At 38.3% G+C, this 121,690-nt stretch overlaps 5 protein-coding genes across 7 annotated transcripts in view; 2 read left to right on the top strand and 3 right to left on the bottom strand.

The window, feature by feature from the left end:
- Positions 1–1,983, bottom strand: part of LOC121383431 — a 48,137-nt gene extending 46,154 nt beyond the window's left edge. Inside the window, exons 1-2 of the mRNA XM_041513448.1 lie at positions 1,922–1,983; positions 1,832–1,840 (exon numbers count right to left, since the gene is read on the bottom strand). The gene's annotated coding sequence lies outside the window, so the exon portion shown is untranslated. The remainder of the gene's footprint in view (positions 1–1,831; positions 1,841–1,921) is intronic.
- On the top strand, positions 67–3,851 carry LOC121383432. The gene is made up of 3 exons (XM_041513450.1): positions 67–363; positions 953–1,091; positions 3,568–3,851. The coding sequence occupies exons 1-3, from the start codon at positions 127–129 to the stop codon at positions 3,666–3,668; spliced, it is 477 nt and encodes a 158-aa protein (XP_041369384.1). The 5' UTR covers positions 67–126; the 3' UTR covers positions 3,669–3,851.
- Positions 3,852–10,042: 6,191 nt separating this feature from the next.
- On the top strand, positions 10,043–32,775 carry LOC121384742. 2 transcript variants are annotated; one of them, XM_041515277.1, is made up of 3 exons: positions 10,043–10,516; positions 22,901–22,985; positions 28,356–32,775. In XM_041515277.1, the coding sequence occupies exons 1-3, from the start codon at positions 10,488–10,490 to the stop codon at positions 29,352–29,354; spliced, it is 1,113 nt and encodes a 370-aa protein (XP_041371211.1). In that variant the 5' UTR covers positions 10,043–10,487; the 3' UTR covers positions 29,355–32,775. The 2 variants fall into 2 exon arrangements, with proteins under 2 accessions (XP_041371211.1, XP_041371210.1); XM_041515276.1 differs by lacking the exon at positions 10,043–10,516 and adding an exon at positions 21,979–22,189.
- An 11,842-nt stretch (positions 32,776–44,617) lies between these two features.
- LOC121383093 (mitotic checkpoint protein BUB3-like) lies at positions 44,618–85,482 on the bottom strand. Of its 2 annotated transcripts, none has more exons than XM_041512869.1 (7): positions 85,072–85,482; positions 61,887–62,110; positions 59,373–59,442; positions 56,412–56,563; positions 50,861–51,044; positions 48,533–48,752; positions 44,618–47,632 (listed from the first exon to the last, which is right to left on the bottom strand). In XM_041512869.1, exons 1-7 carry the CDS (start codon positions 85,091–85,093, stop codon positions 47,473–47,475), a joined length of 1,032 nt encoding a protein of 343 aa, XP_041368803.1. In that variant the 5' UTR covers positions 85,094–85,482; the 3' UTR covers positions 44,618–47,472. The 2 variants fall into 2 exon arrangements, with proteins under 2 accessions (XP_041368803.1, XP_041368804.1); XM_041512870.1 differs by lacking the exon at positions 85,072–85,482 and adding an exon at positions 66,182–66,285.
- A 2,995-nt stretch (positions 85,483–88,477) lies between these two features.
- Positions 88,478–106,907, bottom strand: LOC121383354 (alpha-1,3-mannosyl-glycoprotein 4-beta-N-acetylglucosaminyltransferase C-like). The gene is made up of 5 exons (XM_041513332.1): positions 106,802–106,907; positions 100,394–100,538; positions 96,274–96,374; positions 95,054–95,129; positions 88,478–89,640 (listed from the first exon to the last, which is right to left on the bottom strand). The coding sequence occupies exons 2-5, from the start codon at positions 100,515–100,517 to the stop codon at positions 88,496–88,498; spliced, it is 1,446 nt and encodes a 481-aa protein (XP_041369266.1). The 5' UTR covers positions 100,518–100,538; positions 106,802–106,907; the 3' UTR covers positions 88,478–88,495.
- Between the last annotated feature and the right edge of the window lie 14,783 nt (positions 106,908–121,690).

Raw genomic sequence — 121,690 nt, 5'->3', positions numbered from 1 at the left:
AGCGCCACCATTATAATCATCATCATCATCATCTCATGATGATCATAATCATTAGCGCCATCATTTTTCAGTTTAAATTTTATTTATTACTTTCATTTACTCTGTTCTTCCAGTTTCTCATCCACTATGAATCTTCATATTTTCATCTGCGCATGCGCTGTATATCTTCTGTCGGTATCTCACCATGCTTCTGCCAAGTGTGAAGAAAACTGTACAATCCAATGTCCCTCGTCTTTGAGGAACAGACGTTTCACGCCAGAGTGTGTCAGAGAATGTTCATACGTCTGCTCGGGAGGAGTGGTTCTACAAATACCCTACCACGTACAGCGTCACAGACGAGTAGCAGACGACACTAAAGTATTGGTAAGAACGGTTATGTGTTATTTGAATTAAACAAATTGCAAAATGTTCGACCGGTGTCACCGCAGAGTTCACTTCCAGATCAGAGTTCATTTGTAACGGTTCAGTATAGTTCCTAATTTTGAGAAATGATGTGATGACACAAAAGTATTCACTTTTGGTTATTTCGGAAGAATTAAAATCATATGTAATTTTAATTGCTAGGTCGTCTGGGTGGATTCTTCCATGACATTTTAAAATATGTTTTCAGTTACCCACTACAAACATGGGCTATACTGAATAGGTTAACTTCGGCTTTAATATATGTCGACTATATGTCAGTTACTTCGTTCTCTCAGAATTTGTCACTGAAACAGTGGGAATATTTGTTATTATTGGGTATAGATACTTTTTGCAAATGAGTGTACGCTGGGAAAATTAATCACACTGGTTACATTAATGGACGAGTACAGTCCATACTATGATATCAGATTTCAAATTTCAAGTTCATTGTGTCGGATACGTCATTCCACCGGGTCATCCGTGTTAGGATTTGTTAATGGAGAAATGTTACAAGACTTTAAGTATTGTATATTATTGTTTTACTTTTCAGTTGCCGTTTCCATTTGCCGTTGAATTCTACGATGAAGACGGGGATGAACAGATCTCATTTTCTGAGTTTGTGTCCACGGTGAAGTGTAACAACACGGACTCTTCAGCGAGAGAGGCGTTTACGTTGGCTGACACTAACAGTACGTGAATATTATAAGCGTACGGGCTCCCATTTCTGTAAAGTGAGGGGGTTCGGGCAGGCTGGCTTTAGCCATAATCAAACGAAAACGCCCGAATCTGGATAACAACATTTATCATATCACAACTAAGGAATAGCATTGGGCACGCCCATTACATAAATCACATATTTTGAGACATAAGTATGCAAATATTTAGAACATAAGTATGCAAATTACATTATTATGCAAATTATATACCGAAAACGTAGAACTATTTTCACCTGTCAAAATTGTTGACAAACAAACATGGCGTCTTTTGAAGTCGGAGATAGCGTTACTATCGATAAAAAAGGAAGTGCTACAATCAAAGCAACTCTACCTTCCGGTAATTATATAGTTATGATTGACGGGTCCAGTTATCAAGCTGAATTGTCACCAGAACGTTTACAGTTAGTGCAAACAGGGGATAGGGTAGATCCACGGACATCGAAGCAGACGCCACAATCCGGCAGGCCCAAAAACAAAACTCGTAGATTTGTAGAAGTAGATGATACGATGATTGGTAATGTCATTACAGAAAATGAAAATAAGAATACTGCCAAAAAAGCTCTAGGCTATACGACATGCGCATTTTGGAAAACTATCTACAATCAATCAACGAGTCCAGACCAATACATGAAATGCCCCCCCCCCCCCCCCCCCCCAAAGAACCCGATGTAATTCTGTGCAAGTTTTACTGTGTACCCGGGGGACATGTTTACCTCTTTCCACGTATCGAAAGAACACTGAAACATAGGCGATATGGATTTTCAATGTACGAAAGAAACCGGGGACATTACGACAACACTCTAAAGCAGTATCGAAAGAACACTGAAACATAGGCGATATGGATTTTCAATATCCGACAACACTTAAATTCAAACAATTTATAACACCATGTTTGGAGGCAATGTCAGTGGGGGCAACATCGTAATAAATGTGGCTCAGCCTAAAAGTCCTGTTGTCCCCATAAAACGACGAAGAATCATTTTCGACAGTGATTCAGACTCAGACTGAACTTGATGAAGCCCTTAAATAGGTCAGTGACGTAGATAGGCCTATGTCTGACAATGACGTAGTACTCAGCAAAATGCCGCGAAAAGTTATTTTGAAAAATTTGGCTATTGTCAATTATTTTATTATAATTTCATTGTTTATATATAAAACTGTTAAATTAGTATTAAATTGTTTAAATAGCTACAATCTTTGTTTCCGCTTTTAACCTAGTTTCAGAAAGCATAGATAACCTTCAAGGCGTATTGACAAACCGATTATCAGCTGAGTGATTGACATGTACATGTATTCATACGTCATAACAGATTGTTACTTCCGAGCGTTGGGGTTTTGTTTATTAATCATTTAAGTGGAAAATAAACAAAATTGACAGTGATATGATAAATAGAATTCGTCACTCGTATTTTTTAATATGGAAAATATCAACCTCGGCCTGTTAATCTGTATTTGTCTCGGCAGAGCCTCGACAAATACAGATTAACGAAGCCTCGGTTGATATTTCCCATATTAAAAAATACTCGTGACGAATCCTCTATATATTCATATTAGCATTACCACCAAACAGCTATACATGGTTGCAAAGAAATCACTACGTATTTTTTCATGGATTGCAACTAATTTTGAGGGTAGAATGATGAAAATACATGGTAAAAAGGTCTCAGGTTGGCGCATTTTGCCCGAATACCTGTATATTTTTTGCCCGAATACCTGTATAATTTTTGCCCGAATTTGAGGTTTTGTTCGAGAATAGGAGGGGGGGGGGGGGGGGGGGCAATTGCACCCTCCTTTTCTGTCCCCTGTTTCGTACGCTTGTGGTGAATATTATTTGCGCAAATATGGATCCTCTCTTCTTTCTCTTATTTATTTTTGGACTGTCCTTCTAAAATGCTCCAAATTATATGCCCAACGGTTTGAGGTTTGTAACTTTTTTCTTTCTAATTTTAACGTTGAGGTTTTTTTCTTCTTTTTTCTTCTTTTTTTGGGGGGCGTTATTATTGTTTTCGTTGTGGTGGTGGTGGTTGGTGGTTGTGTTTAGTGGTTGTTATGCCGATTTTGAGGTTTATGCAGTTATTTGATTTTTGTATTTATTTTTATTTGTTTTTTGTTTGTTGGTTGGTTTAGGTTGATTTTTGTTGAGGTTTTTTTTGGGGGTGTGTTGGATTGTTGATGGGGGTGGTTTTGTTGTTTCATTATTTCATTTTTTTTTTTTTTTTTTTTTGGGGGGGGGGTGGAGAGGGTTGGTTTATTGTTGGATTTTTGTGTTTGTTTTTGTGTTATGTTTTTGTTGTTGTTTTGTTTCGGGGGGGGGGGGGTAGGTCACATGATATTATTTGGAGCAATCTTAGCATGAAAAACAAAAGAGTATTTACAGATTAAAAATGGATAGTTCATACGGAACTAGAGTTATCATATGTTGATTTTTGATTGGTGTTTTATTTTACAGATGACGACTTGGTAAGCAGAGAGGAACTTAGTCAAGCTCCCTTTGAGATGTGTTTGAGGGGTGGTGGCAGAAGACATGGTGGACATCGTGGGCGTGGTTAATTTTAGGACGGCAGACATCGTAGGCCGGGTTATTGGGATGACTGACATCGTGGGCGGGGTTTCTATTGGGATGACAGGTCTAGATAATGCGGATTTGTTTCTAGTGCTGCAGCAAATGAAGATGAAATGTTTTTGAATAAATGTGTCATATTTGTTTGTTTACATAAAGTTATATAAGTTTAATATGTGTTGGCATTTCTTTTATTTAACCGGCCTCGGTGGTGACGTGGTAGGCCATCGGTCTACAAGCTGGTAGGTACTGGGTTCGGATCCCAGTCGAGGCATGGGATCTTTAATCCAGATACCGACTCCAACCCTGAGTGAGTGTTCCGCAAGGCTCAATGGGTAGGTTTAAACCACTTGCACGGACCAGTGATCCATAACTGGTTCAACAAAGGCCATGGTTTGTGCTATCCTGCCTGTGGGAAGCGCAAATAAAAAGATCCCTTGCTGCTAATCGGAAAGCGTATCCCATGTAGTGGCGACAGCGGGTTTCCTCTCAAAATCTGTGTGGTCCTTAACCATATGTCTGACGCCATATAACCGTAAATAAAATGTGTTGAGTGCGTCGTTAAATAAAACATTTCTTTCTTTCTTTCCTTTATTTACTGATTTAATTAGTATTCAAGGTTATATATTCAAGTAGCCTTTCTTGAACACTGCCCTGGACATACGCGTCACCTATCTGGGCTCCGTGTTACGAAGCGATCTTAGCCCTAAGATCACCGTAAGTGCATAACTACAGAATTCACTTAAGGTGATCTTAACGCTAAGATTGCTTCGTGGAACGGGGCCCTGTACCGTCGGTCACATACATGTATGTAGTTGATAACTAGGAAATTGTGTCTTTAAAGGGACATTCCTGAGTTTGCTGCAATTTTTATGATGTTATCGATTAACAGAGACTTTTCAACGATTGTATTTACATATCGAATATATTTTTCTGCATAATATATCAGTGGCTGTATATTAAACGTGTTTCTGGTCGTTCTAATATTTGTACTAGGTCAAATTTCATTTTATTTCCTAAAATATATCTTTTCGTACGTACGAAATTATTTGAAGACAAAATGCAGTTTGTGCTTCTTACAAATAGTAAGACTATCAGAAACACATTAAATATACAGATAATGCTATTCTAAAGAAGAAAATATATTTAATATGTAAATTTAATCGTAGAAATATTTTATTTTTCGGAAAAATCTTACAATGCAGCAAACTCGGGAATTCTCTTTAACGGAACAGCGTGTAGAATAACCATTGCATTGTTATTACTAATACTAATAATACGAAGATAACACAATAACGTTTGTCATAAAACAATAGAGATACTGTGGTCTAGCCCATATCAACCAAGAGTATCGTTGGCTGTTATTTAATATCAAGGAACCTCGCACGCGTCTCCTTGAAACGGAATATGTTAGGAACCATTATCTAGAACATTCTGAAGCGGACAATGTGACGGAATCGGATTCATTATCTCATTAAGCATCGCAGATATGCAGTTACTAAATGTTGGACACATTTGAGTGATAGGTGAGGTGAAAAACATCCCTTTCCTTTTCCGGGCTCCTAATATAATTATGTACTAATTTATTATTATTATTATTTCTGGATGCCGGGGGAGTACAATGGAACATTCCATGGTAAGAAAGCATCAGTTCCATTTTGCTGGTAGGGTTTAATCTTTGCGGTGCGCGTCATGCTGCGCGGGAAATACATTTTTAAATAAAAATCGCTTGAGCACACGCACAAGCATAACGTTTTTACTACATACCCATCCCCTATCCCCACCCTAGATAGTTGAATAGCCCCTTTGGAAAGTGGTGGCATTCTCCGGATATGGAACAATGTTGTTGTTGGTGGTGGTGTTGTTTTGGGGTGGGGGGTTTTGGGGGGATGTTATACAATTAAAATATTTGATCCTTTTTCAGTTTAAGAATAGGCATGATTAGATGTTGACCAAGCACAGCTCTCTCTCTCTCTTTCTCTCTCTCTCTCTCTCTCTCTCTCTCTCTCTCTCTCTCTCTCTCTCTCTCTCTCTCTCTCTCTCTCCCTCTCCCCCCCTCTCTCTCTCCTTTTCCCTCCCTCCCTCCCTCCCTCCTTCTCTCTCTCTCTCTCTCTCTCTCTCTCTCTCTCTCTCTCTCTCTCTCTCTCTCTCTTTTCCCTCCCTCCTCCCTCCCCTTTCTCTCTCTTGTTCCCTCCCTCCCTCCCTCCCTCCCTCTCTCTCTCTCTCTCTCTCTCTCTCTCTCTCTCTCTCTCTCTCTCTCTCTCTCTCTCTCTCTCTCTCTCTCTCTCTCTCTCTCTCTCTCTCGCTGAACATGGGAGGTGGGGTTTCAAATGTGTGCAGGGTATTCACAGTTACCGCACATTTATGTCAGTAGGGGGAAACAACAAAAGCGTGGTACAAATGAATGAAAGTGAAGTTCCGGTTGTAGCGAACAAACATCCAGCCAGCCAATCAGTGGCTGTAGAAGCAATCTGCACATTGTGTAATTATCAAGAAAATATTACACCTTATAGTTGATTCATTTCATTTCATTTCAACTTATTTTCGTGCTTATATCCAATTAAGGTTCAAGCACGTTGTCCTGGGCACACACCTCCGCTATATGGGCTGTCTGTCCAGGACAGTGGGTTAGTTGTTAGTTGGTTAGTGGTTAGTGAGAGAGAAGAGGGTGTAGTGGCCTTACACCTACCCACTGAGCCCTTAAGAACTCGGTCTGGGTTGGAGCCGGTACCGGGCTGTGAACCCTGTACCTACCAGCCTGGCTTAACCACTGAGCCACCGTGTAGTTGAGCCCATATGGAGAATAAATGATGAGCTAAGAGGAATTACGGATTGTCTGTCTCGAGTGAATGGATGTTGTATATTATAGGCCTACATTATAACCAACGAAGTATGTCGATCTCGCCCCGTGTCGATCTCGCCCTGGTGAAGTCGCCCCGGGCGAGTTCGCCAGGACTTATTTTCATCGTTAGGCGAAGTTATCATACATATTAGACTTGCTAGAAGACATATATTACAACATATATTATAGTATATATCTACTGTCATTATCAGCATGTTTTTGTGCCAAAACTACAGGGTTATACCACTTATACTACTATTTGTGTGTTGGGACACGCTATGGCGAGATCGCCATATTTACTTCCGTGTTGCATGTCTGTTTAGCGAAGTCGCCAGTACATTATAACTCAACAATATTCAAGTTACAAGCAGTTTAATGTTTACTTCATTAAGTAAATACATGTGCAGTAGTCATGTTTTGATTTTCTTGTTGTAAAATGTAATACATTGGTAGTTTACTTGCAAGCCGCGGCGAGATCGCCAGGATTTTTCTTGTTTAAGTTTACATTTTAACGATTATTTGATATATACTAAATACTAAAGTATGTACTGAACCGACGAGGTGTCTCCGGTATAATGTATCATAAATGTACCTCGTCGGTTCAACTCTAGGAACATGAAGAATTAAGAACTACATTATTGTGAACTGTCGGTGTAAAAAAAAAAAAATCCACATTTAGATCGCCTTTTAACTGAGGGCCCTGCACCCCACCAGCTTCAGAGGTGGAGATAGTGCCCCCACCCCCAACACACACACACACACACACACACACACACACACACACACACACACACAGTTCCGACGCCTATGACTAATATATTTATCACATATATCAAAATAATTGTGTGGACAGTGTTTTCTTTTCATTGTGAAATGAATGTTTATGGATACCTAACTTGTGTCAAACCATGTTAGACACGATGATCAGCGATATATCGTAAATTCCTCTCGCCAGTACATTGCAAGTTTACTGGTGCAAAGAGGAGTCACGATAAATATTTTAAAACATGACTTCGATGTGCACATTACACTGTCAGCCTAATGACACACACGCCAAAACAAGAACTGTTGTTGAACATAATATTAACAATAATAATAATAATTTATTGCATTCACAAGATACATAAATGTTAAATAAAATATGTAAACATAAAAACATACACAGATTTGTAATTTACTATTCATAAAATATATGTACATGTACTAATAATTTTGTTTGATTAGACATGTAAAATAGAATCACATAAAACATATAATCACACAGGTAAATATTGTTGCATTAGTTGTACAGCATATATTTTTATTCCTCAGTTGAAATAATTCGAAATTTGTAAATACCTGAGCAATAGTATGGTTGCACGAATCAATGATAATTTAACATACCAGGGTATTTTGTAAAATATTGTGGTGTATATTTGTTCTTATTTTATCATATATTGGACAGGTTAGTCAGCAGTGGCGGATCCAGAAAATCCTCTTTTTTTTTCTTTTTTCTTTTTTTTTTTTTTTTTTTTTTTTTTGGGGGGGGGGGGGGGGCCAGTGACATGAGGTGGAATGCCAAGGGAACTTTGGGAGAGGTTTGGAGGGGGTTCGTGAAAAAAAGAAAGAAAATTAATATATAATAAAATTATAACTATCGCAAAATTTAGGCCCCCCTTAAACACACACACACACACACACCCCCCCCCCCCCCCCCCAGATCCGCCTCTGGTCAGGTCTGTCATCTTGTTAAAATGTATGAATTGTTTTATTATATAATTGTTCCTCATATGCCTGCGGATTACGGTCTGAGAGAAATAAAGGTTCAGTTCAGTTCAGCTTATAGAATTTTTATAAAATCCACTAGCCATGGGACCAGAAATGTTTAAAATTTACTAGCCACAATTAAAAATTCACTAGCCCTACTTTACTTTAAGTTAATACAGTTTTACTAAATGATAGTAATAATCGGATATGTCACCTAAAAAGGAAGATAGAGTTTAAAAACACTAACATTGGGTGTGTGTGTGGGGGGGGGGGGGGGGGGAGGATATTCATATTTATAAAATAGAATTATACTGTAGCATTTGACTTTTTTCACTACAGTCGGGCATGGCAATAGTACTTATTTACTAGCCCAATATTGAATATCACTAGCCATGGGTGTGGGGCTACCATAATCTAGAAACCCTGGGTTAGTGCAAAATTATATTCATATTTTATGGCATTATCCAATATATATGTAACACTTTTAATCTTCTAATAAAATAGGGTTAAACTTGGTTCACCTTTTTATCTCAATAAGTCTACTCAAAGCAGATCAAACATTTCTCAACATATATATAATAATAACATTATCATTCCATTCCAGTGTTCTTTGGTGTGGTTGTTTATGCTTTTGATAGTTGTGATAAGAAAAGAAATAATGACTACTCAAAATGTTTGTTTTTTTGGTCTACAATTATCGATGAAAAAATTTCATATCTATAAAGTAAAGTTTGTTTTATTTAACGACGCCGCTAGAGCACATTGATTTTTTATCTTATCATCGGCTATTGGACGTCAAACATATGGTCATTCTGACACTGTTTTTAGAGGAAACCCGCTGTCGCCACATAGGCTACTCTTTTTACGACAGGCAGCAAGGGATCTTTTATTTGCGCTTCCCACAGGCAGGATAGCACAAACCATGGCCTTTGTTGAACCAGTTATGGATCATTGGTCGGTGCAAGTGGTTTACACCTACCCATTGAGCCTTGCGGAGCACTCACTCAGGGTTTGGAGTCGGTATCTCGATTAAAAATCCCATGCCTCGACTGGGATCCGAACACAGTACCTACCAGCCTGTAGACCGATGGCCTGCCACGACGCCACCGAGGCCGATTCCATATCTATAATACCATGAGGCCAATTATATAATATATACACACTTATATAATATATACACACACGCATATATAATAGGCTTAATGACCCAACCGTAATGGTCAACTGACCCGTAAATAATGTCAGTCTGAATCTGTATCGTCATGGGGGCGGACCATAGCCCAGTGGTAAAGTGCTCGCCTGGTGCGTGGTCGGGCTGGTATTGACCCATTGCACTATTTCCTGTTCCAACTAGTGCACTACGACTGGTATATCAAAGGCCGTGGTATGGGATGTCCTGTCTGTGGGATGGTGCATATATAAAAGAGCCCTAGCTCTCTCTCTCTCTCTCTCTCTCTCTCTCTCTCTCTCTCTCTCTCTCTCTCTCTCTCTCTCTCTCTCTCTCTCTCTCTCTCTCTCTCTCTCTCTCTCTCTCTCTCTCCAAAGTCTTGAAATAGCCATACGTTTAAAACTATAAACAGCTGTAGTTGGTAACGTGGTGAGAGGTCGTCAAACAAATATAGTATATATAATATTCCTTCCCTGTCGTTACTAGTACTACTGCAACACGAGTTCGTCCTTTTCGCGTTAATCCTCTTGGTGTCGAAGATGGATCTACCGGAAACGTCTGCAACCACCGTCAAATGGATTCTGGGACTGTCATAATATATGACCTAACCGAATGAATGGCGTTACTCAACCGATGTCGCTATGGGCGAGAGTGGACTAGGACTGGGAGTACACGGAGATTAACTAACATGTTAAACGGGAGAACAATGGAAGATTAAATTGCACGCCTTCCCAAATGAAGCGGACCGTGACACCCACGAAAGCCGGGTTACCACTAATTACTGTTCTTTGGATAGCTGAAAACACAGCTCTGCGGAATGACCACAGCAAATAAATCAATTCCTGCGTTCACGGAGATTGGACGTTAGCAGTTTGAGGCATCATATTTTCTGCTAAGTATTGGCGATTCGGCTGTAAAAATGAACAGCTGAAAGTGACCTTCTGCTACCCAGTTTTGGACTAATGATTGACGGGGTATTGTGTCCAAGACAATGCAAGCAGACCCGCCACCAGGGTATTGCGGTTTGGAGTGACGCTCTCTTGTCACGTTAGAATGTGGTTGTACGCGAGGAAAATCCGACGGTAATACATTTTTTCTCTAATTTATTAATTACCGTAATTCATGTGTATTTATGTTACTCTTTGGGGTAGGACTTTCCTTTGGCACTGTCACGTATAAAGAACATTATAAATACTTGTCATAAATAGGGTTAGTCCTTCCCTCTTTTGTTTTCATTTGAAGTTGACACAGGCACGTGTAAGCTATAATGAGACTGGCTGTCTATCAGGGTTCAATCACTTTTAAAAAACATGTTTATAGAGTTATTTCCTTCAAATCTGTTAAACACTGAATAATATAAACAATGGTTTATTAGCTAAATACTGAATAAATATTTTAGTCACTTCGTATGGGCATGGTTATAGGGTACAAAATTAAGACATGAAACTTGGCTCAAAGGACATAATATAAAATATACAAAAACAATAAATAACCGGCACCAAGAGGCCGTTTATATCTCTATATAGAGAGATATATTAAAGGGACATTCCTGAGTTTGCTGCATTGTAAGATGTCTCTGACTAATAAAATATTTCTACGATTAAACTTACATATTAAATATATTTTCTTGTTTAGAATTTCAGTGTCTGTATATTCAATGTGTTTTTGATCGTCTTAATTTTTGTAAGAAGCCCAAACTGGATTTGGTCTTCAAATAATTTCGTACGTACGAAAAAAACAATTTTAGGAAATAAAATGAAATTTAACCTAGTATATATATTAGAACGATCAGAAACACGTTTAATATACAGCCGCTAATATTTTATGCAGAGAAATATATTTGATATGTAATTACAATAGTTAAAAAGTATCTTTTAGTCGATAGCATCTTAAACATTGCAGCAAACTCAAGAATGTCCCTTTAATTCGTAAAACGTGATATTAATTTTCACGATTCATTGATCGTTAGTTACGCTAGTCGGTTATATGGGCCGAGTTGTCCCCCGGTACCATGTCTGTTTGGTCATTTCGTACCTTGGTCATTACGTACCTCAATCATTTATTGTGCAGCTTAGTTGACTGATAGATATTAAAATGTCGAATTACTGATATAAGATGAAAAAGATTTATATATTACTTTTATTACCTTTATTTTCAAACGTTTCCGTGCATGTCGCTGATGACTGACACCGCAACGCTAGTGATTTCAAAAGTGTTTTAACTGTAGCTTGAGTATAGTGTTTTGTTATGGAATGACCGGCCTCGGTGGCGTCGTGGCAGGCCATCGGTCTACAGGCTGGTAGGTACTGGGTTCGGATCCCAGTCTAGGCATGGGATTTTTAATCGAGATACCGACTCCAAACCCTGAGTGAGTGCTCCGCAAGGCTCAATGGGTAGGTGTAAACCACTTGCACCGACCAGTGATCCATAACTGGTTCAACAAAGGCCATGGTTTGTGCTATCCTGCCTGTGGGAAGCGCAAATAAAAGATCCCTTGCTGCCTGTCGTAAAAAGAGTAGCCTATGTGGCGACAGCGGGTTTCCTCTAAAAACAGTGTCAGAATGACCATATGTTTGACGTCCAATAGCCGATGTTAAGATAAAAAATCAATGTGCTCTAGCGGCGTCGTTAAATAAAACAAACTTTACTTTACTTTTGTTAAATGGAATGTGAAATAAAGTTATAATGATTTCAAGATCGTGTATATTTTGTTATACTTAATGATAGACAAGACCACACAGTGATATTCTACATCGATACTGATGTGATGATACTTGCAGATGTAACACTGACAATAACCCAAACAATTCGGCTGACAACAGAGAAAAAGTGCGTAAATGGGTCCCTAGTAGCCCGAGTACTCTGACTGTAAGAGAGCTAGACGGACATTTGGACATAAACACGCTCTCAGAGCGTCTTTATGTCCAAATGTCCGTCTAGCTCTCTTACAGTCAGAGTACTCGGGCTAGGTCCCTAGTAAACGTGAGAAATTTACTGATAATATAGACAACAATATAATTGAAAAAATCTCTCTAGCTCTTGGCGACGCATCTGTTGATACAAAAACGCGTGTTAATCAAGCAGCCGATATGTTAAAAAATCTATTTTTAGGCACAGCAGTCTCGACCATCGGTCATACGCGCGTGTGCACAAATAGCCGGAGTAAAAGGTCACGGAACAACAGGTGGTTCGGAGCAAGATGCAAATATTTACGAACTAAGTATCACGAAGCTAAAACTTTATACGCAAAACATAAAACTGCAGATAATAAAATGAGATTAATAAATGCTAGTAACTCTTATAAGAAATCTATATTTAAAGCATATTCACAAACTAAATTTAAGACAGAAAAGAAAATGAGACAATTACGTTCAGTTGACCCAAAAGATTTTTACAAAATATTTAAGAATAAAGAACAGTGCAACCTGGACAAAAACGCCCCTTCTATAGATATATTTTTTTATTATTTCAGTGATTTAAATAGGGGCGAACCCAATGATGACAACCAATTTCATTTTGATATGGACCAGGTACTAAACGAAGTAAACAATGATTGTCATTTTATTAACATAGATTTTAATATAGATTTTAATATAGATTTTAATAAAGATTTCAGTGAAGATGAAATAATGAAAGCTATAAAACGATTAAAAAACGATAAAGCAGTAGGTGTAGACAAAATAGCCAAATAATATATTAAATCAACCACCACCTTGATCATGCCAGTCTATGTTAAACTTTTTAATACTATATTTGATCACGGCGTTCTACCTGAGGAATGGCTTACAGGTATTATTATACCAATTTTAAAAAATAAAGGGAACAGACTTACCCAAAAATTATCGATCAATTACAGTACTCTGCTGTTGTTCTAAGCTATTCACAACTTTACTTAATATTATAATAACTGGTTAAACTTATTTATTGAGGAAAACAATATCATTAGTGAGGCACAGACTGCATTTCGTAAAGGCTATTCACCTACAGACCACATATTCATATTACATAACTTGATCGATTTCTTGAAAAAAAGAAAAAAGAAATTATACTGTGCATTTATTGATTTTCAGAAAGCTTTCGATATGGTACCAAGAACTCAACTTTGGCATAAGCTGTTACAAAATAACATAACCGGTAAATTTTTCAGAATTATCTACCAGATGTATCAAGGTTTAAAATCATTAATTTCCGTCAATAATCATCAATCAGCTTTATTCCCTTGCAACAACGGTATCCGCCAAGGCGAAAATTTATCCCCTCTTCTGTTCTCCTTGTATCTCAATGATTTAGAAGATTATTTATCCAACCAGGGATGCAAAGGAATCCGAATTAAAACAGATAATCAAGAAAACCCGGATAGATGATACGGCCTTATTAGCAACAAGTGCAGCTGACCCACAATATACTTTAAATACGTTTTACCAGTATTGCAATGATTGGAAACTTAAAATTAATAGTAACAAAACAAAAATACCGATTTTTAACGGAACTGCTAAAGACTATAAACATATTTTTAAGATTGGAAACACTATTTTAGAAAATGTTAAAGAATACAAATATTTAGGAATTACATTTAGTAAATTAAATAACTTCCGAACTACCAAGAGCAGACTTAGTCAACAGGCTACCAAGGCTATGTACTTTGTACTAGCGAAATCAAAGGAATACCATCTATCAGCTGAATGCAAACTTAAATTGTTCGACTCGATGGTTCTGCCAATCTTATTATATGGCTGCGAAATTCGGGGTCACGAGAAAAATGATATATTTAACTCTGTACAAATCAACTTCTTTAGACATATTTTACCATTTAAGAAATCAACACCATGTTTTATGTTATACGGAGAGCTAGGACGAATGCCAGTTGAATTAATCATACATAGAAGAATGATATGCTACTAAGCACGGCTTTTATCAAAACTCTTTGTTATTATACAAAGCTATGGTATATTATTTTTGTCATGGTATGCCATTTCTTATTTTTATTGTTGACGAATAAACGTTGATGTGTAAACATGCCTTGTAAAGTGAGCAAAGGTTTAAATGAACATATGTATATTGCCACTGATGATCATTTCATATGATACGAGACTCTCCCCCCCCCCCCCCCCCCCCCATCTTATATAAGCTTACGTCCTTAGCCCACTAGCTGTCGACAGATTATCTGTGTATGTTTGCCTTATTGTTGTTGGATAAATAATCGTTATGATCAACAAGACAAGACAAGAAGACAAGAATTTATTTACACTCGGGCCGTCGCACAACGGCATAGGAGGAATATATACATATACAATTTGTAACATTCACGTGACAAGATGGTTGATAATGAACATATACAAAGACCAATAAATAAAATTCTATAGGAACAATATGTATAACAAAAACTCTAAATGCATTAGATACATGTACATATTTAAGTACATCGAACACAAACCACAAGTTGGTGTTCATATAAATATAATCTGGATATGCATCATGTGTGGCCAAGTACTTATAAGCAAACATGTCATCGTAATAATAGTTATATATTTTTGTTTTGTTTGGTTAGGGACGTGTAAAGTTACTAATAATTACTTTTATAAAATATACCAATTTCTTTAATATTCCGATTCGCTTACTGTTCATTAATTCTTTAAATTTATAAGTACTTGGTCGTTTATAGTAATATGAATGTATATACTGGACCCTTAAGTCATGAAAAAATTACAAACAAAAAGATAATGAAACTCATCGCCAATATCATTGACGTCGCATAGTGTACAAAGTCTCTCATCTATAAGTGTGTTATTCCAACGACCAGTTTCAGCGGGTAAATAATGGTTAGACGTTCTAAATTTTATGATAACTGACCATAGCTTTTCAGGAAGTATACTAAAATAGTTTTCAAGAAATAAGTTTTCTTTATATACTCGTAACCTTTCCCTCTCGATGATTGTGATAAGTTATTTCTCCATATTTGTAAATATTGATCGTGTTGCCTTTGTTTGATTTGTTGCGAGAGACAGTTTACTGATATGAACGATTGAGATATCCATACATTGCTCATTCCTAAGTTATCCAAAATGTTTTTGATAGCGGTGATCCAATTATAGTTGATTCCGTTAGTAAGATGATCGTTTAACGAGTACGAAACCACTATGGTACGAAATGACCAAACATTATGGTCCGAGATGGTAAAAAGTAGGTACGAAATGACTGTGGTACGAAATGACCAAGGCACTATGGTACGAAACGACTATGGTACGAAATGACTATGGTACGAAATGACCATAAACTATGATACGAAATGGATGGTACGAAATGATTAGTAACCGTTGTAGACCAGTGGAGCTGATTTCAATTAGACTGGTGTGTACTAGTAATTATTAAACTGCCACTTGTGTGTCATTAAAACTGGTCTTTTATTGGGGATGGGGGTCCTAATATCGGATAAACAATAATCCGTTGAAAAGACAAAGGCATGCAAAACTAAAAGTAGTGTACTTAATGTAATGCACACAACTGGTGTAACAAAAGCCGTGGTATATACTATCCTGTCTGTGGGATGGTGCATATAAAAAACAGATCCCTTGCTGTTAATCGGAAAGAGTAGCCCATGAAGTGGCGACAACGGGTTTCTTCTCTCAATATCTGTGTGGTCCTTAATTATATTATGTCCGACGCCATATAACCGTAAATAAAATGTGTTGAGTGCGTCGTTAAATAAAACATTTCCTTCCTTCCTTGTAGCTGTAGTTTAAAATGTGATGTAACATATATCCATTTCCTTTGACTAACCGCCAACACCCAACAACTGACCCACTATCAAAGAGGCAGTCCAGATAGCTAACATGTGTGTCCATGACAGCGTGCTTGAAACTTAATTGGACAGAAATACGATGAAACACTTCCTTCCTTCCATCTCGGCGACGTGACTGACTGGAGCAGGACAGTTGTGAACAAGTAGTGTTTTGTTTTTCTCCATTTGTTGTTCTAACGTTTTGACATGGACGACACCTACCATCGGACATAAGGCTGGTAGGTACAGGGTTCGCATCCCGGTACCGGCTCTCACCTAGAGCGAGTTTTAACGACTCAATGGATAGGTGTAAGACCACTACACCGCTCTTTTCTCTCACTAACCACTAACAACTAACCCACTGTCCTGGACAGACAGCCCGGATCGTTGAAGTGTGTGTGTGTGTGTGTGTGTGTGTGTGTGTGTGTGTGTGTGTGTGTGTGTGCCCAGGACAGCTTGCTTGAACCTTAATTGGATATAAGCACGAAAATAAGTTAAAGTAAAGTAATGTCTTGTTTGCCACGGAACCCTCCACTGGCGAAGTCAGAGGTCGGATCCGTGGTAGGCGTACCAAAACCATCGTGGATATGGGCACGTTAAACGAGTTTCCATTCCATTCCAATGTCTTGTTTTTCTCCAGTTGTTGTTGTAACGTTTTGACATGGACTACACACCAATCAGTAAAGTAAACATTGCAGATGCCATCCAAGCAGTCTTGTGATTTCAGTCCTGGCATGACGAAGATTTGACATGCTTCAAACAGCTTGGGTTTCCTTGACCGATGATTAAAAAGCCCCAACTTATCTGTGTCGGTTTGGTTACAGCAGACAAAAAGCTGTTTAACAATTGTTCAAGTTTCAAGTTCTTTATTGCGATAAGCTTTGCAACTTATCAGCATCATAACAATGAAATACAATATTATGTACAATAATGTGGAACAATGGTGTAGAATGACTCAGCATAAATACATACACATATACCGACAAAAACAATCTATCTATATCTATATATAAACAATCAGCAATATGGGTCATACAAATTTAGATATATTAAGTTGTTTGTAGCAATAGCATATCCCTCATTTTGTTCGCCTGTAGTAAGTATTTGCCAAGGTTATTTATCTCCTTATTGTTTGTTGTTGACAAGAGCTGTATTAGTTTAAAAGCATTGGGGTTCTTTGAGTAGTATTTCTTAATAAATCTATTTCTTAAAGTTTCGTATCGTGAACACTGAAGAATAAAATGAAACTCATCCTCAATCTCATTAATATTACATAATGTACATACTCTTTGTTTTCTCTCGATATTTTTGTACCTACCAGCTTCAATATTTTAGCCTGTGTGCACAAATTCCCATTTTCGTTATTTCTTTTATATTACATCAGATATATTTGTAATTGATATTCCTTTATTAAGTTTTATATAGTAATCCTTTTGGCGACGCTGTTATAATACTGTAGGACTTTTGTTTAAATACATCAAATATTCTTCTTTAATTACGTAATAAAAACAGATATGGGTATGGGTCGATTTCCACATATAACTTATCCCAAGCGTATCTAATTCCTGGTTAATATTCGTTAGCCAAATATCTCCATACTCATACATTTCCTCGAACACAGCTTTTAAAATGCAATTACTGGTACTACCAAGGCTTATCCAATATTTAAAAATTCTCAGCTTTCTTATAATAGCTAGGAGAGGACAATTACGGCATTTGGCCTGGTATGCATATTCAACGATATATAATGCACATTATTGCTTAATATCAACACGTATAATCGTATAGTTAATTAATAAAACGGTTAAATGTGACGACTATTATATATAACGGGCGCAGCCATTTTGTACCATCACAGTGAGTACGCCCTCTGGCGAGCTGGTGGTTACGTAATACTTAACGCGTCACGTCAGGAATGAACCTTAGAACTAGAGAAACACAATCTACCTGGTTTTTGCGGGATGATAAATAGTCATACATTGCAATGTTCTGTAATAATACACATCCCAGTAAGCCAACAGTAAGTATATCCAGCACTATATATATTATTTTTCAATACAAAATAAAATACCATTGTCAAAGTGGCTACACAACAAGTCGAAACAATTAACAATGTTTTCCCCATGCATTAACCTACATACTGAAATGATACACGGAGTGTTTTCTTAGTTAATTGGTCTATGCTGTTAGTTGCTTCTACCTTTGATTCCTGATTGGCAGGTGTGTATTTGATTGGTAACCAGACGAGCCAATTAATTGACGCTGTCTAGACACAAAAATACATACCGGTATTGTGGAATATTACCTGTCGCCCCTAAAATTGTAATGGACATGGTTTATTACTGTAAATAGTTCTGTAAAACTATTAATTGAGTAGATTTTTTCATCTAAAAACACAGAACTGACCAATTACGTAGTCCCAAAGAAAAGAAAATTATCACTTGGGTATTGTGGGTTGTCGTTTTTGTTCCAACGTAGCATATCAATAGGCGTAATAGTGTAATTTTTTTCCGTTGGATTATTAAACAGAGAAAAACACTATAACCCCATTTTTTTCCCCGTTAATGCAACTTGAAATATATTTAGTTAAATAGTTTATTATATTATTACGTCATTTATGCTGTTTTACAAGTCAGGTTGATCAAAGAGAAGCGCTTTGTCGAAAATTACTGCTTTTGTTTACACTGTACATATAGGAGATGGTAGGAGCTGACGTCACTTCGCCCCAAGCTATCCCACCGGACATCACAAAAATGAAACAAAATGGCTGGCCCCAGTTAGCAGGAATAATCATGTTTTTTTATTAACTCTAAAATTACGCGTTTTTCATTTGCTAAAGTGTCAGTATGTGTTGGTGGTCCGGGTATGCATCTTTCCAACACATAAGGCTCTTGTTGGAGTTGACCCTACCTTTAAATCGTCCCAATTCCCTATAAACAAAGTTTAAACATTGTTCATAACTGGTGTTACTTCTGTGACATTTGAACTCCCAGCGTATGTTCTGACACGAAATATATCAAATTGCAGTTAGAAAATGTCAAATACACTCTCTCTCTCTCTCTGTCTGTCTCTCTCTCTCTCTCTCTCTCTCTCTCTCTCTCTCTCTCTCTCTCTCTCTCTCTCTCTCTCTCTCTCTCTCTCTCTCTCTCTCTCTCTCTCTCTCTCTCTCTCTCTCTCTCCGGGACTTTTTTCTTCTTATATTTTGCATGTTTTAGGACTTTTAGAAATTCATCATAAGTAACTTCACCTTCAACAGATTTAGCCTCATCTTGATTTAACTTATTTATTGTATTGAACAAATGGAATTAAGTTCATATCTAGGAATGAAATGTTCTTTTGATGCAAACGGATTTTCATAAAATGTCTTAGCTTCCAAACAAAGATCATGTGTGACTGTTAAAATAGCACCATCTTCTGACTGAATTTTTGTTATTGACTTGCTAATAAAATGCCTGTTTTCTAAATTACAAAACTATTTATTTAATTTCTCTCCCTCATCAATCCATTTTAAGCGAATAAGAATGCCTTCGATATATTTTTCTTCTTATATTTTCTAGTTCTATTTACTTTGCTTCTAAGAGACGAAAATGTCAAATGTAATATATCAATTTAAGTTTACTGTGAACATAATAAAGTGCAACTGAGGTGAGTTTACCAACCACTGGGGTGAGTTTGTAACATTTTTGTGGCGAGTTGACCTACTCCCGTTTAAAAAAAAAAAAAAACAGTATCGGGATTCTTGTATTGCGAGAGCGAGGGTAAACATGCATTCTAACACTTGTTTTGTAAAATCAGTACGATTCACACTCGAGTATACCAATTTCTTTATTATCCATGTTATCCATAATATTATTTTTGTATGTATATTAGATATATTTGTATCTAACAAGGACCGTGTTAAAACGTTTCAAACGTAATCATGAGACGACGAAACGACGTCATTTTGCGAAATGATGTCATTTTGGTATGGAATTAGATAGAGAGCTCAAAGGTCTCACTACACAGATGTCATCTGCCATTGAAACCCATGTTAACTTGTCCAACTTCAAATGAAGATTGCCAAATAGAACGGGTTCTCGTTAGCACTAACAACATACACCATTTAGCTTAGTAACTTGTTTAACGTGTCCATATACCACTAGGGTTTCGAACACGCCTATCCCGAGTCCGGCCTCCGATAGGATCGGGTGTCTGACTCGGGACAGGGATAACCTAACAAATATGGTCAATTTAGAAATGTTGAATATTAACGCCAAAAGTATAAAAAAGGGGAAAACTGGGGTTAATAACTTTTGGCTGCGCCCTTAAAGAAAAATATTAGCATTTCTTACCTATATAAATTATTAATATAATATAATTTCGGCGCAAATTTAGATGGGCTGGTCTAAAATTAATAATAATTATTAACCAATATTCATTAAGCCCATGGGAGGTTAAGAGGAAAGGGGCTGCCAATCATATTTTAAACATTGGTGTGACCAGGTGAGGGTCGGAAGGGAGGGTCGGAAGGGAGGGTCGGACGGCCCTACACAAAACCTAAGGCCGAACCGCTGCTAACATACATTTTTTAAGCAGGGTTTCTGCCTGAGGGTAAAATGGGTATGGTGCCATGACCAAATATTTTGGCAGATTTGTATTTTTTTAGGTTGACCTTTTCACAGAATTAATGACTCTTATCATTACTGTATGATTTTCTTAACCCTAACCCTAAAGCTTTTTTTTTGGGGGGGGGGGGGGGGGTTGCACCCCACCCCCTATCGACTACGTTTGCATTCAACACACATATTGTAAATATTCAGTTTCATAGCGCCATACCCAAACATTTTTTTCTGGCAGAAACATTGATAAGCATTTATTTTCACTCCTAAATTGAGAACATTTCCGTGTAAGTTTTTTGCTATATGACCGCATCTGGCTGTAGTACCATGAAGTCCGAACCACCTGTTTTGGAACTGAGTCACAACGGGCGCCACTATACACCCATGTTCCAAAAGGTCAATGCACAATATTACAAATTGTTAATTCTTCCCCAATTACTAGAAGTGAATATGTGAACCACAACGTACATCACAATTAGGAACTATTGTGGACTCTTATCCGAAAGTGAACTGTTTATTGGGGAAATCTTATTTAAATTAGCTCTACTGGTCTAACAGTAGATCTAACATCATTGCGTGGACTCCCATGTCCAGGTGACATTTCATATATAAATAACAATTTAAATATCGACCAATTACACTTCGCCTTTTATAGCGTTATTCGGGAGCATACAAATTCTAAAAATATCGGGCGAGACTATTTATGCAGTTGGCGAATTTGTTGGTCTATTTCAACATTAAAACACAGGGTGGGGAAAGTGCAGTAATAAACTCTGGATTGTATACTAGTATAAACAGATTTTATGGCTATACCATCACGGGGTTGGGTTGGGATTTTTTCGTCTTGAAACGAATTTTATATAAAATTTTGTATTGAAATTAGTTTCCGGCATACTTCGTAATTCACCCGAATCATTTCGTATACCCTCGACATAATCCCGAATGTTTTCCAATTCTTTTCAAATCACTGGCATGATTTTGCAAGTAAGGTTTTGATTGGTCAAATGAAAGATCAACTGGACATGAGCTCCAACGGGGTGCTGTTGGATCCACAGGTAATAGTAATTAACCAGTGGAGCTAATTTTAATTAGATTGCTAATGAGGAAGCCGCATTGTTATGACGTCACTTCCCACAATAACGTCATTTGTTGGTCACGTGAAATCGTTGACACACACGTGTGTCATACTGGTTACCATTAATTATGTGTGGATAAAAAATTATATTATGATACATTTATGATGTTTACATCTAGCCAGAAAGTGTGCGCCAGAACGTACTAGCTGAAGCGACTCTTTTGTCGGCGTTACGCAATTTCTGAAGGAAAATGATGTCACAAAACGCCATATTTTATTTGACAGTAATGTGTATTTGCCAATCGTACGTCCTGTGTATCTCTGTCTGGTCGATTCGTCCGTATTATTGTTGTTCTTGTTATTGATGTTATATATTTAAGATAGATAATTTATTCCATGTAAACATTCCTCATTTGGAACAGCATGAACACAATGGCATTAGAAAGTGACGTCATTAGCAATTGCAACAGGCCAAGTTGACGGTTCGAGGGTCTACAATTAGATTGTAGCCAGGTATTTTTTCAAGAAATACCAAATATACAGTTAGTTCCGTAGAAAAACGATTCAGTTTACAATGGACGTAGGCCTAACTATATGGAGTTTTTAGATGTTTAATTTGCGGGATGAAATAGACAGTAACACCGGCAAATATAAAAACTCCAGCATATGATTATCTCCTAAAAGAAAGAGAAATGTTAATAGTAAATGCATTCAACAAATACGATTTTTTTTTTTCTCTCACTCTTTTCTTCTTGTTTTTTTCCACTTTTGTTTTTTTCCACTTTTGTTTTTGTGTTTTGGGGTGTTTTTTTTGTTTGTTTTTTGTTGCTTTTGTGTGTGTGTGTGGGGGGGGGGGGGGGGGGGGGCTGGGTTTTCTTAAGTCAACAAAGTATTTATTAACGACTTGAGATTTTAACGTCCTGGCAACACCATGCAAAATTGTTTATGTGTGACATCAACCAAAAAAGATTACCATCGTCAAATTCTGTACTTACCCTGTTTTGTTCTCTTTCAGATCATGGAAGACGATGAAAAGAAACCCTGTGTTATGCGGTGTTCTCACTGCTTGTATTGTCTTGTTTTGTATAAGTGTTCACCAGGTGAGTTTAGATTGATCAATTTTGATATTAAATAGGCAGCCAGGGTGGAAAATGCCCAATAGGCCTATATAGTCCGTCTAACAGGGAACGCCTTTTTTCTTACTATGAAATTTATTACAAGTTCTTTATTTCTGAGCCGAATGTTTTCAGAATTGCACACAGTATTTATTTTGAAAAAAATTTTAACAAAAATTTACAATGACGCAGATTCCATGTCACCTATATTGACTTGGCTGAGATTGTATGGTGCAAAAAAACATGTCATTTTTGCCTTTTTATGGAATATTCTTTAAGAGGGATGAAAGGATGTGACGTAATCGAGCAATGTCATAACGCGTGATCATGATGATGTCATATTAATTTGCGTTACAAACTTCGGAGGCTTGCACCCCTGTTGAAATGTATTCCATAAAAAAAAGAGAGTAAAAATGCAGACAGCGAAAAACTGCGTGCTTTTTGTCCTAGGAGATCTTAGCAAAGTCGAGATAGGCGGCCTGTTTATCAACTAGTATGTGGAAGTTGGGTTTTTCTTGTTTGTGTTGGGGTTTTTTTGTTGTTGTTGTGGGGTTTTTTTGTGGGTTTTTTTTTGGGGGGGTGGTCACGATTTATGTCTTGACAAAATTTGAGTAAAATCTATCTTTGAAAATGTTTCTGCAAGAGGGGGACACCCATCCTACACCCACCCTCTCCGCCGCCACGATGTTAAATTCCCTCCGACGCCCCTGCGATAGAACACTAGTTAGGCCTATTTGTTTATCTTCAGCCCCTGGCATCACAGATGCCCACCCATGTTTTAAAAATAAAGAAACATACAGGTGTTTTTAGTGTCGAGAAAATCAAGATAGGGTCATAATTATAAAGAGTTAACTTGTTGTGTTGCTTTCATCATAAAATTCCAAAATCTGCCAAACTGCATGATTTTTGGTGCATTTTTGACAATGTTCACACCCATAAAAACCACACCCAAGCGGGAGTTGACGGATATCACAATTATATTTATGGAAACCTTGCTCATCAAACCTTTCAGAAATTCTCATTTGATTACGTGTTTAGCATTTAAATAAATTTTAAAATCATCTTTGAAAATTAACAAAATTGGTCGCGTCCTCTTCTCAAAGCAAAGGAATTTTTGTAATATATTTGACCGTAACCTCCTAGAAAAAAAACAGGTCGACAAAGTCTAGACGGACTAGATCCCTCCTTGCATAATTTCCTGCACACCTACCTGATAAATAAAGATGAAAGGCTGGCCTATATCCCCGCCCCACTACAGATGTGCTCCCCCACTCCATTGAAATGTCCGCTCCATTTCAGATATCGTTTCTAAGTGCCTGTCTTATTATCAAACACAAAAGATTATATTCTTGGAATAACTCCATTGAAATGTCCGCTCCATTTCAGATATCGTTTCTAAGTGCCTGTCTTATTATCAAACACAAAAGATTATATTCTTGGAATAACTCCAAATTGTTTACTTAAAAAAAATATTTTTAAAAACCTCAACCTTTAAGTTGGTGCTGTGTGGGGGGGTGGGGGTGGGGGAGGTTACGTCATAAAAGGCAGTGTAGTTCAATCAGGTGTCAAAACGTTTCCTCTCCTTTACGGATTGCTTTTCACAAACTCAACGACTGAAACATGAACATGCCCATAGGAAAATGAGGGATGGGATAGACACGTGTCTCTCAACCCCACCCCCCCCCCCCCCTCCACAAACACTCGAGGATGAATATGTACGTTTTTATGTTCTACTCAATATAAATAAAGATATAAAAAAATTACTTGTGCCCCCTCACTAGAGGCTGTGACCCCCCCCACCCACCCACCCCCCCATTCGATATTTTGCCCAACCACACACCCCGCCCTCCACGTGTCATTCATACTAACGTGGTCACTGGTGGATATGGGAATCTTTATAAACATGTTACTTTCATTAGGTGGTATTGTTCTGTGGCAAGGCTACGTTGTTGACACGTGATAATACCGCTTCTGTTGTGTTAATACGTGACACATTGACTGGAAGATGCACGTGTTGCTTGATTGGGGGAGAAATGTTCGTTTAATGTCGGCCCGGTGTGTTGTTTAATTAGTGGTATTGTTAATACTATTACACGCCATGCATCGGCCGCTTCTTACAGCATAGTATAGTTTATTAGCTTCAAGCATTCCGGCTCAAAGGCATATATATTATATACAAATAAATAACATTTGACAAGTGGTGCATAATTGGAGGATGGACAACTAAATATGTTAAGAACAGAAACATAATGCATTTTTAAGATATTTACCAATATTACATAATTCTTTTCTGTTTTGAACAGACAATAATGGCACAAAAATCATGGAAATTAGTGGAAATATTCTTATAATTTTTAGATAGTTGATCGCAAGAGAACTTCTGTTTTAAAAATTGTTAAATCACATGAAATGCAGTGTCCAGTTTCGGAACATTTTAAACTCATAACTACCTAGTAGGGTATTTTAAAATATCTTTTTTTGATTTCAATACATACCTTGAATTTATTTTCTGGCAGAAAGCCTACCAATGATGTCATTACTAAGCTTCTTCTGGCGATTTTTCGCCGTCTGTTTAATAAATGTTCGCATGGAATAGAATTACAAAAGAATACATGCATTCCGGGCGACCAAATGTTCGGGCGGCAAAATGTGTGCATGTTTATAACTTTATGATATAAGTGTTTGGTAGTTCGTCTATGATTGGTTAATATTAGCTGGTAGTTAAAGGGACATTCCCGAGTTTGCTGTATTGTAAGATGTTTCCGACTAATAAAATATTAAATATTAAATATATTTTCTTGTTTAGAATATCAGTGTCTGTATGTTCAATGTGTTTCTGGTCGTCTTAATATTTGTAAGAAGCCCAAACTGGGTTTTGTCTTCAAATAATTTCGTACCAAAAAAATATTTTTTAGGAAATAAAATTAACCTAGTACAAATATTAGAACACGTTTAATATACAGCCACTAATATTCTAAACAAGAAAATATATTTAATATGTAAGTTTAATCGTAGAAATATTTTATTAGTCGATAACATCTTAAAACATTGCAACACACTCTGGAATGTCCCTTTAAAGACCCTAGTCTCAGCCTGTGAAAATAGACACTAAGTTTAGTTAATCTATTTTGGATATGGTTATAATAACAGAGTAAACCAAGAGTCTCTGACGTTGAAACGGGGAAATACCCCAACAAGTAGGCTAAAACTCGACTCCACAGCCGTTACTTCTCATAGGTATGCCGGCCTCGGTGGCGTCGTGGTTAGGCCATCGGTCTACATGCTGGTAGGTACTGGGTTCGGATCCCAGTCGAGGCATGGGAGTTTTAATCCAGATACCGACCCCAAACCCTGAGTGAGTGCTTCGCAAGGCTCAATGGGTAGGTGTAAACCACTTGCACCGACCAGTGATCCATAACTGGTTCAACAAAAAGCTATGGTTTGTGCTATCCTGCCTGTGGGAAGCGCAAATAAAAGACACCTTGCTGCCTGCCGTAAAAGAGTAGCTTATGTGGCGACAGCGGGTTTCCTAAAAAAAAAAACAGTGTCAGAATGACCATATGTTTGACGTCCAATAGCCGATGATAAGATAAAAAAAATCAATGTGCTCTAGTGGCGTCGTTAAATAAAACAAACTTCACTTTTTTTCTTAGAGGTACGTGCGGGTTTTTTTTAAATATGAAAAATGCATTTTGTTATTAAAACACCAGAATGACAAGAAACACTTTATAGGTGGGGAAGTGGATAATCTAAACAATAAAATCTAATTAATGTTTGATTTCAGTGATCATAAACAGCTCTAATATTGAAATGCTTAAAATGTAGAATCTGTCACTTGAATGTATACTGCTCATATATAAGATAAATCAGAAAATTGTGTCTCTCTAAGACTTCGGTATAAACGTGTTATTAGCCGCCAATAAGTTTAGCTTTTCGTTTATTTCTATTTTTAAAGACATTTTTGGAATACGTATGTGCGTATAGTAAATTTTCAAACACATTTCCCCCCGTTTTGCTTGGTTGTTGTTTTTTCTACCCCGAATGTTATAGACAAAAATTAAATCCCTTCGTGTGTATTACGTTTTATTAGCTGAATTCATTCAATTTATCTCCTAAGCATTGGATATTGCGGGTCATTTTGAAATTCAGCTAGATGCATATTCTGACCCCCCCCCCCCCCCCTCTCTCTCTCTCTCTCTCTCTCTCTCTCTCTCTCTCGCTCTCTCTCCACACACACACACACACACACACACACAGTAGCACACCCAGTAGCACACCCAGTAATTGTAACCAATAGTCGTGGTGCACTGGGTATATCAAAGGTTTCCTCTCTAAGACTATATGTAAATATTACAAAATGTAGCCTATGATTAATAAAGAAATGTGCTCTAGTGGTGTCGTTAAACAAAACAAAAGAAAGCTGAACGTAAGAGAGCAAGACGGACATTTGGAGAACTTTATAACTGACCAGGGTACTCGGGTTAGATCCGAGCCTATAATCTACCTGCTATAACAAAAAGTTTGTTTTGTACTGGAACACATTGATTAATTAATCATCGGCTACTGGGCGTCAAACATTTGGTAATTCTGACTTATAGTCATCAGAGGAAACCCGCTACATTTGTCCTAATACAGCAAGGGATCTCTTAGATGCACTTTCCCACACACAGGAAAGCACATACCACGGTCTTTGTCCAGTTGTGATGCTCTGGTTGGAACGAGAAACAAAAAACAATCAGCTGAATGGATCCACTGAGGTGGTTCGATCCTGCGACGCAAGCACCTCAAGCGAGCGCTCAACCGACTGAGCTAAATCCCGCCCCACCTGCTATAGCAAGTCCAAACAATGTTCAACATTAAGCCTTTTAGTTGTTATGTATTGCTTTCAGTTATGAGAAAAAATGTTTATGATATTAGACCTCCATTCTACTGATTTATAATAAAAGTTGATGTTAAAGGGACATTCCTGAGTTTGCTGCATTGTAAGATGTTTCCGACTAATAAAATATTTCTACGATTAAACTTACATATTAAATATATTAACCTGTTTACAATATCAGTGTCTGTATATTCAATGTGTTTCTGGTCGTCTTAATATTTGTAAGAAGCCCAAACTGGAGTTTGTCTTCAAATAATTTCGTACGTACGGGAAAAAACTACATATTTTAGGAATAAAAATGAGATTTAACCTAGTACAAATATTAGAACGATAAGAAACACGTTTAATATACAGCTACTAGTATGTTATGCAGAAAAATATATATGATGTAGTTACAATCGTTGAAAAGTCTCTGTTAGTCAATAACATCTTAAAAACTCGGGAATGTCCCTTTAATAAATGTGTTTTCGTTTCAGAGTTTGGGACCAGAACCAGTTCATTTTGAAAAATGCAGAATGGCTTCCGATTCCCCCTGGTTGGTCGAAAACACAACCAACCTTGGTATGAACATCTCCGAACTGACCGAGTGTGACGTGTCTATGACTGTGGTTACTGCCTTCTTTGACATCGGCACTTTTCAAAAAGGGCCTCATGGAAATTTCTCATTTTCGTTATACCATGACTGGGCAGCCTCGTTTCAGTATCTTCGCAATCCATTGGTCGTTTACACGGACTCCGTGCCATTTCGGAATCGCATTGCACATCTGCGATACCAGTTGAAGGAATCGACGAAAATTATTTTTATTAAAACAAAATCACTATGGTCCTGGAATATGATTGACGAAATGAAGGAACTGTTTTCCAAACCATGGTATCCGAAATACCACCCGAACACAGTGATTCCAGAGTACGCCGCAGCGCAGCACGCTAAGTACGCGGTCGTATCCGACGCAATAACACGGAACTTTTTTCAGACCGAGTTTTACTCATGGGTCGACGTCGGATACTTCCGCGATCTATCTAACAAGAAACCGTTCGTTTTAGTTCCTCCTCGTGGGTTTAGGAGGAATCGCGTAGGAGCTAACGTCGTTGGTCACAAGCCAGCGAGAGATCCTAATATAAAAGACATATTCTATAAAAATTTGTTCTGGGTCGGAGGAGGCATGTTCTTTGGTGTAGCAGACGTTTTGCTTAATTTTACCCGCCAATACGAGACCGCTGTGCGCATGCTTATGAACATGAAGCTGGCGGGTACGGACCAGCAGGTACTGTACTCGATGTTTTCCAAGGAGGGAAGACGACTTCTTAAACCAAAAATAGAACTGCATCTTTTCTACCCTAAAGACGAAATGAATGGACACACTAATGATTGGTTTTATTTAGGGTATTACTGTTTGAGGGAAGTGCACTTTGTCCCGTCTGCCAAATTGCTGCAGTCTCAATGGGACCTGTCTGAAAATACTACAGAGTCATAAAGAGAAACTTCCACGTGTATTTTATGTGAAGTTACAGACGTAATATTTAAGATATCAACTAGAATTGAGTTAAAGTGGCAATGTTTTATTTACTCATTCAACGTATATACAATATAGATCCAAAGGTATTCACAGTAGCATACTGTATATATGTATGCGTTTTTTACTGTTAATTCAACAAATATTTTGCTAATCCCAAGTGCAAAGTCGCAGGACTAAATTAACTGCAGGGTAAAGCTAGCCATCCATTTATCCATCCGTGATCCGTGTCCGTGAGAAAGTGCTATACAGGAAAAACACTGCGAAACATCCATTGGTCCGGTCCGCGTCCGCGAGGAATCGCTCTTAAACCCCAGTCTCACATACACGAATTGTATCCTGAATGGGCCCGATTTAAGAATTCTTGGTGATTCTTGGATATACGTACTGAGACCGTAGGGGTATCCTGGCCTTTCGTCAGTATTATTGAATATTCTGGATCGACTCCCGACTGTTTTGAACATGTTCAAAACTGTCGGGAGTAATCGTGAATAAAGTTGAAATCGTAACTCAATCTTACGAGTTCTTGAGGGCATCGTGCGTAACCGTAGTATGTTCGTAGACGCAATCGGGATATTCGTGGTTAAACGTGGGGTATTCGTAAGACTATTGAAGGGTCTTTCTCTACCTCGGGCTCTTTCTCTGCCTCTGGTTCCCCACGGGTACGCTGGCTCTTCCCTCGTCCCTTGCGGCCGGTTGCTGACTTCTCGAAGAGCGGCATAGTGATGTTCACTGCTTCTAGGCAGAACGTCGAATGAAATTTGGCCTGTTCGGCAGCCTTCACATAGGCATCTTGCGGCAGTCGTACTGGTTCCTGAGGCAGTCGTACAGATTCGTGTAGCAGTCGTGCGGATTCGCAGGAGTGTCGTAGTAATTCTTCACGCGTTCCGCATTATTCGCCATGATTCGTAGCGTATTCGGGAAGGCATCCTAGGGGACATGTAGTAGGTCGTCCCGATTCGTAATGAATCGGGTTAAAGATCGTAATGGTGTCGTGTTAGTACTTGCAGCAGTCGTGAGCATTCGTACGCAGTTCGGGAAAGAAGCCGGATCATGCAAATTTTGTCGAGAAATCGGGAGCAATCGGGGCTGCATAGGATCGTGTATATTCCTGGACATCGGGGTATAATTCATGTATGTGAGACTGGAGCTTTAGAGCGATTTTACATTGACACGGATGCGTTATTTTGTAGGTTGGCATGACCCCGATGACATCAGTGACAGTGGGACATTTTTTATTTATTATTTTTTAATAAATAAATATTTTACACAATCCTGGGGTGGGGAGTATTTTAACCTATTTATAGATGTTTAATTCACGCATATACTGACATGGGCGCGATCACGGATCACGTATGAATGGATGGTTAGCTTACAATGCCTCAGTTACGCAGGGCGCCTCAAATTAAAATATATGATATCGTATGGAAAGTAGCCTGCTGTATTGTATGACAAGTGACGAGCGCTTTAAAACAATCCTTCAAATGAACCTTTAGCCTAGTGTCTATGTTCTGAAGTAGTCTTGCAAATACAACTACGACGTTAATAAACCCAGCAGTTCGTACCGAATGTCTTTACGGTTTAGAACAGTTGGCATTTTGCGGGGGTGGGTGCATCGGTATGCCAACTCTGAAGTTGGATGCGTTCCAACCAGTGCACCACGACTGGTATATCAAAAGGCCGTGGTATGTGCTGTCCTGTTTGTGGATATAAAAGATCCCTTGCTGCATTTTTAACAATGTAGTGGGTTTCCTCTGATGACTACTTGTCAGAATTACCAAATGCGTGACATTCAATAGCTGATGATTAATTAATCAATGTGCTCCAGTGGTGTCGTTAACTAAACAAACAAACTGGATGGATCAGAGTATGCGTTGCCACAACCCCACCAGTTGAAAAGCAATCTATATATGAATTTGAATGGGTTTGCTTTTTCCTTTTTACTGACGACGTTTCACAGGAATGTAGCTCTTACCTCTCTGGCATGTTATTATAATATACAGAGGCGGATCTAGGGGGAGGGGGAAGGGGCCCGGGGCCCCCTAAATTTTCTAAGTTATAATTTTATTATATATTTTTTTTTTTTTTTTTTTTTTACGATCCCTCGCAAAACCTCTACCAAAGTTCCCTTGTCATTCCGCCTCATGTCATTGGGGCCCCCCTAAATGGATTTTCTGGATCCGCCACTGATATATTTGCTACCTCACATTTACACGCACACGCAAATATATACATGAAACTGCATCGGATGCAAATTAAGAAAATGTATTGAAAGTGATATCACTATTGCTTGGAACCGACTACGCAATATTCTACGTACACACTTCTTCAGAGATTTTGTTGCACAAGATTTTATTAAAATATGACAAATAATACTCTTCAGTGCGCCTGTCTAACAGGCATGCTAGTTAGATTACAATTAATATTATTTAATTATTTTAAAAAGCTAACATTTAGTTTTTTATTATTTTTAAAAAGAACTTAATTCATAGTAATTGCCCCCATCACACCTCATTTCATTTCATTTCAAACACTAACGTTGGGGTGGGGTCAGGATATTCATATTTACTAAATGTACTTAACTGCAGCATTTGACTCTTTTTCATTTTTTCACTAGTCGTCGGACATGACAATAGTAGTTATTTACTAGCCCAACATTGAATATCACTAGCCGTGGGAATGGGACTACCATATTATGATAATCTAGAAGTCTTGGTATATACTTTTGTTGACTCTCGGTTTGTCTGATTTTATATTTTAGGATTTGTGAAAATGTGCATGTGTACAATTGTATAAGTTATATGGATGCATTAGTGTGGATGATCGTATGAATATTTTTTTTATTTAATTCATTAAATAACTTTCATTTGACTATGTGATAATTACAAATAGAAGTATTCGTTCGTGTTGGTGTTATAATATGCAAACGGAATATGGCTTGCTGACGTGGGCCCTCATTGGGTTATTTCCTGCCAAAGCCAGTATTCCAAGGATTGAACGTCGAATGATGTGGTGTGTGCTGTCCTGTCTGAGACTCCACACCAAAGGTCCTTTGATGCTATGCACGTGGTTGTGATATACCTTTTCTAAAACGCCTATTTGAGAGAACAGTGTGTCAAATTAATGCTGGAGATTGATTTAAGGACAGCTGATTAGTTGTTTGATTTAAGGACAGCTGATTGGTTGTTCCATGGTGACGATCTAGACGTCAAAACTAAAAACGCCCACTGGAATTAACACTACCAAAACCGATTTTTTTTAAAAATCTATAATGTGAAAGTTAATTGGCAAGCCTAAGAGCCTGCATAACTTTTAATTGGAATTTTAATTGGAAAATATTTTTAAATTTCATTTAAACTATTTGTTTTCGAAAAATATTTTTTTTTAAACACACACACACAACATTGCAGTCGTGTCGGTAAGATATCATTTATGTTACAACACTTTTTAAACTTTTAAATTCTACTCGACTCTCTTTTATTCGTTACATATATGTTTTAAATCAACTCGTACATATCAACTCGTGTATATATATATATATATATATATATATATATGTTTTAAATCAACTCGTACATATCAACTCGTATATATATATATATATATATATATATATATATATATATATATATATATATATATATATATGTTTTAAATCAACTCGTAATATAAATGGTATCTAACAGTCACTTATTTTATTTTCTCTTTCTCTCATACATGTCAGATACATGTACGTAAAATGTGTAACTTACGTTCCCGACAACAGTTTTAAATATGTATTTATAGCATAAAAAACCCAGATGAGATGATTAAAAGTTGGATATGAAATTGTGTTTGTGTTTTGCATTAATTTCTAACTTGGGAGGTTGGGGGCGGGATGTAGCAAAGGGGTAAAGCGCTCGGTCAGTGTGGGATCGATCCCCGTCGGTGGGCCCATTGGCCTATCTCTCGTCTTAGCCAGTGCACTACGACTGGTATACCACAGGCCGTGATATGTGCTATCCTGTCTGTGAGGTGGTGCATATAAAAATCCTTAGCTACCAATAAAAACATGATAGCGGGTTTCCTCTCTAAAACTATATGTCAAAATTACCAAATGTTTGAAATCCCAATATCCGATGGTTAATAAATTAATGTGATCTAGTGGTGTCGTTAAAACAAAACAAACTTTAACTTTAATTACTAAATGGTTTTATGGAATATAGAGACGATACTGCATGTTTAAAATTATGTATGTACACTTTGCAAAAATATGGAAAGAACCATTGGTTAAGACATGTCCGGGTGACCTTCCTTTGACCAGTTAAATCACTGCTGGTAAAAGTGTGCCAAAAGTTCGATGCATTCGAAGTTGTTGGACTGATCGATGAGAAACAAACTAAGCTGGGATGTTCCGGATTGTGCCTTAAAATACGATAGAGATCCAGTAGATTGGAAATAAACTCACGCACGCAAAAAAAAAAAAAAAAAAAAAAAAAAAAAAAATCATTAACCGATTCATTGTCTGTTTTGTTTAGTTCACATATTTAAAAAAATATATAATACAGGCGAATATATATGCTTGAATGTACACATGCATGCACCCCCCCCCCCCCCCCCCACGACGAAAATGAAAGGGTTGGTTGTTTTGAGGGTTGTTGGGGAGGGGTGTGGCTTGTGTCTCCCCCAACCCACACACGCATCAGATATTCCTACGAGCCTTACCTGCAAAATACATACTTGCATTTATGTCGTCATTTTCTTCTCTTTATTTTCTTCCTTTTTTTTACTTTTCGTTTTTATTTATTTATTTTAATTCTTCTTCTTCTTTCTTTGCCGCTGTTATTAACTGAATATTACGCCCGCGCTTATATATTTTTCTTTCTTGAGAACGTCAGCGCTTCGCAGTGTAAAATCCGTTGCATGGAAACGGATTTGGTGGAGAGATGACATCCGATCAATTGGACAGCTGGAACTATTGATTTGCCACTTCTCGTATTCGTGATGCTTGCAAATGGACGTTCGTTATCGTTCGGCATGGACAGTGGATTCGGAGACCATCATTTTTATTAGCATAGTAATGCTAATGGACAATTACTATCCACTACTTAATTATAATCAATACAGGACTGGTGGAACCATGAGAGATGGATTGCAGAGGGCGGGTAGAGTGTTCGCCTGATGCGCCATTGGTCTAGGATCGATCCCCGTCGGTGGCCCATTGGGCTATTTCTCATTCCAGCCAGTGCACAAACGACTGATATATCAAAGGTCGTGGTATGTGATATCCTGTCTGAGAGATGATGTATATAAACGATTCCTTGCTACAAATGGGGGAAAAAATATGGCGGGTTTCCTCTCTAAGACTATATGTCAGAATTACTAAATGTTTGACATCCAATAGCCGATGATGAATAAATCAATGTGCTCTAGTGACAAAACAAATTATTTTAACTGAAGGAACAGTAAACAAACAACATGCACGCATGAATATGTGTAGGTACTCGTTTGTATGTATGTATGTATGCAACACTAGCTAACAAGCTTTGAGGCATCAAAGCTAGACATACCGGCCTCGATGGCGTCGTGGTAGGCCATCGGTCTACAGGCTGGTAGGTACTGGGTTCGGATCCCAGTCGAGGCATGGGATTTTTAATCCAGATACCGACTCCAAACCCTGAGTGATCCGCAAGGCTCAATGGGTAGGTGTAAACCACTTGCACCGACCAGTGATCCATAACTGGTTCAACAAAGGCCATGGTTTGTGCTATCCTGTCTGTGGGAAGCGCAAATAAAAGATCCCTTGCTGCTAATCGGAAGAGTAGCCCATGTAGTGGCGACAGCGGGTTTCCTCTCAAAATCTGTGTGGTCCTTAACCATATGTCTGACGCCATATAACCGTAAATAAAATGTGTTGAGTGCGTTGTTAATTAAAACATTTCTTTCTTTCAAAGCTAGACGTGACAGCGCACTGCACATCTAAAGTATGATCAACTATATATATATATATATATATATATATATATATATATATATATATATATATATATATATATATACATCTTGAACGCAAAAGAAGATTAATATAAGTAACAAATTTCAGCATTAACCGTACCGTTATGTGTTGTTAAAGGAACATGTACTTTTAAGAGCCTACTGTATTATGACGAAATAAATATATCGGGTGGCCCTAACAACCCCGATAACTCTAGTCAATATGGAGCTATCAATTAGAAAAATAATCACAATATATACTTGAACCTTAATTGGATATAAGCACGAACATAACTATGATATTATCTGGGAGGTTCGGAAACCACGGATGTAGCAAGTCTACATAGATATTTGTTTTTGAAGACCATACAGATATTTTGATTATTGAGAATTTAAACAATTTGGAACCAATGGAGGAAGGAAATGTTTTATTTAACGACGCACTCAACACATTTCATTTACGGTTATATGGCGTCGGACATATGATTAAGGACCACACAGATATTGAGAGAGGAAACCCGATGTTGCCACTTCATGGGGCTACTCTTTTTCAATTGACAGTAAGGGATCCTTTATATGCACCATTCCATAGACAGGATAGCACATACCACGTCCTTTTTGGTATACCAATCGCGTTGCACTGGCTGGAGCGAGTTGGAACCAATGAGGAAAATATTATATGTAGTAATCTGATGTTCAACGACCGAGCACAGCAATGCATCGGCCATTGGGTATCAAACAAACTAACTCGAGAGTACCAAGATTGAAATATTCTGCCACTCGGAGTAAACGGTGGCTTCCCTCAAGAAACACTGGTAAACAAAATATTTTTTAAATTAAACAAGAAATCTATGTTATACAATTCTTCGCTGTCAAAAAGTAGGGGTAGGTAAGATGTATAAACCAGGTACATGATAACAGTTTATTCATCCATAAATATCTACTTTTTTCTACTAGTAAATGCAATTATTTGGTTGTACATGTATTAAGGACATTTAAAACAAAGATTAATAAAAGTATTTTGGCAGGAAGAGCCCCTTTAAATACCACCAATCTAGTTGCAGTGGGAAGGGGAGTAGTTTTTTTTTATTATCAAACATCTTACATCATTTTGAAAACCAGAAACGCACCAACATCTGTCATTGTGGAACGTACCATCTACCGTAAATTATCGATGTGTGTTTTAATCAATATTGGTATTGCACGGACTGCAATTACATGTCATAATAATTTAGATTGTATTTTGATTGACTGACAGGTCTTTGAGGTAGTCTATAATACTGCCTTGCAGAGCTGTGTGCTGCCAAAAAAACACACAAAAAAAACCCCACACATTTTGGTTGAGATCCATAAAAAAAACGTGAATACTGTAAAAAAAACAAAAAAAACAAACACCCGACATAATAATAAAATTAAATGAATAAATAAATAAATAATGGCGTCTAAATGCAGGAATTAGAGGGTGTGCGGTTCGGGTTAGGCATCCTTTTGGCGATGAACTGTGCGCAACACAACATTGTCTCTCTCTCGGCCATGTTTACTACCAGTATTCCAGCCGGTATGTATACATTTCTCAGTCTTTTCTTTTGAGTCCCTGTCTCCATCCCAGGCAGGGATTTTAGCAAGAGGGGTGCATGGTTGGTGCTCCCCCAGAAAATATATTGAAAAATAACATGCAGAAAATGTGCTTCAGCCCGTATATCTATCAAAAAAAAAAAAAAAAAAAAAAAAAAACCTGGGCCGAATTTACAAAGTCCGTTTTAGACTATAGCTATTAACTATAGCTATTGACTATAGCTATTAACTATAACTATTAACTATAGCTATTAACTATAGCTATTAACTATAGCTATTAACTAGGACTATTAACTATAGCTATTAACTATAGCTATTAACTATGGCTATTAACTATGGCTATTAACTAGGACTAATAACTAGAACTATTAACTATAGCTATTAACTATAACTATTAACTATTAACTATTTTGACTATATACATTTACAATTCTTAAAAACCTGCGTTTAAGAAAAGCAGGCTTCGTAATTTCGGTCCCCAGTAAATAGTCCAGTATTTATCTGTGCTACCACAGCAGCGAAGCATTATTTTATGCACTGTAGGAGCGTGTGGAGGAAATTTAGTGGGGCTGTATCTAGACTGTGGCGATCGACATTTATAGAGGAGAGATAAAATAAAATGTGGTTTAGCAGCTAAGAGTTTCGACATACAACCCCTGTCTGAGAGTTTACAGCGTTTTACGGATACTCGGAGCCGGTTTATCCTAGTAGTACATGTAGCACGTGCTACGGTTCCCGCCAGCGCTTTAGGGGATCCCGCGAGGGATGTGTACATTTATTTTCCCCAGGTCATTACCCCCCCCCCACCCCCCCCCCCCCCCCCCTCTTTCCTTAAACCGGATAAAATTTGCGGATATTTAATTATTCTAGTTCTACAGGTGTCCTCTGTGTGCCACAGGTGTCATATCATACAGCAGGCTTCGGCAAGATGAAAATCGATCATGCACACTTGTCATGTCAACCACACTTGATGTAGTATTTTAGTACGGTGCTGTGAATAATTCTTCGTCCAATCTACACATTTATAAAAAAAAATCCACGTGACTTCCCTTATTGATTGACTAGAACTACCAGAAGGAAGTTTCCCGTAAAGCTTTATATTGTCCGTAATAGAAATAATTTACACTTTGCAGATTCCTCTCTGTCTCTCTCGCTCTTGCTCTCTCTCTCTCCCAACTAAGTGAGCTGTCAATTAGCACATATACACAACACATCATCTGCTATAAACTGCCCTTTGATGAATTGCATTAATATTGTTTTTCTGGAAGATGCAGTCTTTGACCACCATATATTAATGGTATTTAAATGCAAATTTAAACTGTCATATATATTAAGAGGAGTGTGCTGAAGCAAGATCACAGACGCTCAATGATTCTGTTTCCGCGAAAGACTGGATTAGAGTGTCTCTGGACGTGATTTCGTGATGCCGTACAGACCGTGGGCGTGGTATCGAGTAGCCGTGCGAAGGTACCCCTGTTGGCTGATGATCGCTCTCTGCACCACGTGTCTGGTCTACATCGTCATAGCATCCCGGCTCTCAAAGGTGGGTTTATCAACATGCATGTATGTATTGATATATGAATATATATACTGAACAAAATAAGAAACTTCCGCTAACTTTGCTTGAACATAACTTGATGAAAACAAACCGGGGGAATAATTGTTATATATGCGTCATATATAAAGAGTGTTCCATGATGCATCGTTTGGTGCAAAAATCATGGCCACAGGTTAACAGAAACTGGGAGAAATTTTGACCAAGTGTGGTAGGGGTTAAAAAAAAACCCATCCACTTAATAACGGGTATGACCACCTCTTGAATTGACCACTGCATCGCAGGCGCATAGAATTGACTAAAGTGTTGATTTCTGCCTGTGGAATATTGTTCCATTCCTGAATGAGCGCTTGACGAAGTTCGTTGACGTTAGCGGGTGGGTTGGGACGACGCCTCAATCGTCTGTCCAGACTATCCCAGACATGCTCGATGGGGTTGAGATCAGGACTTTTAGCGGGCCAGTCATCAATGAAATCAATGTTATTTGTCCTAAGAAAATTTACAGTGTCTCTAGCTGTATGAGAGGTGGCATTATCATGCTGAAAAATCGAGATGTTGGCGTTGTTATGGAACAGAGGAATGACGTGATATGAGCGAGAATGTCATCGCGGTAACGTTGAGCATTTAAATTGCCATCAATGACGACTAGTGGTGAACGATAACCATGGGCAATGGCTGCCCAGACCATGACAAAACCCGCACCCCTGAAACGATCTCGTTCAAGAACACAACACTCAGCATAGCGTTCATTTCTCCTACGGTAGACGTGCACCCTGCCATCACCACGTTGTAAAGAAAATCTGGATTCATCCGAAAAAAGAACGGTATTCCAGCGTCGCCGTATCCAACGAGTGTGTATACGTGCCCAATTAAGACGATTTAGACGATGACGTTGCGTTAAAACGCATCCGACGTAAGGACGTCGTGCATGTAAACCGTTCTCTCGCAGACGATTACGAACAGTTTGCCCACTGATTTGGTTGTTATGAAGCCCAGGTGTGTTAGCAGCAGTAGCAGTGGCAGTTTGGAACCGATTGCACAAATCCGTGTTTATGATATAGAGGTCTTGACCACGCGTTGTAACACGCGGTCGTCCACGACGTGGCAAGTCGTTGGTGCTTCCTGTCGTTCGAAATCTTACGCGAAGATTTCGTATGGCTCGACTAGAACTCCCAACATGCCTTGCAACGTCTTCTGTCGACATGCCAGCATCAATTATGCCAATCGCCCGTTCGCGTAAATTATTGGGTATTCTTGGCATACTAAAAATGCTACAATGTAAAAAACCTTAATTTCTTTTACAAATTTTGAAGCGTTTTCATTCACTTGACAATAATGTCAGTAAGACAAGTAAAACAAATTGACCGAATACTATACGGGACCTGTCGAACCATGCATGAACGTGCAAATTGAATTTCACGTTGTCGACGATTAACAGTGCAAAATTAATCGATAAAATTCATGAATCCTGATAATACAGCTCAAGGCTAATACTACCTATATAATTTCAGTACACAATGAATTCTTTAACACAACAAATAATATATGTACAAATCGGAAGTTTCTTTTTTTGTTCAGTATATATACATACATAGATACTAACGCACTGGCGCAAGGGATAATTAAATCCTTTCTCATGCTTTATGTATGTGTTTATGTATTTTTTATATTTTGAATATCTCTATTGTATGTATGTCGGGTTTTGACTTAAATATACATATATTCAATGACGCACTGGCACAGGGGATATTAAAATCCTTTATTGCCTTCACAAATTTCCTCATGCCGTTACTGAGACCCGAACCTGTGGCACCCAATCGCCCGCAATTGTTGGGCCGGAACGCTACCAATCGGACCAACTACGTTCCACAAAAATAGAACGATCGTTAGTCGACCATATTCGTACCGGTCCAACAACCACGCGGTTCTAAGGCCCCATGTATGTATGTATGTATGTATGTATGAATATCTATATATTGTGTGTATGTCGTGTTTGACTATTGTATGTATGTAGTGTATATATCATGTGTCAGTCTAATTAAAATTAGCTCCACTATTACATGTGGACCTAACAGCAGCCAGTTGGAGCTCATGTCCACCAATCAAAACCTTACTTGCAGAATACTGCCAGTGATTTAAAAATAATTTGAAAACATTCCGAATTATCCTGAGGGTATACGACATGTTTCGTGTGAATTACGAATGCCGTAAAACATGTTTTATTTTATAAAATAAGTAATTTGTAATGTAAAACTGAAGACCGATTTAGTTAGGGTTTTTTTTATAAATAAATAAATAATTTTTAATGTAAAATTGAAGACTGATAACCCACCCCGTACGCATGGGTATGGATCGCTGTACTGCGGCAACTAAAATAGACTCGCCCGATATTTTTAGAATTTGTATGCTCCCAAATAACGTTATAAAAGGCGAAGTGTGATTGGTCAATATTTAAATTATTATTTACAGACGAAATGTTACCTGGACATTGGGGACTACGCAGTGTTGTTAGCAATCCGATTAAAATTAGTTCTACTGGTCTAAATAAGGCATTCGTAATTCACATGAAACTTATCGTATACCCTCAGGATAATTCGGAATGTTTTCAAATTATTTTTAAATCACTGGCAGGATTCTGCAAGTAAGGTTTTTATTGGTGGACATGAGCTCCAACTGGCTGGTGTTAGATCCACGTGTAATAGTGGAGCTAATTTTAATTAGACTGATCATGTGTGTGTGTGTCACATGCCACGATACCATTTGTCAGTCTATGTATGATAGTCTATGTGTGTGCGAATGTGCACTAGATAAACTCGCTTTCGGTTCCAACCAGTGTTTTTAAGACTGGTGTAGTCTATTAAAGGATGTGGGGGAAATATATATGGCCATAAAAACATTGCATCCGTCTATCCATTCTGTGGTTGGGATGGGGACTTGGGAGTTTTATTTGTTGGGTTTTCTAATGTGTGTGAGGGGTCCTATTTTCATTTGCAATATTTGTTGCTTCTGGGTATTTTTCAGACGGTTTCCATGCGAAGTACACATGGAGTCCTGTTAAGTCACTTCATGTCCAGATTGATCACAGAGGGAAACCCTCCTCAAGCAGATGACGTACTTAAAAAGGTTGCAGGTGAGTCTGTGCCATTGCCAAACGTAATTTTCAGACCAACAAGGCGAGACAATTACTTCATCCCTATACACAGAGAGAGAGTGAGAGAGAGATGCGGAGGGAGAGGAATGGACGGCAGATAAAGATGAAGACTGACGGCTTTCTGTCATCTTACCTCATCATAGAAAAATAATTTTCTTTATTCACATCATTATGACATTAATAGTGCAGACTTACAATTGTTAGTATTGGTATATTAATGGGGGGAAATATATATATATATATATATATATATATATATATATATATTGGGGATACACTTGTATTAATATAACAAATCAAATATGACATCATGGTATTCTATTTTGATTGTTGTGTTCTTTCAGGAACATCGACTTATGTTTTATCAGCCATCATTCCGAACACATCTACATCTGAGCTATTGCTGAACATCTTTGATGGAAGCTCAAACCCATCTCTACAATGTTGCATCATTTTCCAAGATGGCACAGGTTTTCTATCCGAAACGTCTGCCGTTCACGTTTTTCATCAGTACATCTATCTGAGCTTTCTCTTGGAGGTTTTCAACCCGGCTCAGTACATAGCCAAGCAGATCACCTGCCCTTTACCCACGTCTTTACAAAAGAGAGATGATGCAACTCGTGTGGCACTAACTACAGGTGACTGTCCTAGAAAAAGGAGAGAATACATGGACATAGTCCATTCGGGGTTTCATCCTGGAGAGATGGCCATCTGTGCTAAGGTGGCTTACAACGATTCGCTGGACGTGCAGCAGTTGGTGGAGTGGTTCGAGCTGCAGCGGCTGCTAGGCGTGGACAAGGTCCTGCTGTTTGTTATGGATCTGACGCCAGACATCTGGAAGGTCCTCGACCACTATCGCGACAGTGGCTTCCTGACTACAGTGCCGTATGCAATACCAGGTACAGCCGTAAACTAGTTTAACGTAGAAGGCAAATGCTGGGGTTTTCTTTTTCTTGCTCAGAGGAAGGGGTGAGGGCATGCGTATACAATATGTATTATTCTCACACAAAGAGGATGAAGTAAGTAAGGCAGGCTACCACAAGCAGTTTTTAAACAGCAAATTTCGTATGTTTCAGGTAATTATTTTGAAAATCCGAATTGGTACCGTGTTATTTTTCAGAAGATGAGAACAGAGGCTTCATTTACGGAAACCGATCGTATCCACAGTTCTTCCATGATGAGCAGCTGGCCATCTTTGACTGTCGAGCTAGACTGTCTGGGTACAGTTATATTGCCGCCATTGATCTGGATGAATTCATCATTCCAAGAAGCAACACAGACCTCAAGCATTTTGTTCAGGTGGGTTTCCTATCCATTCAAAACCATTAGCATATTCAAAGTCGTATCTTTACAAAAGACAGAATCTAGGGATATTTGTTAATAGAAGTGATGCGAATATAAAATTGCACTGCATATCTAGAAGTACAGCCACACTACCAAACATGATCACAAAATGTGGTTATGTTTGAGCGAGGGTGTAAATGAATAGATGGATGTTTAACGACACCCCAGTGTGAGGTTTTCTGGTAATATTATGAGTGAGAGTAAGTAGTTGCATGTGCCATCACCAACAAGTAGATTTGATTGGTATTTTAATTGATATTTAAGTTACCCAGAGCCAGTTTATCCTAGTAGCACGTGCTACGGTCCCCGCGGTGATGTGTACATTTATTTTCCCCAGGTCATTCCCTCCCCAACTCCCCCCCCCCCCCCCTTCTGAGAGGGTTGAAAAATATATATCCTGGGAAGGGGGTCCCGCTGTTATTTGTGCTACATGCCCCGTGGATCCTTAAACCGGCTCTGAAGTTACCATTTCATGAGTTTATACTTTTTTGTAATAATATGAACAAGAATAAGTCAGTACCAGCACACACAAACACACCAAAACAACAAATGCTCAATCTGATTAAAATTAGCTCTACTGGTCAAATGCTGTGCTAGTCAAGATACGACACATGCTGTAGATGGGACACAAAGGTTCTTTGTATGCATTTTCCTCAAAGACAGAACACCATAAATGATGGTCTTTAGAGAACGGTTACGGGTGTGTTGGATGGAATGGCAATAGAGAGTACGACCTATCCCGATCTACCTCGGAGCTCATCCCGCCCCTGTATTATAGCAGGATAACAAATATTTTACAATGTCTGCCCATTTCAGGAGATGACAAAGCACCATCCAGAAGCAGCAGGTTTTCAGTTCCACGTACAGTTCCACATAACCGACTGGGAACCTGCCACCAGTGACGAGGATATCGTGCTGTTCCGATACTTGGACAGTACGCCACCTAGGTGGGAGTGTCAGAAGTATGTGTATTCTCCGTCGAGGACCAGTCACGCCAGAACTCATGAATTCTTTCCACTTCAAGGATACAAAGTGTGAGTATGACAACGACTTTCGACTAGAATAAAATATGTTTGTCGTTTCCTTCACTTCTTTGAGAACTGCCAATACAGCACAAATCCCCTTGTTTTGTTCGTGATACAATTGAAATTTTGAGTAAAAGTCAGTATCTATCTGTGATATTTGTATTTTTGCAGTTCTTTACACTGTTTTTATTTAAATCTTGAATTTTTATATTGAAGTTGATCATCACTTTATTTGTTTGCATTACCATAGTCTGACACCGAGTAGCCAATGTATTTTTCGTGCTGGGGTGTCGTTAAACATTCATTCATTCACTAAATTTTTTATATTTCTGAATATAAGAAGAGGGAATGTTTTATTTAATGATGCACTCAACACATTTTATTTACGGTTATATGGTGTCAGACATATGGTTAAGGACCACACAGATATAGAGAGGAAACCTGCTGTCACTTCATTGGCTACTCTTTTCGATTAGCAGCAAGGGATCTTTTATATGCACCATTGATCCTAAACCGACCATGCATCAAGAGCACTTTATCACTGAGCTACTTCCCACCGCTTCTGAATATAGTCCACTTAAATTTAGAACAAAACATGAAATATATATATATATATATTTTTTTTTTAATCATTGTTGATGTTACAAATATATTTGTACGCGAATCAAGATACAAATGTTCATAACCAAATCTTGATACTTAGCAGTTATTTATTATAAGCCCACATACATGGCCAGAAAATGTAAAGAGGCTTTAAAGAAAAGAAAAAATATCCCCTCCCAATTCATGAGGTTTGGGACGTCTTTCATCTTCTTCAAGTACGGCGAAACCTCTCTAAACCAGAATTCCCCGAAAACCAGATGTTTTGCATGGCCCCTGTTTAAATATCTGTGCAGACTAGAACCTCGACTGTGAAATGGATAACTCTTAAAAACGTTCTTTTTACTTGGTCCCGAGCGTGTCCGGTTTCAAGGAGTTTCACTGAATATGGAATAGGACTCTTGGCTTATGTGCGAAGATGGGGGGGGTCCAGGTGTTACTGTAACAACCTTCTCAGCATCTTTCAAGTTGGCATACATGTATACATGGAAAAACAGGTCCTAGTGAATGTCAATGATGATACATTTGTTTTATTTTTGCAGGCACACTATTTCACCTATTCTTGCAAGCATTCATCACTTCCGCCCATGTCCTAGAACATGGACAGACTGTCACTCAATGCCAAGGATACGAGATTACATCACTCTCAGATTCCATGAACGATTCAAATTTGGACAAAAGGTCAAAGATGTCATTAAAAGTCTACAACTAGCTAAAAGCAACTTTCAATCACAAGTGGGGTTCAACAGGTCATTTGCCAAGTCGCTAAACGCAAATTAAAGTACAGTTTGTTGAATATATGGGAGGATTCATCACGAATAGTTTCTAATATGAAAAATATCAACAGTCTGTTAATCAGTATTTACCGATGCTCTGTCGAGAAAAATACCGTAGAACTTAAATCCAGTATAATATGAAAAAATTTAAACGGAAAACAAAAATTATCATAATATGAAGATATATTATTTTAATCAACTGTAGGTTATAAGTTATCTGAAGGTGGACAACTTCATGGTTCATACAGAAATTTCAAACCTGAATTTAGGGACTTTTAGGATCAACGTAAGTAAAATTTAGGGACTAAAACGTTGCTGTCCACCATTTGCAATGACCTCGAACTCGACAAAATAATGGGAGTGTTTGAGCGGGTCGTCGGAATCGACAGAGAACTGCCCTACACGTAATAAACATAAATACATACAATCCACATAGTCATAAATGTCCGATTCAGTTAAGATAATTTTAGAATATTCCATTTTGTCTACTTTGCACTGAGATTAAGACTCTTGATTAGTATTTTAGAAACATGTTTCGTTTTAGAATGATCCGAAAGTTACGAATGAATCCTATGAACAATACCGAACATAGACGATGTTTTACGAATGAATCATTAGTATCATTTTGGCATTGTTTACACACCAACGTTCGAGCAAACACAGAGATCAACAAATGAAAGTAGATACTGATGTATTTTTGGCAATTTATTTAATGTTTCTGGAAGAAGAAAAATGTCCATCAATTTCAGGGCTTATATGGCCCAATTTAGGGTCTTTTGTGAACTTGCCCATAAAATATAGGGCTTTTTAGGGCTAGATCATCAAAATAGGGACTTTTTAGGGCAACCCTTCAAATTTAGGGCTTTTTCAAGCGTGTGTGAACCTTGAGCTTGATGGGTTTTAACTAACTGTTAGACAATCATATGATATAGTGGAGATGTGTTATAACAGTTGCAATATATCTACTGATCAGCTGCACTACGCCAAAATGTCCAGCCAGCTGTAGTCAGACTTTAATGGGTTCTAATTTTGCATAATGATGCCTTCATATAAAACAATTTTTATTTCAAGTGCAAAAAATAGTATACCTTAACTAGAGGTAACTAACATTCACAGAATTTAAGTTTCTATAAGCCAACTGGCCACATACCAAATACAAACCTAAGTGGTTAGTAGTTCATAATAATTGTATGAGCTGAAATTGGCTGACATTCCTGCTAGATGTCAGTAAGCTACAGCCTACAACTTCTACCAGCCTGAATCAAAACCTGCCAAACCAAACATGATTAACTCATACTAATGTGTGAACATAAATCTTTATGTAAAATAATTTCTGGTATGACAGACAAAACAAAATCTTCCGGCCCATTGTAATGTTAAAAACTGGTTGGGATGGTTCGACTTAAAAACTGTCCAGGATGCCATTATTTGAACCTCTGATTTTGCTAAAAAGCTTATTTGTTATTAAGTTAATCTTATTGTTTTTTAATTTTCACAATATGTCTGGCAAAGAAAATTATGTATTTGACAGTCCAACAATGATAAGAAGATATTGTTTTCTCTAAATGATTGACAGCTATCAATGCATTATGTTATGTCCAGTTTACTAAAACATATAACTCTGCAGGGAGTTTCTTTTAACAGCACGCACAATTAATGCACACAATATGTAAATCTGTAATGTATTTTATCCAAACAGCACCATGTACATAATATGTAAAACTGGTAAGTACGTATGTAACACTGTAATTTTGCCGAACAGTACAGTATACATAATGTGTAAAACTGTAAAGTGTATTGTCTTTTAACTGTAGCAGTACTGTAGTGTGCATTTTCAAAAAACAGCACAGTATACACAAAATAGTACAACTATACATAGTGTACGGTCTTTTAACACAAGACTACACAATATGTAAAACAGCCAACTCTACTGTACAAGTGTCAAGTGAACTGTCTATTTAACAGTACAGTATAAACAATACATCAACTTCCAAAGTGTATTTTCTCTCAACAACCGGGACATCACAGAAAGTGTGCACCAAGTGTAAAACTTCTTTTCCCTTCAATGCCCCTGGCAATGCTATGACTTGGGTTTCGTTTCCTGGTCACTGACGTTGCGGATGAACACCAAGTTCTCGTGGACATCATCATCCTCGCCGTTTTCATACATGTAGGAAGAAGCAATGGCTAACACCATCCCGTCGTGGCTGAACGCTAATGAGGAAATGCTTGTCGGATACCTGAAGAGGAAAATGAAACAGGAAACATTTGCTAACTATTAGTTTAACAAAAAATAAACTGTAATTTGAGCAATTAACTACAAATTCAGAATAAGACCATCCTGCACCCACACAGTTCAAAATAATAGTACCTCTTACGTTGAGCGGTGGGCCCATTTGGCTATTTCTCGCTCTAGCCAATGCACCGTGATTGGTATATCAAAGGCTGTGGTATGTGTTATCCTGTCTGTGGGATGGTGTATATAAAAAATCCCTTGGTACTAAAGAAAAATGTAGCGGATTTCCTCTCTAAGATTATATGTAAAAATTACATGTTTGACATCCAATAGCCGATTATTAATAATTTAATCAATGTGCTCCAGTGGTGTCGTTAAACAAAACAAACTTACATTCAAACATAATAGTACCTGGTACTCAGGGCTAGCTCTGGGTGAGAAGAAAATTTTGCTAAATTATCTACTAAACTTCAAAAATTTGCAGAAACACAAGTTACTTTTCTAACAAAATATCAATTATTACATGAAATCATTTCGTAACAATAACATTTGCCGATTGTGAATTTGGCGAGTGCTAGCCATGCTGGTATTAGTTAAAATCAAATCACATTAATTTAATGGCTACATAAAACAATATTTCATGACAATTTTACTTATGGCTCACTTCCCATATGTCTGAAATTTGCAATTAATTACATCCCCACCCCCTCCCATTTTTTTCAGATTTATTCTAAGAGCATTGTAGTATTTATATATCCATGGTACATATATGCAAACTGAATAGTTGCATGTAGCAATCTTAGCAACATATTGCCATATATCAGATTTAGATTTGGTGGTATACACCCTACTAAAGTCCTTATATGACTACTACTTGTGTACTGAACTGAATGAAACGAGTTACCTGTGGAACTGACAAAGCCTCTTCTTGTTGAAGCCGTCCCAGATATTGACATAGCCGTCTGAACCTCCCGTGGCGAATGTGTTGTACTTTGAGTGAAACGCGATGGCATTCACAGGATATATCAGCTCCTGGCCGTTCTCTTTTATTCGGTGACACTTGAATGCATACTTCTTCTTCTGCACCTCGGGGCTTGGGTCCAGGTATTCCACAGCAACTCTGCCTGAAAGCCGTATTGTGGGAAATCAGTTGGAATTTCACCAGCAATCATAATCAGCTTTGCACCAACTAAACAACTTTCGATTATACGATCGGTCAGAATTATATAAACTCAAGAAGGGAGTTGAATTATTAGAATCATGCACCTAATGTCAAACATTGACCTATGATGGTTATATCAAAGACCGTGGTATGTGTCATCCTGTCTGTGGGATGGTGAAGATAAAAGATCACTTGCTACTAATGTAAAAATGTAGCGGCTTTCCTCTCTAAGACAATATATTAAAATTGCCAAATGTTTGACATCGAATAGCTCATGAATATCAAAGCAGAGCAATTATTGTCAAGTTAACTGGGACAGACCCTATATATCATTAATTTGTACCTTTAGTACCTATTCAGTAACAGTTTTCTTTACATGCCTAGATGAAAACACACAAATCCCAGCATATTTATAGCAATTCCGTCATCTAAACTGTAGGAACAATTACGGGTGACATTTTCAGTGACAATCGATTACAGATTTTTAGAACTGATCATCACATCTGTTCAATTGATCAATGTTAATCTATTACAGATTTTTAGAACTGATCATTACATCTGTTTAATTGATCAATGTTAATCTATTACAGATTTTTAGAACTGATCATTACATCTGTTTAATTGATCAATGTTAATCGATTATAGATTTTTAGAACTGATCGTCACATCTGTTCAATTGATCAGTGTTAATCGATTACAGATTTTTAGAACTGATCGTCACATCTGTTCAATTGATCAGTGTTAATCGATTACAGATTTTTAGAACTGATCGTCACATCTGTTCAATTGATCAGTGTTAATCGATTACAGATTTTTAGAACTGATCATCACATCTGTTCAATTGATCAATGTTAATCGATTACAGATTTTTAGAACTGACGTTCAACTGATCAATGTTAATCGATTACAGATTTTTAGAACTGATCATTACATCTGTTCAATTGATCAATGTTAATCGATTACAGATTTTTAGAACTGATCATCACATCTGTTCAATTGATCAATGTTAATCTATTACAGATTTTTAGAACTGATCATCACATCTGTTCAATTGATCAATGTTAATCGATTACAGATTTTTAGAACTGATCATCACATCTGTTCAATTGATCAATGTTAATCGATTATAGATTTTTATAACTAATCATCACATCTGTTCAATTGATCAATGTTCAAATATAATCAATCACAGCAACATTACTCTTTCTTTTCAATGTATTTTTTTATGTTGCAAATTATGTCCCAAATTTCAAAACCTATGTTATGTATTATAAACGTTGTTATTAAAAAATGTTTTTTGACAAATAAAATTATTGTTATTGTTGTAATGTTAAAGGCACTGGACTTAAGTTATTAGGCAGTGTAAAATATTTCTTGTTGCTTAAATCATTTAATTATGATGCATTTCTGCAAGAGCTCAAAATACATCACATGGAAAACAGAAAAGGTTAATATCTCAGAAACAAAGTCCAAAGAAGTCGAAAACAAGAAATGTCAACATTATATGAACTATAAAAACAAACTGAAGCATTATCATGCATTGGTTTAATGTACACTACTATTGGATGATTTGACGCCAACAAACTAATCACCTTCTTGGTACTAAATATGACGTCATCACGATTTGGCAAAGCACACACAATGATGGTGAATAAAATTAAAAGTTAAAGCAATACCCAGAACAGTAAAGTGGTTTACGTCATTTCTACATACATGGACGTGTAGCTGAAGCAGGCTATATAAAAAATAAAGGCTTTTAAAACCCCCAAATAGCTGGGGTAATAAATAGAATAACAAACTCGGTACCAGTTATTATAAAATGTATGTCCCTCGTGAAATAATTTTCACTTGTCACTTGTTAAAGCTTGTGACAAGTGAAAATTATTTCACTCGGGACATAAATTTGATAACTGGTAACTCATTTAAAATAGAATTATTGCCAAAAAATATATTTACTGCGTCAAATACCGTTAAAATGTATTTGTCTACCAAAGAAATAGTTTGTATTGCCCACAGATTAAAAAATGTACAGGTGTTTTATGCAACATACTGAAACTAACAAAAGCTTACCTTCTATGGAGCTTAATACATAGCCCTGCTTGTTGGGAAAAGTGCGAATGCACCGAGTCTGATATTTGAGGCTCGATTCTCGCTTCTGTTGAACGTAACCCATGTTCCTGAGATCCCACACGAGGACGCGCCGGCCCGCCGTGCCCACCACCAGTCTATCACCGCACACAGCTAGTGTGTAAACCTAGAAACACGGTGAGAAAAATTTAAATGTAAATTAGATTACAAGAATAAAGAGTTATGAAATAGTTGGCTGATGGAATCTGAACTACTTGAGTTTGATGGAAAATCATATCTATATTAATGAATATGTTATGGGTATGATTCAACTCGAATTATGTGAACTTTTTGCAATGGGATGGATGAACAGTTTGTTTTGGACCAACCACCATCCCAAGTTGTTCCTACATATGAAGTTTAATGGTCCTGCATGCAAGATATGGTCTGAACAAGAAAACGTTAACAGACGGACGGACAACACCATACCATAATATGACCCATCATAGATTGACATATAAAAAACCCAACTACATTTCAACTTTTTATCCACCATATTTCTTTCTTTTGTTTACTAATAAACAGCATTAAAAAAGAAGAAAAAAAGCTGTAATCTGAACCACAATATTTAGCATGAATACTGAGAATACTGCAAGCAATGTTGTAAAATGCTAGCTGTAGACAGTAGCCGTAATATTTAGTTTCCACCATCTTAAATATTAAATAATTCCTACTGAATCAACAGCTAACAAGTCAAGTCAGGTGAAGTAAACTTTAATGGTTTAAGGATAGCTTTATGAAATATTAGTAAGTAAACAAATATCTACTATTTTATTTGTATTGCTTTCATAAATAAAAGTCCCATATTTATCTGAAAACATACCAGTCAGAAATAACCTCTGCGAGTGCGAACAATTTTTACATGCTCATATACCACTAGTGCGAATAATTTTTACATGCTCATATACCACTAGAGTTTTGAGCATGTCCGTCCCGGGGCCTGTCTCTGGATAGCCAGGGGCTTGTCCCGGGACAGAATAACCTCTGCAAGCAACAATAAATACACTTCATACAGGGGAGATAATTTCAACTTGGTAGTGTATCCATCTTGTAAAGTTGTATACATGGCCTCAGATTACAGTTATCTTCCCATTTGGTTATCCAAAATCCGGAAATTTGACCGCGCAAGTAGTCTGCTGTTTGACTGTGATTATTTCATGGCAGACAGCAATGAAGTGGCAACTGTTTGACTGAAGTGACAGGGGATAGCATGTAGTTTGTAAACATGTGTAACTTGTTGACATTGAAGACTTGTTTGTGGTAATTCCGGCCCATGCAAAAGAAGTGCTTTTTGTGTAAAATGGGTGTACTCCGGCCTGGTTTAGAGGGTATGTCTGTTTAAACCAATATGCTGGGAGAAAGAGCTGGACAACAGGGGTTGTCCTTTTCAGGGTATGTGTCCCCCATGCAGGCAAAGGTACATACAAAACTACACGGGCCTGCTAATATTAATAAAAATGTTATAGCCACTAAGGCTATATAGAAACATATAGCGAAATTAATTGTGGTCTGAGGCCACATGTATGTATGCCAATATTATTCATTTATTACATAAGAGTTCAGTCATAATAGGAAGTTTTGTTTTATTAACTTTCTCACATAGTCTTCATCTATATATATCACTAACAAAGCAATATTCAGACATGAACAATAAAATCAGCAAGGATTAATAAATTGAATATGGTAGTTATTAACAAGTTTACATTTTCATTCTAACATTTTTCACTAGTGACATAATCTTGTTAACAGGAAACTTGTTTATTGTATATAGCTTGTCTTATTTCCATCAGTATAACAGAATCGATGTATTTACATCTAGCATGAGATTAATAGAATCTATCACCATTGTTAGGTATAGATACAGCAATTCCAACCCAAGGGACAAAATGTTTTTTTGTGAGGGCCAAAGTTTCCCGAGGCCCGTACAAAAACATTTTGTACCGAGAGTTGGAATTGCTGTATCTATACCGTACAAGGTCAACTGATTCTTTTTCTTGCCCATTTAATTACCATAACACACCATCGATTTTGTAAGCTACGGGTTTGTTTATTGTAGAACGATTCGTAAACATTTCACCTACAAACTCATTTAATCATACGCAGAAAAATATAGTCCACATTATGCAATGACATAAACATGTAACAACTTAACAGTAAATATAAAGCTGAAAATATTAATTTGTTTAAATATTTCTAAAACAATGAAACAACGTGAAATGGCAAACAGACTTTTTTTTAAATGTGAGTTATGACGTCAGTCGTCGTAAATAAGTTATGAAAGGAAGGAAATGTTTTATTTAACGATGCACTCAACACATTTTATTTATGGTTATATGGCGTCAGACATATGGTTAAGGACCACACAAATATTGAGAGAAGAAACCCACTGTCGCCACTTCGACCTGCAGCAAGGGATATTTTATATGCACCATCCCACAGACAGGATAGTACATACCACAGCTTTGTTACACCAGTTGTGGAGCACTGGCTGGAGCGAAAAATAGTCCAATGGGTCCACCGACGGGGATCGATCCTAGACTGACCACACATCAACCCTAAATAAGTTATGACGTCACATGTATGTAAAAATTGTCTAGCAGCAGGGTGCTAGACAGATTTATCTAGCACCGTGCAAAGGTTGGCTAATTCAGTCGAGTGGGCAAGAAAAAATGATGATACAACTGCATCTGTGGAAATGCTCCGTCGGTTGAGTACAAGCTTACGGTGCTTGCGTCACAGGATCGAACCACCTCGGTGGAATCATTCAACTGATTGGTTTTTTCTCGTTCCAACCAGTGAACCGCAACTGGTTAAAGGCTGTGGTATGTGCTTTCCTGTCTGTGGGAAAGTGTGTATAAAAGATCCCTTGCTGCATTAGGAAAAATACTCCCTGGATGGAACATCCACCCAACGCACTCGAACAGACCACGTATTCCAACCCGGGGAGAGAACGTTGAGACGACAAAAGTAAAAGCATATACCTAGCCAAATTAGCTGGCACAAATTTAGCAATTAATTAACAATTATTCAAAACCACCCGTCTGTACATCTCTTGGATGGAAGAGCGACCTTAAGCACTCTACCACACAAGCACTCTAACCCAGGGATCAACGGCAGGACAGTAGCGAATTATTTAAGAACCGCTAGATGTGACAATGCTTGGATCGTGACACCTGTGACATCCTTGGTGAAACATCCACCCTACGCACTCGAACAGACCACGTATTCCACCAGGGGGGAGAACGGTGAAACAACAAAAGTAAAAGCATATGCTCAACCAAATTAGGTGGCATAAATTTAGCAATATAAATTAACACTCAAAACTACCCGCCTGTACATCCCTTGGATGGAAGAGCGACCGTAAGCACTCGACCAGGCATTCAACCTGGGGATTAACGGCGGGACGGTAGCGAGTGATTAATAACCACTAGATATGCCAATGCCATCCAGACCTAACCACGATAACCATATTATTCTACTGTAAATATGTTCATGTTCTGAAACCCGTGATTGACAACTGGCATACCCCACGTCCGTTAGCGATACATTAGATTTTTTTTTTTTTAAATTCCACTAAGACAGGATCGAAATCGCAACAACCCAATTGGCTAATAACCAGCCAATCAACATCGTTAGACAATCAACCAGGATAGGACACCACTAAATATCACCTATTTTTTTTGCAGCACCCCTCAGTGGTCAAATCCAACCAATCACAGATCAAGAACCCCACCACATCTAACTGTAAATAAACTGCACGAATTTGTCTTTGCACTCGCACTATGCTCTTTATTACTGATGCATGAAATCCTAGCTGACTAAGGTAAGTCAACTAGGGCTCCAGAAGAAAAAACAAGCAGGAAAACCAGATAACCTGAAGACAAACCAAGTAAGGCTACTAAGATATTCTATTTAGGGGGCGGGAATCAAAATTCTTCAAACTAAGTACCTGTCTGTTAACTGTTCTACTGTACAATTGCTACCTGCCACTGTTAATTTCGTTTCATTCATTGATAATAAAGTTAAGTATGCCAAGCACTAGGCTTTTTAAACCAATACTTACACTATAAGGGTTCCACCCTTCAAATTAGATAGCTAGGCTAGTACAAATCCCCCTCTGTCATTGTATTCAATGCTATACAAAGACGGAGGGGGATGGGTGGTCATGAATGACGGTTGAACTCACTTGAATAGGGACTTAAGACAATAGGTACAACCTTAACACAAAATTAGGATTCATACACAGACTACACGCTCACTGCATCAGTACAGTTAGTCAATGCACCCACACCCATTTAATGGCCCAGCACGTGCTCTAATAAGGAACCGGACAAAAGAATACCGGTTCCGAGTACACAATTGCAATGCACCCGGGGGAAGCTCAACAAAAGAATATCAGCCTCCCCCACCCAAACCCCCAATACTTGCTGCTGGTGATAACTTGTTCTTGGTGACACTAAAGAGGAGGACAAGGAGGACTACGCCAGCAACATCATGTCGACCAACCCGGAACAACTGCCTTGCCTGCCAGTGTCAACTACACAATTGCACGAGTCTCCCCTGGGTTGTCATGCCATGACCAGAAGCGGTCAGGCCCTTTATAAGGGCCCTATGGGCAACCTAGGGAGACACCCAGCATCATAGAGGTCTATAATTAACGAGCTACTCTCGATTCACTAATATCAAAACATATATTAGCTCGGCCATTTACCTTTCGACCGACCGTTCAAAATTGCGCCAAATTTTCTCAATCAAAATTGCGCACCCCTTTCTCTTTGGCATTAACGGCTCCATTCAAAATTCCATAGCACCACCACCACCCGCCTGTTACCGATTCGATCAGGCTGCTGGTGCTCCCTTGCATCTGCCAGTGCAGGCGGTCCCTCCTCTCCCCTCCCCCCACCTTTCCTGTCATGGACGGAGGATGACTATGAGTCAGAATTACCAAATGTTTGACATCCACTAGCCGATGATTAATTAATCAATGTGTTCTAGTAGTGTCGTTAAAGAACTGTGGAAATGAAAATGGAACAAGCATTCTGAGATAACTGCTATTGTAATACATGCTCCCTACATTTTGTCATCTCCTGACTTGAAGGGCCACAACTGTTAAAATGGGGAATAATTGTAATGAAACTCAAAACATGATCTGTAACAGTACACATGATAAAACTATACAAAAGATTTCAACTCAATATCTTCAGGCATTGGGGGGGGGGGGGGAGGCGAGGGAAGGCACGAATACAATTTTTGTATCTCATAAATTGAAGGGCCATAATTCTATGAAAAATGGGTAAATCATAATGAAAATTCAATTTGATCTGTAACAGTGTACATAATAAAGCTATCCACTACATTTCAGGTCAATATCTTGAGGAATTGCAAAAAAAAGTGTCAGGAAAACTTTTTATGTGGGACAGTGACTGACAGACAGAAGGATGGAGATGAAAGCTATAGTCCATTCCGATTGGACCGGTAAGGGACTAATGGGCACCTTGTCTGGCTGAGCGAATGACCCAGAACAGCATGGAGCCCGCGGGTCCCACAGCTTGACAGTAGAATCCCAGCTTCCGGTGACAATGACATTCTCGTCAGAGCAGTACTCCACACATCGGATCGGGGCCTCGTGCTTTCCAACAACAGTCTCTGAAATCAACAGATACATGTACATTCACTCATTAGTGTTCATGCTCATATCCAATCACAGTTTGACAGCAGGGAATATTTTATTCTAAAATGTTAAGTACATGTAGTGATTATTAATGAACTTTTAAAAAGATTCAAAATTGTCACTAAGCAGAGCCTACTCTCATGGGTAGTAATATTCAATGCTGGGCTAGTAAATAATTACTATTGTTATGCCCTACGGCTAGTGAAAAAACAAAAGGTCAAATGTGGCAGTTAAGTCCATTTTGTAAATATGAATATCCTGCCCCCCATCTGTCATATTTTCAATGTATTTTAGCTATAGTGAAAATATAGAAATCGTTGTGTGTTTTTGTTGTAAAAGGTCATGATTAAATTATCTCCCTTTGCGTCGTTTCTTCATATTTAAGTTTGATGATTACGGATGCAACTGATATTATTTGAAGAAAAAAAAGTAATTTAAACAAGTCCTGTCATTGTGTGAAAGTTAAAATTTAACGGTGTTCGATTTGTTTTGTTTTTGTGGGGTTTTGTCATGTATGTTTGCACAACAGTATTATTAAATAAATGTTAGTTTAATAATTAATTAAAAATTATTTTTATTCAAATTTCTTTTAAAAAGTCTATGGTCAAGTACATTTTCTGGAAAAGTTCCATCAGAAGAAATATATCATGGCATGATGTGTTTTCAATAGGATAAGCGAAAGATATTAACAAAAAGCGAATCAAAAATTAGGAAAGATGTACATAATAAATACACCATCTCATGGTGTTTTTTCGAATATAATTTTTATGTCAACCCATGTGTAAATATTCGTGAAAATATGGTTTTCACACATCACTTGTTGACATAAAAAAATAGTATTTGAAAAAAAGACATGAAATAGCCTCTATATATTTTCAGAACATTGAAAATACCAGACATCAAATAGAAATATATATATTTTTGGCTAATTACAAACGCAGATGGAAGTTTTTATTCTCAGGGTGGGCAAGGATGAAAACCTAGGATTCTGAAAATAAAATGTTCCCTGCCTGACTACACTCACAACAAATACTTTTGATTAATAATTTGTGTCTGGCACAAATGGTCACACTAACAATGACATGTTGCATTTGGACAGTCAAGGTCTGTGATGTGGCAATAAAGTTTTATTTATTAATTATCGGCTATTGGATTTGAAATATACTCTTCAAAAAAAGTAGGGGAACCTGAAATATTAATGTTAATATCAACTATTAGACCAAACATACGTTTAGACCACAGACATCCTAGTAAAGAACGTTCAGGTCTGTTTATCAACACACCAAAACACATTCTATAGTTTGCGTGTACATCACGCAGTTGCCCCGTACACGTACATTGTTTGAATTTGCAATTTACTGATAAAAAAATGCCAACTTTTAAATTTCACTTCTGACCCCAATCGTCCTTCAAGATCTTTGGTGGTCATACAACCTACTGTAATACTGAACTACCGGTTGTAATCTTTGCCCAATTAATTCACTATTATCATATAACCATTCCCCACAGCTAATATACCTTACAATTTTTGCAATTGTAAATTCTTATTAGAGTTCCCCTACTTTTTTTGAAGAGTATATTTGGTAATTTTGACATATAGTCTTAGAGAGAAAACTTGCTACATTTTGAAAGAAAGAAATGTTTTATTTAACGAAACACTCAACACATTTTATTTACGGTTATATGGCGTCAGACATATGGTTATGGACCACACAGATTTTGATAGGAAACCCGCTGTCGCCATTACATGGGCTACTCTTCCGATTGGCAGCAAGGGATCTTTTATTTGCGCTTCCCACAGGCAGGATAGCACAAACCATGGCCTTTGTTGAACCAGTTATGGATCACTGGTCGGTGCAAGTGGTTTACACCTACCCATTGAGCCTTGCGGAGCACTCACTCAAGGTTTGGATTCGGTATCTGGATTAAAAATCCCATGCCTCAACTGGGATCCGAACCCAGTACCTACCAGCCTGTAGACCGATGGCCTGCCACGACACCACCGAGGCCGGTGCTACAGTTTGTGATGTGCTGATAGACAAAGCAAGAAGGAAGGATGGATCTCATGAGGTGTGCCGAATGGGAAAGAAGCAAGAGAATTATTACAGAATTATTACAGCCACACACACAAGAGATGAGTGGAATATTCTATTATCAAGTGAAGGAAGGAAGAAAGGTTTTATTTAACAATGCATTCAACACATTTTAATTAGTTTTACTTAGGTAACCGATTGTTCGGTTACATGAATATAGTTCTCTTAACCGATGAGTTAGGCCTACCAAATCTTAAAACACTTAAACTACGGTTCTGTGCTACACTGGTGGTTCAAATGTATTTAAAAACATAAACTGATTTTCACTTTCATTACTGATATATGGTACTTTTAATTTTAGAATGTAATTGTTCACCACGTAACCGATTGGCGGTTCTCATGATTTTAAAGTTGCGTAACCAACATGCGAACAGAACAACAGTTCTCGTGAAATATTGTGCCCTGTATAAGGTCAAGGACGAAACAAATAATGAGAGAGGAAACCTGATGCTGTCACGCAATGGGCTACTCTTTCCCAATTATATATGCAGCATCCCACAGCAGGATATCACGGCCTTTGTTACACCAGTTGTGGAGCACTGGATGGAGCAAGAAATAGCCTAATGGGCCCACCGACGGGGATCGATCCTAGATCAACCATGTATCAGGCAAGCATTTTACCAGTGGGCTCCACCCTACCCTGGTTACAACGAAGCTCTTAACAAATAACACACATGATGCTTCGGTTTACCTGCCGTTGCATTGAAGTCATACATCTTCAGGGTTTTGTCAAGGCCACCGGTGAACGAGTGGACAGGATCCTAGAGTTTAAAACAAATTAAAAAATCAAACATTTAAATCATAAAGCAACAATGTACCAATGTGAACCATATTCTTTAAAAAAAAGACATTTTAAATATTAATTATTTTATTTAAAAATTTATAAAAATGAAATCGTAAAGTAAAAGCAAATTCACCAAAGGCCCTCGCTGTCCAATGTATCAAATGTATGCATATTCATGTACTTTTATTTGAAAACTTAATTAATCTTGTTAGTGTCTCAAATCCACGATATAAACGGCAGCGGAAGAAATATACATACATGTACATACCAGGGCTAACTCTGTCACTCTCACTCGCCAAATTCGACAATTGAGAATTTTAGGAACAATTGGCTAATTTTATTTCAATTTGCCAAAAACAATTCAAGTAATAATTGGTGTTTTGTTGGAAAATAACTGGGTTTTGCATTTTTTGAGATAATTTGGTGAAATGTTTTGCTCACCCAGAGCTAGCCCTGCATACATACATGCACACAGACATACAGACAGACATACACACACACAGACAGACATACACACACATACAGACAGACACACACATACAGACACACACATACAGACACACACACATACAGACAGACATACACACACACATACAGACACACACACACACAGACAGACACACACACACACATACAGACACACATACATACAGACACACATACATACAGACACACATACATATATACAGACACACATACATGCATATAGACACACATACATGCATACACAGGGCACAAAGCAGCACTTTATATTTACTCGCCAACTGGCTAGTGAATGAAAAAAACATACTAGCCAACTAGAGATTGTTACTCGCCAGGCAACATATGAAGTACATTTTGTTTTACTTTCCTTTGTAAACCGTTTTTTAATTGGGTTACGCGATTCCGACAAGTATACCGACGGCTACAGTTACCGAAACTAGGAAGTATTTTATTGATTTTTTTATGTTTGTTCACGATATGCTATCGTTACCAACAACTTTCTCGAATGTTTTTTAAAAATTTATTTAGCATATTCCCGCCATGTAACATTTAACTTAACTTTAGGTGCAAATAAATTGGCTGCGAAGCAATTGGTCACGAGGCTTTCCGAACACCTCGATCGTCCAATCGGAACACCTCGTCACATTCCACTACGCTAGATGTAGGCTCGGACACAAGTTGTAGGAATACACCAAATTTTCATGTATTTGGTGACGCGGTTAGGGCAAAGTGCGTAACATAATGTAGTTCGATCAAAGATTTAACCGTGGCTCATGAGTAAAGATAAAGATATGACGACTAAAAAACTGTTTCGTGATGGATTTGTATTTTCAATCTGTTTTAGAAACTTCTGAAAAAGGTTACTTCAACATATTTAATTATAGTTAAAATTGAAGAAATTGTAATAAATTTATAAATTTGACACGCATTTTACTCCGTAGCTGGATCATTATTATATAAAATGATCGGTAAGAAATGTCCAAAATAACAACAGGAATATTTATTTGTTTATAAAATTATCTTTCTTTTGATATATGTGATCATTAAAAACCAGTTTTCTTCGTGATGAAGCTTTGGCATGTGGGAGATCTGTATGTACTTTTAACTTCTCAACAGACTCAATAAGTTTGTCAACAACAGTTTTCCTTCGTTTCGGCGTCGGACCAGTGCTGGGTGGCGTCCCTGTGCTTATATGATTACCTGCATTCTGTAGATTTTCAAAAACCTGTGTTTTAAAATTTTGGAATTTAATAATTTTATTTACACATCTGTCACATATTCTGTAACTTGTCAGTAGGTTTAAAGCCTAATGTGTCTGTTATCTTTTGTATTATATCATTCTCGCGTATTCTCTTCGATGCATTTGTTGTTGTATGTAGTTGTCTATTCACTGAAGCACAGAATGAGCAATTATATTCCATGGCCATGTTTTGATCATGTGACTGAAAAAAGTTCCGTCCAAAATGGTGACGCATTGTGTCCGAGTTTATATTTCATAGAAATGTACGAGGAGTTCCGATTGCTCGATCGTCAAGTCGGCCGGAGAGCTCCGAGTGTGATATCCGCAAACAGGGCAAAATGTGGAAGTGTATGTTTACAGTTTCGATCATTAGTATATGTGTCGTCTGACTGATTAGTGAAATAAATGTTCCAGTGACAGCTTCATTCTGAAAAAATAATCTACTCGCCAAAAGGCTAGTGTTTTGCAAATTTAAATCGCCATAACAGAATTTCACTCGCATAGGCGAGTGTTTCACTCGCAGTATACATACATACACACACACATACATACATACATACATACAGACACAAACATACAGACACACATACATACAGACACACATACACACACACATACAGACAGACACACACACATACAGACATAGACACACACATTTATAGTCCCTCAATAAAAAGGTTTTGAAGCCTGTAACTTACATAGAAACAACAGTCTAAGACAGGCGACCCATGGCTGTACTTGATGCGCATGTTATCAGCAATGATGTCGTACAGTCGCACGGTCTCGTCCCAGGACGACACGAGGAGGAACTGACTCGAGTTGGGACCAAACTTGCAGGCCGTGATTCCGTCATCGGGCTGGTTCTTCAGCTTCAGCTCATTCGGGGTCTCACTCAGCGAAGAAGACATGTTCAGCTCTTCGTCTAAAATTAACACAAGAAAAATTAGCATCACCCCAGGGGGAAGGAATTTTACACTGGCACTGTGGCACACTGTCAGTGGTTCCAACAGGGGTTTTTTTCCTCTCTTATACTTATATGTGTCTAAATTCAAATTCAACTATCTTGACTTGCACATCCTCTACACCAGCAACTACAACATAGTGAGTTTTGTGGATTTAAGCATATCGTGTGCATTTTGATGGAATAAATTAAATGTTGGCAAAACAGTTTAAAATAAGGAACCAAATCAGTCTTGAACATATTCAGTCCAGGTAACGGGGTTCCATAATATTTTATTTAATATTAATGAATACAAGTATCATAAATGTTCCTGACAACCAGAGTTATATGCCCTTAGATTCTGATGACAACATGGTACATCCAGTTGGCATGGAGACAGAGGCTTGTAGAGTCTATTTTGTAGAGTTTATTTTAATACAGTGTAGGTAGAGCTCAGGACTATTGAAATTTGAGGTTCGGTATCAGTATTTTTGAGATGTAAACACAAATGTACCTCGGTATTGGTACTGTCGCAATACAGATTGGTATTTTTGGTATACGCTTTAAATGTATGCCCGAGTTAAGGCTCATCCACCAATTTCATCTAAATAAATGGGTCTGATTTATACCCAACCCATTTTGCATTCGTCAAATACATTGTTAGTGCTGTACTAAATGGCAGGAAACATTTCGGTATTTTAAAATTTGCTCGGTACCGTCCGTAATTCGGTATTATCATGATATTAATACCGAACAGTATATACAGTATACCACCCAGCTCTAAATGTATGTTGTTTGGGTTTCTTGCGGGGGGGGGGGGGGGGGATATTCTTAAATTAGTTTTATTTAAGTCTGTATCTTATTATCAAAACAGGGACAGATCCAGGAGACTAATTGAAAACAGGTGCAACTCATCAAATAGGCATTTGTACTAAATTGTAGTTAATCACGTCAAAGTCTGCTGCTATCAATGATTGTTTTTCAATGTATTTTCCATTGGAGCATGACCCAACTTCCCTAAAAACTTCGCTTGACACATGTCTGACAACTGAATTAAAGTTATATCTATCAATTAGCAGGACAGATGGTAAAATAAAATAGTACAGACTGTAAAAGTTCTAGCTGTATTCAGCAGTCACTCGTCTTTAGAAACCAGTTGCTTTTGACTCATAATTTGTGTGGCTGCTTTACACATTTTGATAGTATTGAGTTAATATCTTCTTTTTGCATATTTTATTATTTGAGATTACAAATTTAAGTCTCCCTCCTGTTAAAAACTTCGCCCTTTCAAAAGTTTGAGAGAGAAGTTACTTCGCTCTATGATTAAGACCCCCGTGTAAGGCATGTACATCATGACATAATCGCCCCAAAATTACTGTAATAAACAATAAGTGAAAAACTTAAACCATGCTATAGAACAGTATATGTGTATACTATCATACATGTAGTTTGATAACACAGGGCATAACATTTTTAATTTCACAACCAATATGTCGTTTGTGTGGTGTTAGTGTTTACACATACAATTTTTTACAATAGTTCAGTTACAAATGAAAAGGTTAATGGGCAATGATAATCAATGGGAAAGTTGCAAAAGTTACAGCCAATTGTAAACTGATGGTGAGTGTGTTCTGTATTGTGATTGGTTAGTAATATTATTTTTCTGGGACCAAATGAAAATAACACCCGGAAAGCTAATGACGTCATTAGAAAGTGCCATCATTAGCAATTGGAACAGGCGAAGTTGACGATTCAAGGGTCTACAGTTAGTATTTTTGTCAGGAAATACAAAATACACAGTTAGTTCCGTAGAAAAACGATTCAGTTTACAATGGACATAACCATATGGAGTTTTTAGATTTGCGGGTGTTATTGTCTATTTGATGCCCGCAAATCTTTCATTTTTGACCGTAGCCTAACGCCTTCTGTCAAAAATGACATTTGCGGGATCAAATAGACAATAACACCCGCAAATCTAAAAATTCCATATGGTTATCTCCTAAGTATTTGTGCAATATAAAAAAAAAAAACAGTGTCCTAACCCAACCGACCCATGAAAATCAACATGTGTCAAAATCTTTTTTGACCTCTTCTGGGAAAGACCGGCCTCGGTGGCGTCGTGGTAGGCCATCGGTCTACAGGCTGGTAGGTACTGGGTTCGGATCCCAGTCGAGGCATGGGATTTTTAAGCCAGATACTGACTCCAAACCCTGAGTGAGTGCTCCGCAAGGCTCAATGGGCAGGTGTAAACCACTTGCACCGACCAGTGATCCATAACTGGTTCAACAAAGGCCATGGTTTGTGCTATCCTGCCTGTGGGAAGTGCAAATAAAAGATCCCTTGCTGCTAATCGGAAGAGTAGCCCATGTAGCGGCAACAGCGGGTTTCCTCTCAAAATCTGTGTGGTCCATAACCATATGTCTGACGCCATATAACCGTAAATAAAATGTGTTGAGTGCGTCGTTAAATAAAACATTTCTTTTTTTCTTTTGGGAAAGATTTGTTTGTTTTTAAATCTTTAACCAATTTCAGTTCTGGCTTAAACTAGAATAATATTGATCTGTATATGATATTTTTCAAACATTTTAAACCTCAATATAATTTAACCAAAATTTATTAACAACAGATTTGATTTACTGGAAATTAGAAATTCTGTCAAATGCTATTCATAATAACGAGATTTCGTGCACTGTGGTGCATGTTCGTAATACATGGTACATGCTCTTGTGACAGGCAAAATGGGATTTAAACTAAATACATACAGACATACAGGATTTAACGGTAGCTGCACAGGTACCTTCACATGATCCAGATAAGGCTATGTATTAACCATTAACCGAACCGATTTGGCTAACGATGGCACCTTTTATTTTAATACATATATATATTTCTTTAGCTATAACAGCGTTTCACTGTATTTGGAAATTTAAAGGGGTTACAAACAAATAAATAATTAATATAGCTGTTGTCTTATTGACTATATCATCGTTCACAACTTGTAATGCTGTTTTAGTCACAGATTTTTTAATGTTTGGTTCCGTATAAGTCATATAAGACTCGGACTGCAATACACTATAATATAGCCATAAATGTTTGTTCTGTATTCATTTCGGGCCATTTTGGCATGGTTCTGTTTTCACTATAACACATTTCCCGAATGTTGCATCTGTGCAGTTCAGAAAGTTCTCCAAAAGTCGGCAATGCAGTACTTACATGTACTGTTGTACATATTAAACTATTTCGTCATCATTCTGAACCGTTTGTTTTCAGAATGGTTTAGAATTCTGGCATGGCTGATGCATATTCAATGTAGAAAATAAAAATAATAAATAAATTTACAGTCAGTCAGAAAATGACAGATCGCCCGTTGGACTAGTAGTTGCATTTTGTAACCCGTCCATCAAAATTTTTACGAAAGCACTTTCCTTTGGCCTTGTGACTGTCACTAACCCTAACTATTATTTATGATAAGTATTTTAACTATTTTATAATGTTCTTTATACGTGACAGTGCCAAAGGAAAATCCCACTCATATTTCGGTTGAGAAACGGTTGAAACATGGTCCCACAAGTTTTGAATATCAGCTATATATAGTCACGTAATAGAAGGAAACAATATTCAGATGTAAAAAGAACAACACTATGATAGTACTTTCAGACTAGGTAGTAGGTTAGGCCTATCATTATCAAATCATTATCAATGTATCATTCAACAAAGAACAGGCAGTTAAATTTTAACGTGATAATTGGAGGGGCAAATAAATTTTAGAAAGGCCACTGGCCGCTAGAAAAATTAACCCTCAACTGGCCCTGTTCAAGCTGTTGGCGACCATGAATCGCATGATGTGATGATGATGATTTAATGTTAATTTTTAACCCTGTGCCACTGCTACTCCTTGTAAAAGTTAAAACGGAACTTTTCCGGTTCTTTTTAAATCAACAAATGAAAGATTCTCCTAACAAAACAAAATGTCTTTCTTAGTAATTTTAAAAAGTAATAATAACCTACATAAACTATTACTAGCATTTAATTTATCATTAACAACGTGTTTACCTTTTTCAAAGTAAGGATGCGATTATAGACTGGGGTTTTAAAAAACAATTGTTACTATATATGTAGTAAAAATAAAAACACGACAGTGGACCAGTCATTTTTTATCGCGGTAAAATTATTGTTGTATTTGTACTTTTTATAATACGTTTTTGTGTCCGCCTGCCGACGAGAGAGAGAGAGAGAGAGAGAGAGAGAGAGAGAGAGAGAGAGAGAGAGAGAGAGAGAGAGAGAGAGAGAGAGAGAGAGAGAGAGAGAGAGAGAGAATGAGATGTGTGTATGTGCTATCCTGTCTATGGGGTGGTGCTTATAAAATGATTCCTTACTAGTAATGGAACAATTGAGCGGGTTTCTTCTCTCTAAAACTATGTCATAATTACCAGTTTGACATCCAGTAACCGATGATTAATAATTCAATGTGCTCTAGTGGTGTCGTTAAACAAAACAAACCTTTAAACTTCAGTGTGTGCGTGATGCATGTGTGTGTGCCTGTATCTGTTTGTAGGTGTGTAGGTATTTCTGTGTGTATGTGTGTGCGTGTGTAGGTATGTATATCTGTCTCTGTGTATAGATGTGTATGTATGCGTCTCTGTGTGCGTGCGTCTCTGTGTGCGTGCGTCCGCGTGTAGGCATGTCTGTCTCTGTGTGCAGGTGTGTAATAAATATGTGCGTGTGTCTGTGTGTTTGTGTGTGTGTGCGCGCGCGTGTGTATGTGTGCGTGTGTGTATGTGTCTGTATGTGTGTCCGTGTGTGTGTGTGTGTGTGTATGCCCGTATGTGTGCGTGTGTGAGTGTGTGCGCGCGCGCGCGTCAGTCAAGATCCCCGCGCTATATATAAACATTGGTGCGACCCGACGTTTATGCACAACTGGGGCGTATAATCATAATCGGCCAAATGTCAACCTTGAAAGTCTTCGCCAGTACAGAGCCAGAAGTTGCTTCCCATTTTCCCGACAGTTCACGAGTGTTTTGTATGAATGCAAGCCTCCAGGTGTAATATCATCCAGGTACACATGTTTGTCTACCACTCAACAGTGCTGCCATAATGTGAGTGATGTCTGTGAGGTAGGGTAATGCTAATATAGAAAAACGTGAACGATTTGTTTACAATCACGATAAAGCAGGTCATTGCTTTGGTAATGGCCACTGGCGAAGTCAGAGCCCTGACCTGGGATGGGCGTGCCCGAACCTTTTGGATAGGGGCAATTAATAGAGTTCCCAGTTCCCAGTGCAGCCTATTTGTATATTGTTATCGTAAACAAGTTTTGATAAACCGCAAATGTAGCTCTAACGCAAACTTTCTGGCATGTTTCACTAAATAACGCAATTACCCACACGCGCGCACGCACACACACCAACTCACGCACACACACACACGCGCGCGCGACTCTCTCTCTCTCTCTCTCTCTCTCTCTCTCTCTCTCTCTCTCTCTCTCTCTCTCTCTCTCTCTCTCTCTCTCTCTCTCTCTCTCTCTCTCTCCTGTTAATGTGCTTAGAAGGCTAGCAATGTTGTATATGAAGACCTGAAATTCAAAGTTTTCTGTTGGAGCAATCCTCAGCTAGGTTTACCTAGGCCTCTCGAGCCCTCAAATGTCCATTTCCTGTGCCATCGCACTGACAATGCCAACCCCACCCCTCCCACTTTCAAATGTACTTCGCGGATCCTGCTATATGTCGCTTTAATGTACTTGTGTATCAAAGAAAGAAAGACACTCAACACATTTTATTTACGGTTATATGGCGTCAGACATATGGTTAAGGACTACAGAGATATTGAGAGAGGAAACCCGCTGTCGCCACTTCATGGGCTACTCTTTCCGATTGGCAGCAAGGGTTCTTTTATATGCACCATCCCACAGACAGGGTAGTACATACCACGGCCTTTGATATAACGGCCTTTGTAACGAGAAATAGCCCAATGGGCCCACCGACGGGGTCGATCCCACATCGAGCGAACGCTGTACCACTGGGCTGCGTCGCCCCTATCAATTTCGATGTCACTGAGCTATGACCATTGATGTAGAGAAGGGTCATTGGAGCGACGCCCCCCCCCCCTCCCATCCCCCCCCCCCATCTTGTCTTCTCCAACCGCACTCGTTTTTCCACATCACTTTTTGTGGTTGGCCCTCCGCTAACACACAATTTGAAAGAAAGAAATGTTTTATTTAACGACGCACTCAACACATTTTATTTACGGTTATATGGCGTCAGACATATGGTTAAGGACCACACAGATTTTGAGAGGAAACCCGCTGTCGCCACTACATGGGCTACTCTTTCCGATTAGCAGCAAGGGATCTTTTATTTGCGTTTCCCACAGGCAGGATAGCACAAACCATGGCCTTTGTTGAACCAGTTATGGATCACTGGTCGGTGCAAGTGGTTTACACCTACCCATTGAGCCTTGCGGAGCACTCACTCAGGGTTTGGAGTCGCTATCTAAATTAGAAATTCCATGCCTCGACTGGGATCCGAACCCAGTACCTACCAGCCTGTAGACCGAAAGCCTAACTACGACGCCACCGAGACCGATCACACAATTTGAGTGCCTCTAGTACAAAATCCTGACTACCTCAATATTGTTTTTTAACTTTTGCTTTAAAATGTAAACATATATACCTTTTATTCTCATATAATTTAATTTATTGGTAGAAAAATAATTGGGGGAGGGCACATTTTACAAGGCGCCTGTGCAGGAATTTGTGCAGGGGCAGGGCCGTAGCTAGCGGGGGGGGGGGGGGCAAGGGGGCAGTTGCCTCGCCCCCAGAAAAGTTATAGAAACTTAAAGAAAATTATCTTCTTAAGGAGTTTTAGACTATTAACTACTCAGTTGCCCCCCCCCCCCCCCCCCCCCCCCCCAAACAAAAAATCCTAGTTACGGCCCTGATGGGTGTGGGGTGTCTATACTGTGGCAAGCGAAGTTTCTATGTGGGTCGAGAAAAAAATATATATATTTAAAAAAGAAAATATTGTGTTTGCAGAAGTGGTCTGTGTGTTCGAAAACAGATAGGTCGAAAATTTATTCTGTAAAAACATCGGCCTCGGTGGTGTAGTGGTTAAGTCATCGGATATATGGCATTCCTGTACCGGCTCTTTCACTAACCAAAGGGCAGGGGTAAAGCGCACGGTTTGGGATAGATCCCCGTCGATGGGCCCATTGGGCTATTTCTCGTTCCAGCCAGTGTACCACAACTTGTATATCAAAGGCCTTGGTATGTGCTGTCTTGTCTGTGGGATGGTGTCTATAAAAGATCCATTGCTACTAATGGAAAAATGTAGCGGGTTTCCTCTTTGAGACTATATGTCAAACTTAATAAATGTTTGACATCCAATAGCCGACGATTAATAAATCAGCGTGCTCTAGTGGTATCGTTAAACAAAACAAGCTTTAACTTTAACTCTCACTAACCACTAACCCACTGCTATGGACAGTCCAGCAATCGTAGCCTACGGAATCGTAAAACCATCGTAAGTTATGACATCACTGTGGCGTGTGCTGTAGTGGCGTTACAACCTACGATGATTTTATGATTTCGTAGGCTAAGATTGTTTCAAAAATACCTAGCCAGATAGCTAAGGTGTGTGCCCAGGACGACGTGCCTGAACCTTAAGCATGAAAATAAGTAAAAATGAATGAATATGTATAATACACAAAAATAATAATAATAAAACCCAGTAACAACAGCGAACCAACTTTAAATAATGCGGAAGCTGCAATATCGGCAGGGTGTTGTTCTCCAACAAAAGGGGGATGCGCTGATGCCGGGTCACTACACCTTTTCAAATTTTCTGAATACATCACTGGATACACATATTTTTATTTTTATTTTTTTTCTTCTTTCTTTTTTTTTCAGATAAAATAACCCCATTGCAACAGTTAACAAGATGTGGGAGCGGGCACTGCACGGGTTAATATCGTTTATTTTTGTCGTCCTTGGATGGCTCCTAGGGACCAGATTTACACAGTCGGATACAGTCACAGACGCGTTGTTCAGCTTTACGTTTAAAGGTATTGTTCTTTTGTTTTCTACCTTTCCTAGCTTGCTGTAAATGAATTTTCTTGTCAATAATGGTATAGATACCCGTATCTTAATATCTTCTTAAAGGCTCTCAGTCACGGATTTAGTGGGCCTTATTTCTCTAAATATGGATTATACATGGAAATTACATTCATTTGGCATACCAAACCTCGTTATTGTATCATCCAAAACATTTTAATTGAACCACGATCGAGGGAATTCCATGGCATGCTTCATATTTAAATTTTAGAACTTTTTTTGTGAAAAGTCATAAAACGTACGGCAAAACCAACTCGTAGTGATGAGGCTATATATATACGACAGCCGTGTATGGTATCCTTGAATTTTATATATACGACCGCCGTGTATAGATACTTGGCAAATGAGGGCCGGCTATATACAGGGCAAATAATTAAAACATTTATCATTTATCACAAAATAACGGCGAATACGCTAAAATAAAATAATAAACAGTCGGAACATGAACTCACAATTTTCAAAAATATTAATATGATTTTTAAAAATAATAATTTGTGTCTTTTGGGTTTTGGGTGGGGTGTTTTTTACGGAGCTACCGTACACAGTACCACTGCAGGCGCGTGAGCATCGAATTTAGTAGAGGCGGGAGTCTAGACGGTGTTCGGTTCGAAAACGGGTAACATGCTTTCCAGCGTCGCCATTGCCCAGACAGTCGTTTTTTCGTTAAATGTTTGCAAATTATTTTGACTGATTCGCAAAGTGGTCATTCGGTTTTATGTATAGCGTTAAAAACCCAGTGTACTGTCGCATGTTCTGTCGTCCAAAGGTTGGCTTAATTATAACTTAACCCAATTGAATCCAGTTCTACGAGTAGGGTATGTTCAGTTTGTCATTTGTGTTTGTGCACAGAATTTTTTTTTAAGGGGAATGATTAATTGGTATCCTAACTTATATTAAGATATTACCATATTGATACATGTATTATATAATATATATTTATGTTTTGTTTTTAACGACGCACTCAACACAATTTATTTTTACGGTTATATGGCGTCAGACTTAATTTATGGTTAAGGACCACACAGATATTGTGAGAGGAAATCCGCTGTCGCCACTTCATGGTCTGCTCTTTTCGATTAGCAGCAAGGGATCTTTTATATGCACCATCCCACAGACAGGGTAGTACATACCACGGCCTTTGATATGCCAGTCATGATGCACTGGCTGGAACGAGAAATATCCCAATGGGCCCACCGAAGGGGATCGATCCCAGACCGACCGCGCATCGAGCGAGCGCTTTACCACTGGGCTACGTCTCGCCCCTGATATTATTATTATATAAATTGACATACTAAGAGGAATAACACCCCGCTTAATAATTAACAGACGACGGGCAAAGGATACAATTGCGGATACAGATGGGGTCACAGGGTTCCCGTGACAACCAACCCCCCTCCCCCCCCTCCCCCTCCCCCTCCCCCCTCCCCGTTTGAAGGGTTCTTTTTAATGGTTTATTTTTATTATTATTGTTCTTGGTTAAATTCATCGTTAACAATGTACAATGTATAAAACTAAAGTGTATTTGGCCATCTTAATTTCAACATTTTCTGGAGACCGTGCCCCCGATCCCAGCCCCCCCCCCCCCCCCTACCCCCACCTCCCAACATATCTCACTCTTTGGGAGCTCGGCACATTTGTCATGGACAAATACAATTTTCTCTTTTTACGATTTTGTGTCACCCCATTACAAAATCTTGGCTCTGCTCCTGTATTATCGAAAAATGGCGTGCAATCGTAAGAAAAAATTAAGGTGTAGATGTAACCATTTCGATGTACACCACAAGGGTGGGAAGAGTGCCTTGTTTAGTCACAGAATGTATTTTTGTAAATGGCTTCACGTATTAATTTGTGTCTCTTGCTGTTGACGATATCCGTTAACAGTGAAACATACACGAGTTCGTTGATGCTGTAATTCTGTTGGGAGGAAATGGTGGGTTTGTTTTGTCTTCTTTTTCTTCGTTTTTTGTTTTGTCTTTTAAAAAAAAACAATTGTTATTATTTACCCCTTGATTTGATTCAATAAAGCAAAATACTACTTCTTACATAATGCTGTCAGTTATGCATCCCTGATGTCGATAGTGTAAGTGGTGGTCCAAGAGCTTTACTATTCCTTTCATTATAATATGTTTATCATTTATTACTGCTGCTGTTGTTCATGATGATGATCATCATGGTTTTGCTGCTAATATTTTGGGATTGTTGTTCTTGTTATGTTTTTGGGATTTTTCAGATTTGATTTTGTGCTTCATTCTCATCACAATATGCTACATGATGTATGACCTATCACTCCAAAAGAAGCCATCAGGAAAGCTTCTTGTTTCCAATGTGATATCGTTTTTATTCTTTGAATTCCTGGGTCTGTATTCCTGGTTTGCCATATTCATGTTTAACAGGAATGTTAAATGTATTGGGAAAATGCAAGAGAAAACGTTATTAAGAATTCTAAAGGCACAAAAGGACACTAAATACGGCATTGAATTTGGCTTCAAAAGTCTGAAATCAGTATCTGAATTTCGCACTAGACATCCTGTTGTTGGTTACAGTCATTATAAGTCGTACGTTGACGCCGCCATCAACGGTGAAGCAGACGTCTTGTTTCACAGAAGTGTGGACTTCGTTGCGACCACATCTGGTACGACCTCTGGGAGGAGTAAATTGTTTGTAAAGAACGTCAGGTATTCGCTGTGGTGTATGCTCTTTGGGATAACGCTACCAATGTTCTTCTATATACGTTCTGTGTTCAGAGACGTGAAGCTTATGCACATTCATAGAGTCATCACCAAGCCCACATGCACGTGCACCGTAACCGGGATACGGAAAGGTCCAATTTCCGGTATGGCAGACGAAAGTGACGCCATGCATTTAAGTTTGATTCCCCGTCAGGTTTTCCAGATTGAACAGCAGAACTCATGTATGTACGTTCATGCCCTGTTTGGACTGAAGACGCCCGACTTGGGCATGATCAGCTTCTCAACAACTTCGTGTATGTTGATTTACTTCAAACTGATCGAAACTGAGTTTGACAATCTTTGCAGTGACATAGAGAGAGGCCAGATTAAAGATGACCTTGACATACCGGAAGATATCCGCAGAAACCTTGCACAGAGTCTTACCCCAGACCCAGAGAGAGCGTCTGCCCTCAGGCTGGCATTTAAAGATGGCGCAAAAGGACTAGTACCAAAAGCATGGCCGAACTGTGTTCTGGTGACAGGAATAGCAAATGCATCATTATTTTTGCAGGTAAAGAATTTTTTTTTTCTTGCTTACTCTTGGTTTATATGTTTTAGTAGTCTCCTACCGGTCCAACTGGAGGGGACTATAGGTTTTGTCTCCGTCCGTCCGTTCGTACGTCTGTCTGTATGTCTGCCTGTCTGTTTGTCCCACATATAGTTTTCCAGACTTTTCATTTAGCAATTTTTAAATTCTGTATATAGCTTTATCATAATTATACAGTTACAGAAAATGTTTGACTTTTATGGGAATTTACTCAAGGGTCAGACATAACTGTTAGAAATGGAATTTATTTATGTTTTACAGAGTTATGTCCCTTGAACTTAGAAGATATTTGTGGGGCAGGTCGGCCTCGGTGGCATCGTGGTTAAGCCATTGAACATAAGGTTGGTAGGTACAGGGTTCGCAGCCCCCGGTACCGGCTCCCACCCCAGAGCGAGTTTTAAAGACTCACCTCTTACTAACCTCTAACAATTAACAACTAACCCACTGTCCCTGGACAGACAGCCCAGATAGCTGACGTGTGTGTCCAGGACAGCGTGCTTGAACCTTAGTTGGATATAAGCACGAAAATTAGTGAAAATGAAATGAAAGTGGGGCAGGTAGGGGACATGTATGGCTTTTAGAAGTGCTCTCAGAATGTGTATTTAACTATTAGTCTCACATATACTTGTAAATGTGCTTAAATAAAAGAAACAATCTAATTAAAATTAGCTCCACTATTACATGTGGATCTAACACCAGCCAGTTGGAGCTCATGTCCACCAATCAAAACCTTACTTGCAGAATCCTGCCAGTGATTTAAAAATAATTTGAAAACATTCTGAATTATCCTGAGGGTATACGACATGTTTCGTGTGAATTACGAATGCCTTAAAACATGTTTTATTTTATAAAATAAATAATTTGTAATGTAAAACTGAAGACTGATTTAGTTAGTTTTTTTTATAAATAACTAAATAATTTTTAATGTAAAATTGAAGACTGATAACCCACCCAGTACGTATTGGTATGGTTCGCTGTACTGCGGCCACTAAAATAGACTCGCCCGATATTTTTAGAATTTGTATGCTCCCAAATAACGTTATAAAAGGCGAAGTGTGATTGGTCAATATTTAAATTATTATTTACAGACGAAATGTTACCTGGACATTGGGGACTACGCAGAGTTGTTAATTTTAAATCACTGGCAGGATTCTGCAAGTAAGGTTTTGATTGGTGGACATGAGCTCCAACTGGCTGATGTTAGATCCACATGTAATAGTGGAGCTAATTTTAATTAGATTGATAAAAGAAACCTCGTGACTTACAAGATAAAATGAAACACTGGATTTAACTGAGCCATCATTTGTCAGTATAAATAACAGAAGATTTCCAACACAACATAAAATGTTTTTATGTGTGACCCAGACTGTCACATCGTTAAATGGTGCTTCGGGGTCCATACACGAAAATGTATGTATGATTTTGTGAAATTTAACACAGTTTAACAAAAACCGTGCCCATCCCCCCCCCCCCCCCTCCACACACACACACACACACAAACACACACACGTCCCTACGCCACTGTCCAGTAATTATGATTACAATCATGATTACATTTCAACAAATATGCACAAGTAGTGAAATGATGTCACCAACATGAAATTGTTCATTTCAATCCACAACCATACCAATTTCATTCCTTGAAGGAAGAAAATGGTTTATTTAACAACGCACTCAACACATTGTCTTTACGGTTATATGGCGTCGGACATATGTTAAAGGACCACACAGATATTGAGGGAGAAAACCCGCTGTCGCCACTTCATGAGCTACTCTTTTTCGATTAGCAGCAAGGGATCTTTTATATGCACCATCCCATAGACAGGATAACATATACCACGGCCTTTAGTGTACCAGTCGTGGTGCATTGGCTGGAGCGAGAAATAGCCCAATGGGTCCACTGACGGGGATCGTCATTTCTTGAAAGACATAATGATTTATTTTTGATTATTTATTAAATCATTTCAGAAATTTATGAACGTATGTACACAGGACAAATTATGATTGTTAGTATTATTGTTGTTGTTGTTGCTTCTTTTTGTGACTATTTGCAGGCAGACCTGGTAAAGAAGCGATATTTGGGAGATGTTAGGATTGTGTCGCCTGTTCACATTTCAACCGAGGGCACTTACGGAGTAAACCTATGGACTCCAGACGACGTCAGCGACACGGAATTCGTCATCATTCCCTCGGCTAACTTCTACGAATTCATCCCAGAAGACGAATTGGAAAAGGAAGGTCCTAACACAGTTCTAGCACATGAGGTGTGTGATCAGTTATTTGACATGGATTTCGACGCCTGGGGGAAGGTCGCACTTTATAAGCAGGTTTTTTTTTTTTTTTTGGGGGGGGGGGGGGGTTATCAGAGGGTACCTATCAGCCTCGGTGGTGTATTGGATCAGCCACTGAACTTAAGGCTGGTGGGTGCAGGGTTCGATTCCCGGTACCGGCTCCCACCCAGAGTTTAACGACTCGATGGGTAGGTGTAAGATCACCCTCTGTCCTGGACAGACAGTCCATATAGCTGTGTGTGTGTGTGTGTGTGTGTGTGTGTGTGTGTGTGTGTGTTTGCCCAGGACAGTGTGTTTGAACATATATTGGATATAAGCACGAAATATAAGTATAAGAAACCAACCAGAGGGTACTGAGGTAAAATTCAGAGCTTGAAATTTTTTCTAAGTGTATAAAATGTAGTTTTCCAATTTCAAAAAAGTTCAAATCCACGTCCATTCAGTATGGACATTAATGGTTGGATTCGCTTTTATTACACACGTTCAAATTAATATCTGGGGCCTAATTCACAAAGGTCTCTTAGGCTCTGCTAGACAACAAAGCATCCTCTTTGCAAGTCTTTTAGCATTGCACTGCGAGATCGCAAAGTTGCGAGAGTTTAGTGAATTAGGCCCCTGATACTGCTAACACAAATTCCAGTACAATAAAAAGATCTCGCTCGCCGTATTCCAACTCATTCTTTTTTGGCATATGCGTAGGGCCAGTAACATGTTAATTCACCTTTAACCTGGGGTGGGGTGGGGGTGGGGTGGGGGAGGCAGCAATGTTTTAACTTCAGTGATGAGATCAGTTCCACGTGCTCCCTCCGTACGCGTTCAACATCTACGGTTGCTAAAATCTTAATATATCAGTCCACAGTGAGGTTTTGATGGTCTTCTTCCTCTCACCCCCCCCCCCCCCCCCTCCTTTGTGGGTTGTGGTGTGGCGTGTTTTGGTGTCGGAACAGACTTGGCGCATACTCATCTGACTACTCACGGATATCAAGTTAAAGTGTGTTCTGTTTACCGACACCACTAGAGCACGTTGATTACTAGTAATTAATCATCGGTTATTGGATGTCAAACATTAGGTAGTCTCGTAGACTCGTAGTCATCAGAGGAAACCCGCTTAATTTTTCTATTAGCAGCAAGCGACCTTAAATATATATGCAGTTTCCCACAGACAGGAAAGCACATACCACGGCTTTGACCAGTTGTGGTGCACTGGATGGAACGAGAAAAAACCCCATTCAGTTGAATGGATCCACCGAGGTGGTTCGAGTCTGCGACGTAGACATCTCTGGTGAACGCTCAACCGACTGATGCCCCTCTCATGGATATGTTTTAGACATAAAACATATCGAAACTGAGACGTCGGGAATGTTTTGTTCCAGGATGAAAGAAGAGGCCTAAACGTTTAAAAACTGAAACAAAAATATTTTCCTGTTTTACGTTGCTACAAACCTCGGAATGACCATAAAGAAATAGGCTATATGCAATTTCATTTCAATTTATTTTCGTGTTTATATCCAATTAAGGTTCAAGTACACTGTCCTGGGCACACACTTCAGCTATCTGGGCTGTCTGTTCAGGACAGTGGGTTAGTTGTTAGTGATTAGTGAGAGAGAAGAGGGTGTAGTGGTCTTACACCTACCCACTGAATCGTTAAAACTCGTACTGGGTAGGAGCCGGTACCGGGCTGCGAACCCTGTACCTACCAGCCTTATGCCCGATGGCTTAACCACGATGCCACTGTTGCCGGTTGGCTATGCAATAATTGATTTGCGAAATGAGATACGTGATTTACATGATTTTCAAATGACATGAAATTATCTGTTCAGTTAAATATTTTGCAGAGTAATAAAAGAAACGTGACTTTAACTCGAGTAATTGTTTTACTGGAAGGAAGGAAATGTTTTATTTACGGATATATGGCGTCGGACATATGGTTAAGGACCACACATGTATTAAGAGAGTAAACCCGCTGTTGCCACTTCATGGGCTACTCTTTTCGATTAGCAGCAAGGGATCTTTTATATGCACCATCCCACAGACAGGATAACACATACCACGGCCTTTGAGATACCAGTCGTGGAGCACTGGCTGCAACGAGAAATAGCCCAATGGGCCCACCGACGGGGGTCGACCCCAGACCGACCGTGCATCGAGCGAACGCTTTACCACTGGGCTACGTCCCGTCCCTGTTTTAATACATTAAACGGTTGGGGTTTTTTTGTTGATTACCCGTGGTGGGCTGGCAGGGTTGGGGTATAGTACAGTTCAGTCGGTAAACCGCTTGCCAGGAGTCCTTTGGTCCTAGGATCGAACCTTCTCGGTGGACCAATTCCCTGATTGACGTTTTTCTCGTCCTAAACTACAGTGCCCTTTGACTGGTATATTAAAGATCCTGATATGTGCTGTCCTGCCTGGGTGAAAGTGCATATAAATATAAAAGAAATCCTTGCTGCTTATGGAAAAATGTAGTATATTTTCTATGACTGACTGAATAATTAAACGTCTGATATCCAATAGCCGATGGTTAATAAATCAATGTGCCGATGCTTAATAAATCAATGTGCCGATGGTTAATAAACCAACCTGCTCTGAACAAACAAGCGGGACCCAGAATGATCGCGCTTACACATTAAAGCACGAAGATCAACCTAACTTTGAAAATGAATAATTTTAAAATTTGTTTTGTTTAACGACACCACTAGACTGACTAGAGTGCATTGATTTATTAATCATCGGCTATTGGATGTCAAAAATTTGGTAATTTTTACATATAGTCATAGACAGGAAAACCGACACATTTTTCAATTAGTAGCAAGGGATCTTTTAAATGCACCATCCCACAGACAGGATAGCACATACCGTATTGATATACCATTCGCGGTGCACTGGCTAGAGCGAGAAATAGCCCAATGGGATCGATCCTAAACCGACCGCGTATCAAGCGAGCGCTTTACCACTGGGCTACGTCCCTCCCTTTGAAAATAAATGAGGTTGTTTGTTCTGTTTTCTGTTGGACAGGTAGAGGTTGGTAAAACATACGAGATGGTGATCACCAACTGGGAAGGCCAGTACAGGTACAGAACACAAGATCTCATCAAAGTCATAGGATTCTACGGCACGGCTCCGATGTATAAGCTTCTACAGAGGTAAAACAAGGTCCTAGTTAATCCTACAGCTAATCATATTGAGGTGGGCCACCTGGGGGGGGGGGGGGGGGGGGGGGGGGGGGGGGGGGGGGGGGGGGGGGCTCAGACGACTGGCATGTGGTGACCTATATTTGACTATTAAAATAGTAGAAAAGCTAAATATTTCGCGATAACAAAAAATAAATAAATAAATTAAATTAAATCAATGAATCAATCAAATAAATAAAATAAAATATAATATATATATAATATATAATAATTCTAACACCCATCTCTATTTGAAGGGAAAATAATATTTGAAGGAAAAATAATTCTTGCTTTTTATATATTTTAAAAGCATATTTGATTTATATGTCCCCAGAGTGGGTGATGTTTTGAACCTGCTAACAGAGAAGTTACCGGAGACGATGATGGAACAAGCGTTGCGGTCGGCTGCTACGTTCTGGCGTGGTGCACGTATCGTGAACTACGCCTCCACGGAGAACGCTCACGTTGACGACATCCGAGGTATGTGATGTACTGAAGGAAATAATATTGTGAACTCATACTTGTACATTTAACTACTACAATGGCGTAGCCAGCATGAGGCAGAGGAGGCTCTTGTCTCGTCTGAAATTTCCCCAGATTTATTTTGTTTTTCCCATGACATTGATATTTATTTTACAGGTCTGGGTTTTTCCTCGGCGTTTGTTTCCTCTCTGGCTACACCCCAGTACTAACATATATTATAAATTACGTTTACAAGCATATATAGTAAGAAAGCTCTGAGGTTATCATGTACTCTTTATGGATGAATTCGATACGGATAAAAAAAATGGAGCGCCCAACTGCCACCCATAATTTTAAACCAAGCGGGTGTGCAGGTGGAGGGTTTTGGGGGATCAAAACCCCTCCCTGTTCAAGCAAATTTTCTTTTTTCAATATATTTTACAGGATAGCATATCTCGACCCCCCCCCCCCCCATAAACTTCGCTCGAGGGGTCCATAACCATATGTCTGACTAAATATAACTGTAAATAAAATGTGTGGAATGCGTCGCTAAATAAAACATTTCTTTTACTTTTTTCCATTAGTAGCAAGGGATATTTTATATGCACCATCCCACAGACAGGGTAGTACATACCACGGCCTTTGATATGCCAGTCGTGGTGCACTGGCTGGAATGAGAAAGAGCCTAATGGGCCCACCGACGGGGATCGATTCCAGACCGACCGCGCATCGAGCTAACGTACCACTGGGCTACGTCCCGCCCCTGTGACAATAAAACGTAATATGTTAATATGTATGTGGAACGTAGCCGTTCTGGTGCCCATTAAGGTTCTTCCGAAAGAATATATTACCAAAATTTACCAGTTAAAAAGGAACGTAAATAACATTGTACCTATCTTGCTCTATTTTGTTATCAAATTTGCAGGCGAAGTTAGCAGCAGTCTTCACTATGTTGTGTTTGTTGAACTGGATTCAAGTACGAAGCTGAGCCACACGGAAATGAGTTTGGTACTATCTCGTAGTCTTAACTGAAATGTTACTTCAATTGTGTTTCATTTTTAACATGATTCTGTTTAGGAGAGAAAGATATAGAGATATATATATATATAGAGAGAGAGATATATATAGAGAGAGATATATAGAGAGATATATAGAGAGATAGAGAGAGAGAGAGATAGAGAGAGAGAGAGAGATAGAGAGAGATATAGACTGCAGGAATCTCAATTTTAATCTTTTGGCAATGCTTAAAAAAACGAAATTGTTCGTCGTATAAATTTTTAGAAGAAACTTTGATTGTCATTTCATAGTATTTTATATCGAAAAAAAAATTCTATTCACTTGGAATTATAAAAATTTAACATGATAATTTTAAAATTAATAACTGTTTATGGCGGGGATGGAGAGGGGGTGGGGGTGGGGTGGGGTTTGGAAGCCACTACCCTAAAGTATTATATTATGTTGTTTTGTTATTTTTATGTACACAGCCCATGTTTTACCCTTGGCGTGTGTTGTTCTAATCGTAAACAAGGGGCTGGCAATGAAACAAAATCATAAAAAATTAAAATAACTGTTTATGGCGAAAATACACGAGTTTATTAAAGGGACTACTGTATGTTTCCAGCTCTAGCAAGACTTTCGTTTGTTCCTTCCAACAAAATAAACCCACATCCTGTCTTGTCAGGTTTTCAAAAAGACAATCTTATCTTGAAATGTTTTAAATACAAAGCATACGGATAAACACATTTGGAATGACCTTTAGCCGAATTATTTCAAATTGCCGTTGGTCGTGGGATGAAATTATAAATTCGTACGTACGAAAGTATTTGAGAACTTTTTTGTTTACAAGACATTAGTGTCCAGAAATGCATTGGTTATAGAGCTATTCATATTCTAAGCAAGAGAATGTAAGTAACTTGTAATTTTAATGAGGTAAAAAAAATTGTGTGTTTTTTGCCGAACATATTTTAAATTGGTTACCAACTCGGAATAGTTCTTTAAAACAAATAATCATCTTATATATTATATTATATTATATTATATTATATTATATTATATTATATTCTTTGTAGTTGGACCAGGAACTAATACGGCTAGTGGAGAATTATGGGCCACATCGAAAAAGAGGCTCCATACAGCCGGCACGTATCGTGCAAGTGAAGGAGAGGACGTTTCAAAACCTGGCAGACATGATTGTCCAGTCCAACCCGGAATGTTTCTCTGGTCAACTCAAAACACCCAGAATTATCAGACGTCATGACTTCTTACAGCTGCTTCTAAATATGGACGTGAACAAGTAACAGACCCGTTACGACTGCCGAATCAATCAGTGAAACCATTTGGCAAATTCTTACATCCACAGAAGGTTAACGCACGTATGTCTTGGGGATATCAGAATTTCCCTGCAGATGTGTCAATCAGAGACTCAGCTGCCGAATTCTTAGCATAACAGACCCGTAGAAACGATATCTGGAGTGGGGGCATAATTTCTTTACACGGGGGGCAGTCTCTAGTTGGAGGTACAAGCCAGATTTTTATCTTTAATCATATAGAGTAGGACAAAAAAAAACCCACATTTTCGTCCTGGATTTGGGGGAAAGAGGTACACCCGCCCATCTCTTCTCCTCTTCCTACGGGCCTGAATAAGCCTGAATAAGCCTAAATAAGCCAGTATAAGCCAGTGTAGTACCAGTCACAACCTAAACAGGCATCGAAATAAGTCGAGAACGGTCGTTCAGGTTACCGGGAGGTTACCACATGTTAGAGAAGTCGAGAATGGTGTTTCGTTCTCGACAAAAATTTCAACGAACGGTAGTTTCGTTTCCGGACGTAAACCAGGCAATGCATTCAGGACTTCTGCGTTTCATTATCTCGTCAGGAATTGCATCGATGTTCGCGCGCAAGTCACTCCGCGTTTAAGCAACGTCCACTAGATGAATTTATGTCCGCGGTTTTTTTTTCTCGTACAAAATTGCACCGATGTTCGTGCGCACTTGTGCAATTGCAAAGCAAATTTTGGCAATCCGCGTTTAAGCAGCGCCCACTAGATAAATTTACTTCCGGATTTCGTTTCTCGTACGGATGTTCGCGCGCACAGTTACAATTTCAGAACGACCGCGTAGTAGTAACAGGAATTCAATTCTAACTTTCATATAGTTGTGGAAACCTATAGGTTACCAGGTTATATTTTGTGGTAACCTGTAAATGGGTTACCAGACACAATGCTTATTTCGATGCCTGCTAAAGTGAATGTAGAACTACATGGTGAGGCGTAACGCTACTACCTCGACTTGTCTGTCCCTAAATGACCAACAACCAACTGCACTAAATGACAAATAAACTAACTACACTGAAACAAAAAAGAAACTAGAGTTGGACTAAATGTGACCCAGCCATGAATTAAGACGTTAACGAACAAACGTTTTGTGTAATACAGAGCGACCAACTTAACAGGAGTTTCAAAAATAATTTTTACTATTTATACGCGCGAACCTACATTACAAAAAGATAGATATACATATCGGATGTGCCCACAAAAAACGATAACCCTACTGAATTTGGAATTGTATATTTAAAAAAAGTATGGACACTGTAACTTTGATATTTCACATCCATTACTATATGGATTAGTTCCGAGGATACTGCATACTAAACAACGTATCGACGCCATTATTGTTCGTTCACAGGTCTATATACTTTTTTTTTAAACGACTCCAGTTAAATGAACATGTAAATGAACAGAACATTTTTGTTTGCAGCTTTAGGCCCAAAACACACCGGATTTGGGTCTAGCGAATATGGCAAAGACTGGTAGATTTTAACGTCTGTAGCTGCAATATATGTTAATTAGTTCATATCTTTAGATACATTTACTTCTATAAACAACAAAAATAAGTACGAGAAATCAACATTGATTGATAAATACCTTTCCTGTTTATTAGAAAAAATGAATGAGTAAGATTTGACTACTGTGTAGCTGCCAGTCTGGCACTGTGAAAGCATAACACGTCCTATGTCGTCTGTTGCCAGATCTGTAGTTTTAGCCAGCACAGAGGCGGTGTGTTTTGTCACATTCGACTTAGTGCGTTTCTTTTTCAACTGGTACCATACCTGCCAGATCCAGACCCAGACCCCGATCCGGTGTGTTTTGGCCTTAGTTAACTTGTTTGTCGGAACGACTTTCTTTGATCGGGATGATAAAGTGAGGGTGTCAAAGTCGTATATAGTTATTAATATGTGTGAACCCCTCAAACTTCAATAACATCTCTGTAGCATCTCCATATTGACCGTAGATGTCGGGTTAACACTCGCACCGGAAGTCGACACCATTGCTGTCCAGTCATCTTATCCATCTTTTGCACATATGCTACTAAACATGCCGTTCTCGTTGCTATTCCATTAGCTATTAGTAAATCACAGACGTCTCCGTCCCAAATCCAAATGCTGAAGCGGAAGTGACAAAGCGACGAAGAAGATGACGTAATTAGTGTCTTATTTGTACTAATTTAGCCTAAGTAAGTTTACAATCAGGGCTCAAATAGAAAGACAAAATAGTATACATACTTAATTTTACATTTGTCGTTTATTTTGTACACATTTTAATCTTATACTAATTTTATACTAGTATTCACTTTTAACATTACTGTTAATTGGAAGTGTGTTTATTTATTGTAATGTATTTGTGTCACTGTGGATGACGCTGTGAAATAAACATATTCGTATACACATGTGTCGATCTTGCAGAAGTGACGACATTAGCGGTGTTCTTGGCCGTGGGCGGTCTGCTGTTGACCCTGTTTACTGGATATATGTCGGTGGCGGATCCAGCGCGAAATCAAACAGGGGTCACGACGAGGCTGTGGATCTGCCGATGGGATAGGGGGATATCTGGTGGTAATTTAGCATTTGTTTTATATTGGCAAAACTGGCAGGGGCAAATGCAGGTTTCTTCTTAGGCAGAAATGCAACGCTTAAAATGACACCCACAGTATTCAAAAGTACACTAACATGTATTAAATGTATGGTTAAATCTTCGACACAAATATCAAGCTGGCCACTGGAAACATGTTCCCCGACAAAACCAATAAATGCATTCTATTCATCTGCTAAACAACTGATTTTTCGGGGAAATTAGAATTTCTCCAACACCGTGTCCTCTTGGATCCCAGGCATGCAGTCCTTCGGGAGAAGTTCTTATGGTTAAACTGATGAAATAAAACTGAACTGACACAATTAATTAACTGAAGTGAATTAACCTCGCGTACTATTCTTGTAGTCTTTATTAATATGCGTAGGAGCCAGGCCAACACACACCCCACCCCCCGGCACACCTCCCCCAAAATATTTTATGTTATGCTGTCGCCCCATTGCACGACTCCCCCCCCCCCCCCCCACAATATATAACCCTGGCAGGGCCGTACCCTCCGGGGTGCTGGGGGAGGGGGCAATTGCCCCCTGGGAATCTCACCTTTTTTAACTCCAGAAAATAGCATACACATCTCAGGGTTTAATTTGTATAGTGTTTCATTTGTGTATAAAAAGTAGTGCCCCCCCCCCCCCCCCCCCCCCACCTCATCTCCTACACCATCGGTTCTGATAAACGAAGGAACAAACAAACGAACGAACGAAGGAACAAACATTTACCTCTATTGATGTGAATATCCATTCAACGTTTGAAGTAAAGAGTACAACCCAACAGTAGTTCGATATCATTAGGTAGTATTACATCCATGCCCAGCTATTTTACATTTATATACACTTAAAATAAATATGCAATATAAATGTCAAACAGCGATTGTGTTCGCACATTTTTGAAGTTAAACTACATTCAGAGGAATGTACGTAGTATCGCTTTGACATCAATAAGCGTATTAAAACGTCAAAGCATTGTTGACGTCACGTCAAAGGTTTCTCGACATTTACATGGTAACGTTGTCGGCAATTTTCGTAATTTAAGGAAAAATGTCGAAACGCCATTGGAATGCGCACCTCCAAACACTTAAATTGGATCCGCGCCTGACCGGGAATGAAAGTAGCGCAGAACTATGCACCAGGATTTAATATTTGGGGGGGGGGGGGGGGGGGGGGGGGGGGGGATCTTTTTCATGGTCCTTTTTTAAATACCTGTGCAGAAAAGAACCTCTCTAAACCGAATACCTCTTAAAACCGGACTTTTTACTTGGTCCCGAGGGTGTCCGGTTTAGAGGGGTTTCACTGTATATCGTTTAACAATTTAGAATAGACCATGCTTTTCGTCTACATCAACGAGTCCTTTGTTATAAAATATACAAAGGATTCCTAACTTAGGTGTTTGCTCAATTTGTTGAGTTTTGAATAAGGTCAACATTTATTTTAATGCAATATAATATTGTGTAGCTACTGTGCAACATGAATGAAACATGTTTACGGGTGACAGCAGGCTTTTGACCCCTGTGCCGCTGGGCTACGTCCCGCCCCCGTTTGACATCCAATAGCCAATGTGCTCTAGTGGTGTCGTTAAACAAAACACACTTTTTAACTGTCCTCCCTATCCCGATTCCTACACCAGTGAGTGTGTTTATGGTCGTCTAATGTTTATAGTCATTCATACAGGATTGTACATATGAAAAAAACAAAACATTATTTATTAGGCAATAAAATGAAGTTTGAGCTGCCACAAATTTTAGGATTATCCGAAACAGACCGAGTACTGTATACATACACTGATATTCGAAATAAATGTTTACGACAGCCATTTGTTCTGTGGATATTTTTTTCCATTAAAGTGTGCTTTAAATAGCGAAAGAATATTTATGTGATAATAGTTTTAAGTATCAAGAGGGACTTGCACTGTCTATGGGATGGTGCATATAAAAGATCCCTTGCTGCTAATCGAAAAGATGTGTGTGGTCCTTAACCATATGTCTGACGCCATATAACCGTAAATAAAATGTGTTGAATGCGTCGTTAAATAAACCATTTCCTTCCTTTTGTGTGTGTTTGACGATATGGTATATGTATGGATATATTTACCTGTTCCCTTCTTGCTTTGTAGCTGATGAATGTTTACGGGGGAGATCTCATATCGTATTTTCCCACGCAATCTTTATGGCATGGGTCAATCTTTGAAAACTGTTGTGGCTAACTTCTGAAATAGCGAGTTGTTATAGCAGCTGCAAGCTTGCGGCAGTCGCGGTTTGTAAAACTGATATCTTTCAGCGCCATTGTAATTGTCATCGCTGAATTTTATTAACACAGATTGTGAAGTGAATAACCGGCCATCGGACTACAGGCTGGTAGGTACAGGGTTCGTAGCCCGGTACCGGCTCCAACCCAGAGTGAGTTGTTAAGGGTTCAATGGGTAGGTGTAAGGCCACTACACCCTCTTCTCTCTCACTAACCACTAACCAACTAACAACTAACCCACTGTCCTGGACAGACAGCCCAGATAACTGAGGTGTGTGCCCAGGACAGCGTGCTTGAACCTTAATTGGATATAAGCACGAAAATAAGTTGAAATGAATAAAGTGAATACAATCATATTTAACGTTTGTAATAAATCACAATTTTTTTTTATAATAAATAAATGATAACATTTATGGGAGTGTCATGCGAAATTTATAAAACTCGTTTGGGAAATAAAATAATTCCCTCACTCGTTTTATAAATTCCGTATGACACTCCCGCTTATGCTATAATATGTATATGCTAACATATATAGAATATCAGGATCCAATTTCTCAAAACATCGTAAGCCTAGTTTTGCACAAAATCGTAAATCTACGACTAAACCACAATTCTTATTACTGTTATAGTTCAACAAATATAGTTAGAAGAACACATATTTCATTTTCCCCCAGGATTTTGATCGGGGTACGGTCCTGAATTATGCATTGTTGGTTCAAGTAGCAATGAAAACGTTTGTTCAACTAATAATTATAATACATTTGCAAATCAATTTTAAAATATACTAATGAAATTATAAAGTAACGCGAATCAACATCCCCACCCCCGCAACCACAAGGACGAAAATGTAAGGGGTTTTGTGTTGTCCCTCTATTTAAATAAAGGTAACAATATAGCTTGTAACACACACACACACACCCCCCCCCCCCCCCCCCCCCAAGTTGTATTTCCTCTCCAGATATCGTTACTTTGCAAAATTATTGGTTTTAAGGGTTTGTAACGTTTTGTATCATTTTGTATTGAGATACTTGTCTGAACTTTATTGTCAATCAAAATGTTCACAAATTGTGAAGAAAAACCTTACAAATGAACCACATGCAGACGACAACAAATCGGATGTTGATTGCGCGAACAGTAGGCTACACGAGAGAAAAAACTCCCGAACAGAGTTGGAAGCATAACGCAGTTAGGTTCGTTGACGATATTGTTATTTCCAAAACACTTTTACTTTTCTTCTTACCCAAACCAAACTGAAATTATTTACCAAAACAATTTTGTAGGAAGACGAGACCTCACAAAGCAGACAACAACAAATCGGAACCATCCACGACACAAAATATCTAAATTTGAAGCACAACATGGCTTCACGGCGAAACGTCACTATCGTCAAGCATTCGTTTCAAGTATGCAACATAAAACAAACGCTTTAAATTGCAGACTGCAGTCAGTCAGAACAACGATGTCGCCTGTTGGACTGGTGGTTATATTGTTTAACTAGTCCTTGTGAATTTGTTACTCGCATCTGGCTAGCTAATTAGTAATTTCTGCTTCCCTGAAAAACAAAACTTGAATTGTCCGCCATCTTATCTTCTCGCTGCACCAAGTCATCGACTGGCAGAGGTGGAGTAAGTCCTGGGCAGTGTTCCCGTTCACTCCATTGCTGTGCGGAGTACTCTGGCTCGCCGGGTGAGTGAAAGGAGCGCACCCTACTTGGTTGATGTATTGCACAATATTATATAGTAGTGGTAGGCTTACATTTTACAAGTATTTGAAATACTCTTTATTTGTTTGCCTTTGTTTTGTTTCGTTTTTGTTTTGGGGTTTGTTGTTTTTACTATGCTACAAACAAAAACGGTTTGAAAAATTATCTGAGAGCTACAAGAAATATATATATATATTTAATTTATTTAGAAACAAATACAGCAATTTCTTTGATTATAACCCATAATGCGTGCACTTTTGTTACTGTAATACGTAAACACATCACTTTGAAACTTATTTTTTCGATCAGAAACCCAGCGTCTATATTGCCGTTTTCGAAAAAACCTAACGATATGTCATTGGTGCATTTCAAATCGTTGTCGGTCTTTAACAACGTCAGACTCGCGTCGAGCCGGGCGTATTCGATACGGTCGTGTGGGTGTCCCTCGGAACCAGTGACAACCACTACACGGACGAGCTTCTGGGGTTCCTGGAACACCACCGTGAACGTGTCGCCGTCGGTGGGCGCCCCGTGACTCCAGAAATAACCTTCACCTTGATAAGCCAGCCGGGGCAGAAAGGTCAGGTACACGCTCATGGAGGTGATGATTTCCGCCGGAGGATTATCGGCCTTGAACACCTTGGTGAAGTTGTCGAAATACCGATCCTTGAGCGGTTGTATTTTTCCCGGGAACGAGGAGTAGATGCCCAGGTGTTGGAACAGTGTCGGCTTGCGGAGTTTCTTCGTCATCTGCGTCATGACCAGGTTGAAGTAGAGGTACGTGTAGTCGACCGGCTGTTCCTGGTAGAACAGCAGAAACATCATGGCCATCTTGTCGAGATCCTCAGTGTGGTACAGCTTCCCGATAAAGCCGAGCTCCGAGAACTCCAAACACGTCCATTCGTCCGTCTGCTCCTTTATGTACTGCTTGATAGAATCTACGTAGCCTGGGAGAGTCTTTACGTCATCTTCGATCTGCATGTAGTACGAAGATCGCCCCATGCTGTACTTAAACATGTAGGCATAGTCAAAATTCTGTTTTGCTCGCCATTTTACGTACTTTATTGGTTGGTTGTATGTTAGTTTCGTGACGTTTATTGCATTGTAGTAACTGTTGGGAGCTTGAATAACACTGATCATGCCACTCTGCAATAAATCCCCAAACTTGTTTTTGATGCTGGTGGCCAGCATTGTCCTTTTTTCAGTTTCTCTGTCTGCTAGAAAAACAATAATGATGACGTCATCTCGCTCGTTATCCGCCATGTTTGAAATGAGAGAGTCGAGAGTCTGAAGCAGGTAGGTTTCGCCGACGCGGTGGATTGTGGGTATTCCAATAGCTAGCAACACTGAAATGAACAAAAATGTATACATGAATTTATCATTATATGCAGGAGCTGCTGGGGGATTTTTTTGTGAAGGAACTTGAATAAGTGACCCCCCAACAGTAAGTCATTAATAAAAGACATAACATTTATAATAATTTTCTCTACTTGTCAGTGGCGTAGAAAGGTGCCAAAAAGTTGGGGACACACTTTTATATTTACACACGTTTACACTATTATAAAGCAAATATACAGCAAAATATCTGAAAAGTGGGGGGCACATGCCTCCCTTGCTCGCCCCCTCCCCCCACCTCCTACGCCAGTGCTTGTGCTAGCAAGATTTGTCGTTACGACAGTACCATTATCCGTTTTGGGTTTCACAGTGATTATATATATATATATATATATATATATATATATATATATATATATATATATATATAAGACAGTCTTCTTTCAGCAACACCCAGCTGACCAAGGTATTCCTACTATAAAGAAATAAATGTATTATACTGGTACGAGGGGCGGGGCCTAGCCCAGTGGTAAATTTAAAGCGCTTGCCTGATGGTTTATTTCTCGTTCTAGCCAGTGCACCACGGCTGTATATCAAAGGCCGTGGTATGTGTTATCCTGTCTGTGAGATATGACCATGACAGAATGACCATATGTTTGACGTCCAATAGCCGATGATAAGATAAAAAATCAATGTGCTCTAGTGGCGTCGTTAAATAAAACAAACTTCTTCTTTTTTACTGTTTATATGTTAGGTCAAAGCTAGAGAGCGCTCATTTGTTAAAAACTGTCCATTTCGAAATGTCGAACAATTAAAAGGTCGCCAAGTACTGCGTCTGATATATAATAGCACATAAAAACTACCTAATTTTATTATATTGGGAGTTCATTTATAATTCTACAAGAAAAGAAACTCGACACCGCTATTCGAAACAGAAAATCTGCCGGTTTTGAATAAGTGTGTCGGGTGTCTTCTTATAGCATTTGTGCTAGTCGTGACCGGCCTCGGTGGCGTCGTGGTTAGGCCATCGGTCTACAGGCTGGTAGGTACTGGGTTCGGATCCCAGTCGAGGCATGGGATTTTTAATCCAGATACCGACTCCAAACCCTGAGTGAGTGCTCCGCAAGGCTCAATGGGTAGGTGTAAACCACTTGCACCGACCGGTGATCCATAACTGGTTCAACAAAGGCCATGGTTTGTGCTATCCTGCCTGTGGGAAGCGCAAATAAAAGATCCCTTGCTGCTAATCGGAAAGAGTAGCCCATCTAGTGGCGACAGCGGGTTTCCTCTCAAAATCTGTGTGGTCCTTAACCATATGTCTGACGTCATATAACCGTAAATAAAATGTGTTGAGTGCGTCGTTAACTAAAACATTTCTTTCTTTCTTTGTGCTAGTCGCTAACAACTAACCGTGAGCTGTTAGAAACCCGATAGGCGCTTGGTGGCTTGACAACCCAGGGCCCTATTTCGCAAAATATTGTAAGCCTCGTTTTGCATTTAATTTAATGTTTTATTTAACGACGCACTCAGCACATTTTATTTACGGTTATATGGCGTCAAACATATGGTTATAGACCACACAAATAATGAGAGAGGAAACCCGCTGTCGCCACTTCATGGGCTACTCTTTTCGATTAGCAGCATGGGATCTTTTATATGCACCATTCCACAGACAGAGTAGTACATACCACACCCTTGGATATACCAGTCGTGGTGCACTGGCTGGAACGAGAAATAGCCTAATGGGCCCACCGACGGGGATCGATTCCAGACCGACCGCGCGTCGAGCTAGCGCTGTATCACAGGGCTACGTCCCGCCCATCCTCGTTTTGCACGTAAACGTAAATCTACGACTAAACCACAGTTCTTATGACTAGTAACAGTACAACTAATATAGTTAGTACACGTATTTCACTTTCTGTCATCCTTAAAATCAGTCTGATTAAAATTAGCTCTACTGGGTCTACCCTGGTAGATCTAACAGCACTGCAGTGCTTGGACTCCCAAGCCCAGGTTATCTATAAATAACAATTCAAATATCGACCAATTACACTTCGCCGTTTATAGTGTTATTCGGGAGCATACAAATTCTAAAAATATCGGGCGAGACTATTTATGTAATAGGCGAACTTGTTGGTCTATTTCAACATTAAAAAAAAACAGGGGGAAAAGTGCAGTAATAAACTCTGGATTGTATACTAGTATAAACAGATTTTATGGCTATACCATAACGGGTTTTTTTTCGTCTTGAAACGAATTTTATATAAAAATTTTATACTGAAATTAGTTTCCGGCATACTTCGTAATTCGCCCGAATCATTTCGTATACCCTCGGCATAATCCTGAATGTTTTCAAATTCTTTTTAAATCACTGGCATGATTTTGCAAGTAAGGTTTTGATTGGTCGAATGAAAGGTCAACTGGACATGAGCTCCAAAGGGCTGCTGTTAGATCCACATGTAATAGTGGAGCTAATTTTAATTAGATTGCCTTAAAATGGTCAATCTTCCGTAATGATGTAATTTTCTGTATGAAATAGATGCCAAACAGATGTAAACATATGACCGGTTTAACTGCTAGTCGCAGACGTAAACTTACGATATTTTATGAAATTGGCTCCTGGTGTTTTAAAGGGATAGACCCTAGTTGTTAAACATTAAGGCATATTTTTCACTATTAGAGCCGTTTATGATCACTGAAATCAAACATTACTTATAGTTTGCTGTTTAGATTATCCATGTCTGTACAACCGAAGTGTTTCTGGTTATCCTGGTGTTTCTGATACCACAAAATGCTTCTTTTTTTCATATTTTTAAAAACGCACGTGCGTCTGAGAAGTAAAAGTTATGGAGTCGAGTTTTAGTCTATTTTAAAGGGTATTTCACCGTTTTATTAACACAGACACTTATTTCACTATATTGGAACGTTATCCAAATGTGTTACAGGTTTGTAAATTAATCAAACTTAGTGTCCATTTTTACGGGTTGAAACTAGGGTATGCGACTTTAAGAACGTTGAGGGGTGAGACGTAGCCCAGTGATAAAGCGCTCGCCTGATGAGATGCGCAATCGGTCTACGATTGATCCCATTGGGCTATTTCAGTCAGTGCTCCACAATTGGTATAACAAAGCCCGTGGTAAGTACTATCCTGTCTGTGCGATGCTGTATATACAAGATCCCCTGCTGCTAATCGGAAAGAGTAGCCCATAGGGCGATAGCAGCGGGTTTCCTCTCTCATTGTTTGTGTGGTCCTTAACCATATGTCCGACGCCATATTTAACCGTAATTAAGGGGTATTCTTACTATTCGGTCAAAATTTAAATGTCATTACACCTTGAAATGTTCACATATTATAAAGATATCCTTATATTACTAGAATGTCCAAAACAATCATAGGTCACCGGGGAAATTGTGATCTACGGACCATAAAGTGAATCCGTGTATGAATCATTATGATGTATCTTTTTTTTCCGTGTCTAGTCAAATCATTCATGCTTTATATCTAGTTTTATATAATGCAACAAAGAGAAAGTTAGTTATATAGCTTAAAATGATATCCAGCAGACACACAAGTTCATATATTCGGTATGAAATCGGAGCTTTAAATACATTGGAACTAAAGTAAAAAAAACACTAACTTTTTTAACTTTTCTGACTGTTTACTTTACAACTGAATACAGGTATCTAAAAGTAGTTACACCTACTCACAGATAGTAACGCTGGGTGACTAAATCAATATGAGGTATTTAAAATGTACTGTTACCGATGAAAATGTTCTACATTCACAGGTTAAAATACCCCATACATACATGCATGTAGGTTTGTTTGTTTTCTTTAACTACAAGACTGGAGCACATTGATTAATTATCCATAGGCTATTGGATGTCAAACATTTCGTAATTCTGACTCATAGTCATCAGAGAAAATCCGCCACATTTTCCCCGATGCAGCAAGAGATCTTGTATATGCACTTTCCCACAGACGGGAAAGCACATACCACGGCCTTTGTCCAGTTGTGGTGCACTAGATGGAACGAGGAAGAACCAATCAACTGAATGGATCCACCGAGGTGATTCGATCCTGCGACGCAAGCACCTAAAGCGAGCACTCAACCGACTGAGCTAAATCACGCTCCTACATGTAGATAAACAATCATTAAAATTAGACCAAAAAATACAATGTACACTTTTGTTTTAAAAACAGCTTCATGGAAGTGATCGACGATTTAAAAAAAATAATAATAATAATAAAATAAAAAACCAAAGTGCAAATAATATTATTCCATTGTGGGTATGGGTAGGGCTGGGTTGAGGGGTGGCGGTTCATTACTTATTTCCCTCATATATGTACGTACTGGTACTGATGTCATAAAATGACCTGCCTGTCAAACGTGACGAATTAGTCGATTATTGGTGACCAAAATTACATCAATTATAAACAAATGACACTAAGATATGTGGTATTGTAAACTGGTTAACTATAGAGAATACCCCTGCGTGTGCTGTAACCTCACCGTGGTGCAGGGGTGTAACATTCTCTTTGAGAACGGCCAATACAGCACAAATTGAAGTTTAGAGTAAAATTCAGTATCCGTAAAATTCTGTGATATTTGTATTTGTATTTTTGCACAGTTCTTTACACTGTTTTTGTTTAAACCTTGAATTTTTATATTGATGTTGATCATCACTTTATTTATTTGCATTACCATAGTTTGACGCCCAATAGCCGATGTATTTTTCGTGCTGGGGTGTCGTTAAACATTCATTCATTCATTCATTCATTCATTCTATAGAGAATAATACAACGAGTTGTTTTAAAATGTATTTAACGAGCAAAAGTGAGCCTGATAGGTTTTTAAACAACGAGTTATGAGATAAATGGTATCTAACGGACTCGAATGTATTATTCTATTTCTTACATATCCTCAAAAACCATGTTTTAAGCAAATTTTAACATCTTTTTTCACTAAAAGTTATTTACAGCCGTTGCACTTGTAGCTGACTTACGCGTCACAGACACATGATTTCCAGGTTAACTATACGTCACAGTGTAATCGATTTCCACCGTGCTGGGGTTTTTTTTATTGGACGTATGGCATTGGTGACCTAGTCATCTTGGCTTGGCTTGGCTAGGTTTTTAACGTGTTCATATACCTTTATGGTTTCGAATACGCCTATCTCGAGTCCGGCTTCCGATATGATCGGGGATCTGACTCGGGACAGGAAATACCTAAATATAAGGACAATTTGGAAATTTAGAAAATTACAACCAAAAGGAGCAGCCAGTCGTATGTCTTGAAATTGTTAACACATGTTCGTGTGTAAACAACTATGTGTTATCAAAAATAACGCATGGTGTTCTCACTAACGGGTATGTAAGAAACCAGTGTAACGCGTGTAAGTGTAAACACGGCTATTGACAAACCTTTCTTCTTCGGTGTTGAAGGAAATACAAGAGCTTCAGTCCCGTTCACTTGGTAGTGCATGCCACAAGTACACGTCTACAAATTAAATAGTAAATGATGATGATGATGATGATGATGATGATACTAATAATTATACTTATGCTTTCCAACTCAAGCCTACGATGTATTTGTATTTTTTCCCTAACCAACCAGTGCCCTTCGACATTTAAATAAAACACAGTGGTATGTGCGTCCTTGTCTGTGGAGAAAGTGCATACTAAATATCCCTTGCTGCTGTTCGATGGAAATAGCCTGTGTGACAATGCTCACAGGGCTCTCTCTCTCTCTCTCTCTCTCTCTCTCTCTCTCTCTCTCTCTCTCTCTCTCTCTCTCTCTCTCTCTCTCCCCCCCCCCCCCCTACATCTAAACCGTTCTTTTAGCAGTATTTTAAAAGGTTCTAAACAAAATTAATATTTCTTTCGACTGATAAGGGTCATGATACTCGTCAACTTTCTCCAACCCTCGTAACATTTTTCAATTAATCTTTGTCAAGCTGTAATGTTGATTAGCACCTCACTGTTTATACTTGTCCAACTTGTCGATAATGTACGCAGCAATCTAATTAAAATTAGCTCCACTATTACATGTGGATCTAACAGCAGCCCGTTGGAGCTCATGTCCAGTTGACCTTTCATTCGACCAACCAAAACCTTACTTGCAAAATCATGCCAGTGATTTGAAAAGAATTTGAAAACATTCGGGATTATGCCGAGGGATGCGAAATAATTCGGGAGAATTACGAAGTATGCCGGAAACTAATTGCAATATAAAATTTTATATAAAATTTGTTTCAAGACGAAAAAAAACAATGTGATGGTATAGCCATAAAATCTGTTTATACTAGTATACAATCCAAAGTTTATTACTGCACTTTTCCCCCTGTTTCTTCAATGTTGAAATAGACCAACAAGTTCGCCTATTACATAAATAGTCTCGCCCGATATTTTAAGAATTTGTATGCTCCCGAATAACGCTATAAAAGGCGAAGTGTAATTGGTCGATATTTAAATTGTTATTTATAGATGAAATGTCACCTGGACATGGCAGTCCATGCAATGCTGTTAGATCTACTGGCTAGACCCAGTAGAGCTAATTTTAATCAGATTGCTGTACGCAGCTTGTATGCATGCCTACTAACAAATATTTATCGATTAGTAAACTACACGTTATACGAACTCACCCGAAACGTATCGATCGTTTCCGTTGTAGGCAGAACGCCTGATGTTGCAATTCGTGTCTCCGTTTTCATTTGTGTTGATTTTTTAGACATTTCGCTGTAATCTGTAAAACAAAATAGACGTTACTAATGAAAAATAAATTGGTTTATTATTGCCATCAATGGTTATCTTTAGTTGTTTTCATATGCCATACAAGTTTGTCGCCATGTTGTTGTTGTTGTTGTTGTTTTAATACTGTGTAACATAAACCCGCTTCTGTGTGTTAAAGGGAAATTCCAGCGTTTGCTGCAATTTTAAAGATGTTATCGACTGAAGTGTAATTACATATCAAATATATTTTTCTGAATACAATATTAGTGGCTGTATATTAAACGTGTTTCTGGTCGTTCTAATATTTGTACTAGGTTAAATTATTTTATTTTATTTCCTTAAATATGTTTTCGTACGTACGAAATTATTTGAAGACAAAATCTAGTTTGGGCTTCTTACAAATATTAAGACGGCCAGAAACACATTGAATATACAGACACTGATATTCTTAACCAGAAAATGTATTTAATATGCAAGTTTAATCGTAGAAATATTTTATTAGTCGGAAACATCTTACAGTGCAGCAAATTCAAGAATGTTCCTTTAATATAGATGTAGAACAAAATGTCAACGATCAAAATGCCAAAAGTTTAAATGTCAATAGTAAAAATGTTATGACATTTTGTCCATTGATATTTTGACAGCTGACATTTTGTCCGTTGACATTGTCTGCACACATATTAATAGTAATACATTTTAGGTGACGTAACATAGCCATTATTACCCATATGGTTAAAAATATCTTGGTACATATCAAAGTCCCACTAGAATGCCAAGTGGGACGTAACACTTTTGACGTCACATAATGACGCCATCGATTGGCGTACTACAACCTTACAGGAACGTCAACGAAACTAGATGAGTGATATAAATTAAGATCGATGATGGGTAATAAATAGGATATTAAACTCGCTATCATTTCATATCATGTTTATGTACCTCGTGAAATAATTTTGATTGTCACTCGCTAAAGAACGTGAAAATTGAAAATCATTTCACTCGGGACATAAACATGATACGATATGGAAGCTCGTTTAATATCTTATAACTATGGCCAAGAATAACGAAGAATGGCATGCGGAATTAATGTGGATGATATATTCTAAATGATTAAATAATAAATAAAAATATTTATTATATAACATTTACTGAAATATCTTAAAATATCAGTGAAATAAAAGTGTTATCAGTCACTCAGTGACGATAACACATTTTAGAGTCAACAGTTCACTATTTCACTCTAAAATGTGTTATCGTCACTGTAGAAAGTGTTATCTTCACTGTAAGAAAGCTGGAACTATTTTTGCTGCTGGCATTTTAAAAATAAAAGTAAATTGCCAAAAGTTATATAATAAATAGAAAATTTCATGTTTTTTGTCAAATATGATTTATATCTCAACTCGTGAAGTTTGCAATCATATCACACTGGTGGCGAAAGCGCGACTCGTGAGATATGATTGCAAACTTCACGAGATGAGATATAAATCATATTTGACAAAAAAACAAACATGAAATATCCTCTATATTGGATATTGCTACTTTAACATTGTGAGACCCAGGAATAACTGACGCAAAGATCTTCAATATTTAATGATATGTTACTTATATGCAACATTGGGCTTCAGTGGTTGTCAATTAGAGCCTACATGATATTATTTCATATTTGATGGAGGTCCAAGTGATTGACCCCCTCCCCACCACCACCACTTGAAATCTTTTTGCATATGTGTTACTGTGGGTCTCACATGGTTAATGGCATTATGACATATTACGTATCTATATTTATTACATACCTGTGAGAGATAACGGAGTTTAATAACAAAATCGTACGTCACATTGTGAGATACCGTTTTTCTTGACAAAGCTGGGATATAAACTCTAACGCGATTGGCCAACAGCACATTACGGGAGAATGGGGTCAACACAATGTGACATAAGATGTTGTACATTTCTTATTGAAAGCAGTGCCGAGTTCAGCCAGACCGAGCAGAAAAACGTCCGCCAAACTGGTTTAAGTGCTTCATGTTAAAAAGAATGACCACTTCAGAAACCAGTCAAAATAGTTTGCAAACGTTAGCCAAAAACGTTGGTTGGACTTAGGGCTGATTTTACTCTCAGTAACACGAAGTAGTTTTAAAATCGATGACGAATAAACTATTTATGAAATCTAAATCAGGGTCATTAACCTCGATTGTGGGGCCTATGCTGACACTTGAAAACCAGCTGCTCTGTGTGTTTACCTTTGTTACTGGGTTTTTTATGAATTCTAAGCAGTAATTATAGGTAGGTAATATCGGTAAATAAAATACTACACTCCTTTCAGTTTAATACCATTTTTATGAACTCGTACATTAGAAAATGGCATCTAGCTCGCTTTCGCTCGCTAGATACAATTTTCTAATGTACTCGTTCATAAAAATGGAATTAAACTGAATGTCGTGTCATATTCTCTATTTAACATTTTTCAGTGACATTTTACTGGCATCTCGAAAGGGGAGGGAGCAAATTGGTGCTGGAGCCTCAATAAGCGAAACTCAAAAATCGTATGCAGTTATACTTCTGATATTTAAATTATATGAAAAATTTATGAGATTTTGTGTATCAAATTAAATAATATGTGGAAATGGAAATAATTGACTGGAAATTAAATAATAATGTGGAAATGGAAATAGTTCACTGAAAATTAAATAATACGTGGAAATGGGAATAATTGACTGGAAATTATAAAATAATGTGGAAATGAAAATATGTTCACTGAAAATTAAATAATATGTGGAAATGAGAATAAATGACTGAAAATTAAATAATATGTGGAAATGGAAATAATTTACTGGAAATTAAATAATATATGGAAATAGAAATGTTTTATTGAAAAAGGAGTGGTCCTCTAACCTAGTCTATATCCCCCACTGATTGCATATTGCACAAAAATAGGACGTTATAAACTTGTAATTATCATGAAATCAACTCGCATCTAACTAATTTTGTGGATACGCATAAAATATTATATGGGAGGGACGTTTAGACAATCAGTGGTAATAAATAAAATACTAATGCCCGTGCACCTCTTTATTCAGAAGGAAGAAAACTTTTCTATCTGGAAATTTATAAAGGCTCGTACGTAACCTAATGTAACTGGAGGAGGCGGGTTGCCATAAAATCGGTAGCTGCCGACCGAAAGAAAAAAGAAAGAAATGTTTTATTTAACGACGCACTCGACACATTTTATTTACGGATATATGGCGTCAGACATATGGTTAAGGACCACACAGATATTGACAGAGGAAACCCGCTGTCGCCACTTCATGGGCTACTCTTTTCGATTAGCAGCAAGGGATATTTTATATACACCATGCCACAGACAGGGTAGTACATACCACGGCCTTTGATATACCAGTCGTAGTGCACTGGCTGGAACGAGAAATAGCCCAAAGGGCTCACCGACAGGAATCGATCCCAGACCGACCACTGGGCTACGGCTGCCGACCGACGCAGACTGTCGTAAATCTAAGAACATTTTACTGGGAACACGTCGGATCTGCGACGGATCTAGGAAGTGGAAATCTGTTCAGCTGTGCAGATCTGCCGCAGAGTGTCTGCGTCGACCTGTGTAGGTTACATATTTTATGGAAACCTGGCTTAATCATTAACCAACCATCCTGGACAAGTAGTCCGGATAGCTGAGGGGTGTGCCCAGAACATGGTTGGGCAAGAGTTTCGAATTTCCCCCAGTTCTATACAATATAATTATATCAGGATTAGGGTTAGGTTCAAGATTAGGATTTGAAATAGATCACAGCAAGGGAAAAAACTCTTTCCAATGATTGAACGCTAGCTGAATAAAAGCATGAAAATAAAGTTAAATGAATGCGTAAAATAACAGGAATACAGTAATATCGGGTTTTTCTCCAGCAACATTTAAACTTAAAATGGCATTTTAAATAATTATTTCTGCCTCCACCACAACTTGGACTATTTATTGTCCCGCTACGCGCCGATAGTCACGTCTGGTATAACAAACTACACACTTACCTGTTTGAAAGAGTCCATCTTGGTCCTTGATCAGAAGGAGAAACTGCAGGACGACAATGCACGCGAGAATAACAACGACTGCGGGGGAGAATTCACAAGGACGACACCATCGATGGCGTCTCATGACTGCAGACGTCACATTCAGCTGGAAATAGATGTAATTTTTCTGTTCTAAAAGGTGTACCATTATTTTTCCTTTCAATAATCTACTAAATGTTATTAAAACAACAAACTCTCCTACAACTGCAGTCTTAAATGTGTTATTAAGAGTTCACAGCCGGAGTTTTCAGCCAATAATGAATGGAACGGATGCATGGGTGGATGGACGGATGCACGGATGGATGGATGGATAGATCGATGAATGGATAATAAAACTATAGTACTGTCGGAAATAGAATAAAAATGATTTTCATCGATTATTTCTTACATATTAAACTGACAAGTAAATATTTTATAAATATCTATTTAATGATAGTCTACCTAATTTAGCATTTACTTGTTTGGGCTCTCATTGATGTTCAAGGTGGTGTTTACTCTTGAAATTAAAAGAAAAATGTCAGTAAACAGGTGATTTGTGCACTTTATTGGAACATACTATAACAAATTTTGGTCAACATGTGTCAATTTCATTGCTGTTACAATATGTGAGTGACTGTTTCTGATGATGTTTTACCCCTATCCCTAAACAAAATATGTATAGTCATTTATAAGTAACTTATGAGCACAACTGTCAAGAACCATTCTGAGTGATCCATTATACCGGTATTAAAGGTGCCATCTCAATGTTGCACAATGACAGCTATTGCAATTTTTTTTTTTTTTTTAATAAAATTTTGATTTAACATTTAAAGAAGATACCTTTAACAATATGCCCATCAATGATTATAGGAAATAATTTTATCTACAGGTAGAAAATACATTTTTATTGGAGAATCTTTATCACAAACATATGCTCGCATATAACTATGATAGAGCACCTTTAAATGGTTGCAAGACTGTGTAAATTTCTAATGTACTTATATTGAATTTATACTCAATAAATATGCTTCTCATAATTAATTTATGCTGCAATTCAAAATAATCAGTTAACTTGCAGTTTTAAATTAAAAGTTTGTTTATGGGTAAATGAAATTGACACATATCGATCAAAATGTGTTATAGTCTGTTCCAATAAAGGTCACAAATCAACTGTTTACCGATATCTTTATTTTAATTTCAAGAGTAAACACTACCTTGTACATCAATGAGAGCCCAAACAAGTAAATGCTAAATTAGGTAGAGTATCATTAAATAGGTATTTACAAAACATTTACATGTCAGTTTAATATGAAAGAAATAATAGACGAAAATCATTTTTATTCTATTTCCGACAGTACTTTTAGTTACCTTGCCCTCTCTACGCTACCATTCAGAAGAGGTTCAAGGCATGGTTGCAACAATAGCTGACACTGATTGTTTATTAGGTAATGTGATATATGTTTCGGTGTGAGATATAGGTTTGGTTATTACAGCTTTTAGCGTTAAATTACATAGTAGACCGACAAAAAAGGTAGCCTATAATTTCGAGAACAAGGGGTAAGTTTTTTTACTGATTATTTTGTGTGGGAAAAAAATCAGTATTTGACACATACAGAGAGAGAGAGAGAGAGAGGAGAGAGAGAGAGAGAGAGAGAGAGAGAGAGAGAGAGAGAGAGAGAGAGAGAGGGGGGGAGAGAGAGAGAGAGAGACACACACACACACACACACACACACACACACACAGGCTATTTCCATCGAACAGCAGCAAGGGATATTTTTATGCACTTTCTCCATAGACAAGGACTCTCCCCTGGGTTGTCATGCCACGACCAAAAGCGGTCAGGCCCTTTTTAAGGGCCTTATGGGCAACCTAGGGAGACACCACAGCATCATAGAAGTCTAATTAACGAGCTACTCTCGAATCACTAATGTCAAAACCTATATTAGCTCTGACTCTTTTCGACCAACCGTTCAAAATTGCGCCCAAATTTCTCAATCAAAATTGCGCACCTTTTCTCTTTGGCATAATTTCTGCTCCATTCAAAATTCCATAGCACCATTACCCCCCCCCCCCCCCCCCCCCCCCAATCCGTCCGCCTGTTACTGACCACGGTCGGGCTACTGGTGCTCACTTGCACCTGCCAGTGCAGGCGGTCCCTCCTTCATCCCCCCCCCCCCCCCCCCTTTCCTATCCTGGACGGAGGAACTGGCCAAGGCCGGTTCTTGTGCCCAGGACAGGCGTGCGCTACAACAGCTTGTTCTGAATGTGCACGTAAAACCCTATGACCTGACCTGACCTGACCTGACCTGAAAAGGACGCACACGCCACTCTTGTCGATTTAAATGTCGAAGGGCACTGGGTACTTAAGGAGAGTGAGTATGAAAACAAAACACATATATACTGAAATCAGACGCGCGTGCAGGAATTTATGTAGCTGGGGTCTAGACTGTGTTTCCCGGAAAAAAATATTTTTTTGAAAAAAGAAGAAAATTCGCTTTGAGCACATGGGTTCAACCCCCTAGAAATGTCTGAAGTGTAGCATTCACTCCGAGTTGGAGTCGGCACTGAGATTCGAACACACACCACCTTCCAGTCCTAGTTATCGGATATTATAAACTCTATGGCTTAACCATTTCCGTACTATAAAAGAAGAAAAAGTTCACTTTCTGATCGGTCGGGCTGCTGGCGCTCTCTTGCACCTGCCAACGCGGGCGGTCCCTCCTCCCACCTACCCCAAACCCTTTCCTGTCCTGGACGGATGATCCGGTGTAAACGGAATGCATGTCCGTAGGAACATTAATCTCTTAATCTCTTAGGAATGCAAGTCCTAGATCTAATATACCTAGGAATGCAAGTCCTTGGACTTACATTCCTTAGGAATGATGGTCTGACTGACAATCAAAATTTAAGTCCGGTGGTATGGATAAAAATTAAATTATAATGTAAACAAAACGAAAAGCAGTTTCCTTTCTGGTTTAATTAATTAACTTAGGATACTGGCGCCTCTCTTTATTTAAATATTTTCTATATATATTCCAATATTTTCAATTTATATCATTTTCAAAAGTATGTACACATTTTGTTGACCTTATTACATGAGCAGAAACAAGGTCTTTATTCATTGCGTGTTGTTCCAACTAATAAATACTTAAACATTTAAAAGTAATGTTTGAAAACTTGAAAACATTTTCCATAATTCGAAGCATGTTACATGTCTTAGTACTCGGAAATAAATATAACTTGCCCATATGATATACCAACAAAATGATCTGTTAGATATTATGTACTGGTATTTGAAGCAAATTCTACTTGCAACAGTCTAGACCTCCCCCTGCATAACTTACTGAACATGTGCTTGCTTTGTCAATTTTGCTCATTTTCAAAAATTAATTTGGTCTAACATATGACAAGTCAGACTCTGTGCTCTGTGATATCTTAGTCCGAACCAACCATATTATCGATAACAAATTATGTTAAATGGTTTTCATTAAGGTTTATCAATTAATAGAAATATCAATGACTAAAAGTGGGTTTTAACAACTCAATAGGTCACTGCACCGACTCAAACAAAACAGTAACTCGTGAACAATTGTCATACTGTCAATAATATGCACACACAATTTACAGAGATACTTTTAAACGGATTAACTACTCATGACACTTTTACACCTGACCGGTTTCGTCACAATAGGCACTAGACTCCCTTTTTGAGTGGAGTGAGGCCGGCTGATTTTTATTGCCAGAATGAAACGAAAATGTCCGAATCTGGAACACAACGTATATTTATATTCGCATTGCTACCAAAAAGCTATATAGGATTCCAAACAAATCAGACTGCACTTTTATATGGATTACAACTAACATTGTGAGTAGAATAATGGAAATACATGGTGAAGTTTTCAGGCCAGCTAATTTTTTCCGAAAGTGTCTATCGTCCCCCCTTCCCCGACCACCCCGTCTTATACGCGTATGGTGTTCCTAAAGGCCAGGTATAATAATACAGATACCCTTACCCCAAGTCGTCTCTTATGCTTATGATGGTCAAAACTGCCATAAGGCAGTCAGTGATAATGAATTTCAAGTGTTTTGATGCTATTTGTAATTGTTCATCTATAAAAGGCAATTTTTCATGTTTATTATTCCTGTTATTTTTATATTATAGTAACTGATCATTATAGTACTAGTTATTAATACTAACTACTAGAACTAAGTACAGTTTCTAAAGTTTCTTTTCAGAGATTTTCATGAATCATATATATATAATGAACACAATATCGGAAATAAAATCCCACCGGACTAGGAATATTAGGACTGAAAGTCATGTGGACTAGGACTACCAGGAATAAAAGTCCCATGGACTTACTAGGAATAAACGTTCCACAGACTAGGATTCCGAGGAATGGAAGTCCGATCGTACAAAGATTAACAAAATCACAAGTTAATCGGATTGTGACTTACAGTCAAAATATAAACATATTATTAAAAATTATGTTAGAGTATCTAGAAATTGCCTTTTGCTGTTCGTCAAATGGTATGTTTTTTCTATTATTTATTTACCTGTGTTCATATATTTTTAAACAATTTTGGGCTCCATATTGGAGGGATTTTTTATGTTTCTTTGTGTTGAACACATGAACATATAGCCTACTTCATATCTATAGTTGCATTATATACTTTTGAAAAAAACAAGATACTCGTCCTACTTGAATATGCTAACAAAAATGTAAGACGCTTACAAAAATTCACTAACGTGTCTGATCCACAAGTCTATGACGTAACAAAATAATTAAGTTGATACTCAAACTTAAAAATGTTTTTGTGACATAGAGATTTGAACCCACAAGTATCTTAAGACTTATCCATCAGACTACTGGGGAATGGTGCCAAAAAAAACAACTTTTTTCTCTCGGTGTCTTTCAGGCAGCTCGTGCAAATTGCAGAGTATAACAAACGGACATCTAATTTGCCGGACTGGTATTTCTGTCCCTGTAGAAGGAAGTCCTGGGGTGGGGGGAGGACAACTTAAACATAAACCAGGTATGAATGTCCGAGTAGGACTATGGTTTTTCGGTTCCCACAGACCTGTGTTCCTTTTACACCGGCACGGGCCGACACCTGGGGCATAATTCACTAAACTCTCGCAACTTTGCGATCTCGCAGTGCAATGCTAAAAGACTTGCAAAGAGGATGCTTTGTTGTCTAGCAGAGCCTAAGAGACTTTTGTGAATTAGGTCCCTGCCGTACAACAGCTTGCTCTGAATGTGTAAATCAAGCCATATGACCTGACCTGACCCGACATGACCTGACTAGTTGCTGACCACAATAGGACATAAAATTCTGAATCACAAAAACACCAGTGGTGCGTCACACTCCGTGCACTAAGAAATATTTCACCTCAATAATGTAAAATGGAATCTAGACTTAGACTAAGAGTATTTGTACATGTCCCTATGCCACTAAGGTTTCAGGCAATCTGAACTGGGATTTCAATACAATATCTACCACCCGAAAGCCCCGTGACGTTAACTACTGCACCATCAAAGCACTGGCGTTGCTAGGATTTTATATTGGGGGGGGGGGGGGGGGGGGGAGAGAGAGAGACACTATTGGGGTGGGGGGGTAACCTACACTATATATGTATGTATGTATGATTTCATAAAATTTAATACAGTAAAAAAAAAAAAGAGAGAAAAACAAGGTTCGACTCGGGTGAGGGGTGTGGGGGGGGGGGGGGGCATGTAAGACGCTTACAAAAATTCACTAACGTGTCTGATCCACAAGTCTATGACGTAACAAAATAATTAAGTTGATACTCAAACTTAAAAATGTTTTTGTGACATAGAGATTTGAACCCACAAGTATCTTAAGACTTATCCATCAGACTACTGGGGAATGGTGCCAAAAAAAAAAAAAGTTTTTCTCTCGTGTCTTTCAGGCAGCTCGTGCAAATTGCAGAGTATAACAAACGGACATCTAATTTGCCGGACTGGTATTTCTGTCCCTGTAGAAGGAAGTCCTGGGGTGGGGGGAGGACAACTTAAACATAAACCAGGTATGAATGTCCGAGTAGGACTATGGTTTTTCGGTTCCCACGGACCTGCGTTCCTTTTACACCGGCACGGGCCGACACCTGGGGCATGGTTCCCGTGCCCAACCCCTCGCTACGCCACTGTATCAAAGAGGGTAAACCCCGTTGCTGGTTTCCTTGAATAATTATAAAAATTGAAATCACAGAAATAGTACGTTGCTTATTATATATAGCGTATTACACACACACAAACGCCACACTCTTCTATCTGTATTTCATAAAATTATATTTCTTTTACCGCCAGTCCATTCCTGTTGACAAACGTAAACAAAACTTGGCACTACAGTGACTATACACTTACCTTGTTTCGTCTTTCTATCCTTAATGAGAACGCGCATACGACTGACCTTAGTATTGTTTGGACAAGTTTGAAAGATCGTCGGTTGAAATAAGTAGTCCGCACAGCTATCTACCTGTGTATGGATTAGTCTGTACAGCCGTGTATGGATTTAGTCTGTACAGCCGTGTATGGATTTGTGAGTTGCTTTGTATTCGATGAATGAATGAATGTACTGTTCGTTTTTGTCGCAGATGGTGTTCGTTGCAACACGGTGGTGGAAATGTGGCCGAATTCACTCACCACTCGCATTTTTGCCATCTTAATCGGCTGTCAAACATTTGGTCATTGTGACACGTAGTCATCAGAGGAAACCCGCTACATTAATTTTTTTTCCGAAAAAAAGAAAGAAATGTTTTATTTAACGACGCGCTCAACACATTTTATTTACGGTTATATGGCGTCAGACATATGGTTAAGGACCACACAGATTTTGAGAGGAAACCCGCTGTCGCCACTACATGGGCTACTCTTTCCGATTAGCAGCAAGGGATCTTTTATTTGCGCTTCCCACAGGCAGGATAGTACAAACCATGGCCTTTGTTGAACCAGTTATGGATCACAGGTCGGTGTAAGTGGTTTAAACCTACCCATTGAGCCTTGCGGAGCACTCATTCAGGGTTTGGAGTCGGTATCTGGATTAAAAATCCCATGTCTCGAATGGGATCCGAACCCAGTACCTACCAGCCTGTAGACCGATGGCCTAACCATTACGCCACCGAGGCCGGTCTCATTGTGTAGATATGTTTATGTCGCATCTTACTATTCGCCGCAATGTGCACATTATATTATTGTATTTATGAATATGTATGTATGCCTACAAAATGTTTATTTTACGGTAAAATAACAAAACTATTCAACTGGAAAATATTTACCACTTGGGGTTTAAAAGGACTAGCCTGACTTTTCGGCTGTTTTGGCGACAAAAGTTACATATTAAATACATTGGACCGAATTTATGAAGACCGGTTTTTCTTAAATGCTGGTGTTTTAAAGCATTGTAAATGTGTGTAGGTACACGCCTGTACGACTTAAACAGGCTTTGTAAATTCAGTCTATTTTGAGAATACCAGTGTCTGTATATCTAATGTGTTTGTGGCCGGGTGCATCTAATGTAGTTGTGACCGGGTGCTAATGTTTTTTTTGCAGTAATTTAATTTAACTTCGTAATATCTTCCTTTTTGTTTTTCGTACGTACAAAATGGAAATGGAAGGTAAAATCCGGTTAGCGCTACTAGAAACATTACGACAACAACAAACACTATTGGCCGAATTTACGAAGCCTGTTTTTCTTAACCCCGTGTGTTTAAGCACTGTAAAGACATGTAGTTACACGCGTGTAAGACATTCATTCATTCTTTATTAACTTTGAGCTAAAAGCTCATCAGTTACAAGAAGAAAATATATAAATATATAAATAAACAAATACACAGATGAACAATGGTGACACACAATGAAATAATTTTCAGTGGAAAGTAAGTAAACAATAAATAAATAAATAACACTTTTTATAATTAAAATAATAAGTAAATGAGATAACTACATAGTGTTGTTTCTTAACTGGGTAGCTTGATACAGATCATTTCCTAAATTGCGTAACTGCTTAATGTTATTATAGTCTTGTTCGCAATAACGCTCGCAGACTCCGCTGGCTTGGTTATTTTTGGAATACACATTTCGAAGCGCCATCTAGCGTTTGTTGACATATGCAGACAGACAGAAGGAAGTATGTTTTTAACAAACGCGAACAAATCGGTGTGAAATGTTCCGTTCTCTTGTAAGTTAAAAAATATATATAAATCATTCGCCATTTTCACAAACCTTGAAATAGTAATTGACCCCCCCCCCCCCCCCCCCTGCAAAATTGTTTATTATTTCCTTCTAATTCACTCTCCGACTTACCACGTGTCTCAGACCGGTCGTCTGCTATTTGGGTTTGTCAGCTGACCAGCCGAAAATGTTTTTAATGACGTGTTACGGCTTGTATGGAGGCGCATAAAGGACACATAATATTAACACAAATCTGTAACGTCACACATTGTTGGTTGACTGAATCACTTAGAAAATGAGCGAGAGCATAAAAATATTTGTCCCTTTAAACATATTATTTTTTAAAATTATAAACTGAACACAAATATAAATCCACCTCACTGAAAGCAATTTGATTTCCCATAAGGCAAGTGAAGGGTCCGATTTAGAGGAATTAAAATACTGTGTAATATGTAAACAGTTTTTCTATTAGCACACACATTTTTTTGTAAATCTTGTGAGTGTCAAGTTGGTACAATGTGATAAAGGTGATCACTAGACACGTCTTATAATATTATCCAGTGATACCAAGGTTGTAAGGACAGACAACACGTTTCTGTGCCATCACTGCATGCAGAATATACTCAGCTAATTTTTAAAGTGTTCTGTATATTGCATGAAGTTTATGATTTGTTCCAGTTTAAAATATCTTGCATTCCGGGATTTGTGTTCAGATTATTTGTAACGAATATTTTTAAGATATTGGTTTTAGGTACCTTTAACCATGATAATAGGACGTTAAAAAGACGAATGCTGGTGATATTCACACCAGGACTTGCTTGATGTTCACGCTCAATAATAAGGTAACATTTATTAACATTTTATCCATAACGGGCCTCCATACTAAACAATTATAACACCCGCGGTAACTGCGAGTTCCTTCCCTTTGTGTATGTACGTCATCGCATCAAATCTTGTACGTGTTTCCCACTGGAAATTAATAACTTTGGTGGGATTTTTTTATTTCACTTTATGCATGAAAGCATGAATAACAAAACAGCAAAAACAATCGTTAGGTTAGACAAATGTTTTTACTCAGAATCCTATTTTCCGATAAGCCACGCGGTAATAGGACGTGCTGTGCTAATAGAAAATAGTTGAATACATTTCTAGCGTCCAATGGAAATACCTAGTAAGTCACATTTTGCAAACAAAAATGAGTTAAGGTCAAAATGGGACTTACTAGGTTTGTTCCAACGTAAATTCATTACAATCATTTGAAAAATGTTCACCAGTGCTTCCGTATTACAGAGGAAAAATATAGCAAGACCACTACCTTGACAGACATCCAAAGGTAAAACCTAGTAAGAGCACTTGCTAGCTTTTTCCATTGTGCATTCCATGGGCATCTTGTGAGTTGCTAGGTTTTTAGATGTTGCCTCTGCCTATATAAAATGTGTCGTCTTGTATGGGTCCAAGAAGGTTCTATTCTGGGTTGATAACTGTGCGGGACAGAACAAAGACCGGACACTTTTTACAGTTCTTGTGTCATGCGTAAATTCTGAATGGGGCCCAAACATGATAAAAATCAAATATCTTGTAAAGGGTCATACATACATGGCTGCTGATAAAGTGCACGGTAGTACTGGGATCAAAATGCGTACTTCCAGCAAAGAAGAAATTTTGGCTAGATATCCCAGAGGCCGATGTCCCAGATCTTACAGACAATAATTCCTAGGATATGGGATCTATACTTTCATGACTTTCATGTCATATTGTAATGAAAACTACACCATGACATGTTTCATGTATATTTACTGGCATGTCTAGGATATGTAGCTATAGGCCAAAGCTCCAAGCCAGTCATCACGATGAATTGGCATAGGCCTGTATTCATCATCGTTAGAGTAAATGTTTAAATTCTGAAAGAAATAAAACTTGTGTTTTTTTAATTATGATTTCATTATGTACTTCCACACACTTCCAAAACTCACTGACTGATGAGACTGCTCCGAACTGTGACTTACATTTGCATGAATGCCAAGTTAAAACATAGTAAATCACACTACATCATGTTATGTAAAATATGTTGGACTGCCTCTAAAAGGTATTTCAGAACAATTGATAAATAGTGTTTTCCACCATTAAACTCCTCAAAAGTATCTCAGTGAATCTTTATGTAAGGGTTAGTCACATATACCCATTTTTCTCTAAAGTGAGAAAATGTGACTTGCTAGGTATTTCCATTGGACGCTAGATTTGTGAACAGATGGGTTTTTTTCCAATAGCAGGGTTTAATATATGACCTTCTTAAACACCAAACGTTTGACATCCCAATAGCCGATGATTAATTAACTGGTGTCAATAAAACGAAGCAATCTGATATTCTAAACAAGAACATACTTTTAATATGTGCATTTAATTATCAAAAAGGATCCGTATGTCATGCACATCTTACAATGGCAGCAGACTCGGGCTAGTGCCTTTAAAGGTGCAGAGCCTAGTTTCAGCCCGTGAAAGTGAACACAAAATTTAGTTAATCTACAAACATGGAGGAGCGGGACGTAGCCCAGTGGTAAAGTGCTCGCTTGATGATGCACGGTCGGTTTAGGATCGATCCCCATCGATGGCCCCATTGTGCTATTTCTCGTTTCAGCCAGTGCTCCACAAATGGTGTAACAAAGGCCGTGGTATGTACTATCCTGTTTGTGGGATGGTGCATATAAAAGATTCCCAATCGAAAAGAGTAGAATGTGTTGAATGCGTCGTTAAATAAAACAATTCTTTCTTTTCCTTCCTTTTTTCACATACATTATATTATAGTGTTAGCAACAGTAAGAAACTAATACACTATCAGGGCCGTAGCTAGCAGGGGGGAAAGGGGGGGCAGTTGCGCCCCCCCCCCCCGAACAAATTCGGAAAGCATTATAGAAACTTAAAGAAAAGGAGTTTTAGACTATTAACTACTCAGTTGCCCCCCCCCCCCCTCCCCCCAAACAAAAAATCCTAGCTACGGCCCTGACTATATTATACTGTTAGCAACAGTAAGAAACTAATACACTATCTATATATACAACTTCAATATATAAAATATATACACACATATACTAAAATTATAAAATACAAAAAACAAAATAAATAAAATCTTGCCTGTTAAATTAGGAATCGAAGGTGCCTGCTGACTTAGTTAACCAGTCTATGTGTTACCTTTTGTACAGCTTTTCAAAACACAGTGTGATAAACATCCTATTTGGTCACTAAGGTCACGCGTTTGTTTGCATGGCTTGCATTGTTTAAAAGGCGACTCCAAATGAACCCAAGTTGCAGCCGACATCGTCATAAATGACATTAATGACATTATTGTATCGACTACTTTGTTATTAGGTGATTACGTCCGCATAATATGGCGTAATACACCGCAGACACCGTGTTGTTTGCTGAGCTTAAGTTACAGCCGTAATCGTTGTCTTAAAAAATGTAAATACATGTTACGTATTTTGTACATGACTTTAATATTAGTAGGCCTTACTACTAAATAATACCAAATCAAATCCCATGGACGACAATAGTAACATATCATGTGGCTAATAGTAAAACTCCTACCTGCAGCGTATGAATCGAAATAAACACCACGGATATAAATACTACCACCCCTCACCTTTATAGTGAATAAGAAAAAAATGGGGGTGAAACTGCTCATTTCAGAGATAACGGGAAGCGTTTATGACTACTGTAGTTCCGCACAAAATTTGAGTACTTTTTTTGGACAGGTACCCTATACATGTTTCAAGCAAAGGCTACTTGACACAGTGGTATTAGATGAAATAAAATTGCATACATGTTTCACCCAAATGAAACTAATTCTTTTTACAACCAACACACTCACATTTATCATCATCACAGGACTTGTGGTGTTAACCACTCTATCAAAAGTACGGCGCACCTCGAACTTTGACCTAGCCCGAGTACTCTGACTGTAAGAGAGCTAGACGGACATTTGGACAGTTATACGCTCTCATCACAGTCAGAGACCAACCTATGTATTGTTTTTGGCAATTCCTGACAACCAAAAAGTTGGCAAAGATTCCCTCTCTAATACCACACCAATCCTATGTTTTACGTCAAATACCTTTATATCGATCATTTTCGAGTTAACTGATAAAAAAAAAATCCACATATTAATCACTAATACACATACTACAGAAAGAAATCCGACAGCACCCACATTCAGCTACGCTTCGTGACACTCCGTCGCCATAATTACAAAGCTCGGCGATCTATTTCGAGACGTAGATCACATGATCGCCCACTGGGCGATTCCGCATTGTGCAGCAGTTACAGGGGCCGTCTCATACCAAGCGACGTTACAACATGGAAGAGTTGGCTAATGCCGTTTTGGATCAATTTGGATTTAATTACGTCATTAAACCAAAACAATTACAGATTATTGATTCCATTTTGAATTTGAAGGATACATTTGGAGTGCTATCGACAGGATACGGCAAAAGTGGGTGCTACGTGTTGCCTCCTCTTATGAAAGATAAAGTAAGTAGTAATTTAATTTGATTATTTTATTTTTTATGAATTAGTCACTAGTACAGTAGTAGAGTGTGTGTGGGGGTTTTTTTTCTTCAACAATTACGTAACGCTCTTGAGGGGATGGGGTATCATAAGATGTATTCACTTAATGTCTGTGCAGCACTGGGCCCACCTTTGAATTGTGTACAAATTCCTGTTCTACGCAACCGTCCACTTTTATCCTCGAAACGTTCTTTACAGCATGCACATTCCATCGCAGAAACACAAAACGAAACTAATCCATGTTGTAACGTCGCTTGGTATGAGACGGCCCCTGTAACTGCTGCACAAGGCGGAATCGCCCAGTGGGCGATCACGTGATCTACGTCTCGAAATAGATCGCCGAGCTTTGTAATTATGGCGACGGAGTGTCACGAAGCGTAGCTGAATGTGGGTGCTGTCGGGTTTCTTTCTGTAGTATGTGTATTAGTGATTAATATGTGGATTTTTTTTTATCAGTTAACTCGAAAATGATCGATGTAAAGGTATTTGACGTCAAACATAGGATTGGTGTGGTATTAGAGCGGGAATCTTTGCCAACTTTTTGGTTGTCAGGAATTGCCCCAAAAATACATAGGTTGGTCTCTTGACTGTATTGAGAGCGTATAACTGTCCACATGTCCGTCTAGCTCTCTTACAGTCAGAGTACTCGGGCTAACTTTGACCCAGCCGAAAGTTATTTGGTTTAGTACTACCTACATAATATCTGTAAAGGCGGAGCGTAGCTCAGTGGAAAAGCGCCCATTGGGCCAATTGGGACTATTTTTCGTTCTAGCCAGTGCACCACAACTGGCATGTCAAAGGCCGTGGTATGTGATATCCTGTCTGTGGGATATAAAATATTCTATGCTATTAAATGAACTTTAACTTTACATGATCGTAGTAAACAGTCTGGCTTCAGTGGTTGTGAGTTCTCGCTTTAGCCAGTCCACCACGACTTGTATATCAAATGTCGTGGTATGTGCTATCCTGTCTGTGGGATGGTGCATATAAAAGATCTCTTGCTACTAATGGAAAAATGTAGCGGGTTTCGTCTTTATGACTGTGTCAAAATGACCATATGTTTGACATCCAATAACCGATGATTAATAAATCAATGTGATCTAGTGGTGTTGTTAAACAAAACAAACTTTAACTTTTTTTATTTAATTAAAATAATAATTGAGCAACAAAATGAGTATGTTAACATATAAACAGCGTATTAACATACCTTGGTAACACCGATACAAAGCGTGGCACCTTAAATTTAATCTACCTGCAAGAAACTGGGGGAAGCGTTTAAAGTTACATTGTCTGGTTACCATATAATAATATCATGCACAAATATGAAATACAAGTTCAACTGCACTTTTAAAAAAATTCGTGTGTGTTCGCTATGAACGGAGAACGTCAAAAGTATATGCTCGATTCGTCGCCTGTGCGGCCATTGCTTGGCAAATCACAAACGACAGCCTGCTGTCAATTTCAGTTAACAGGTGCGTTTGCGGATTTGAAATTGTAAGGTTCGTCTCAAAAAATGAAATGAGAATTCTTGCGCTGTACACAGAACGTTCGGTTGAGGATACGTACTATTCTTTGGTTAAAACCGGTTTTGATCTTGACAACGTACTATCGACAATCGTACCTTCATATTTAAGAATTAATATTTTATAAAGTGTTAGTAGAACTTTCAAAGTTTAGTTTGTATAACACATTGATCATGTATATATTTTTAATAAAATATACTAAAGTAGAAAATGACCGTTTTCACTTTTTAATTTTACGTGTGGTAAAATCGACAAATTAAATATTATTTCGTTTGGAAAGGGTAAAGTTAGTTGTTTTGTTTTTTAACGACATCAGTGTTAGAGCATATTGATTTAATAATCATCTGCTTTTGGATGTCAAACGTTTGGTAATTTTGACATATAATCTAAGAGGGGAAACGGGCGCATGTGCAGGGGGAGGGTATTGGGGGTCGAAACCCTTCCCTGACCAAGATAAAAAAAAATTGAAATATATTTTCTGGGGGTACATGGCCCCATATAAACTTCGCTCAACGCAGTCTATATCCCCCAGCCCCGCTGAAATCCCTGCACACGCGCCTTGGAAACCCGCTACATTTTAAAAATATATTTTTATTATTTTTTTTTGTTTTAGCAAGGGATCATTTATATGTACCATCCCACAGACAGGATATCACATACCAGTCATGGCGCACTGGCTGGAACAATCCCGCCGGTGGGGATCGATCCTGGACCGACCGCGCATTAAAAAAAAAAAACCCACATTTTTAGGTCAAAGTAATGAATAGAAATAACATATAGTCTTCATAAATGTTACATATATCGAACATACCGCCCTCCTCCTCTACCCCTAGAGCGTTACGTAATTATTAACACCCCCTTACATGTAACGCGTATGCCAACCGCTGGTCACTGTCAAAATTTCAAGGCAAATCCCCCACCGACCCCTGGAAAGGTATTGTACCATACCTCTATGGGTATAAATATATTTTGGAGGTATGAGACGAGTTTGCAGTTGACCTAGATAATGTAGATAAGCGAGCATTGCGAAACTATAGCGATGTGGTGGGCCTTTTATGTACCAAACAGAACTGGATCATCTATTCTAAATGCTTAAATAATAAAAATAATATTTTTAGGAATGAAGGCAGCGTTAACAAAAACCTAGTCACTACTATTGTGTTTGAAGTCATCCGCCTTATAAAATAATTATATCGCAAACAGATTTAAAAAATAAGTTTTACATGTATTAGCCTACAACTAGTGCTCCTAATATTGTGTTTGTATTTTATTGTTTTATACAACTTTGTTACACACCCGTTGCTGAGAACACCATGCGTTATTTTTGATAACACATACCCTGTTTACACACGTACGTGTGTTATCAATTTCAAGACATACGACTGTCTTCTCCTAGGTGATGACCAGTTATTACCCATATGGGCTCAAATATACGGGGTAATATTTGTTCGATATGTGCACAGTGTGCAGATTGCTTCTACAGCCACTGATTGGCTGGCTTTATAAACACAAGATTTGATTGGCAATTACATACTGCCAGGACTATTTTTTTTTCATTCATGCTTTCATTCATCTGTCAAACTATTAATACAAACTATACATATTTTGTTACGATACGAACATTCACGGGTGTGTGGGGGTGGAATATATATATATATATATATATATATATATATATATATATATATATATATATATATATATGTGTGTGTGTGTGTGTGTGTGTGTGTGTGTGTGTGTATGTGTGTGTAATTAAATTGTTTACATATACATAAACTTATATATTTTAACAAACAATGAAATATATAATAAATAAAAATAATTTATTTAATTAGAAAAAATATGTAATAAATATGTCAGACGTCTACAAAAACATCGTATGCTAACACGAAAACCATGGCTTCGTTTCTGTCACCAATTCATGTAAACGATTTAGTTAAAGTTGATGGAGATTTGATTGGGAGGGTTGTCAACAATATACAACCGCTAAACATAAATAACATTTACGTTGTAAAACCTAATATTGGTAAACTTCAAGTTCCACGATTTCGACTTCGGGTGCTACCCGAGACGGTTTCATCCCCGTCCCCCGAACCTGAATCGTGCCACCCTTGCCTGTTACAAGAGCTGATAAACAATCTTATGCATGATGACCTTTTTGACGCCTCAGTGGCAAAATCTGATAACAGATGTGTAGATGTCGCTGATAGTGACATAGATTTTTTTTTTTAACGCAGAACGAAAATGAAAACAAAGAAAAATATAACACAAAATCTTAAAGTGATCAATGCATTTCTTGTCAACGAACTGCAAGAACACCGACCTAGTGACCCCCCCCCCCTGCAGAACAGAACGCGATATTGTGCACTTTTGTTTTTATCAGTGTGTGGAAAATTGATGGCACAGAGTAGGAGCCCGTGTCCTTGACCGGTTTTAAAGGCGGGATTTAAGGCACAAAACCTATGGCTATACACTAACTGATTCTTAGGAGTTTGCAAAGCTCAAAGAAGTAATACATGCATCATACTCAGTGCCAGCAATAACTGCGTCAAGCGTGTCAGTGTCTGTTATGTCACACGCACGCGAAATGTCCCACACACTCGAGTTATCTAACATGGTACACAGTGTGTTTTCAGCTCCCATCTATGGTTGTGTTTTCAACATCACCATCAACGCCAAAAGCAACGATGACAACAATCGTGAACATCAAAACACTTCCAACAATCCAGTTAAACAGCGTTGAATACTCCTTTTTTCCGATTCGCAGTCCGATTAAATTGTACAGCACGCAGTCACTTGTAAAGCTATGGTCCCACAGAGCCTGCGTTGGTATACGATGGGCTACGATGGCCTAAACGATGGCCCGCGATGGTAGACAATAAAATATTATGCTATTGCAATCATAAGACGACGCACGTCATCGTACGACCATCGTACGATGACGTGCGTCATCGTATGATGTAGCTTTCGTTGGTAGTCGAGGTAACCCGAAAAAGTCGTGCGACGTCGTACGACATCCTACGACATCCTACGACGTCGCACGAGCATCCCGCGATAGGCCCACGATTGTCTCACGTGGTCGTACGATGGTCGTACGATGGTTTACGACATCGTACGACGGCCTACGACGTCCTGCGTCATCACAGTATGGTATATAATTAAGTTCAGTACACAACAATTTGAAGATAGCAAAAGGTCTTGCTCTTGACGCCTTCTCAACCTCTGTGGTGAAATCAGCGCCATGATGAATCACTTTGAACAAGTTGGCTCGAACTGATGATGATGAAGTGATGGCTGGTGTTTATATACTCCCAAAGTGGCTACGAGGACCCAGGATGATCCTGCGTCCTCGCAGGATCGTCGTACGATTTCCAACGATGCCGTACGATATCGTACGTGTCAGGTATTTACCTGTGGACAAGTGAAAGTTAACTACGTGGTCATACGATAGTCTGTGACATCGTCCAACGGCCGTACGTCGGTCGTACGATGGTCTTACGATGGTCTACAACGTTGACCATCGTAGACCATCTTTTGAACATTTCAAAGGATGATTTTCCAACCTACGATGGCTCTCGGAGGCCACAAAATCGTACGTCGACGCAGGATGGGCTCCACGATGCTCTACGATGTTCCACGATGCTACTATCGTAGCCCATCGTATACCAACGCAGGTTCTGTGGGACCATAGCTTAAGCCACGTGCTCAAACTAAGGGTCACGCAATGTTATTTTCGAGTTGTTTCTGGGGGTTGTTTTTTCTTGCGACCAATACCTTTCTGTAGGGTCTCCACGAGTACTCGAGTACTCTGGTACGGGCCGAGTCTATATAGACTCGAGTCCGTTCACAGGACTCGAGTACCTGTGCAAGGAGAGCACTCTCATTTAATTATATATATTTTTAACATCATTTTGGCATATGTTTGCCGCCGGTTACGTAATAGGGCTATGAGATATACAGGGGAAACAAAAGTCGATGTGTGGAATGTAATACAATGGCATGATTTCACATCCATGTTCAGCGCTGGAATTAAAGATGCATAATGCTATTTTACTTTATTTATTAGTCTCATTATCATAATCGGGCCCGGGTCGAGTTTGACCCTCGAGTACTCGAGTCCCAGTATTTTGGACTCGTGGAGTCCCTACCTTTCTAACTTCAATGGTTATATTGTTGTTACCACATTTTCTGTATTCCTTTCTATAGCGCCGACTATTTCTTCCATAATAACAATTTGAAAGGAACTAATTTGGATGTTTTAAACTCAAAATGTTTTTGCACTGTGTACCCTGCTTATGACTGGTGGTTTGTGGGTTAACGTCACAAAATGACTGCATTTTAGGGTGGAGGATTGTTTTAAAATGGCTAATTTTGCGATTCAGATGCCAAGAAAAGGCGTTTAAAGCCATCCAGCTTTTAAAATTTCCCCGGGGGAGCATGCACACTTTTCTAGACTTTATTTTGTTTTATTGTGATACCATCTCGTATCCTCCGGAGTCGGGCCCGTGACGACTGGACTATACCCTAGTCTTGAAATCTTGAAATTCAAAATGGCGGCAATTTTAATATAATTGTTACATATCTCAGCTCCTGATTATCATAGAAACATTTAATTCTTTTTGGATTTTACATTTTTGAGGTTAGATAACTGTAATAAATGTACTGCATTATTGATGGTTTGGCAACCATCTTGAAATTCAAAATGGCGGCAATTTTAATATAATTGTTACATATCTCAGCTCCTGATTATCATAGAAACATTTTTTTTTTTAGATTTTACATTTTTGAGGTTAGATAACTGTAATAAATGTACTGCATTATTGATGGTTTGGCAACCATCTTGAAATTCAAAATGGCGGCAATTTTAATATAATTGTTACATATCTCAGCTCCTGATTATTATAAAAACCTTCTCTTTTTTTTTGGATTTTACATTTTTGAGGTTAGATAACTGTAATAAATGTACTGCATTATTGATGGTTTGGCAACCATCTTGAAATTCAAAATGGCGGCAATTTTAAATATAATTGTCTTATATCTCAGCTCCAGGTTATCATAAAAAGAAATTGTTTTTCTAGATATATATTTTTCAGGTCACAGAATTCAAATATTGCATTATTGATGTCTTTCCTCCTCTAAATTTTAAACTATTAATTATGAACCAATACATTTTTTTTTTAATACCTGATTAATGATATTTTATATATTACAATTGTTTTTTAGATACAATTTTAATTCATAATAATGTTGTATGTGGCATATACGATTAATGATATTTTATATATTACAATTGTTTTTTAGATACAATTTTAATTCATAATAATGTTGTATGTGGCATATACGACCAAAGTGCAAACATAATCACACTGATTTTGGATGTACGTGTATTTAATTATATGTTACGGTGATCAGCTGCCTTTGAAGATCTACAGGATTGCTTTAATGTAGGCATTATGGATTAACAATATTGCACATACAAACGGCATTATAAGTTATCCAGAACAAAGTCCAGTAATAAAAGACAGTGTAATCAGGTGTAATCAGATGTAAGGTTAAAAGGCGAATAAAGTGAATGTGGCCTCAACATAAACGATGTACTTTGATTAACTTTACAGTTAACAAATATTTGCAACAGATTATCCCTGTCCTGAGTCAGACACCCGATCCTATCGGAGGCCGGATTCTGGATAGGCGTGATTGAAACCCTAGTGGTATATGGACTATGGGCACGTTAAACCAGTTACTAAGCTAAGCTAAGCAACATAATGTTGAACGTGAACATGACACAACACACACACACACACACACACACACACACACACACACACACACACCAAAACATTAGCACAACATAGCACGCACAACAAGACCTGAACATAACATAGCAAAAAACATGAGAAAATAATCACCATAGAAAATGAACGTGACATAGCACTTGCGACAGTTTATTTGTTTGTGCCACTAGAGCACATTGATTAATTAATCATCGGCTATTGGATGTCTAACATTTGGTAATTATGACTCATAGTCATCAGAGGAAACCCGCTAGTTTTCCTAATGCAGAAAGGTATCTTTTATATGCACTTCCCCACAGACAGAACAACACATACCACGGCCTTTATCCAGTCACTTGCGACAGAACCTGAACATGACACAGCACTCACAACAGAACCTGAACATAATAGAGAACTCACAACAAAACCTGAACATGACGTGGCACACACAACAGAAAATGAACGTGACATAGTACACACAACAGAACCTGAAGAAGAACATGACAGAACACACATACAACATACCATGATTATGACATAGCATACACAAGAGAATGTGAACATGCCATATCACTCACAACAGACGCAGAAAATATTTGATATTTGATAACTACTATAGATCAGTACCAATTAAAGATGACATAAGATATTCCAGTCAACTTGGTCGAGGGGATGACTTGTATATTGATGACACCACTCCAATTAATGACATCAAAAGATTCTTGGCTAGCAAAACCACAAAGGATCGTTTGACAATATATCTTGCAGATAAACTCATTCTCTTGTGTAAGAAGCCAGTGGTCACAGTCACAAGGAAAGATGTTCTAACAAATGTACCATATTACCATCCCATCACTGGTGTTAGTACACAAGAAGAAGCAGACACGCTTGTTGAGGCCCATTTTGTAATAAACGACCAATTTTGTAATATGTACCCATTTTGTAATAAAAAACGACCCATTTTGTAATAAGTACCCATTTTGTAATGAAAAACGACCCATTCTGTAATAAACGTAGGTACCCATTTTGTAATAAAATCGGACCCATTTTGTAATAAAAAATAGGTACCCATTTTGTAATAAAAAAATGCCCATTCTGTAATAAAGGCTTAAAACGTCTGTTGAGGCCAATTTTGTAATAAACGACCCATTTTGTAATATATACCCATTTTGTAATAAAAAACGACCCATTTTGTAATATGTACCCATTTTGTAATAAAAAACGTC

This window comes from Gigantopelta aegis, chromosome 10 (assembly GCF_016097555.1).
Source record: "Gigantopelta aegis isolate Gae_Host chromosome 10, Gae_host_genome, whole genome shotgun sequence".
NCBI lineage: Eukaryota > Metazoa > Mollusca > Gastropoda > Neomphalida > Peltospiridae > Gigantopelta > Gigantopelta aegis.
The sequence above is the reverse complement of the archived record's forward strand: the minus strand, read 5'-3'. Positions and strand labels throughout refer to the sequence as shown.

What these genes read in the sequence shown, in the direction of transcription:
- LOC121383354 (XM_041513332.1), bottom strand. Translation starts at nt 100,517, where the DNA reads ATGAGACGCCATCGATGGTGTCGTCCTTGTGAATTCTCCCCCGCAGTC. An exon ending in AGATGGACTCTTTCAAACAG is followed by an intron (nt 96,375 to 100,393) that starts GTAAGTGTGTAG and finishes TTTGTTTTACAG; the next exon opens with ATTACAGCGAAATGTCTAAA. An exon ending in TTCAACACCGAAGAAGAAAG is followed by an intron (nt 89,641 to 95,053) that starts GTTTGTCAATAG and finishes TGTTCATTTCAG; the next exon opens with TGTTGCTAGCTATTGGAATA.
- LOC121384742 (XM_041515276.1), top strand. Translation starts at nt 22,137, where the DNA reads ATGATGTCACAAAACGCCATATTTTATTTGACAGTAATGTGTATTTGC. An exon ending in GTAATGTGTATTTGCCAATC is followed by an intron (nt 22,190 to 22,900) that starts GTACGTCCTGTG and finishes GTTCTCTTTCAG; the next exon opens with ATCATGGAAGACGATGAAAA. An exon ending in TTTGTATAAGTGTTCACCAG is followed by an intron (nt 22,986 to 28,355) that starts GTGAGTTTAGAT and finishes TTTTCGTTTCAG; the next exon opens with AGTTTGGGACCAGAACCAGT.
- LOC121383432 (XM_041513450.1), top strand. Translation starts at nt 127, where the DNA reads ATGAATCTTCATATTTTCATCTGCGCATGCGCTGTATATCTTCTGTCG. An exon ending in CAGACGACACTAAAGTATTG is followed by an intron (nt 364 to 952) that starts GTAAGAACGGTT and finishes TTTACTTTTCAG; the next exon opens with TTGCCGTTTCCATTTGCCGT. An exon ending in TACGTTGGCTGACACTAACA is followed by an intron (nt 1,092 to 3,567) that starts GTACGTGAATAT and finishes TTTATTTTACAG; the next exon opens with ATGACGACTTGGTAAGCAGA.
- LOC121383093 (XM_041512869.1), bottom strand. Translation starts at nt 85,093, where the DNA reads ATGGATATTCACATCAATAGAG. An exon ending in TCTTAGACTGTTGTTTCTAT is followed by an intron (nt 59,443 to 61,886) that starts GTAAGTTACAGG and finishes TTTAAACTCTAG; the next exon opens with GATCCTGTCCACTCGTTCAC. An exon ending in AGGCTTTGTCAGTTCCACAG is followed by an intron (nt 47,633 to 48,532) that starts GTAACTCGTTTC and finishes TTTCCTCTTCAG; the next exon opens with GTATCCGACAAGCATTTCCT.